Source organism: Phyllostomus discolor, chromosome 5 (assembly GCF_004126475.2).
Source record: "Phyllostomus discolor isolate MPI-MPIP mPhyDis1 chromosome 5, mPhyDis1.pri.v3, whole genome shotgun sequence".
Lineage (NCBI taxonomy): Eukaryota > Metazoa > Chordata > Mammalia > Chiroptera > Phyllostomidae > Phyllostomus > Phyllostomus discolor.
In genome coordinates this window covers 8,988,008-9,088,979 of record NC_040907.2, presented here as the reverse complement: position 1 = coordinate 9,088,979, position 100,972 = coordinate 8,988,008, and the positions used below count along the sequence as shown (strand labels likewise).

Here is a 100,972-nt window from a genome sequence, read left to right as displayed (position 1 = left end):
TGGGGCTTGCAAAAAATCTGAACAGTCTCTTCTGGAAAAAAAAATTCAATGGTGCCAAGATTACATTAAGGGAGCCTACTTTATAATAAACTTGTTGAGGTCTCAGGATGAAATCAGACTAACCAGCCTCAGCCGTGGGTCACCTGATGGGAGATCGAAGGACAGCCCTGCCCCTTTCCCCGAATTCTTCCCTATTAGCTGATCAGGCAGATGATTCTGTGCCCTCTCCTGGCTTGACTTTGAAACTGCATAATGTGATATTCTTTGAACTTCACTGGGCGGATCTTTCTTTAGGTAAATTCATGCTCTGCCCTCCCTTTCTCAGTTGGAACTTGAGAGAGACCAAGAGGGCCAACTAGTGTGTTGTCTGGATAACAGTGGTCAGATTTATCAAGCTCCATATGTCCCCTTGACGAGCTGAATAGAGAGGCTAACTGACCCAGCTCACGTCCCAATAGCACATGTTCTTATTTTCTATTACTGGGGATAACTACATGGGAACGTGTACAGTATTCCCTGAGGCTCTGCCGAGTGTGTAAATTTATAGATAAGAGAGGTGGAAAGGTGAAGATTTGGACAAGCTTGGATCAAAGTATTCTGAACGCGCTAAAAAATACCCACACTTCTCTTTGGGGCCGGGGAACAAGGAAGGTAAGGGTACACGGCAGGTGTCTCAGGGCAGCTGCAGTCGCTGCAAGATCCCTCCTGAGCCTGTGCAAGCACGGACAAGTTCAAAGTGTCGACTCCTTCTCTGGGGAACCCTTGCGTCATGCACTAGGCCAAAGCGAATCCACGCGGACAGCTGAAACGCACGCCGTGTTTTCCTCGTACGTGCTCTTGGCGGTCACAGTTTCTGGCTGAAAGAGTCATCTCCCCAGAGCGGCTCTCCGCAGCTTCCAGAAGCTCTGTTCAATCATTCCCTTGCTCACCACACATTTATTTTATTATTATTATTTTTTTCCAAAAAGGCACCGCACTGAGAGGTTACAACATGAACTTACATGTTGTTAGAACAGTACTTTAGAGCCTTTATTCCGCCATGGTAACACAGAGAAAATGATACAAGTTGTCTGTCCCACTGCGGTAAACTGGGGCTGTGACTTTAGGGGCATTCATACGTGTTTTGGTAAAAAAAAAACAGTTAACTACATTCTTTTCTTTGTTTTTATTAAGATTTTTTATTTATTTATTTTTAGGGAGGGAGGAGGGGGAGAGAGAGAGAGAGAAACATCATTGTGCAGTTGCTGGGGGTTATGGCCTGCAACCCAGGAATGTACCCTAGCTGGGAATCGAACCTGGGACACTTTGGTTCCCAGCCCGTGCTCAATCCACTGAGCTATGCCAGCCAGGGCTTTTATTTTCTACATATTGTATAATTTTGATTTGAAACACAAAAATGACATTATTAGAGACAGCATTAAATACTGAGCTTACACAAAATTTCTAAATAAAATATTTTCAAAATTTTAGCTTTCTTCAGTGAATATAACTTCCTTAATATCAGGTTTTATGCCTGAAATGGCTACATGCAGTAATGACCAGGACTTTTTAAGGAGGGTCGCTTCGAGTTCTTGATAGCCGAGAGTAATTAGAAACTTAAGTAGGCAATAAAATTTAAAAAAAATTTTTAACATTAAAAAATTACAGAAGTTAAAATATTTAAAGAAATGTCTTATTTGTTTCAGTAACAATTGTACAATTGAAATATCTTATGATAATATTAATCAATTTTGAATCCAATCAAAATCATGTCAGGCATTTTAAAATAATGACACAGCTCTGATTTAAAACATGTTTCCACCCTGGCTGGCGTAGCTCAGTGGATTGAGCTCGGGCTGCGAACCAAAGTATCGCAGGTTCGATTCCCAGCCAGGGCACATGCCTGGGTTGCAGGCCACAGCCCCCAGCACCTGCACATTGATGTTTCCCTCTCTCTCTCTTTCTCCGTCCCTTCCTTCTCTAAAAATAAATAAATAAAATCTTAAAAACAAACAAACAAACATGTTCCCTTGGGTTTGACAGCCCTTAGTAGGTACTGCTATTCACTGTTGACGGCTAACTGGATTCCATTCTGATCGGTCAATGTCCGTGCCATCTCAGACGTTAGATACTTTTAACACCACCCTGGCCAGAAGCTTTGTTCGAGCAGTCACCTTGAAGTTAGCTGGGACACTGCTTGGGCCAAACGTGGGTGGACAGACCTGATAACTACATGAAGACAGATCTGGGTCAGCCCTCTGGGGCTGCTCTGGCCAGACCCCCCAAACAGTTTCCTAGCCCCTTCACCCCTGCACACTGGGGTGTGGCTCTTCCCCCTGGGGCTCCTGGGACCCACCTCCTCCAGCAGGGCCCCAGGCCCTTGTCTGTGAGTGTGGTAGTGTGCTCTTTAGCTGGCCTCTCAGGAGGATGCCCAGGTGGGGACACATGGCCAGCAGAAAATGACATTGACCCTGCTGTGTGATCGTGAGGATCGCAGGGCAGGATGTCAGACTCTCCTCCGCTTGGATCACCTTCTTGGATCTCCAGGAAGTGACTGGCCTCACTGGTGGCCCCTAAGGCCACAGGATCTTTACATCATGGCCCACCTGTAACCCAGCTGCAGTACTCCAGTGTGCTGTGACCACTGGTCAGAACCCTCTGCAGGAGAGGAAATGAAACAGACAAGGACGACACCACCTGTTATTTAGCAAGGTGTGCCATGCCTTGCAAGGGTCTCGCACCGCAGCCCTCATTTCATCCCCGTAAGAACAACCAGGAAGGGCTATCATTCACTGCACAGCGAAGGCAGTGGGTTCGAGAGGGTGCGTTGCTCCGGCCGACGTGCTACGTCCACACTTCCCTGACGGGGCGGCTCAGGGGTGTGCCCGCCAGTGGGCTGAGCCAGACAGTAAGTTATTGGATGACAGCTTTACTTGAAAGTCTTGGGGGACAATCGAACTGGTAAATACTATGCAGTCTTTTTCTGCTGAAACAGATATGTGTTATGAAACTGACTGAAAACTTTCCACAGATTTACAAGATCAAACATGAAACTTCAGAGAGACGTTGTGCTTCATGGAGGGCAGCTTGGGACTGTGCAACCCCGCCCCCCCCCCCCCCCCCCCCGCCCCGGACCTGCGGGCGTGGGCGTGGGGGTGACTTCTCTCTTCTGCTATAAACGACTGAGATACACTGATCTAACCGTCCCCCACCCTGATTCCGGATCCCATGCTTATTAAGGAGAAAATTGTTCTGAGAGGTTTTAAGAGAGTTTCAGGTGGTTTGGGCGTGGGCTTCAGCTGGTCCTTGGGCACGTGGAGCCAGGAGCCTTCCAGGCGGAGGGTGTGGCATGAGCAAAGGCAGGGGGAAAGGGAGTGGGGCCGTGGAGGGTGAGCGATGGCTGAAAGGCCAAGTGCCTGAAGATGCGTAACGGGAAACACGATGAGAAAGGGGGAGCGGCTTCAGGAAGTGTGATCTGGTGGAGAAGCCTACGCGATACAGCCAGAGAGCTGAACCAATGTGGCAGCAGGGGGATGGTGTGGAGGGTTCGCATGCGGGAAACCATCTGGACTTACCAAAGGACGGGGCAGGGAGCAGGATCCCAGACGGAAGCGGAAAGTGGCTGGCCGAACTTGACAGCCAGCCCTCCTGAGCTGCCGTCGGAACATCTGGGTGGGGAGTTAGCAGACGGGCGACTGGAGCCCAGGGCTGAAATTTGGGTCGTGCATTATTTGCCTACAGGTGAAAACTCTGTCCCCTTGAGGTCACAGAGGTGTAAGGAGAGCAGGGGCACACCTGGTCAGAGAGGCCACCTGAGGAAGGTTTAACGGGAGGGCGTGCTCAGCAGCAGCGAATGACGGAGAGAAGTTGGAGTCATTGTCACTCAGTGCCTGGCACATAGTAGGCACTTAAATATTTGTGAGAAGAATAAAAGAAGAAAAACCAGGAGTCATGAAACGATCCAGTCAGGGCAAGCGATATGAAATAGTGATGGACTCTGGGCACAGGGGTGCTGAGAGAATAACCAAGAGATTGTTGCATTTGTTCCAGAACACGTGGGGACTGATTCCTAGACGGCCTCTCCAACCCCGTCCAACCCTGACTATCCCCTGTTGACCATTAGGAAGTTCTGCTCTGCCCTGCAGGGGGGAGGCTGGGCGGGGCGGGATCAAAGGGGTGGCTTTCCTGTAAAGGTTATGAGTTAATGCACATTAGCGCCTTTCCCGTTCAAGCTCAACCTCTAGAGATTAAAAAATACATAATACCAGCATACCACCAAGTGGTTCACGTAGTTCATTACAAATCAATTCCTTTCACTGGTGTGGCTTTTCCCCTCCGAGAAATAGAGGGTTCCAGACTACTGGGCTTCCTTCTAATTCTTTTTTTTTTTTTTAATTGAAAGCATTTTCTTTTTTTAAAAAAATTATTTTTAGACAAAGGGCAAGAGAGGAAGAAAGTGAGGGAGAGAAACATCAATGTGTGGTTGCCTCTCACATGCCCACACCAGGGACCTGACCCAGCCACCCAGGCATGTGCCCTGACTGGGGATCAAACCAGGGACCCTTTGGTCCGCAGGCCTGCGCTCAATCCACTGAGCTACACCAGCCAGGGCTAATTCCTTTTTTAAAAAAGTTTATTTAGAAAGACTCCAGCTCCCTGAGAATCCCATCCAGACATTTCTTGATATATTATTTTTTTAAATGCATTTCTAATTTGTCTTGTTTAGAGAAAGTTCTTTTCAAGTCTTTTGAGTTTCAAAAAACATTTCTCTAAATAGGAGAAGGAGCTGCGAAGGGTCATGGGAGGTGCAGACGCACCTGGACAGCGCGGGTGGGCGTGAGCAGGGAGCCCCTGGGTTGCATTATTGATAAAAAAAGCCAGAGGCCGAAGTCCAGAAATGCCGGGTCCCTGAGGCCCCTCCCCCGCCCTTGATCCACTGGGCGCCCCTGCCCTTTGAGCCCGGCGGCCCCATCGCTGCTGGCACAAGCAACCTGGCGGCTGTGGGGGACGAGTCAGGTCAGGCGGGTGGGCAGCATGCTGCGGCTGCTGGCCTCCCGCTGCGCCCGGAGCCGGAGCCGGGGAGCCGGCGGGGCCGCGCAACCTGCCACGGGGCTCTGTGACCGCGGCCGCAACGCCAGCCGCCAGGCCTCCAACACCCCCGGGAACCTGCCCCCCAGCTCCGAATCCGTGGCGCGGTCGGTGGGCGTCTGTTCCATGATGCGCCTGCCGGTGCAGAAGTCCCCTGAGGGGCTGGATGCTGCCTTCGTCGGGGTGCCCCTGGACATTGGGACCTCCAACCGGCCCGGGGCGAGGTAAGGACCGAAGGACTCAGGGACACGAGGCTGGAGAGGCTGAGAGCCACCGTGCACGGAGGCTGCACAGGCGCCTCTGCTCACCTGGGGTCAGGTTGGAAGCTGGTGCCTGGCTCCAAAGTGCCCCTGATCGTTTGAGAGTTGATGTCCCTTGTTCTTCATCCAGCGACCCTGAGAGCTCAACACACGTGGCGTCCATTGTTGGTAAAGAAAGCTCGTTCTGCCAGGGGGCCCTCTCCATGCCCTGCTCCCCAGGCTTTGCTGGGATGGAGGCTGGGGGTAGGTATCCCCAGCATCCAGACGCAGGGGACACCTGAGAACAGAAGAAGCTGGGTGCCTTTCCCCAAAACCCCTAGATGTCACCTGGTTCAAGAATTGCTCAGATCAAGGCAGTTTCCCTACGCTCGAGTCAGGGGAAGTAAATCTATTTTCCTAATTATTGACCTTCACCTGTTTCTGACTAAGCTCAGCGACCCTACACCTGACTACTGGTCTAAACGATAAATGCCACCACTCATTAAGGGTCTTCTCAGTGTAAGGCACTTTGTATAGATAGTCTCACTTAGTTCTTAGAACAATGGGGTCTGGTAAACATTACTATCATTTCTACAGATTGGGAAACGGAGGCTCAGGGAGATTCAATGATCCAATGCTGTTTAGTGAATTGGTGATGGCTGGGCTCCCACATCTGTGCCTTTTATCTCTTTGATATGTAGCCTGGGACAGTGGTTCTGGACCAGGGTTATTTTTTTTTTAAGATATTATTTATTTATTTTTAGAGAGGGAAGGGAGGGAGATAGAGAGAGAGTAATATCAATGTGCGGTTGCTGGGGGTCATGGCCTGCAACCCAGGCATGTATCCTGACTGGGAACCGAACCTGCGACACTTTGGTTTGCAGCTCACGCTCAATCCACTGAGCTATGCCAGCCAGGGCCCGGATCAGGGTTATTTTGTCCCCAAGGGACATTTGGCAGTGTCTGGAGGCAGTGTTGGTCGTCAGAACTTGGAGGAAGGGCTGTTGCTGGCATCTAGTGGGGAGAGACCAGGATGCTACTGCTAAACATCCTACAATGCATAAGATGCCCCCCCCCCCATAACGTGCAGCCCCCAATGTCACCACTGCGGAGGCTGAGAAGCCCCTACTGAGGCAGAACCTCCAAGCCTTGAGGGATGCTCTAGGGATGTTTCTTCTTCTTCTTCCAGATTTGGACCCCGACGGATCCGGGAAGAGTCGGTGATGCTTCGGACAGTCAACCCCAGCACAGGGGCCCTCCCCTTCCAGTCCCTAACGGTTGCAGACCTAGGCGATGTGAACGTCAACCTTTACAACCTTCAGGACAGCTGCCGCCTAATTCAAGAGGCCTATCAGAAAATCGTAGCTGCTGGCTGTGTTCCTCTGACCTTAGGTAAAGGCAACGGCAGGGGCAAGTGCAGGTCGCTGTGCTCAGGGATTGTTTACCGTTGGCTGGAGTACAGCTATTTCTCCAGAGCGTGCCGCTGTGGGTGGTGGAGACAGTAGGATAGAGAACGTTATTATGTTTTAAAGATTTTATTTATTGATTTTTTAAGCGAGAGGGGAAGGGAAGGGGAAAGAGAGGGAGAGAGACATCGATGTGCTGACTCTTGCACACCTCCTACTGGGGGCCTGGCCTGCAAGCCAGGCATGTGCCCTGACTGGGAATCGAACTGGCGACCCTTTGCTTTGCCGTCTGGTGCTCCATCCACTGAGCCACACCAGCCAAGGCGACAACGTGGTTAACTCATGTATTTTAACCCCTGAGGACAGGATATTTAAATGCTGGACTAGAATGACAGACAGGATTGGACTAGGGTGAAGCAAGGGAGGCATTTGACTCTGCAAAATTTAAGGGGTACCATAAAAGCAAATAGTAAGTATTTCTGACTCCCCCCTTTCGCCTTGGGCTCCACTATGGCTAGGAACAGCACAGTTACTGGTCCCGCCTTTCTTTAAAATTTATCACCTCTTAAAAAGTTTATTTTGAGAGTGTGTTGACTAAGGCTGGGGACGGTGAAACAAGGAAGGGCTTAGCATAGAAAAAGCAACAGGAGAGAGCTGGGGTGGGGCTGCCTGGCTCACTGGGAAATCAGGGAAAGGGGGCCTCGGAGACAGGTTCAGCTAGCTTGTTCCGGACGAGGTGCCGCTGCCTGCTGCTCCCCTGGCTGCAGACCTTACGGGGATGCTCCGGGTTTAGGAGACGCAGGCCTGAGAGGGGAGGAGAAGGCCTGCTTCTGAGAGGGAGAGCACACCTATCGTGGATCGTTTGTGTGAATTTTTATTTTTTTTATTATTTTTTAAAAGATTTTATTTATTTATTTTTAGAGAGGGAAGGGAGGGAGAAAGAGAGAGAGAGAAACATCAATGTGCAGTTGCTGGAGGTCATGGCCTGCAACCCAGGCATGTGCCCTGACTGGGAATCGAACCTGCGACACTTTGGTTCGCAGCCCATGCTCAATCCACTGAGCTACGCCAGCCAGGGCTGTCAATTTTTATTTTTTAAAGGAGTGTTTGTCTTGATTGCTGAATTTTTGGCATCCCTTAAATTTTGCATCGCCCACCTCAGTCCCTTCACCTTTGTCCCTGCTCGGGACCCCTGGCCTGGAGAAGGCTGCCGACGGGGGCTCCGTGCGACCTTTGAACCATTTCAAGGACAGTATGGTAATGACTTTGAGAGAACTACACAGGGCGGTTTCCTCCTTTTCAGGGTCCATGTCAATGTGGCTTCCCCTTCCCCACCCCACCCACTGTCCCTGGTTCACAAACAGCTAAAATGACATCGGCCTGTTTCTAAACAGCAAATTTAGCCCTGGCTGGTGTGGCTCAGTGGATTGAGCTCGGGCTGTGAACCAGTGTCACAGGTTCAATTCCCAGTCAGGGCACATGTCTGGGTTGCGGGCCATGACCCCCAGCAACTGCACATTGATGTCTCTCTCTCTCTCTTTCTCTCTCCCTTCCCTCTGTAAATAGATAAATAAATAAATAAATAAATAAGTAAATAAAATCTAAAAAAAAAAAGATTTCCTTTAAAAAAAAATAAACAGCAAATTTATTCTTGCCAAAGTAGAGAGCCTGGCTTGCAAAGCGTAGTGGTTTCTGGGTGGCCTGGTTGAAATCTCAGCTCCACCTCTCACTAGCTATTTATGCCTCATTTCCTCGCTGGTGAAACGGGAATGATAATAACACCACACCTACCACATTCTGTTGTGTGAGGGACATGCAATGAACGTGCCCACAAAAGGCCCGGCCTTGTGCTGCGCTGATTGTGAGTTTCAGTAAGTGTTAGCTGTTATTATTAATAGGCATAGTAATACTTTTCTAGACCTGTGCTGTCCGGAGCGGTAGCCACTAGCTGCATGTGGCTGTTTAAATTAAAATTAATTAAACATTTTTTTAGATTTTATTTATTTATTTTCAGAGAGAGGGGAAGGGAGGGAGAAAGCGAGGGAGAGAAACATCGACCTGCAAAAGAAACATCAATCGTCTGCCACTCTCGCGCTGCCAACTGGGGACCTGGCCCACAGCCCAGGCCTGTGCCCCGACAGGGAATTGAACCAGTGACCTTACGGTTTGCAGGCCGGCACTCAATCCACTGAGCCACACCAGCCAGGGCTAAAATCGGTCTTAAATGAATTTACATGATTGTTTAAATAATAATTATGAATTTAATTATTGGCTTGAATAAAATAAAGAATTCAGTTCCCCAGCTGCATGAGCCCTGATTTAAGAGCCGCATGTGACAGAGAGGCTACCACACGGGCTGGTGCAGGCGGAGAGCACGCACATCACGCCGGAAAGTGCGGTCGGGCGGGGCTGTTCCGGGCACTTTACCTGGAAACCTGAATTTGTTTACTTTCTTCTTTTACATGACAGCGTACTTTCAAACACCCGGTGTCCCCTTCCCCATGGAACAAAACCTTATTTTAGCTGGAGTTGTGGTTCTTCAGCCTCACAGAAAGGGCAAGTTGAAGCCCTGGCTGGCGTAGCTCAGTGGATTAAGCGCGGGCTGTAAACCAAAGTGTCGCAGGTTTGATTCCCAGTCAGGGCACATGCCTGGGTTGCAGGCCACGGCCCCCAGCAACCGCACATTGATGTTTCTCTCTCTCTCTCTCTCTCTCTTTCTCCCTCCCTCCCCTCTCTGAAAGTAAGTGAATAAAATCTTAAAAAAAAAAATATATATATATATATAAAAGAAAGGGCAAGTTGAAGGTTGTTCAGTGCCACACACGGTCCTCTCTTCTTGTCCGAGTTCCAGATGTCTCCCTCTTTTTTCCCTTCGCAGGTGGGGACCACACAATCACGTACCCTATACTGCAAGCCATGGCCAAAAAGTAAGTCCCAAACGTCTGGGCCCAAGCAAGGTTGCAAAACTCGGGAGCTTGGGAATACGTTGTTTGTGGCTAGCTGGCGTCAGGTGACCTCTGCTGGCTCCGGTTATTGGGGGTGATGGGAACTTCCCGAAACTTCCCGACCCAGTCGCTTCTGTGGATCAAAACTAAGGTCGGGCTCCAGGTGTCTCTGTCAGTCACCAGCCAGAAGCCAAGACTATTATTAACTCCTCTGGCCACCCTCCCTTGCCCTCGGTCTGCTCTGGTATGCATGCTCAGCATTTGCCTGTGTGGGGAAGATGAGCCCCTGGTGGAATACACAAGCCCAGTGAACTTGTTGCTCACAGGCCAAACCCAAATACTGACAGGCTCCCCAGTGGTGCTGCTTGCTGAGGAGAGGCCCTGGCTTTTTCCTGCGGGGGCCCCTCTCCCAGAAAAGCTGGGAGAAGCTGGCTTCTGCAGCAGCAGGAGTCTACCAGGGACCGACTAACTCTGCTGAATGAGTTTGGGAACAAGACAGATGGGCCAAGTCGGAGGCAGCTCCGGATCCTTAGATGAGGAGGACATGTGGGTAGAATTCCAGTTTGGGGTAGGTGGGTACAAAGCTGTGCTGGCCTCGCATTGTTTCGGATTGTCTGTTTCTTTTGGCTGGCCAGCAGGGTCGAGGGAGATTGTGGCGAGACGGCTGGGTGTCCAGGCTGCTTCTCGGGGCCACAGCTGGAGAAAGGGGGGGCTCTGACGAGTTCGGCTGAGCTCAGCCTTCGTCGTCACCCACCCAGCTCTCTCCATCTGCAAGGGAGGAAACTTCTGGGCGATAGGTAGTGGGCGGCAGCTGAAGCACAGGTCTATTTTCGGCCTGACTTCTCTGAGTGGATTGCTGTGAGATGCTAAGTCCTTTGAAGACAGAAACCAGCGAGGCCCGTAACGGATGCCAGGTCTCCCCTCCTTGGCTGTGAACTGTCATAAAGTCTCGGTGGCCTGGAAGGCGGCTGTGCTCAGGCCCCGCAAGGAGGCCTGGCCTCTGAGCCGCCCCGTTGCCCTCAGGCATGGCCCGGTGGGGCTGCTGCACGTGGACGCTCACATGGACACGGCTGACAAGGCCCTGGGAGAGAAGATCTATCACGGGTCGACCTTCCGTCGGTGCGTGGACGAGGGACTTCTGGACTGTAAGCGTGTGGTGCAGATTGGCATCAGGGGCTCCTCCATGACCTTGGATCCCTGCAGATACAGCCGGAGCCAGGTGACAGACCTCGGTCCCCTGCCTGCAACGTGTTTTCCTCGCCTTTGCTCACTCACTGGCGGCTATGGATTCCACAGGGGCTTTAATGCTCACGTTCAGAAAATGGGGACGGGAGGCTGAGCTGGCACCCAGAGGGTCACGTGGAGCAGAGAGGAGCGAGGATGTTAGTTCACGAGACCGAGGGGGCCTCTCGTGGCTGGGGTGGGGAGACGAGCAGGAAGGAACCCCTGGGCCATGGCTGGCTTGGGAAAGAGCTGGGGAGGCCCAAGCCCAAGGCAAGTGGCCCCCATAGGGCTCACCTTCACACCTGCTGGGTGCAGTGGCTCCCAGGTGACCCCAGACAACTAGACCCAGCAGGAATGGCTTGAGCCCCCGGGCAAAGGCCAGGCTTCCATACAGAGCTGCTCGGGAAGCGCTAGCACGGGCTGCCCTGAGCGTCTCCCTCTCACATGAACCACGCTTCTCTCTGATCCTGTCTCCAGAGGTCAGTTTGACTTCCCCTGCTTTACCTGTCATCGCCATCGTGCCTCCCCTCCTCACCTGCAAAATGGGGACCATAGTGCCCTCCTCGTGAAGGTTCAGGGTCCCATGGGATGTGTGCAGAGAGCTGGGCATGGGGTTGGCGCACAGGAAACGCCCGGGAAACGTGGCCACGTGGCAGCCTTGACCTCCGCCCTTCAATCCCCGCCTCGCCAGGGGTTCCGGGTGGTGCTGGCCGAAGACTGCTGGATGAAGTCGCTGGTCCCGCTGATGGCCGAAGTGAGGCAGCAGATGGGAGGCAAACCCATTTATATCAGCTTCGATATCGACGGCTTGGATCCCGCCTATGCCCCGGGGACGGGGACACCTGAAATCGCCGGCCTCACCCCGAGTCAGGTACGGAGGCCCCCACCAGTGACCACACCTGGGGGTGAGGATTTTTAACTCCCTGCTTTCCTGGGCCTTGTGGCCAGCCTTCGGGAACCAGGATAGGATTTTAAAGGCAGAGCAGGTAGGCTTTCCCATTCTCACGGCCACCCTACGCGTGAATACTGACTCGCTGAGGACTGGGCGATTTTAGCCAGGGCCCTCGTTTCTTATCTGGGATGAGTCCTCCATCTGATCTCGCTGCCGCTGGTCCAGCTGTAGTTGCTCATGGGGACAATACTGGAGTACCCCTCTTAGGAACACTGAACTTATCTTTTTGGGGTTCAGTTTGAAAAGTGCACACAGTGGGATTAGCCAGCTACCCAGGTTGTTCAAGAGTTTTAGAAATACCATCCCTGGCTGGCGTAGCTCAGTGGATTGAGTGTGGGCTGCGAACCAAAGTGTCGCAGGTTCGATTCCCAGTCAGGGCACATGCCCGGGTTGCAGGCCACGGCCCCCAGCAACCGCACATTGGTTTCTCTCTCTTTCTTTTTCTCCCTCTCTTCCCTCTCTAAAAATAAATGAATAAAATCTTTTTAAAAATCTTAAAAGAAAAAGTTTTAGAAATACCCAACTAATTTCCCGTAGGCTGTGCCGAGTGTAGCTGCAGGGAGGCAGCGCTGGAGTGTGGTTGTGAGGAGAAGGCCAGCTCCAGGAGCTTAGGGCCTTTGCTTGGTGCACTGCCCTCCCCTTGGAGCCTAGAATAGTGCCTGGCCTATAAACAGTAGGTACTCGAAGGTTTTTGGGAGGACATGAATGAAGACAGCTTACACCTCATGAATGAGCTTATATCCTGTACGGAAGGATGGCCGTGACTACCTCTTCAAAGCCCTTTTCCATTCCCATCAGAGAGATTTCTAAAACACAGTCCTCACTCCTCAGCTTGTCATCCTTCTGGGTGTTCCATCGGCACAGTGGAAATTCCCTGAGACAAAACGATTCTTCCCGCCATCCCCTCGCTCGTCCTGTCTCCCGGCCACATCCACCTACGGGTACTTCTGTCTTGCTGCCGTTTCTCCCCTGCCTGGGATGCCCTTCCCTTGCCCACCTGCTCGGTCAACCTTCTGAGCTAAGTGTTTCCACCTTGGGGAGGCCTTCCCCCACCTCTCAGGGCCGTTATGTGTTTCAATCCTATTCTCCGCTTGCTTTTCTCCAAGTCCTTCACGCATGACATTGAAATGACTGGTTTGCTGGCCCCAATCATCACACTGGGGAGCCCTCGGGAGCGGGGGCTGGGCCTTGGTCATTGGTGATGCCCGCCCGTGTGCCTGGCAGTCAGTGAGTGCTTACTGAGGGAAAGCAATAGTTGCAAGTCAAAAGCGGGGCCGGTGTGGGGAGAACCCACTGAGGCTGCTGCTGGTAGCTTCTCGCTGTAAACGATGACCGCTGTCTCTGGCTTGATCGCGTGCAGGCTCTGGAGGTCATCCGGGGCTGCCAAGGCCTGAACGTGGTGGGCTGTGACCTCGTGGAAGTTTCTCCTCCCTACGATCCTTTTGGTGAGTCAACAAGAAGTCTGTGGTCTGTAGGCAGCTGCTAGTTTAAATTATGTTAATCTAGTTAATAGGTAGCAGACGGATGGGTCCTTCTGTGTAACTCGGGAACCTGTGTGCTGAGTATGTTCTAAAGCGAAGAAAATACGCCTATTATTGCACATCTTACGAACTCGAGCTAATGAGCCCCAACCAAACCCCTGGGAGGTGGCGGAGTTTTATGAGCTTGCCCACCAGTCAGCAAAAGAAAGAAAGCAACCTACAGTTTTAGGGACAGAGTGGCTGGCACCCTGCCATTGTCCTGCTATCTCATGGAAAAGCGAATTCTCAAAGGGTAAATAATATTTATTAATAAAGCAGGGAACTAGTTGCCTTAGGAGAGATGCTTAAAGCAGATGCCATTCCAATCCTTTTAATTTAGAAAACCTTACATGGTTAGGCCTATTCGCCTCAGAGGGTAGATAATAAATACAATACACATCATTAGCATAGGTTTTCTTCTGGGGGAAATCTGTTCGCAGGGCAAACAAAGGAACTTCTGAATTTTCAAACGCTACTTCCCAAGGCCAGGGAAAGCGTGGCCGGAGGGTGGCTGGGCAGCACTAAGAATGGATGCGGGGTCCCTGAAGAGGAAGACAAGGGGAAGAAGGCTGAGCAGTTGGTTGTGAGAGGCGTGGCCTTGGGAGGCGGTCCTCACATGGGGTTTCCCTCCTCTGTAGGGACCACGGCCCTCCTGGCTGCTAACCTGCTGTTTGAGATGCTGTGTGTTCTCCCCAAAGTGACAGTCGTCTGAAGCGCGTGCGTGCTCTTCAGGACAACATAACAGGATGCATGAGCCGCAGATTCTCAAGAACGTGTGAGCAAGCAGTCAGTACTAAGGCGTTTATGCCGATGAAACTTTCTGCTAACGCTGTCATCGGTGGCTGTAAAACCAGGGCATGCAGAACTCTACTCCGACAGCCGATATTTCTGAGGAGTTCGAGTTCACTTAAAAAAAGAGGCACTTGGGCTGTGCTGATTTTATGTCTTTAATGCAAGACGGTGGAGGACAGAGGGGGACAGGATGGAGAACTGAGTTCAAAGTTACCTTAAAACTGGAGGAATGAAATAAAGACTGTGAGACAATACTGTATAATCCTTCCATATTTCTACAGTACCTTCCTTTTAAATACAGCTCCTCCCCCGAGGAGCTGGGGGCTGCAGCTTGGTTTTAGAACCACCGTGAGCACAAACACACAGCTGGAAAGACACTAACACGTGGACCCTAATAAACTTCCCACTCAAGTACCCCCCTGGGGGGGGTGGTACACGAGATGTCTTTTAACCAGACGACACCAGCTGTCCTCCCAAGAGCCCTTCGTGACACCTCCTTAAGCCTGGTTTGCATCATCTGCCCTTCTAGCTGATACATCCTGACAGTAGTTCCCGAAATCTGCAGCTAGGGACAAGCTGATCTCGAGCGTGTGCTGAGGTACATGCAAATTCAGCTCTGCTGATTAATGTGTCCGCGCCCCAACCATCACCTCGTAATGCAGGAGCTGCCCGTAATCATCACACGTTAAAATAGTTTATTTCTGTTTCCGGTCGGCAATATTCTTAAAACAAAAATAACATCAGCTTTAGTGCCTGTTCACAATACAAAACAAAGACAACATAAAAAAGACACCGTTTGCCAAATAAGTTATTTGTTCCTAAGAGTATCAAAAGTGCAAAATATTCCCCTTCTTTTCGGATCTGTCTCGAGAGGATAATTATTCTCCTTGACAAACTGAACAGAGAGAGTCGGCAGCTGCCACCCTGTGCGCTTTCAAGGGACAATGGCAGGTATCTGGACGTGAGCAACATTTCATTTGATAAAATGTTCTGTATGATCTTTTAAAGAATTTTCCTTAAAAAAAAAGTTCGAGTGTTTGCTTCTAATCCCATTTCCCAAACAAAGCAAAGCACTCAAGACATTCAGATCCCGTTTCTCTTTATATCGGGAAAACATTTACGTACTGAATGAGGAGGAAATCACCCTATGACTTGAAAACCACAACCAAGTTTTCGTGGCCAGGTACCGGCGGCAAGACCGTGGTGCCCCGTGGAACCAGGGCAGCCTCGCTCACGGAAGCGGCTTGGCTGGGGGTGCTGGCCTCACCTATACCTTAGACAGACTGCGCCACCGACACCTTGGCAGTGAGAACATCCTTTTCAAGTGGGCGTGTGATCTACAAAGACTTTTAAGGCCAGTTTTCAACCCCATCTGCTTGCTAAACATGATGCATAGTCTCTCTATCAACCCAAAAAACCTACCTCTAACACCATCAACGCTGTCTTTTTAAGGTGCGTGTTTGAAGACTAGGAACTTAAAACCCAAATGGGGTCTGTGTGGTCACAGACGTCGGAAGGAGAAACGGAGGCCTTGTCTGAGCGTGACAACGGCTCGTACATTTGACACCAGAGTAAACAAGTGAATGGACGCAACGTTCAGGAGAAAAGGCTTGGGTGGTCAAGGGTGAAGTTCATTTTAAAACGAGCGCTCCCCAGTCCTCTTGGCAGATGCTTCTGCGGGCAAAGAGACCTGAGGAAGGATTTTTGGACGGAAGTATTCGCCAGGCGTGTGTGTTCAGTCTATTATCACCTCCCTTTCTTAGTACAAATGGGAGGTACAGCTGTCTGAAGGTGATTTTCATTTTAATGATAACTATTTTTTTTAAATGAACAAATCTGGGGACGTTTTGGTTTTTCACAAATGATGGTCAGGAGTCCCATTAGTACCAGACATTAAAAATAAAAACCTATCATCAAACCAAAACCTACTCATTTAAGCAACGTGGGCACACAAGACCTAGAAAATAATTCTGAGGACGGGTGCGTCCAGGAGCCAAATGAATTCCATGATCATGTCTACCTGGGGCAGGTGCCAGGAGACAGGGCAATCAGAGGGAGCATCCGTTTTAGAGGATCACGTGGAAAAATGAAGCCTGGCAGTGATTTATTTATTTTTCCATAAAGCTATAGATTCCATGAAAATGACAGAAATTCCTGGGCTCAAATAACTTACTACTTGTCCCTGTAGCTCAATAATTGAGCCATTCAGAATTCAAATGGATTAATTTAAAGCAGTTATGATTAGAGAAAATACAAACTTGTTTTGTCCCATCGGTGATTCCGGCCCTTGACTTTACGAACTGCCTTGAGAGGGCAGTCCGCTCTGACAGGGGAACAGCTCACGCTCGGAGGACGCCCCAACCCCACGGGCATCCTCAAAGACAAGGCAAGCTCTCCAACCAGCTGGAGCGACCCAGCTTGGAGCCGTGCGACCCTGTGGCTCAGCGAGCTGACGCCAGGTCTCTTCACCCTGTTACTGGGGAAGCAGTTCTAAGTGAGCAGTGAAAACGATGAAGATGGGACATCAGAATATAGGCCAGAAGCTCGAAGTCCATGAGCCTTCTGCAAAACAGGAGTCTAGAACACTCCGGGTTCACCTGTCACAAAAAGACTCGAAGATACAGCATTCTGGGGCAACAGCGTTCAACACACAATGCAGATCGGTTAGCTTCCTTGATACGAAGACAGGTCTGGTATTTACTAAAGAGACACCACTCACGGCGGGGGTGGGAACAATGTGTCTTCAGCTGAGCATCTACTGGCTTATAGCAGCTTACCTCTACGTTCAGAGAGCAAGGCTCAAGTTATGGCTCCTAGTATCCATACCCTACAACTGACAGAGGCAGAAAGGCATCTGAAATCATACACATTAATGGCTCAAGTCATTACAGTACTTCTTGCCGAGCGGATCCCTCTGGGCTACGTTTAGTGCTGGGGGAGGCGGCGGACGGGAGGCTCACAAAGGGGTCCCTTCAGTCACCGCCCAGCCCTCCCTTCTCTTGCCTTGGGGACAAAAGCAACTCACGTGCGGAACCCCCACTCAGCCCTGTATTTTGAAAACCATGGCTGACAAGCTGCTGTAAGGGGGATACCCCCAAAATATACGTTAGCCACTTACTACCGGAAAACCCGTTGAAGGTAAGGTTGCTTGGATCTAGGCCTCTTTCAAGATGCGGGGCCTCGAAGCTGCTGCGGGTTGTCCCGCCGTCCCGGCATGCACCGTGGCGGGAGCACAGCGGGGCCAGGAGGGGCGGGAGAGTCGGGTGGAGGACCCGCCCGGCAACCTGCACAGTGGGCTCTGGCGGCGAGCATCCGTGCTCCTCCTGCAGCACGGAGACCCGACAGGGGAGGCTGCTGGGCGTGCCTGACGGGGACCGTGGAGGAGGAGGGAATGAGCAGTCTGTTTTTAAATAGTGCGGCATTCATTCAGATGAGGGAAAAAAAAAACCCAAAGGAAAATATTTTGATCTAGGGAATTCGACGTGTGGTATTTTCACTCCTAGGTTAGAACAGGACAAAGGAAAGATTCTTCTATCCTCTGTTCTAGAAGAATATTCTAAAATCTACGCTCTGTCCGCTGTGAGAGTCTGAGTGCTGAAAATACCTGTTCACGGGGGGCCTGTAAAAAGTCGGGAGAGTTCGAGTCTCTTGGAAATGCTCTCAGTCTAGTTGAGGCCAAGACGGGATATAGAACCTCTGCAAGGAGCCTTCCAACAGGCGCTCCATCCACAAGGACAGCTTGCTCAACTTCCCTTTGATGGGCCGGGACCCAAGGCCACCGGGAGGTTTCCCTCGAGGCTCCCCCAGGTGGAGGGAGGAGTCAAGGTCACCACACGCTCCCATGGCTTCCTCCTCCTCGACTGTCTTTTGGGGCTTGAAGAGGCAGAAGTACTTCTTGTGGCCGTTCAGGGCCAGCACGTAACCAGTGTAGTCGCGCTCCATGAAGTGCTTGTCGTACTGGTTTGGGATGGGGGCCGCGTCCTGAGCAAACTCGAGCAAGTACTCGAGCCACTCTCTGTGCTTGTCTAGACTCAGGAAGGAGAAGTGCAGGCAGCTGCTCCTGGGGAGGGAAGAGAACGGGGACTTCAGGTGTTTCCGGGCACACTCGCCGGCAGGGGACGGTTCAAGCGACCGGCCGAGTCTCCACGTCAGGCGGGGCGGGGCACCGGACACACGGAGGGGCTGAGGGCCTGCACAGTGGCTACGACACTATACTCGTCCGCTTCCCCGTGTCTCGCCGGGTGTCACTGCCGTCACTCTCAGTGTCCGGCCCCAGGAAAACACACAAGAGCTGGAGAACAGGCAGGTTCCTCAAAGGGCTCAGGGAAGGAGGACCCAAAGGACACGAAGTCAAGGGGGAAAAACGGTCCCCTCGTGAGGGCTCAGTTTCTGGGCTAGAAAGGTCACGGCCAACATTTTGCTGCACGGATAAAGCGCCTCGCGGTCCGAAAGGGAAGGACACATCTCCCCCCAGCCCCCTCCTCACCCGCACGTGCACACTGCCCCCTGCCCCCCACGGCTCTCCCCCGGGCTGCAGCTCACCCGGTGAACGTGTACACCTCCACGGCGAACTTCTGCAGCAGGCTGGTCTTGGTGGCGCTGGACAGGATGAGCACCACGTTCATGTGGCCGGGCCTCAGGCGCACCAAGTTGCTGGTGTACGTGACGTCCGTGAGCTCGGTTACCTCCACGAAGCCTTTCTTAGGGACCTTGCTGTGGAGAAATACGGAGGAGTCACGGGGTTACCAGGGCAGGAGAAAGTCATCCCACTTTTAAAAGGACCAAGGGGAAGAAAACGCTGCAGTCTAACCAGACTAGCCTGACGTCACTGAATATATCCTTGTGCCCGACACCCTGGAGGGTGGGGGTGGCCCCTACTGGGAAGCCCCAGGCCTGCACCCAGCCTCTCGGGTGCTGCCCCTCAGTCGGGGGAGGAGAAATGTCAAGACAGGTAAAGGCATCGGCAGTGACGGTGATGCACCATTTTCTGCTTCGGGCTCCCTGAGCGCCTCTCTGACACGCTTCTCTGCTCCCTGCCCTCTGCGTCCCACCCGGGACTGAGCAGCAGGTGATCCCAAGTAGGAGGAGGTCAGGTCTGAATGGGAGAGGGGCTCAGTGAACAGTCTCACACAGCGGGAGGTGAACCGGGGCCGTGTGCGCCCCATCCGTGTGCGCACCGCCCCGTGAGACCCCACGGTCTGAGTTGGTCTGAGTTCTGCTGCTCAGTCGGTCGGGTGAGGGGGCTGGCGGGTGATTGGAGAAACCAACCTGCTGTTTTCTTTGGTGAAGCTGGGCTCCGCCTTCCCGGCCTTCTCCTGGGCTTCCTCTTTCCCTGGAGGGCTTGACTCGCGCTCGTCGTTTGAGTCACTAAAGCGGAAAAAAGGGAGTTTTACCAAAAAAGAGGACGAGTGGCCAGGAGGTCTGGGGCTCCCCCCTCCCTGGAGCCACGCGGGGAAGCGGCGGGGGACGTACCTGAACGCCTGGACGATGACGGTGCCGAAGAGGATGAAGAGGGCGGAGAAGACCAGGGACAGGAGGGGCATCATTTCCCGCCTGAAACAGGTGGACAAGCTTACAGGCTGCCCAGCTCTCCAGGGCCGCTGTGGCACACCCGCCAGAGAGTTCCGCTTTCCCCTCTCCGGCTCCAAAGGACAAAACACCAAACAACCCCAAACTAACCAGCTTTCGTATCAATAAAACACTTTCGGATTTCATACACATAGAGGTTTTGGGGTGGGGGAGCCGACACAGCGATTCCCCTTCGCTGTTATCACTCACAGAGAGCTCGTTTCAAAAGTCTGATTTTGTGTCTTGGCCTCACCGCCTGGGCTTAGTGTGTCCTGCAGAAGGAGCCAGTGAGAGAGGATGGCGGATCTGAGCGGTGAGCGTGGGAGAACACCCTGGTGTCAAACATCAGGGTGGGGAATGCTACGCATTGACTGAGTGGCAGTGACTAAAGAGTCTGTGGAATGATTTCCGTTATTTTGATTTCTTCCCCCACCCTGGAATAATTCGGACGTGGCTCAGAGGGGTGGAGCAGGGAGGAAAAGTTGAGCTTCCCCGGAGGAGTTCCCGAGGACCGGTGTTCTCCCACGAACACTCGGCAGACGCCTGCCGCTTTCCCGGAGCCGTGCTGGGTGCCGGGAGTCTCGGACATGGGAGACAGGCTTCTGTCCCTCAGCAGCCCCTGGTTTTCCTCGAGTGGCGGGTGGGGGGGGGTGGGTGTCCCTCATCTGATCTATTCGCTGATTGGCTTGTGACCTATACGCTGGACTCCCTGTGTGTCAGGCGGTGGGCGGGGCCCCAGAGGCGCCCTGAGGAAGAGGACAGAGGACAGTCCCAGGATCTGCTGTCTGGAAGGACAGCCGCGGGGGGTGGGGGTGGGGGGGTCCTCCCTTCCCAGTGGGAAAGGGTCAGCAAATAAAAAAAACGTGAAGTCACCGAAAGAAAGAAAAAGAGGAACAGTGCTGAAAATGTGTAAACAGCCTTCCACGTGCCTACGCTGGAGACGCACTCAAATCAAAGAACATCAGACTCGTTTCCAAAAGAAAACCAGTGGTCCTGCTACATCCATGGAGCGAGAGACATTCAACCCAGTCCTGCTCCTACCAGTTGCTGTGGAATATGCTGTCCCAGCAGTCCGAGATGTAGTCCGACGCGGAGTAAAGCCAGCGAAGGAGAAGCATCTATTGGGAGGGAGTGGACGGCGGTCAGACCCGGAGCCCGGGTGGCAGAGGCCCTCGCCCCCGGCCCAGCGCTGCCGCCGAACCTCTGCCCGGCCCCGGGAGCTCACCAGCCCTGCCCGGCGGCGCCCACGCTCCTGGGCCCCGTGCTTACAGGGGCAAGCTCGTCCATCAGGTCGGGGAGCACGGCTTCCGAAGACAGAAGGGCTGGGTCCTTCCGCAGCTGGTCGAGATGTCCCAACAGGGTGAACTTGTCGCTCTCGCTCCCCGTCCAGGGATCCGCCAGGGTCCTGTACACCACCCTGCCCGCTGTGTTGCGCCTTTCTAAGATGGACACCTGGGAGGAAAAAAGAGAAAAGCCGTCAGAATTCTCAAAAGAATGCTACGTTACCACTGTTCGGTCTCTCTTCAGAGAGGACGCAGAGAGGGGCTAGTGAACTCAGCAACAAACTCAGAACATAAATACGGGCGAGCACGAAGCATCCGCAGGAGACTGAAGTTTTTCTGACAAAGGAAATTATGATGACTTTTTAAGGCGATTTTCTGAAGCTTCTATTGAAAGTTAAAGCGCTTTCCCCTTCATCCACTCTGTTCAACAACCTCTGACTTAATTTTACAACGAGGGAGCCCTTTGGTTTTTAGAGGTTAAAGAGGCCAGAGAAGAACCGCAGGCTTCTGTGGGGAGTGATGATGGGCGGGGGGGGGGCAGGAGAGGTCGATCAGACGCCCTGAATGTGGAGGGCATTTCAAAGGCGCATCACTGGTGGCCTGAGGGAGATCCGGCCAACTCGGTACTGCGAGACTGGGCCTGTCGTGGGAAACACGGGAGAAAAGGACCGATGGCCTCCGGTCTCTACTCCTAGGAAAGGCGCCTGCTGAGAACCCAAGGCGTGAAATCACCGGGCTGAACGGCTCTTTGAACGAGAGTATGCTCTGACAGTGGGCTCAGGGTGTTCTGGGCTTCCTGGAACTGGTACTCAGACTCCCGAGGGAGGAGGGCACAGAACCAGGCCCCGTGCTCTTGGAGGGCTGGGGTCAATCAGGACGGGAACCGTGGCTCACCGCCGACTTTCCTCGGAACGCCTCGCTGTCCGGCAGGAGGGTGTCGGCAAACTCTGGCTGCCGGTTGCTGTAGACGTGCACGAACCGCACCGTGTCTTGCGTGTTTGCCAGGGCGAAGGACAGGAAGGCCTCGAAGGGCTTACTCAGTTTGGTGGTCTCGGCCGTCAGTAAAACCACACAGTACCTGCGCCACAACAGAAGGTGTTAGAACCAGTCCCTGAGGCCACAGTGAGGACCCGGGACGGCGCGTGGAGGGGGCGGAGGGGCGGGGCTCAGGTGGACACACTTGACTAATGGAAACCGGGTCTTCAAAATTTCTAATGAGCCCTGGCTGGCATAGCTCAGTGGATTGAGCGCGGGCTGTGAAGCAAAGCATCGCAGGTTCGATTCCCAGTCAGGGCATATTGCCTGGGTTGCAGGCCACAGCCCCCAGCAACTGCACATTGATGTTTCTCTCTCTTTCTCTCTCTCTCTCTCTCTCCCCTTCCCTCCCCTCTCTAAAAATAAATAAATAAAATCTTGAAAAAAAAAATCTCTAATGGGAGGATTTCCAAGTCACTCGTGACCTGCTGCTTGTCCAGACTGGTGGTGACGTTTCCCCCCATCAAATGCTACCACACTTAGGAAATTCTTTCAAGGCCACGGTCACCGAGTCCTTGATACAGAAGGGCCTTTCAGAAGCCACTCGGTCTAGTTCTTCCCTCACAGGCAGGGCTGGCGCCGCCGCTCTCAGCCCACAGGCCACTGAGCCTCATTCTGAAGGGCTTCCTTTGCAATGGTTCCGGCGGGAAGTCTAGTTTGTCACTCATTCACCCACTCTCCCCAGTATCCCCTGCACACTTCCTCCAGGCCAGGTGAGACGTGCAACGTGCTTGCCCCATCTGAGACCCGCAAAGCCTCACCCCTCGTGGAATCCTCTAGTGGGAACGGTAACTCTCTCTTGCTCCGTATTCTTTAAAGTAACCATTTCTCCCCGACACCGGGCTAAAGCCTCTCTTTCTTCAGGCCCCAGCTGAAGTGTTCCATCTTAAGGAGATCTTCTCTGACCCTCAGACTGGGCTGGTATGGCCAATAATTTGGTGTGAGGGACCCTGAATGAATACACACCACTACAGTAGTTGTTAGTCAGTACTGGTTACATGAAGAATAAATTTCATCACAGGGGAGATGTTTAACGTTTAACTGCCTAGTGGTAAAGCGTGACATGGCCCCTCTACAGCAATGACAAGCAGAGCGAAAGCCTTGAATCCTTACTTCCTCTGGCGGTGGGACCGTTTCACGGGGCAGAGTTCATGGAACAGCTTCTGGCTGGTGAGCCGGGCTGCTAACAGGTACTTGTTTTGGGCGATGAAGTCATCAATGACCTGTTTCTTCAAAGCTCGGGCCTAAAACAAAACCAAGAAACAGCTGATTTTATTCAGTTTTCTTACTGTAAATGAGCTTTCCTTACAAGCTCTAAAAAATGTGGCTGCCCTGGCTGGTGTGGCTCAGTGGACTGAGTGCCTGCCTGTGAGCTGGAAGGTCACTGGTTCAATTCCCAGTCAGGGCACAGGCCTGGGTTGCAGGCCGGATCCCCAGCTTGGGGTGCGAGAGAGGCAACCGATTGATGTTTCTCTCCCTCTTTCTCCTTCCCTTCCCCTCTCTAAAAATAAATAAAATCTTTAAAACATATGTGGCTGACCCTGGCTACAGTAGTATAACAAAGAAAGAAAGATACGTTTGACCAAATAAACATGTGCTCTATTCTAGAACGTAGGGCCGAAGGCAAGGCTGTAGTCACTCAGGTCAAAGGGAGGCCAAGTGCTCTTTCCACTGCAGAACTTCGTCTTTTGGTTCCTGCTGGCACACTTAAGACGCCAATCATTTTACATTTTTGGCCAATTTACTTCCATTTGAGATTGGCAGCAAACTGAACAATTAAATCAACTCCAAAGTAACAAAGTTACTAAGTATAAAAGGTGGACCACAGAACTGTGTGATGACCGCTTTGTTGTTTGTTCATCTCACACATTCTGAAGGACAGAAATGACACAGCGTGGGCAAAATTAGGTTTATAGATGCAAGTACATGAAATACAGAGTTTATGCTTGTATTATGCATTTTTCCATAACAACAACTGCGAATCCACTTTTTCCCACTCCGTACATTGCAGGCTCTCCGACTACAATCTAGAAGTCCATGTAAAATATAAACTGAAAAATCCTTGGATGTTGAGAAACACACTCTGAATAACCTACTGAATCAAGAAAGTATGTCAGATATTGGGAAATAGTTTGAACTTGAAGGACTAATGGAAATACTATTTATCAAAACACTGAAATGAAGATAAAGTAGTATTAAATTTTTGCGGTAAAATACACATAACATAAAATCTACCATTTTAACCATTTAAAAGAAGATTGTATTTATTTTTGCAGAGAGGGGAAGAGAGGGAAAAAGAGGGAGAGAAACACTGATGTGTGAGAAAAACATGAACTGGTTGCCTCTCGCACGCCCTGAGTCAGGGACCCAGGCACATGTGCCCTGACTAGGAATCAAACCAACAACCTTCTGGTTCGGGGGACAACACCCAGCCCCCTGAGCCACACAGGTCAGGGCTAACCCCTCTCCAGTGTCTGCTTCTGTGGCATTAAGTATTTCACACTGTTCTCCAGGCACCACCACCCCCATCCACCTTCTGGACCTTTCACCTTCCCCGACCGACCCTGCGCCCCTCGAGCCCTGATTCGCTCCCCTTTCCTTCCTCCCTTACCCCCTGGTGGCCACCCTTCTCCCTTCTGTCAAAAGATTATTTTTTAAGCAAAATAGGACATTTGGAAAATGAGCTTGTTTTTAAATTTTGTGCCTCTGGAGGAAGGAATGAAAAACCAGTTTCTCCTCCTCGCCTGCCCTGTTCGATTTTGCTGCTTAGCGTTTACGTGAAGGCCCGCGGTAGAACGGGAGGGCGACCTTGAAACCACACGTACCTGGATCGCGTCCGCGGGTTTGTCGATGTTTTCTTTAAAGACCAGGACGGTGGGAGTGTAGACGTTGACGTTGTACTGTCTCGTCATCTCTTCTGTCCCCCTCAAACCGACAGACACGTAGCCAAATGACAGGTAATCTTTGTATGCAAAAGCAGTCAGCTGTCAGGGCGTAACAGAGGGGAAGACATGAAATCAACAGCACGGCGCGTGAATTACGAATCCAGTGTGGCTCGCTCGCATCAGCGGGCAGAGATGAACCCCAGCTGACTACGCAGCCCTGCGCAGGCTGTGTCACCCTGGGACACTTGCAGGAATTCGGTGGTGCGCCTGGCACGAACACCGCACCGACAGAGCTCAACGCAACTACTTTTTTTCAGGTAGAGCAAAATGCTCATCTTACTGATGAGTAGGGTGGTGGCACGGCGTGTCGGAGGAGTACCTGTGCCCCAATTACGTAAGGTGCAGGGACCACCTCACGTCACAGTGATGAGCAGAGGTGTGCTGGATGTGTGCGTAGAACAGGGTACCGTTCGGAGGGCAGGCGTGGAGTCAGACAGGCTTCAAGGGAACCGATGTTTCCCCCGCTGGGGGGAGACCTTGGGTTGGCCACACAACCCCCATACGCTTCAGTGTCTGGGGATAATGCCCGGGCCGTTGGCCTCTTCCCAAGAGTCAGTGCTATTATGCACACAGCACAGCACCGCACCAGCAGCGCCCGATGCGCGGTGTTTGAGGGAATGGCCATGAAGGCTCCTCAGGGATGAGCTGTCACTCACGGAGGGGACGCTCGGGCTGCAGGTTCTCCCCGCCACGCCAGCACGTGCAGTACCTTGTACAGCAGCGGCACGATGGGCGTCTGGTCGAACAGAAGGACGTGCGGTTTGTTCTCCTGCTGCCAGCCAGAGAGAAATCTGACGTAATTTTTATTTGTAACCTTCAATTGGAAAGAGGATGTTCATTTCAATATTTAATTTCCAACAGTTGTATTATAATCTATTCAGTAGATATTTAAATAAGATCAAATATGCGTAAAATGTTCTTTTGTAAAAACTAAAAAATGCAAACGACTAGTCTTTTGTCTTCATTTGCCTAAAACTTTAAAAACGAATAGAGATTGTTAATTTCATATTTTCATGTGCTGCAACTCTTACCGACTGAAATCATCTTTTCTAAAACAATTACTGGCCATTTTATTTAAAAAAATTGAGCTTTCAAAGCTGGTTCTTGCTTATAGACTGTCCTTTGAAATCTATTAACCTTAATCTATTAACTTTAATCTAATACAGAAGATAATGCACCAATCCCTCTTTTAAAACAGCTTAAATAAAACTAAGGGGGCCGACCTCACCTACACATCACATAATTTCATTTGCCGTCTGAATCACTACTTTTGTGTTTCCCTGTTCATGCCTTAAAATAATTCTACTGAAAGAACAAATTAAAAGCATATATAATTACATTTCTATCTAGAAAATTTTAAATAGTTCAAAAAAGTGTCTTTCCCATTCGCTTCCAGAATGATCCACGTAGAACCTCACCCTGATCAGTTCTCTCCGCTGCTCAGGGCTCCGTCACCTGCAGGCCGAGGTGAGCTCCTGAAAACCGTCCTCAACACTCATCGTAGTGCCAGGCACAGAACAGGTACGGTATGAAGGTCTGAGGACCTACCAGGACAACCTATCACGGTTTTAGGAGGCTACAAGACTCTCTGACCTTTTCCTTTCAAGCTAACCCCAACAAGTATTTCTTCCGGGGCTAATGACCCTGGCAGGACAGTCTCTGAACAGGGAATGTGGAAATGCCTGGACGTTCCCTTTCCCTGGTGTTGCTGAAGGAAGGAATCATTTAAAGCAAAACAAGGATTTTGTTCTAGTTCTTTTGATCCCTGACTTAAGAGACTGGGAGGAAAATGCTTCTTCTTCTTTTAAGATTTTATTTATTTATTTATTTTGGGAGAACAGGGAAGGAAAGAAGAGAGGGGAAGAAAGACTGATGTGCGAGAGAAACATAGATCGGTTGCCTCTCGCACACTCCCAACTGGGGACCTGGCCCGCAACCCAGGCACGTGCCCTGGCCGGGAACTGAACTGGTGACCCTTCAGTTCGCAGGCCGGCACTCAATCCACTGAGCCACATCAAAAATGCTTCTTAAATATAAAAGCCATAAACCAGTATGAACTTTTCGTGCCTGGCTTCTTTAGCTCAACCTTTTGTCTGTGAACTGTAACCACCGTTGCGTCACTCTACGTTGTGAAAGTTCCAAGCATAAGATTTGTTTTCATGAGATTTGGTGTTTTCTATAGATACGATCATTAAGCCCATTATCAAATGTAGCTGACTTTGAATATTCTCATGAGAAAAGTATCTTCAAATGAACAAGGTCAGGAGTCAGAAAGAAATCCTGTATTTCATGCTGGGCTCTAGTTTTTTGCTTAGAAAGCAGGAGTCCCTGTCGTTTCAGGCTCAGGTTCCTGTGACGGTGGAAATCTGAATGGTGAGGATTTAGGGGGAGGGACCCTTGGGGTCCCTCTGCCCGTCCAGCTTGCAGCCTCGGACGGACTGCACTGAAACGACTTAGTCTGAGTGCTCACTTCACGAATACGTACCCTGCCCTGCTCAGGACGACCACAGGTCGAGTTCCGGGCGCTCGGCGGTGCCAGGCACCTTGCCAACCGCTTCCCAGCCAGGTACTTACTTTCTCCACCAAGTTCCCTGGAAGAAGGCTCTCCACAAAGTGTCGCAGGTTCTCACGGACGACTGCGTTGTGGAAGAAGGAGATTTTCCCGTTTATGATTCCTAGGATGGAGGGCGTGCTGTGTGCTCCCAGGTGGTGGGCCAGGCGCCTCTCGTACCCGGCATGGACCACGCCAATCCCCACACCTGCAAAGCACGGGAGACTTCCATGAAGCCTTTTTATGTGTCTCCATAGTTGAAGAAATGCCACTAGGTAATTCCTGGGTGTGAAAATGAAACCCTGACCTCCCAGGAGGGGGTATCCGACACTTGCCCACCGCTCCCTATCCCCACGGCCCTGATTCAGGCCGGCGGTTGCTGTCTTGCCAGGGCTGGTGGCCTCCCTGCCCCTGTGCTCCCCTTCTATCGTCTGTCCTGCACGCAGCTTTAAGAGTTCGCTTTCTATAGCGTAGATCTCACTGGGTCACTCCTCTGTGCAAAAACTCTCCTCGGCTTTATTACGTACTATAAAGTCGAGTCCAGCTTCCTCAGCCTGGATTCAAGGCTCCTTGCTCACCCGCTCCCGGCTCTTCCTGCTTCCTCCTCTCTCACCCGCTGCTGCGGGCTCCTCCGAGAACGCTCATTGTTTCCCTGCACGGTTCCCTCTGCCCGGAACCCTCCTCACCCGTTTCCTGCCAGCCACCCTCCAACCACCTTCCAGGCCTTAGCTAATAAGTAAACAGCGGGGGCTCCATTTTCAATGAGTTGAAGAAAGTAGACTGATACATGTAAGGAAGAAATTTTCAAAGGGGTTTATAAAATAGGCACTTTCAAAAATGTTACTGTGAAACCAGGAAATCAAGTAATCAGAAATTTTCTAAGGTTCGTTCATTAAGTGCTTTATATCAGGCGCTTAATACAAAATTTCTCACTTCATGTTCAATCCGAGGAAAGTATTTTGATGAATCTGAGCAGCTGAGTGCTGCTGAACAAGGTTGAACATTTCTCTTTTAGAACCAATGAACCGATGGTTATCAGTGTTCCCTCCAGGGAAACACAGGCTTCTCAGCCCCTGTGCGTTCGTCTCTTTTTAGTTATTCAAAAACAGGCCTGCTAGTGCCTGTGACACACGCACGCACACACACATTTAGTTCAGTAGTTCCAGCTTTAAGGAATCACTAACATAAATATCCTCCCTGGATCACTAACATCCTCCTGGCACTAACTGGAAACTAGAAACAAAGGAAAGGCTCATCTGGGACTTAGAATGGGAACTCACAGCCATTGTGTCATGGGCTGACGTGTGTCCGCCCTGGCCCCGCAGAGCCCTAACCCCCAGTGCTTCCGAGTGTGACTGCATTCAGAAACAGGGCCTTAAAGAAGTTAACATGGGGCCACAGGGTGGCCCTAATCCAATGTGACTGGTGTCCTCGTAAAAAGAGTTTGGGACACAGAAAGAGAGACAGCAAACCCATTACACATAGAGAGGTGACCATGTAAACACACAGGGAGAAGGCGACCACCTGCAAGCCGAGGCCAGAACCCTGCCGCTGCCTTGATCTTGGACTTCTGATCTCGAGAACGGCAAGAAAACAAATTTCTGCTGTTTGTGTGTTCTTTGTTACGACAGCCCTAGCAAAGGAATGCATGGAGTGCAGTCACAAATACCACGCAAATAATCTGAAACTACCAGCAGCCCGAACACTGACGCTGGGAGGCTGCTTTGCTCGCCAATCATTTTAAGCTTCTCCTACGTACTGGGCCCCAACAAGATGTGAGGAGACCACAGAGACAAAGCTTCAAATCAGTGATGCAAAATGACAGTGGCTGCTACGTTTCCCCTCTCTGAAAATGAGTCCTGGGGAGACACCAGTCACCATGAACTCATGAAGAGAAATCACACTGTCCCTTCTCCCCAACATCCCATAAAATTCAAGATTTGAAAGTCACCTTCTCCCATTTAAACATCATCCAGTGAACGAAATGATCTTACCCAGTCCTTCCAGTTCCTGAACTACTTCTTTCCAAACAGGCTCGATGTGGATGCAGCTAAAACACCAGTCTGAGGTGATCTTAATGAGGTAGGGTTTCTTGAAGCTGTCCGGAACCACTTCATTCACATAGTGCGAGAAGTGCAATAAATATTTTTCATCAATCGAGTCCCGCCGCTCAGAATTAAAGGGGAAGTGAAAGAAGGACTCATCAAAATAAAAGTTTTCATGGAAATGGCGGAAGCGATACTCCCGCTGCTGCTGCTGCTTCTGGTAGCCCTGGTTCTCGCCGGCATCGCCGTAGTGATCATAATTCGATCTTTTTTCTTCATTGGAAAGAATCTATAAAGAAAGAAAAAAAATAGAAATCTATAGAACAAATAAACGTTTACCCAAAGAACTTTTCTGTAAGCAGCTTGGAAGATATGGAAAGAAAGTAAATGTAAAGATATGACATAATTAGCCCTGGCTGGCGTAGCTCAGTGGATTGAGTGCAGGCTGCAAACCAAAGTGTCGCAGGTTCGATTCCCAGCCAGGGTACATGCCTGGGTTGCAGGCCACGGCCCCCAGACCGCACACTGATGTTTCTCTCTCTCTCTCTCTTTCTCCCTCCCTTCCCTCTCTAAAAATAAATAAATAAAATCTTTTAAAAAATTTAATCTTTAAAAAAAATATGACATAATTAGATATTCTAATGAACATATCAGACAGAATCATTAAGTATTTCAAGACCAAATTACTTCAGTCACTTAAATACTCATGCTCAGTTTGGATTTAAGGATTTTGAGCCATCGTAACACTAATCACATCAGTGAAACAAATGGAACCTAACATAATGTTGATCACCTGGGCTTGCGCACAAGAACATTTATTGGGTCATGCCATTTATGTTGGAATGATTCAAACCAAAACATGAAAAGCTGTGAACACCAAAAAGACCACAGAATTGCGTTCAGCGTCTTGCATGTTAGCTGACTTTGTTTTACTTAGAGATAACTTTGGCCCTGGTTGGTGTGGCTCGGTGGATGGAATGCGGGCTGAGAACCAAAGGGTCTTCAGCTCGATTCCCAGGCAGGGCACATGCCAGGGTGCGGGCCAGGTCCCCAGTGTAGGGAGCGTGAGAGGCAGCCACACATTGATGTTTCGCTCCCTCTCTTTCTCCTTCCCTTCCCTTCTCTCTAAAAATAAATAAATAAAATTTTTAAAAAAGAAAAGAAAAATAACTTTGAAGCCCAAAACTCAAGGAGCTGTTTGTGGATGACGTGCCACTCCACACGCTGAGCACTGTCTACTCAAGAGCATCACCCTGCGCAGCACAGGGGGCCAAGGACCTGCCTTTGTGTGTCTTCCGGATAGAACCACTCCCGCCGACGAGTTAGGAAACTGCTGAACATCTTGTGGTTAAATAGGGTTGGCCAAAAAGTTCGTTTAGTTTTTCCCGTACGATGGCTCTGGTTGTGCTTAGTGGTCTTTAACTTCATTCAAAACAATTTCGTTAGATTGTACTGTGACAGCTGTCCTGTCAGTGTGCATTTAAAAAAACTTAATCAAAATTGGTGAATTTTTGTGTAGCCATTTTCACATTGAAGATGGAAGAAAATACACAACATTTTCGGCATATTATGCTTTGTTATTTCAAGAAAGGTAAAAACGCAACTGAAACGCAAAAAAAAAAAGATTTGTGCAGTGTATGCACAAGGGGCTGTGACTGGTCGGATGTGTCAAAAGTGGTTTGTGAACTTTCTTGGTACTACTGGCATTTTTGCTGTGGGGCTGTCTTACGCACTGGAAGATCTGGAAGATGTAGCATCACCCCTGGCCTCTACCCACTAGAAGCCAATAGCAGGAGAGAGCCGACATACTCAAAATATCCAAATCAATAAAGTTATTGTTGAAAATGAAAAATGTGTCTTTTCTTTTATGGAAAAAACTAAGTGAACTTTTTGGCCGACCCAACACTGGCAACCCTGTGTCATGTTAATAACTGCAGGCAAAGTGGGCTGTAGTTGTTTAAGCCTCTAGTATACATGCTGCCGGAGTGAGCACGTAATATAAGTTTCTAAAAAGGAAATCAAGACGTACCTTCAGGGTAATTCTACAGTTCCAATTAAAGCCTTTAAATAGGCCATTCTTTTAAAGAGCTGACGTTTTCAGGCACTAGTTTTGACATACTGGATATGACCAAATATGGTCCATCTCATCACCTAGAAGCTGGGTCAAGGGCACAGGGAACGTGCCCTGCCTGAGGATGTTACAAAACATTTGGGCACATTTTATAAGAGCTAAAGGCTGCACCCCGAAGCCCGACACCGTACCTCGTAGGCCTTGCTAATTTGAATGAACTTGTCCTCGGCTCCGGGGTTTTTGTTTTTGTCAGGATGCCTGAAACACAAGAGGACGGAAGTGAGAATGCACTTCGTGTTCCGCACAAGGTCAGTTCACATCCTCACCCACACAGTTCGCTACAATCGGAGGCCAATGGAAGGCCATTTTGATGGGACAGTTTTTAAAAAATAAATGGTAGGAGCAATCAGTTGCTTCACGTAACTATAAAAAACTACAACTTTAACACAGGCATGCTCTTCCAGAACTATTTCAATTGGGCACATTTTCAAAGCCCAATGGGAGACAGCGCTGCAGCCTTTCACTGGGAAAGGTGGGCAATGCGTGTGCCTCCACCTTGCTCCGAAACCTTGCTAAAGCTGCTGTAACTGGCAGCTAGAGTCGCTTATCTGTAAGGACCAACTGTTCTTCCCGGGATGGAAGCATCTCATCCCGATGTTAGAACGCCATCAGTGATACCAAGTTCTTCTGACAAATCAGGTAAGCACAGGAAAAGACAGCTTTAAGGATGCGACGTGAATTTGCTCCGTAACAACCATGTTTCAAATGGCATCCTGCTGCTGGTGTTCCAATCAGAACGTTTTACTTCTCACTATCACTCTGGCTATCCCGTTCTACCTGCGACTGCCTTTTATCTGACAATGAATAATGATGTCAAGGCCACGTTTTACGTATGATGTGAGCAAAGTCTCCAAATTTAAGTAAGTGGTTTCAACTAACAGGAGGACAAATACTTGTTATTATACACAGCTGACATTGTCCATCTTGCGGCCATATATTATTCTGCAAGCTGCTTGTGTTTATACCGAGTTCAGCTCTGGGGACTCGAAAGTCCTGGCAAGTAGGGGCTGGGTTTTCTGTCCTCAGAACCCCCTGCAATCCAGATCAGGGTTTGATTTTTCAGTGCTCACTTCACTGAGACTCTGCTACAGGTCTTATTCTTTATGCCATCCCTTCTGATTACTTCTGGTAACTTTCCTGCAGCAAAGGTTCCGGGAAGAGAATATCCACCGGGAAGCAAAAGACCACTAAGAACAGCACCGAGTACATCAAAATTAAAAAAAAATTTTTACAACTTCGCCAACATATTCTAGTAGGAACACATTGGAATGAATTACACCACATATTCTGATTTCTGCAGAAATAAGGAAACCTCGAATGGCTCGCTGCTGAATGCTGACATCCGCCTTCATATCGGATCCTTGTTATGAGCATCTGTGGGAAAACCCCGCCAGGTGTAATGAAAACTGTGGGACTTAAGGGGACAAGGTGGCGGTTTCAAAGCATGTTTTTGGATGACAAAAAAAGTGCTTTCAGTATTCAAAGTCAGGCTAAAGCCTTGAGAAGATAAAAACGACAGGATCACACAAATGAAGATGTAACACACAGAGCTCTGTAGGGGGGAGGGCAGGCAGGGGCTTTTAAAGAGGCTGAACCGAAGGGCGAGTGGTCAGGGCCGCTGGGTTGAAACCGCAGACCCTGCAACAGAGGAAGCCAAGGCCCAGGAATTGGCGGGGGCCGGGGGGGGGGTGGGGGAACCACAGGACAGTTTCAGCTTAGAAGGGATATTTTTCTAATCACAGGAAAACAATACAGAGTTGCAAACATTAAAGGGTAACTTCAGCTCTAGGGAAGTACTGTCCAATGCTATTTTCTGCGTCTGTGAAACATTTTACAAACTGCAGCATATACACATCTACTGGAGTCTATTTGCCTTTCTAAGGGAATACAAAGAGAGGCTGAAAGAGTAACACAGGCCCGGGCTGGTTAGGTCAGTGGTTTAGAACATCATGCTGATACGCCAAGGTTGCGGGTTTGATCCCCGGTCAAGGCACATACAACAAGCAACCAACGAAGCGTAAATAAATGGAACAACAAACCAATGTTTCTCTTTCTCCTTCCCTCCCTCTCTCTAAACTCAATAAATAAAATTTAAAAAGTAACAGAGTTTGAAAAATACAGAAGGTAGTGATAATAAATATTAAAAACCAACACAGTAAAGTATTAGCCAAATCAATTTCCTGTTCTGGTGACTGACTGTGCTATACCCATTTGCTTCAAATCAAACTTTACGACACCTTCTTCTTGGAGTGGGAGGTGTTTATTCTGTCACTGTAGATGGCAAAAGAAAAGCATGCATGAACTAACTTAATTATGGGAGACAAACAGTGTTCCTGAGAGAAAAAGTAATTTTTTAAGTGGTTGCACCAAGCAAGGGGCAAGCTCTTGAGACATCTCAGCAAAGCTATTAAGTAGTAAAACATGACAGAGGAAAGCTACAAATCCAATTTGACAATTAACTACTTCCCCCTGCTTTAGTTCCTTTTGAAAAGTCAAACTGGGAAACACTGCTGTTTTCAGTGCATGTGAAACCATTACAAAAGGAAACAATTCTAGTGATAAGCACTGCCACGGCCCAAGCAGCAGAAAATAATAGTACAGCGAAAATACAGAGATACAGTAAAATGGCAGAGTTTCACTGGATGATAATGATACTTTATACACGCTGATGAATTGCTCCTCGAGAGAATCTAATTAAGAAAGAGAAGCATATGGCTCGTTTAATTAATATAACATCCTTTTCAGCTCTGGAAGACAGCAAAGGCAAAGCTGTACATTTTCGTAGGTCCTACACACTGAAGCTGTCACTTCTGGTTTTAAAATGCTATTAAAGGCCGTATCCTGGCCAAAAGAGTGTTACTACCGTAGAAGTTCATTGCAGATTTATAATTCTTGCTTTAAACATAAAGAGGCAAGAGTCTGAAATGATGTCGAAAACCAACTTTGCTGTATAGAGAGTCCCTGGAAAGAGGCCACACATAATTAGAGATTGTGTTTTTAGTAACCAATCCCGGATTCTTCATGATGTGAATGTGGTGTAAAACAGGGGTCCGTAACCTCCAGCCCGAAGACGGGTGCCAGCCCGGGCCTGTTTGGAACCGGGCGGCACAGTAGGAGGTGAGCCCGAATGTAATGCCTCCAATCATCCCGAAACCATGCTCCGCCCACTGGTCTGCAGAAAACCTGTCTTCCACGAAACCAGTCCCTGGTGCCAAAAAGGCCTGGAACTGCTGGTCTAAAATATCTATTCAAAACATTCTATTTTAAAGCTATCTTTTACCTGTACTGCGACCAGTTTAAAACTAGGGGACATGTTTTACTGAAGAATAACAGTGTCGGGCAGTCACACACACCCTGCGATGTCCCCTGCATGCAGCGATTCTGTCCTGCCCACCTTCCTGCCCCAAACGCTCACCCACTCACTCCTACTTCTGCCCGGATGGGCAAGCGATCAAAAAACAAGAAAGCAATCAACTAGCTGTTGGTGCAGAAGGTCAAACTATGGAAGCCACAGGTAATACAAGCGTTAACAACCCGTAAAGCAGGGACGGCCATGCCCTCCCTCACAGTGCAATTATGAGGTTTAAGTGAGATCACACACACACACGCACACACACACACACACACACACACAAAACAGAACCTGGCACCTAGCCGGCAGGTGCTCAGGGATGCTCCCACCCCACCCCTTCCTTCTGTTCTCAAGCTTGGTTCCCCCAGCTGGTAGTCGCCTGGTCCTTTCTCTCCTTCCCTCCCCCCACTGCCCCCTCCAGCTACATAATCCAACACTTCCACTTTGGCCACCCCGTAGCATTAGTGCAAGAAACTGATGCTGACTAACTTAAGTTTTAAGTGTATTGCCATCCTGCTAAGTCATAAACACTTGTACATTCCCTAGCATATATATAAGAGCTACAGGTAAAATTCTAGTTTTTCTATAAAGTAATATACTGAATTCCTGAATATTCTTTTAAAATTAAGGGCAAAAAGCTCCTACTCTAAAATTTTTTTTTTACAGCTTAAAAATTCATCTAGAAGACAGGATTGGGAAATGTTTGCTTCAGCAATGAGGCTCATGAAGAGTTACTTTATGAACAACGTCATGGGAAGGGTAGTTCCTCCATTTCTGAGTACATATATATTTAAAAAATTAAAGTTTCCTCCCACTTTGACATGAAATATGCTAATGGTATCTCGGCAATTAAGGGGGTTTCACAGTAACACAGGCTTTGAGTCACATCACGGAAAATTATAGAATAACACGAACATTAGTTCTCCCAAAGAAATATTTTAGACAGGCATATTACATACTTACTGAACACAGAAACAGAGACAAATAAAAGCTGATCATAATTGAGGCTTCATTTCCCTGCTAAAACGGCTTAGCTTACATTAAACTATTTCTTTGTGGCACCTACCATTCCCGGGCGAGCTTCTTATAAGCCTTTTTAATGTCAGCCTGACTGGCTGTCCGGCTGACCCCTAGGACGCGGTACGGGTCAAAATCCAACGCAGACAGAATTTGCAGGATGAAAACCAGAACTATCAAGAACTGCCAGGAAATGGCCAACTTTTTCACTTCCATTTCTCTTCCTTGCCAGAGCTGAAATGATGGAAGAGGCAACAAGGTTCAGTGGTGGAAACCCGGAGAGTCTTGCTCTTTAGGTGAAGGTGTAAGACATAAAGATGACAAACAAAACAAACAAAAGATATTTTGCAGAAAAAGGGTCAAGCAGTTTGACTGTAGTTTCCAACACAATCTCATTACTACTTATACATAAGAACTTCTATAGATGAAAAGATGAGCGATATGAATTAATAGCACCTCTCCAGAAAATCCTTGGGTTAGAAAAGCTTTAGAAGTGATGGAAAATAAATGAGATGCAGAAATAATGAGCACATGCGAGAAGACCAATGGGAAAATCTGGGCGGCTACAGCTCAAAATACTCTGTTTCACTTATTCTGACAATCGGTGGTAGTGTCAACGTGAAACCCAAGGCTTCAGAATACCTCACTGAGCATATGCTAAACAAATTCATGAAACCATAAGATTGACCATGCCCAAAATCACAAAATGAGACAGTGGTGACGTTACTGGGAGTTAAATAAGCAGAAATACCAGAGTGAAATACTCTTACAAAGCTGCAGTTATGACTCAATATGCTCCGATTCTATTCTTTCTCACCGAGCCCAACAGAACAAGGAAATGAAGCGGTTTTTTAATTCGATCATGAGCAATGGGGTCATTATGAATGCAGACCTCAAGAAATGCCCAACTCTCTCACTTCCGTTTGAGCAAGAGTGGTGAGAAAAAATTAAGTTTTCCACGTGAAGGGCAACTGGTGACAAAGACTGTAGACCACACATGGTCTTAAAGTATTAAAGCTCCACCTCTGGTTGAGTGTAGGGACTGAATTCACACTGGGTTTTGTGACCAATACCGGCTGGTTAAAAAACAACATAGTGCTCCAATGTGCAGAAGGATTGTGATCTTGGTGATATCATACAAAGTTTTTCCGAGGGCCTTATTTATCTTGACTTCTTATAAAGTACTCACATTTTAAGGTTCAAGGGTCTATTGTGGCATTTATGAGGGTGGGCAAAAGCTGTATAGCAGCAGTGGATTCTGACACGTAGAGGTCTAAATGCGGCCTGGGAGTCCTCACAAAATTGACCCACCGGATAGCCAACTGGCTGGATGCATGCCGAATAAAACCCTAAAACCAGTTTCTTCTTCGTTCAGGCAACCTATAACCTATCCTGTCCCACAAAACATGCACAGTCCGCTACAAATCCGGATGGCGATGTAGCTACTGGGTAAGCACACGGACTCGGGAGTCAGGCTAAGATTGGGATCCATTCTCCACCACTTTATGATGTTGGGCAAGTTACTTAAACTTGTTAAGCCTCAGTGTCCTTATTTAAAAAAAAATGGGGTGAATAACACATCTTGAAAGGGTCAACACGGGAGTTAAATGCATGTAAAGTATTTACTGGGCACAGGGTCAAGTCAATGAATGACACTTGTAATTATTTTTCTATCGTGCTGTACAAACTGTCTTATTCAACTGTGTCAGTCGCCTCCCGTTCGAGGGCCCAAGTGGCGGGGCGGGGGGCTGTGAAGTTCTTTTGCAGACTTCACAGAAGCTTGACAATGCCGGCCTCAGGGCAGGAAACCACCTGCCCAACAGGTAGGCTACCGCCCTTGGGTAATACCCCTAAACCAGGCTGACGCTCCGAGAGACACGCGGAGTCTGAGCACCGCCTCCAGCTCCCGCCGGAGGTCGCAACCCTCCAGGAGACAGCTGCCTCCTCTGCTGCCCTCCGAGAGCCCTGGTCCGGGCCCGGTCGGTTCCCGGTTCCCCCCAGGCCCAGCAGGGACCGGCAACGGGAAGGAAACGAAGGGAGGTTCCTTAGCCTGCCCGGCCCTGCCGCGTCCGCGGCTCCGCGCGTCACGCGGGGAAGGAGTTACCGGGAAAGGGCACCGGCCTAAATGGCTGTAGCGTCGGAGATCCAGTTAGTCCGCCGGCCGGGAGCCTCCGGTCCACCCCAGCGTTCGCCGGGACCTGGGGAGGGGAAGAAGGAGGGGACAGCTTGAAGGGAGTCACGTGACACTTAAAGGCCTGGCGTATCGAAGGCACGGACTGAACAGGTGGAGGGCTTCTGGTTTGCGAAGGTATTTTGACCCTTGCCACACACCGTCTGCGCGTGGACCTAACGCGGTTACCACGGGAACGAGGCGCGCTCTTTGGCTGGATCAAAAAGGATGATCGTTACCAAAGAGGTCAAGACGTGCCATCTAGCGAGGCTAAGTCGCGGTGCAGGATGGGAAGCCAAAAAGACCTCCCTGATCCAGGGAGGAGTTTCCAGTCCTACCAGGAGATGGCCCTCGTCTAACGACAGTTGCTAGGGTGGGGAAGCAATCCTTGGTCCCGGTTCTCTTTAAGCCTATTCATAGAATCCTGGAGCGTTAGAGTTGGAAGAGACCTCAGGGATCCTTCCTAGCCCAACTCTTCCATATGCTGATGGGGAGACCGAAGCCCAGAGAGGAGCAGGGACTTTTCCCAAGGCCTGGAACCCAGGACTCCTAAGCCCGTTTATCAGAAAGCGAACTCCACCCTAGAATGTGCCAGCCCCCACCCTTAGCATGGAAAGGGATGTGTCTGTGGTGGTGGTTGTTGGGGAGGAGGAGAGGCACAGGTAAAGGAGTGACTCTTCTCTGGGCCAATGAAATAGGTTCTTTAGAGATACAAGGAGATTTCATATCTTCCTGCCCTTTGTTTTCACTTATCTTTATCTCCTTTGCATTTATCACTATCTAACACAGTACATCTTTTGTTTTTTCATTTTTCTCCTCCCACTGGAATGTAAGCTCCTAATGGCAGGGCTTTTGTCTGTTTCCCCCCCCCCCCCCACCTCTGTATTCTCGACGCCAGCACAGACTTTGGCACAAACAGGATGGCAATAAATATCTGTGGAGTAAATGATGAATGGGGCTGAGGTTTTGCTGCTCAAGAATATACACCCCAAGATGGACTCCCGGTTAAGAGTGTGGACTTTGAGTCAGGTCCCAGTTTAACTCTTGCCCGCTTGCCACTTACTACCTCTGGGCCATGACCGGTGACTTCACTTCCTTGAGACCCAGAGTCCACCAATGGAAAGGAGGGAAAAGTACTTTCTTGGCATAATGTAGTCAGGGGCAAATGAGGTAATGGAACGTAAAGTGTCTGGCATAATGGCTGGGACCTAGCAAATGATCAGAAAACGGGAGTAAATGCTTTTCAGATGCGGAAATGAGCCGTACAAACTGGGGGTTGAGAAGACTAGATTTCGGCCGTTTTCCTCTGTGGTGGGAGGTGCTAGGGTGGGAGGGAAGGCAAAGGGTAATGAAAGACCACGTAAGGTGGGCTTGGTTGGATGAGACCAAGTTTGGAACAGTGAACGAAGGGCACGGGGGACAGCAGATTTACAGTTTTAATGGCGGAAGGAGAGAGGGCTACACGGGGTAGGGGTTTGAATGGGGCGAGACAGACTGTGGCTCAAGGCTTGATTGGCTCTTACTGGCAGCGTAACTCCTCCTCTTGAGTCTCCGTAAAAGCTAGTGGTCTTGAATTTTGGGCGGGGCGGGGGGGAGGGGGAAAGCGGCTGCATCGCAGGGGTGTGTCTGGGGCGGGGCGTGACTGGGGGCGGGGCGTTGACGCACGCGTGTGCCCTGGGGGCTGGACACCGCGCAGTAGCTGAGCCCAATGAAGGGAGGTGGCCTGGCCTAGGGGCGGGACCCTGGGGGCAAGGGAGACACCGGGGCGGGGTGCCACGCTGTGGCCCGCCCAGGGGCGGGTCCTGGGGAGCTGGCTGGGCGCTTCGGCCGAGGCCCGGAAGTGGACGAGGGCGGCCTGGGTTCCCGCTGCCTACCTGCCATGGACGAGGCTGACCGACAGCTCCTGCGGCGATGCCGGGTGCAGCTCGTCGGCGAGCTGCAGGTGGCCGATCTCTGGGACGTCCTGCTGAACCGCCAGCTCTTTAAGCCAGACATGATCGAGGACATCCAGGTGCGCCCCGCCCCCTCCCAGCCTACGCACTGCTTCTCTTATCTTGCGCAGACTTCTCTCACTGTTGGGGACAGCGAGGCCGCGCGGAGAGGGTTATTGGAGCCACAAAGTAACTTAATGACCGAGCTCCCCAGTCTGTGCCAACCACTACCCCCCGCCTTTAGGGAACCATTGTGTGGGAATCCGGTTTTTCCTCACGATGGCGAGCCCCTTAAATTGCCCAGCCAAACCAAGCAGTCCTGGACACCGCCTTGCTAAGGCGATTCTGCGCCTTGCACCATCGGTGTGCACCGTGAGCTGCGGCAGCGCTGGGCTTTTGCCAGCAAGGAGGCGTGTTTGTTTTCAGCTCCCCTAGCATGAAGGCCCACGGCACCCACTTGGGTGGCAGACTGCCTGGCACCCTGTCCTTGGACAGTCCACACCCTCTTTGAGCCAGTTTCCTGGGCTGTGAAATGGGGGCAACAGTTGTCTTGTCCTCAGGGCTGAGATACAGGATATGAAACAGAAGTGTCAGGCTCAGAGTAAGGGCTCATGTGTGGTAGTTGGTTGGGCCCTGTCCTCCTTGGCCAGCCCCTCATGTATTAAGTTTATGTTTTGTAAGGGTTTTTGGAGATGAACTGCCTTATGCAGGTGATGGAGGGAAGAATAGAGTTAAACATTGGCAATTCTCTTTAAAAGCACTTTCATGTCTTGGTCTTATTTGACCCTCGCCACAGGCCTGTGAGGTCAGATGGGTACAGGAGGGATGCGCAGTGGGTGTGCATGGCTTCGTGGAGGCCCCTGGCCAGTGCCCCATGGGCGGCTTGCAGGCCGAGTGTCCAGTTTCTGCCTCACCCAGAAGTTGGGCCTGACCCAGTGGGAAGTCTTTAATAGAACGAGTGTCATTTGGGAAATTACCCATGAATAATAATGAAAAGAAGTCTTAGGAGCACCTGCTGCATGGCCTGTGCTGAGGAGTGGAGATGGTGTGAGGCCATATCCTTGCTTTTAGGCACATAAAGAGGGGTCACCAATTGGAATGCCCATAGAGGCCCAATGGGTGGGTACTATAGCAGGCAGCCTCTGTCCTGCCCTCCAGGTCCAGCAGGGTGTGGTCCCGCCGGAATTCTGGTCTGGTATTGCCAGATCTGTCATGTTGTTAAAGAGAAACTGGGAATCTTGATTTTGATGTCTAATTACCTGATTTTTTTTCCTTTTTAAAAAAAGATTTTATTTATTCATTTTTAGAGAGGGAAGGGAGGGAGAAAGAGAGAGAGAGAGAAACATCAATGTGCTGTTGCTGGGGGCCGTGGCCTGCAACTCAGGCATGTGCCCTGACTGGGAACTGAAACTGTGATGCTTTGGTTTGCAGCCCGCGCTTAATCCATAATTACCTGATTTTAAATGTCTGCACAAACTCAGACTCTTTAAAGAATGCTACGTGAACAGCGGGTGCCATTTCACCGCACCTGGGCTGGCTGACAAACACACAGGCTCTGGGGCCACGTGGGCGTGGGCCCTCATCTTGGCTTTGTCACATGTTAGCAAGTTGCAGCACCTTTTGGTGACCCACTCTCCCTCTTCCGTACAGTGGGGGTGATTGTAATTTCAGGTTGTCGAGGGGGACTAAGGGAAAGATGCACTTAGCAAGTGCCTACCTTATCGTGAGTGTTCAGTAACTCTTGAGGGAAATCGAAACACCCCCATCTACTTGCAGAAGTAAGCAGATAGCAGTTTTGCTGCTGAGAATGATCTTTTCTGTGACACTATGTGTCTCTGCTGTTCGGTATAGTAGCCATTAGTCACATGTCCCTACGTAACTGTGAATCTGAAGCAATTAAAATTAAACAAAATAAAAAATTCAGTTCTCCAGCTGTAGGACCCAGGTGCACAGTAGCTGCATGTGGCTGATATGGGCAGCTCCGATAAAGGACATTTCCATCGTCTTGGGAAGTTCCTGTGGACAGCGCTGCTGTAGACCATTTGAGGGCAGGGGGGCATCTTATTCCACCCTGAGGAACTTTCAGAGTGCTGGGCCTTGAAGGACAACCAGCAGATCACCAGCATCTTCTTCTTGCTCCCACCCTGCTCCTTATCTTGGTGCCTGGCCTCACTGTCCCTACACCTGCCAACCTGGACCATTTCTCCATTGTCACAGTCCCCCCAGTCAATGGCCAGGTCCTGTCGATTCTCCCTCCTTATTTCTCTGGTCTGCCCTCTGACTCCTGTCTCTTCCAGCTGCACTGTCTTTGCCGCCAACTGACATGGCTTGGCTCCCTCCCTTCACTGTCCACCCTGCCCCTGGGTTGATTTTTCTAAATGACAGATCCGACTCTGTCACCCTCTTCTTCAAGCTCTTCAGTGGCTTCTCACAGCTTTCTTGGCATGACCACACAGATGCCTCGTTCTTCGCTACTATTTCCCACTCCGACTTATGGTTCCCATTTCTCTGAATTCACTATTCACTTCTTCTTTTTTTAAAGACAACACACCTTTTCCCTCTTACATTGCTGGAGGTCGAACGTTGAAAGTGAGTCCTGAGGGGTTAAACCCACGGTGTCAGCAGGGCTGCTTCCTTCTGGACGCTCAGGGGAGAATCCAGTCCTTGCCCGCTGCAGCTTCGAGAGGCTGCCGGCGTTCCTTGGCTTGTGGCCACATCACTTCAGCCTCTGTGTTCATCTTCACGTCTTGCCGTTCGCTTCTTGATCTTCCCTAGTGCCTCAGCTGAGGCCCCTGCTGGAAGCCTCTTTTACTGCCCAGGACTGAGTCGTGTGCCCCCAGTCCCATGTTCTTTTCCTGGGGCACGTCTCTCCTCGCTGTGTCCTAGGCGATTTGTCTGTTTCCATTCCCCATGTGACGTTTGCTGCCTGGGGACCGAGATGGTTTGCTGCTGTATTTTTAGCACTTTTGCACATAGTAGATGCTTCCAAAATACTGAATGGATAGATGAGTCAAGGCAGGGCCAATTTTTGCTTCCTTGCCTGATTGTTCAGATATATGCTATCAGGGACGTAGGAGAACAACGTGAGAGTCACAGGGAAGCGTGTAAGTAATAGTGTCATGTCATTCTCTCCAAACAGCGGGCGGGCTCCGGGTCCCGGCGCGACCAGGCCAGGCAGCTGATCACGGATCTGGAGACTCGAGGGAGTCAGGCCCTGCCTTTGTTCATCTCCTGCTTAGAGGACACAGGCCAGCACGACCTGGCTTCAATGCTGAGAACCAGTCGACAAGCAGCAAAGCGGGATCCTGAGGCCATCAGACCCCGGGACCTGCAGCCTGTGGTGGTCGGCCCCGTGGGCCTCGGACCGGAGGAACTGAGAGGGGTGAGGCAGGACCCACTGAAGCTGACCTCAGGCAAACTCACCCCAGTAGTGCTGGGGCCAGAAGAGCTCTGTTCCACCAAGCTCAGACCAGAGGTTCTCAGACCAGACGTGCCCAGGCCAGTGGATGCTCCTTCCGGAGGATTCGATGGCATCCGTGAGTACTGAGAGGGTGGCTGGGAGGTGGGTGTGCCCATCAGTGCAGCTGGGCAGGCTGAAACTCAGAATTTAATTTTGGCGTTGTCTTTCTGAGAACTCCTATCGAGCATGGGTGGAGTATGCCGGCAGGCCTTCAGAAGATTTAATTTTGGCAGCCCCTCCTCTGAAAAGCACGTGTTCTTTTCTGGACGGGGAATTTCGAAGGACTTCTCTTCCGCCTCAGAGACTCCTTCTTCTGTTTGCTCAAGTCTGACAGTGATGTTCTCTGTTGCATTTTTTTTTTCATTTTATTCATCGTGTTCTTCGGTTCCAGATTTTCTGTTCGTTTTCTCTTTCACGATTTCTAGCTCTCCGTTAAACTTCTCATTTTGTTTGTGTGTTGTTTTCCTGATTCCGTTAAATTGTCTTTCTGTGTTTCTTTGTGGCTAACTGAACTTCCTTTGAACACCGATCTTGAATTCTTCTTTGGGCAAATCTCAGAGTTTCATTTCTCTGGGGTCGGTTACTGGAAAATGTTCCTTTAGCGGTGTCATGTTTTCCTGGTCTTCCATGTTCCTTGAAGTCCTGCGTGGCTGTCTTTGTGTCTGAAGAGACGTGGCTCCCTCCCGTCTTCACCGACCGGCTCAGTGGACTCTGAACTTCCGCCACGGCGCTCCCGTGCGTGGGTCAATGTCAGTCTCGGGGTCCTTTGCGGGGGAAGGCAGTAGGAAATCCTTATTCTGCCATTTGGATAACACTGCCTTCTCACTTTGGGGGTCATTGTTGCGAATTTGAGAAGTGAATGAATTCCTCAGAGGTGGATAGTAGTTCTGTTTTGGGGGTGCAGTGGAATTTTGGAAGTGAGCAATAGTTTCAGAATTAAGTCTGTGGACCAATACAAGCCTTCAGGCTAGGGAAAACCTTCTCTTTTTTTTAAAACATGGGATGTGAATGCTTTCCTGGCGTGACTTTTAAATTGGCAAGAAAACAGTTCCCAACAAGAGGTCCAGGTCTGCTGTCAGCAAGGAACGTCACCGTCGCCGGGTCATGAGTGTAGGCCCCCACGTGTCTTGGAGGTAGCCACTGTGTTCTCGTTGCTTCAGAAGAAAAATTAGCCCCCCGGCCTCATAGGCTGGTGGGTTGTTGACTTTTAGCTAATGGAAATGAAACCTCTGGGCATTGGAGCAATAAATGACCATTTTCCTCAGTTATTCATTCTGCAAATATCTGCCGAGGCCCTACTCTGTGCTGGGTCCCCAGGGTTCCACAGAGTGGGGCAGTCTGCTCTCCTGGAGGCTCCCGTGTGCTCCTCTGTTCTGGAATTGAACGTAAACGGAATCACACCATATATATACACGCTTTACAGCTCTTTTAACTCGGTATAGTGTGTTTGAGGTCATCCATGGGGTTGCGTGTGTCAGCAGCTCATCCCTGTGCAGGCTGCTTGGTGTTCCTTTGTCCGGCTGTGTCGTGGCTCGTTTATCTGTCGACCCGTGGATGGACCTTTGCATTGTTTCTCGTTTTAGGCATTATGGGTAGCTCTGCAGTGACGTTGGCGGCCAAGTCTTTTTGTGTCCGTTGCTTTCATTTCTCCTGGGTATGCGTCCACCTTGGAATGGAATTGCTGGTTGGAGGGCAGGTGGGCATTTGATTAATAGAAACTTCTAACTAGTTCCCCAAGGTGGCTGTGCTGCGTGACTCCCTCCCACCGGCGCTGTCTGAGGGCTCCCACGTGTCTGTGGGGGCGGTCCTCCCAGAGTCCCGTGCCCCTCCGCTGTTGGACCCTGCCATTCACGTTTTCCCTCTTTGCCTCTCTCTCTCCCCCCACCTCCAGGTACACAGGAGACTTCGAGGGGAAACGCTGATTTGGTGAGCCTTCCTAGGATTTGGGGCCCGTGGCGTTGGCTTTGGGTCCTTCTGCTCCTCACGCCCTGGGCCCTTTCCCGCAGCCACTGTGGGAACCCAGGGAACCCAGCCCGGCTGGAGGGAGGCTCCCAGGCCCGGGTCCCCTCCGGCTCCCTGACTTGGGCACAGCTCCTTCTGGAGCAGATTGTCCAGCCCTGCTCTCTCCTCCCCTGTGAAGTCAGGGGTCCCACTTAGTGAGGCGTGGACATCAAAATCAGCTGTGGCCTCACTCCTCCTGCCCCCTCCCCCCAATCTGAGTCACTGACTCCCATTCACAGCATGTATTGTGTGACTCCCGTGTGCCAGCCCTGGCCTCTGTGCTGGGACACCTGTGGACAGACCGCTTAAGTTTCTCGCCCTTGTGGAGCCATCGAGGCTAGTTCTAGAAAGGAACATATAAGTCTTCGGTATAAATAGTGTAATACATCATAAGCAAAAAGAACAGGCCGCTGCCAGAGAGGTTACAAGGGACACATTGAGCCTGGGGGGGACGTGGCGTCGGTGCTCCGAGGGCGGGCCTGGGCACGGGTCTGCCCAGAGTCGCCCACATGATTCTCAGGCACTCCCCTGGACTGGGGGGCCAGTAAAGTCCTTTAGGGGTGCACGTTTACGGGCGTCGGATGTCTAAGCTAGCAGCTCCCGTCCCCGAAAGCTGTGTGGGAGCTGGTGTGCCTTCCCAAACTTGGCCGCCTGCGCATCACACAGCCGGCGCCCGCCGCAGCCTGCCTGCAGGCTGCCGGCCTGTGCCCTGCAGCAGCACCGGGGGGGCGGACCCCGCTGTTCCTTCAGAGGGAGGGCAGACCCCATTGCTTGTGTTGTCGCTCCAGACCGTCAGCCACACGAGTGAAAGCCAGGGGGTGGCCTGCCCTCCTGAGGGAGGCAGGGAGACCCCGCCTCACGGTGGTCCCTGTGCTTGGGCAGGCCTACGTCCTGGATGCAGACCCCTGTGGCCGCTGCCTCATCCTCAACAACGTGAACTTCTCCCCGACGTCGGGGCTCAGCACCCGCTCCGGCTCCAACATCGACTGCGAGAAGTTGCGGAGACGCTTCCACTCGCTGCACTTCGAGGTGGAGGTGGAGCACGACCTGACCGCCAAGGTACGGTGGCCACTGTCCGTGCAGAGAGACAGGGACCCTGAGAGCAAGCGGCGCCCCAGGACCAGCCCGTGGGCCTGTGGGACCACGAGAGGCAGTGTTGCTCGGTGGTTAGCAGTTCAGGCTTCAGACTCAGGGAGCCCCGGGTGGAGGGCCGGCTGTCCCGGTACCTGCAGGGGGACCCTCGAGCCTGTGCTTCGTCGTCTGGACAGCAAGGACAGGACTCACTCCCAGGGTTGTTGTGAGGGTTCGGTGCCCTGAGCACAGCAGCTTTGCCCCGAGAATGATGGCTGTCCTGAGTGTCGTCACTTCGGCATGGGTGCTGGGAGCAGGGGCGGCGCTCCACCCCGGGGGCGCAGGTGGGCCTAGGATGGGGACCCGCTCCCTCAGTGTTGTGGTTCACTGTAACCTTCTCCTTGCAGCAAATGGGCCAGGCTCTGCTGGCGCTGGCGCGGCGGGACCACGGCACCCTGGACTGCTGCGTGGTGGTCATCCTCTCTCACGGCTGCCAGGTGGGAGGCCTCAGCTTCCCAGGCAGGCGCCTGGGACAGGCTGTACTGACAACCCTGTCCCTTCCTGTGCCCAGGACCCCCTTCGCTTTGTGGAAGGAGCCAGGGGGCCCTGTCCACCCCCACTGTTTTCTCGGGAGCCATCTGGCCCTCCGAGGAGTTGGGTTCTCCACTTGGGTGGCTGGGGGTGTTCCTGGGGAAGGCACCTGGGAGAGGCGGGGAGGAGGCAAGCTCCACTCACAAAGCGCCTTCCCTGGATCTCGTTCAGAGCCGGTGTAGTGGGTAAGAGCTCCCAGCTCCTGCCCCAGTCCTGCTGGGCATGGTTCGGGGCCCTTTGCTGCCGGCTGGGAGTCAGGGCCCTGGTACCCACTCTGGGCTTGGCCGCTCATGTGCTACGTCATCATGCCCAAGGCCACACCCCTTCCCGATCCCCAGTTTCCTTATCTTTTAAGTTGAGGGTTGGGAAGGTCAGAGGTTACAAGCTGGGGGTCTGTAGTCCCCCTCTGGGTTATACACCAAAATTAGGATTTCTAGCTTTTCTTGAAAAACCACAAAGGTCTGGCCTTACTAGGCCAGCCTCCTCCTGGAGCATGCTGTGTGGCCAGTAGCTGGGCAGGGGCTGCCCCTTGGGTTGTTTCCTTCCCGGAGTGGCCCCTGGACCAGTAGTGTGGGCATCACCGGGCAGCTGGTGACATGCAGACTCCTGGCCCTGCACCCTCCCCTGGACCTCTTCATTCAGAGCCTGCATCTCACTGGTCCCCATGCACGTAACGTTTGAGAGGAATCGCTCCGGAGCGGGGGTTCTCAATGTTCAGCGGCATCAGAGGCACCTGAAGGCCCCCACTGCGGGTCTCCTCTCTCGGGGTTTCTGATTTAGGAGGTCTGGGTGGGGCCCAGGAATGTGGATGTCTTACAAGTCCCCGGTGATACTCGTGCTGCTGGCCTGGGGGCCACGCTCGGAGGGCCACTGATCTGGAAGGAGCTGGCCAGCACTCTCCAGTTAGGCCTTCTCAGCCCCTACAGGCACGTGAGTTTAGACCCTGGGAACGGAAGCTGACCAGGGCCCATCCAGACCCAACCTGCTCGGTCTAAAGCAGCCTTGCACCCCTGGCTGCGACCTTCTAACTGCTTGCCCCCCACCTCCCCCCCGCCCCAGAGCTTCTGAACGGTTTGTTGGATTCCTACCCGACTTCTTGGTTGCGTAACCAGGATTCTCGGTCTTCCAGGCCAGCCACCTGCAGTTCCCCGGGGCCGTCTATGGCGTAGATGGCGGTCCTGTGTCCATCGAGAAAATCGTGAACATCTTCAATGGAACTGGCTGCCCCAGCTTGAGAGGGAAGCCCAAGCTGTTTTTCATCCAGGCCTGTGGCGGAGGTGAGCCGGTCCTCAGTCTGCCTGCAGAAGGATCTGGTGGGGAAGGAGCCGCTGCCCCCCGCTTCCTTCCTATCCAGCCCCTCTCGATGTCCCTGGGTGCCCCCAGGCAGTCAGAGGGCCCCAAACGTGGTGGCTGCTGTCTGGATGGCGGCACCTGCGTTGGCTGGAGCGGGCCTCAGGTTTGTCCAGCCCTCAGAGGCGAGAGTGTCGGTCTCACGATGCAGTGGAATCAGAGGCTCACGCAGCTTTGGTGATTTCAAATCTCCTGAGACTCGACAAAAAGAAACCAAGTGGAGAAGAAAAGAAAAACTTCACTTTCCTGACCTCCATCCACTAGACCTCCTTCCCGCTCCCCCAGAGAAAGGGAGGCCAGCTTTCTGGGAACGTCACGGTTAGCCCGTCTCCCAGCCCTGTGCTCGTCCCTTCTCAGGGGCATGGAGGCACTCTGCCGTGTCTCTGGACTCCTTAGTGGGGCCTACGAGGCCCCTGGGGATCCGGCCCCCGCCACGTTGCTTCCCCAAGCCTGGCGTGCCGTGTCCGCCCCAGCACCGCTCAACCGTCTGAGGATGTCACAGGCTCCAGCTTGCTCCTCAGCCTTTCCATGTGCCATCCTCTGCCTCGTCTCCTGGCCACTCTTAGTCACCCCTCCTTCTGGCTACCATTTACTGTCACCGCCTCCAGGAAGTCTTTCCCAAACACCGCGTCCTTGAACAGTCGGTTTGCTGGCCCTTGAGCTCCCGCAGCGCCTGTGCCTTCCTGTCACAGCAGCATCTCCTGGCGTTGAGACAGCCTCAGCCCCCGTCAGCTCTCCGAGGGCGGGGCCCGGCCTGTCTGCCCTGCGGCCGGGCCTGGTCCTGCTCAAAGCTCACAGTTTGGTTGCATCTCATGTGGATTGTAATGACTTGAATTTGAATTGGAAATAGAACCATATAAAAATATCTTTCAGTAAAATTCAAAATAACGTAGACTCCCACCGTTAAAAATCTCACCAAAACAGCTCCCGGGGAAGAGCAGGATTCCAGTGCTGGAACACAGCCGCCTGTGGAGTTCTGGTCCCTGCTTAGCACTCAGCAGGCGGTGCGACCTGTGGTTAACGCTGTTGCCACATGGGGGCGGCCTGTCCGCTGAGAACAGAAACAGAAACGTCAGAGACCCATCACTGTCTGGCGGGTGTCCTGTGTACATGCATCGGACAGTCTGTCCTGGATTTTGTCCTGACTCTTACGTGGCTATTTTGAAGTTCGCTGTGGTTACAACCTGAAAGAATTGAAAAACCCTCTAACACCCTTCATTAAGAGGCAGTGCCGGCACTGGGGTGGAAAATGTGTGTCCAGATAGGTCACCTCGGTGTGGAACGGCAGTGAGTAGCATGAGAGAAGGCAACAGACAGCGTGGTGATGCGCTTGGCCAGAGCCCTGTGGCGTCTGTCGGGCCGAGCTGTTGATTTGGGGTTCCCCCCTTCAGAATTTTGATTTTGGGTGCCCCCCTTCAGAATTTTAGAGCTTGTGCTGAGAGGCAGCAGGAAGCTCGAAGTGCTGCTGCAGTGGTTATGCATGGAGGGAGCAGCGGCTCTTCCCGCTGCGTGTTGACGCTTGTGGGGCGGTCAGTCCCGCCTCCCAGGGGGTCTGAATCAGTGAGGCTCCTTAAGAACAGAGCTGGGGGTAAAGCGCAGAACCCTGGAGCTAGGCCTTCACATCGGGTTTGCAGAATGAGGGTGGCACATGAATGGACACAGACTGGTGTCCCCTGCCTGACCCACTCCTTCTTTCCCTGTAGTCCCCTCTCGGATCCTACTGTATCTGCCCCGTTTTTCACGGGCAGTCCCTCTGCCCTCCCCATCCCCTTAGGCTGTTCTTAAGTCATTCCACCCGAGTGCCCCCTCCCCCTGCTGCACTGGCTGCCCAGAGGGACCCAGCAGCCCTCGCACGCGGGGTCCTCTCCGCTGTTCCACTTAGGTCATTCCCAGATACCTAGGGCAGCCTCCCGAGTCTCAGCCAAGACAATGACCAGAAGCAGTGACCTGAGCAAGCTCTAGTCCAGCTTTCGCACGTCTCAGAAGCCGCCTTTGCAGGCTTGGGGCCTCTGTGCAGTACAGCAGGGGGAGGGGGTGAGAGGCAGGAAGGTATAAGGCAGAATCCTGGCCCCTGCCCGGGGGACTGTGGGAACAGAGACAAATCACCAAGTTTCTGAACTTCAGCCGTATGGGGTGAGAGGTCAGCAGATGTCAGGGTTGTTATTACGGGGAGCCAGAACTGTCTCTGTCTCATCTTTGTCTCCTGCAGACGGGCCCCCACCTCTCCTGGGTGAGCTAGCCCCTCCCTCCCTCCCTCCTGCTGTTTCCCACGGTATATCCAGCCTCGCAGGCTGCCTCCTCTCTGGCCCTCGGGCCTGCCCGCCAGCCCGGCAGGTGCCATTTTTCCTACCAGGACTGTTCTCCACCCCGCACATCGGAGGCTGGGTCCCAGAACCCCTCCCCCGAGGGACCCCTGCACCACTCCACCACTGCCTGTTTTTCCTGACGCTCTTCTTAGCTGCTTTGCTCCTGGAGGAGCCTGGGGTGCCCTGCAGGGGGCTCGACCTCTGGAACTCGTCCCAGAGACCTCCCGCAGTGGGGCCACTCTGATGACAGTGAGCTCTGTCTGGCTCGTCCTGAGCTCTCTGTTTTCCAGGCGGTCCACCGCTTTGGGTGGGGGGTTGGATTTTAAGACTGAAAAGATAGAAAATACCACAAGTTAAAATTATCCAGGATCCTGCGAGGCTGACCTCAGCCCATCAGTCTGCTTCCCTCATCTGCCATAACCCCTAAAGCGCATCCCCCACACCTCCAGGGTCTTCATCGTCGCTAGTCCGGGTGGTCTTCTAACCCTCTGTTTCAGTGACGTGCTCTCACCCACGAAACTGTCCCCCCGGCGTCGGCCCTTCGGGTGAGACCCAGGTTTTGGCTCTCATGGCCGCAGGGGGCTTTCAATAGAGGGCTTCCGCCTCCACATGAATTGTTCTCTTAGGAAATGACAGGGTCAGAAGCTGTCAGCATGTCCGTGGCTCCTGCCACCTGGGACTCGGCGCCTCCTTTGATGACATGAAAGGGTTTGAAATAGCTTCAGAAGTACTAAGGGTAGAGTAGAACAATAATAGAGGGAACGCAAGGGGGAGTGAGTCTGGGACGTACACATGCACCCTCTGAGGTCCTGCGCGGCTGCAGAGGCACCTGGCTAGAGCCACACCTCAGCTCCACCTGCTGCTGGTAAGGCAGAGCCAAGGACGGCAAGTGTTCTTCCCCCGGTTGTCCTAAAGGGGGCGCTGTGTGTATTATGGACAATTTCCTCTACACTATTCCTCTGGAAAAAAAAAAGATGAGTTTTATATGGTCTTTTCTTTTTTAAGATTTTATTTATTTAGTTTTAGAGAGAGGGGAAGGGAGGGAGAAGGAGAGGGAGAGAAATATCAATGTATGGCTGTCTCCCACGCAGCCCTGACTAGGAATCGAATCAGCGACCCCCTGGTCCACAGCCCACGCTCAGTCCACTGAGCTACACAAAATACGAGTTTTAATACATGTTTTCCCAGTTGGGCGTTTTTAAGTTTGGGTGGGAGCACTGTTTTATGTGTTCAGCTGTTGATGGGCACTTGGGCTGTTTTTGCTTTTTGCCTGTTGTGAATAATGCCGCTGCGAACCTTTGTCTACAGGTTTTGTCTCATGGGTGTGCGCCTTGTAGCTCGTTGTAGCTATGCTTTAAATTTCTGCATCTTCCCACGCCCCACCCCCCAAGTTTACTTAATGAACGTGTAAAACTTTCGTTGTAGGAAGAAGTAAAGCTTCTGTTTCGGTTTCCCGCCCGTGTTCACCCAGCACCGGAGCCCTGCTCCGGAGGGAGTCAGTGGCCTTGGGTGGCGGCAGGCCGCACGGAGCAGGAGCTCTGGTCTGGGTTCAGGGACACGTCCTGTCTGTTTTCGCTTCTTGCAGACCAGAGAGACAGGGGGTTTGAGGTGGTCTCCACTGCCCCTGAGGACAGGGCCCCTGGCGGGAACCCGGAGCCAGATGCTGCCCCGTTCCTGGACAAGCCAGGCGCCTGTGACCAGCCAGATGCCGTGTCTAGTTTGCCCACGCCGAGTGACATCTTCGTGTCTTACTCCACCTTCCCAGGTGAGCGCATCCGCCAGTGGGCCCCGCCCCCGTCTGTCTTAGAAACAATTGTGTTGTGAAAGGAAACACCTGGGCGTGAGTCTTCATTCTGCCTCCTGCCACCTGGGTGCCCCTGAGCAAGTTACTTTCCCTGTCTGAGCCTCTCTGGGCCTCTCTGAGCCAGGCAGGTGAGGCGCCCAGGATACTAAATTTAAGGAGGAATACACCCTTGGGCTTGTGTGCCTCCCCCTCTTCCTGGCTTTGCCTCCGTTTTCTCATCTTTAAAATGGGAATAATAATCATACCTCAGGGGTTGCCGTGGGAATTAACAAGGTGCCTGGCGCATAGCAGGTGGGACAGGTGTTAGTGTCCTTCCTTTCTTGTCCCTTGAGGGAGTCACTTGGCTTCTCTGAGGCTCGGTTTCCTTGTGGGAAAACTGGAGTCATAGCTGACGTCACGGGGTGGTGCTGAGGATGAGATGGGGTCCCCATGGGGCAGAGTGTAGGGGTGCCGGCTGCTGCTCCTGCTGGGGGTGTGAGTGCGGCAGAGACCGGCCGGCCGAAGCCCTGGCCAGTCTGCATAGGGCGGCGGCGGCAGCTCCCAACCAAGCCCAGCCTTTCCCCTTCCGCAGGGTTTGTATCCTGGAGGGACCGCAACCGTGGCTCTTGGTATGTGGAGACTCTGGATGGCGTTTTGGAGCAGTGGGCTCACTCGGAAGACCTGCAGAGCCTCCTGCTCAGGGTGAGCTCCGCCTTCTGGGAAGGGGAGGGGCCGCTGCTGGGAGGGCAGGGAGGCGGGCGGGAGCAGGTAGACCAAAGGTAAAAGGTGGAGAGACCCCGTCCACGCCTGCATCTTGGCTTGCCTTGGAGTCAGTGCTTCTGCTTCTCTGACGCAAGCTGTCACTGCCTGCGGTGACGTTTGCCCCTTATTCCAAGGGCCCCCATCCTTGGCTTCTTTGAGGTCCCCAGGCTGATGCCCTCCACTCCCCGCACTGACAGAGCCAGCCCTCAGCACCAGGGTTGGCTGGCTCGGTGGGCAGAGCGTTGCATTTCTGAAGGCAGGTCGTGGTGCTGTCCCTGTGTCCCTGCACCCTTTGCCCCACTGCGAGGTCATCTACTTACACTGTCTCTCTCTTGCCTTTTTAAAAAAATCCTCACCTGAGGACATGCTTACTGATTTTAGAGAGAGGGGAAGGGAGGGAGAGAGAGACGGAGAGAAACATCAATGTGAAAGAAACATTGACTGGTTGCTTCTCGTACACAGTCTGATGGGGGCCTGAACCTGCAACTTAGGCACATGTCCTGACTGGGAATTGAACCTGCAACCTAGGCGTGTGTCCTAACCAGGAATTGAACCCGTGGCCTTTCAGATTACAGGACGACGCTCCAACCAACTGAGCCACACTGGCCAGGGCTGCTCCTGACTCTCTAGAGTCATGAGTCCTCTTTAGGGTGTCCCCTTCTCGGGAGGCCCCCAGTGGGAGAATGGGGCAGGATGGCTGATAGGGCCCCAGCCTCGTGAGTGAGGTCCCACCCAGAGCAGTTGCTTCCTCCGAGGGTTGCAGAGCACTCGTGGGCCCCGCCTGCTCTGCTCAGGTGTTTTTGAGCCATGAGAAGGGGCTGGGACTGCCCGTTTATTCGGAGGAGGCTCCGCCTCTGTGCTTTCTCAAGCAGAGTGGAGCAGGAAAGCCAAGTGCAGGGCCCCCACATGCCATGGCCCTGGGCAGGTGAACCGCAGAGGCAGCCCGGGGTCCCGCGGGGTCTGGGTGGGGGATCCCTGGGCCAAGTAGTGTGCTCAGCTCCGGGCCCCACCGCCTCTCCCAGCTTTTCTTCAAGCGAGCCTTTCAATCTGATCTGGGCTTTGTGAATTTTGAAATTTTGAAATTTTGGATTCTGAGTTCCCTAAACTTGTGGTTGAGTGCTCAGTTTTGGAACCCCCAGCCCCCAAGGAGGCTGCAGGCAGAGCCATTTAGGACTGCCGATGCAGGGGACGTTCCCCGCAGCTGCTCCCCGATTCCAGAAACCGAGGGAGTTCTTCCTTCGATGGAGAGAACTCACAGAGAACTCACAGACCTCCGTGCGGTCGTGTTTTCGCAGGTCGCTCATGCTGTTTCGGAGAAAGGGGTTTACAAACAGATCCCTGGTTGCATTAATTTCCTCCGGAAAAAACTCTTCTTTCGAACTTAGTGGAGCCACGGCCCGGACCCTGCCTCGTCCTTTACCCCCAAGCCTGCCTTCCCCCTCGCCCGGCGTTGGCCGAGACCTGGGCTTCCCTTCAGCCACGGCTGTCACGGGTGGCTGCAACAGGCTGCTGTCACGGGCGGAAGGGCTTTGGAGCCCATGGAGGGTCTGCTCCTCCCCACTGGTGGCAGACACTTTCAGCAGCCTCCACACTGGGGACAAAGGACTGATGACGGAGGAAGAGGAGAAGGACGCCGTGGACACAAGATGCAGCTTTCCACCCGTGGCTGGTTGCCTGGCCGGTGACCGTGTCTGTGGTCCTTGTGTTCACTCCAGAGCAGGGCTTCTCCGCCTCAGCACCATTGACACTTGGGGCCCCATAATCCTTTGCGGGGTGGGGTGGGGGCGTGTCCTGTGTGTGTAGGATATGGAGCAGCGTCCCTGGCCTCTACCCACGGAATGCCATTAGCATCTATCTCCCCCTGAGTGGTGACAACTGGAAATGTCTCAGGCATTGCCAAGTGCCCCTGGGGGCCCCCACCTGAGAACCACTGGGCTGGGGGGTAGTTTTTAGCTACAAACCAACCATCATCTCTCTCAAATCAGCAGGTTTAGGACTCCTGGGGCCTGAACAGCTGTAATCTGTGAATCTTAGATAATGTCTTAAAAATTACTTATTTTTCCTGTATACAGTATTCTTCAAAAATAAATCTTAGGTGAAAAGGACTCTCTTTGACCTATTCCCCTCATCATTTTGCTTCGACTCTTTGTCATTCCTTCTAAAGGAGACTTTGGCTTTTTTTGAAACATTTCATTTGACCCCCGACCCGGGAGGTGAGTGAGGTGGGAGCCGTGGGCTCGGAGAGGTCTAGCTGCTCGCCCAGGGGAGCGCCGTCAGCCAGGGGAGGGGCCTGCCTGGGCCCTGGCCTCCTCAGTGCCGCCTGGGCCTGCAGGTGCCTGCCTGGCAGAAGGACCTGCACTGTGGGGTGTCCATGCTGTGGGACAGTGACCCGGTGGGCCTCCCCAGAGAAGGCCCCAACCCTGAGGTCTTTGAACGTGTCCTGTCCCAGCCTCTTTCTTGCTCCTAGAGCCCTGGCCATGAGGGTGGTTTGCGAATAAGACTCTCATTCAGAAGTGATTCGCGTAGTTGTCACTTTATTCTTTTTCTTCCACGACCTTCTCAAGTCTTCTGGGGGTTAGTTGTTTGCCATCACCTGCAGGACACACACGAGAACTCTGCCAGGTTAGCCCGGCCGAGCAGAGAGCTGCGCACGGCAGCGTCCCGGCCCCTCCCGCCCCCTCTCGGCTCCAAGCCGCTCGGGTGAACCAGACCAGGGGGCCTTATCACAGCTGCTCACCAGCCAGCCCGGGGGGGACTCCTACCCGTCACATGCTTTTCAGATTTCGTGTGTTTCTCAAAGGGGGTGGTGCTCTGAAAGAGTTAACCAGCACCACTGTTTGCACGGCGCTGCTACGCACCGTGGGCGGGGCCTGTGCACCTGTTCTGAGAGGAAGTTCAACAGTTTTCTCTTAAACGTGTTCACACGCCAACTGGATGATCCAGAGACGCCTCTGGATCTCTAGAGCATGTACACTCGACCAGTGTGCAAGAAGGGGTGTCCCGGGGTGTCCCCGTGCAGCGTGAGAGTGGAAAATAGGAACTGGGAGTGTCTTCATACCGTGGAATATCACTGAGCTGTTCCAAAGAATGCCCTACATGTATGGGCTCACATGGAACATGTGATATGGTGTGAAGTGAGAAAACTCAGTTGCAGAACAGGATGAAGAGTGAAATCCTATTTTTGGTTGGAAGACGCTGTATGACGAAGTGCAAAAGATGAGTGTTAACGGTGATCGTCTCTGGTGCGGACGGACTTGGAGATGGAAGACCAGGCGGGGCCTGTACTTTTTTACTGGATATGCTCCTGCATTCTTTGAATGGTTTTTAGAGAGTCTACATTACCCTCTAAAGTGAAAATCAAACTAGAGTGGTGAGTGCTGAGAACTCATGCGTCGCTGTCATTCAACGAACATTTGGTGGAGAGTTGAATGCCCTTGGCCACCTGTCTCCTCCTGTCGAGTTCCTGCTCCTGCCTTTGGATGGCAGCTTCCTGACCTTGACATCTGTCTGGGTGTGTCTGGGCAGGTGCTCCCAGGCGCCCCAGGGCTGAGGCCACGGCAAAGGGCCGGCCAGCCCCTCTGCAGCTGCCGGGTGGGGCAGCCTGGACCAAGGACAGCCGGGTGGTCGGCTCTGCCGGTCCTGGAGCTGGTCCCCAGGCATGTGTGTCTGCCCGGGCTGCTGTCCCATGAACCCAGGATCCCTGCCCAGCTGCCTCCAAAGGCTCCCTTTCCCCATTGAGCCCCTCTGACATCGGACCGTGCTTTTTTTGGCTGCGGCCTGGGACAGCTGATGCTGGGGCACCTGCTTTGGGTCTTCAAGGAGCTGCCAGGACCAGCTGCACGGTGAACTCACGTGGCAGCCGGGGCTGGGAAAGGGTCCTAGGGTTTCTCTGGGAAAAGGCCTCTGAGCATCCTCCCATCCAGTCGGGCTGGGGCCTGGCTCCTTTGAAATGCTGGTGACAGTTGAAAAGCCAGGCTCCGATGTACTCCGCCAAAACGGAATCGTGGCTTTCCCCCAATTTACCCACAACGAGACCAAAACAAAACCCTGCGGATGAATAGCTACTCTCTTCTTGCTTTTACGCTTTTCTCCAACAAACTTTCCTGGAGTCATCTGGTGTCTGTGACCGCTCGTTGGCAAAAGAAACGCCAGCAGACAGACAGATGAGCGAGGAGCCGGCAGACATTAGAGGGAGATGGGGAGGCTGCCACCTGCTTGTTTTGACAATGCCCATTTGATGGCGTTGGTCTCCCCCTGGGACCACGTGCTCACGGCGGCGCTTTTATGTTTGATTTTATAAGAGTGGCAGTCGGAGTCAGCTGAACAGTGTTCTGGAAATGAAAATACCGAAGTAGATGCCAGCTTCTCCTTCGGGGCTGTAGCACAAACACACAACTCCCACTCGCCCTGGCTCCTGAACACGTGGAGAAGCCCTGGCCTCCTTCCAGTCCCATTGTGCAGGAGAGCGAACTGAGGCGGTGGCGATGCCAGGAGGTGGGTGACAAGTGTCCCTAATCGGCACAGCATGTCTTCTGCCCTCCCTCCTCCTGCCTGCCTCAGTTTCCCCACTCCCCTCACATCCTCACAGGCCGCCTTTCTTTGGCTGGCGCTCCCTGTTGGGGCTGCTCATACCTGCTGCTCGTCGTAACCACGGCTTCTCCTAACGCTGGTGCTAGCTTTAAAAAAAAAATGACTTTCGTGGCTTTTATTATAAAAGCGTGTTCTTCGTTAAAACAGGAATGGAGCTGGTGTGGAAGCTTACGAGCTACTGGTTTTGAGCCCCCAGGAGACAGCTCTCTGGGGACACACTCCCAATAATAGTGGGACCGACTCAGTCCCCTTTGCCTGGCCTGTCCCAGTCTAAGACGTCAAGTTTTGCATCCTGAGAAACCTTCCAGTCCAGGGCAAACCAAGATGGTCGTCCCCTACCACCTGCACTCGGGGATGCATTTAGCTAGGGGCCCCTTTAGAGGGGATAGTTGCCAATGATTAAGGCTGTGCGGGTCTCCACCTATCAGGTTCTTGGCTTTGCAGATAGATGCGTGGATAGCGTTGGAGGGTGGGGTCTGGGCGTATACACAGAGAAGCCAAAACAGAATGCCCCACCCACCCCAGGGAGCCCACTCTCCATGCCCGGGGAGCCTCCTGTGTTTGCAGCCATTTTTGGACAAGGCCACCCTCTCCGGGTCTTTGACTCAACTTTACCCACACCGAGGTGGTGGGGGCCCCTGGGGGTTGCCCAGCTCTGCAGCCCCCTCAAGGGACCCCTGCCTGGCTCTCAGGAGGACCCAGGGGTTCCCAAACCCTAGGTGGGCACTGCCCAAGGGCGTGGCCAGTTCTTACCGAGTTGATCCAGTCAATGTAGCCGGAGACCCGGGTGAAGACCGAGGGCTTGTGGTAGTAGTTGCAGCCGAGGGAGGACCCGAAGCTGACCACGCCGTGCACCTCCCACTGGCCGTTAGCGTTCTGGCAGTTCAGTGGTCCTCCGGAGTCTCCCTGAGGAAGGCCAGAGCTCCGTCAGCGGGGACCTGGGGGCTTGGGTGGGTGATGCGAGGGGGAGGGGCTGCCCACGAGAGCCCCATGCTTCCCATGTTTGCAGTACAATTACATTGTTCTACCACCTGTCGCCACGGCCTCTGACTGGTCCCTGGGGTCACGGCTCCAGACGGCACCCTAATACCAAGACCTAACTTTGATTCTTTCTGTGTGCTGGAACTGAGCTAAGCACTTTCTATACCTCATCTCATTTCATCCTCACAGAAACCTATGAGGTCAGTATTGTTTGTGTCCCCGTGTCACCGAAGAGGAAGTGCTGACGCCCTGAGACTAGGCTGTGACCGCCTGGGGTTGTCCAGGCAGTAAGTAAAGGAGCCGAGACGGCCTCCCACAGGTAGGGTGCTGTGTGTTCCTCCACCCGTGATGAGGGACCCTACCGGGCCGGTCTGCGTGGGGGCACAGTGTGATCTTAAGGGCAGGAGAGGCTCCTTCTCGCTCTGTCCCCACTCTGCTGCGATTCCCGCTGGTTAAGACGCTGTCTCCAGGAAGGCCCTGTGGCAGCTACCATGAGGGACACACTGGGCTGTTGATGGGATTAAGTCAACAGATAAACTCAAAGCCACCTCGGAAAGGACCTTACCCAGAGAATACGTGCCCTTGGCCCTTTTCCTAAACAGAAGGAAGAGTAAGAGATGACAGTAATGACAGACCCCAATGAGACCCAAGGGAGGACTTCCCATCAGTGAAGGGGTGGATACAATGATGAACATCTCAGAACACCTTTTCTGGAGACTGCAAGGACAAAGGCCAGGGTCCCAAATGTCTGGAACGGCTTCCTGGTGCTTCTGCTAGCAGGCAGGAAGGTAGGTTCCAGGGGGCCCGAGAACCTCTCCTCATCCCCAACCCCGTGTCATTGTGGAGGGGTGGCACCCGGCGTTCTGCACTCACGTTGCAGCTGGAGATCACGCCATCACCCCCAGCGCAGACCATATTGGTCTTCACGGTGCTGCCCCACCAGCTAGGGCTGGAGCACGTGGCATAGTCCACAACCAGCAGCCGCCCCTGCTGCAGGATGTCAGGAAGAGCCCCGCCGGCTGCACGAGATGAGAGAGAAGGTGTGACAGGGACAAAGGGACTCCTAAGAATAAAGGAAGCGGTAGACTCCTACTGGGTTTTCTGCCCGACCCTTTTGGCTGATCACTCTTACTTCCCATCTATCCAGAGATGCAATGGGAGCGGCCATGTTTGTTTGTACTGTGTCCCCACAGTTGATTGGTTCAAGGGCGAAGAGCTACTCCGCCTAAGCCAATGAGCTCCTTCCCTGGGAATTTGGGATTGGAGCTAAGAAATCCCAGCCAGAGAGGATGCAAACCTGGGAGCTGTTGGCAGTGGCTGCCATTTTTCTCCTAGGGAGAGAAGAATGAAGTGGATGTACCAAGAAAGAAATTTTGAGAGAGGGTTTCTGGAGCCTTTTAGTCATCCAGCCCCTGATTCTATCCTGTTCCTGAAGCCTGGCTGGGTCTCTGCCCTTGGGTGAGACCAGTTAGCATCATGGGTTTCTATCACTTGCCTTAAACCTAACAGTGAACCTGCTGGCATTTGGAGCCCCAAGTTGGGAAAAATATTCTAATGTGGTTAATATAGAGCTTTCCTGATGGTCCCTAATGATACTGTTACCATCACCTCCACTACTGTTATCACTGCCACTTATGGCAAGAATTGTATAATAATTCTTCACTGGTGCTTTATTAGGCATTTCAAAACATGCTAAACCTCAAAGTAAATATATATTCCTACATGACAGGTGGGATTTTGAAGCTGAGAGAAGTTAAGCAGCTTTCCCAAGACCATTTCAATAAATCAGTAATTAACACATATTTTACGATGTATAGAGCATTGCCATATCTCTTTTGTCATCTCTTTTGATCTTGCCAACTGTATGTCCATTTACCAGATGAGGAAACTGAGGCTCTAGGGTGGCTTGGCTCAGGTTACTTAGCCAACCAACAGAGCTGGGATGAAAAGCCAAGCATTTGCCCCTTTCCCTGGCTCTTGCTGCCTCCAATGAAACGCATTCTGCCCCGGTGATTTCTGGGTATATTCACAAGAGGCTGTGCTTGTGTCTTGATAATCATGAGATGCCTCCCCTGCCCCTCACTTCTGCTGAGTTTCCACGTGTCCTTGTCTTTGCACATAAGCCAGTGGAGGGCGATACTGACTTATTTGAGTGCATGCGTGTTGCTGTACCTCTGCAAGGACAGATCACCTATACCAACAGGTGTGTGTCATTACGAAAGGGGCCATCGCCTGCACGAGCCTTCCAACCTCTGTACTCACAGTGAGTACAGGGAATATTACAGGGAAGGGCAGGTCCTCTGTTCCTTCTTGGTGACCTACCATCACTGGGTTTCTGACCCTTGGGGTTTATGTCAAAAGGAGATTCACAGGAAACCAGGTTCTTGAGCAGTAAAATCACGTGGCACACAGGACAGGTAAGTTTTGATGTGTGGAGAGGAGGGTCTGATAAGGGTCTGAGGGACATCTGTGGGACCCCAGCAGTCTGAGGTCACAGAGTGAATGCTGCTCTGGACTCTGGCCTTGGGCCGTACGGAGGAACTTCTGTCAGAGTGACAGTGACAACTAACACACAGCACCTACTACGTGCTAGGTGCTGGTCTAAGTGCTTCCCATGGATTACCTCCTTCAATCCACTTCGAAAATTTCTGTGATGCATGTTATTATTCCCACTTTACAGATGAGGAAACTGTGGCACAGAGAAGCTAAGTATTGTCCCCAAGGTCACAGCTAATGAGTGGAGGAGCTGGGATTCGAACCCAGGCAGTCTGCCTATTATCAGTCTATGCTATCCTGCCTCTCCAAGGCAACAACCGTTTCCCACCCTGGGGAGATGAGTGTGGAGAGAACCCCTGGCTGGACAAGGGTGCCATTGCCTGTCTCCCTCCCTCCGTCCCTCCCTCCCCAGCCTTGGGGCTCCCAGCACCCACTTACTCTGCAGCCTTCCCCAGCCTGTGACGTAGCAGGCGTAGTTGTTGGGCAGGATGCTGCCGGCCGGAGGGAGGCAGCCCAGCTGGATCTTGTCGGTCAGGGCGACGGGGCTGGCCAGTTTGAGCAGGGCGATGTCGTTCCTGGGCCAGTACAGAGGTGGAGGGTGAAGAGAGGCTCGCCTGCTCCTGTCCTGCTTTTGTCTCTGACCTCGCCCCTGCCGGAACCCCGGAAGCCCCTCCCTGGCCGGGCTGACTGGGCATCCTCCTCCCGCCAGGGCTACGAGGGACTGGGGAGCTGCTGTGATCCCTCCCCACCCAGCCCCAGGGCTGCGTTTTGTCCCTGGTGGAGCTTGGAGCCCTATATACCCCTGGGGCCTTTCAGGGGACTGTTTGGAGCAGGGAGCGCAGGTAGGTTTTGCCTGCCAGGGGCCACTGCGCTGGATTAGTGAGTCGTGGCTGCCTGGCGGGCTGTGTGGACAAGGATTCTGAGCTTCTGGCCAGAATCAGCATGGACATGCATCTGGGTTGCCTGGCGATGTCTGTCCTGAGGATATGCCTCCTGTGTTCAGTGAGAAAACGGCGGGGGGTGCTCAGAAAAGGAAAGGCCGTCTGCCTGCCCTTTCTCCTCTCCCTCCGCCTCCAGTCTGCCCGCAGCTTCGTCTCTTGGTCTCCTGCTCTTGTCGAGGAAACTGCTAGCGCTGGGCAGACTGTGTGTTCCACGCTGACCACAGTGGCACTTAGTGGGTGCTCAGCAGGTACTGACGGAGTGAGGGTGTGAGTGCGCCTGTGGCTTTGAGTTTTCCTTAGCACCGCCTGGACCTCAGGACCAGGGACCACAGGAGAAACCTGATGGTCCAGCGCGTATTCTCTGGCCCTACTATGTGCCCCTTCCCCAGGTTAGGGGCTGGAGATTCAGGGATGGATCAGGCACAGCCCAGCCCTTGCAAAACTCTGTCTTAAAGGGAACTCGGACGTGAGCTCATCACTAAAGCAGCAATCGGTGTGCCTTGACTGGGCCGCCCCTTGAAGGAAGGAGTGGGCGGGTAATTCTGTAGGTGACAATTTCTCTCATCACTTCCTCCTCATCACCTTCCCCAGGGAGCTCGGACCAGCCCCCTCCTAGGCCCTTTCCTAAGCGCTTTACATATATCACCTCATTGAATCCTCACAGCAGCCCTGGAGGTAGGCGCTGTTACGATCCTCATTTTACCGAAGCGGAAACAGAGGCACAGAAAGGCTGAGGAGTCGTGCAGGGACGCGCAGCCATTGGTCATCCAGAGCCATCGGCCTCCAGGAGCTCAGCTCCTAGCTGCCACCCAGCACCGCCTCACTTGCACCCATGGGCTCCCTGGGAGCGGGCGCGGGGACCTGTGCATCTCCGTGTGCCCTGCACCCAGAGTCCGGTGCCCAGCATGGCAGGGAGTACATGGGGGGTCGGTAAAGGCTGAGCGGTGGGCATGGGGTGGGATCTGATCATCTGAGAGGAAAGGTGGGGGGGCTGTTGTCATTTCCCGTAGGGGGGTAATTACTGGTAGGCTTTGGAGGGCTCTGAGACCCTCATCATCTTCCTGTGCACATCACCCCCAGGCTGGCCCTGCAGGGTACCAGGGTATCTCTGAACATGTAAAAGGCCTTGTTGGGAGGCAGTGCAGGGTGGTGGACAGCAGGAGGTGCTGTGTCCTACTCCTCTGACAGTCGCGGGTCTGCAGACCCGCGCTGTGTCCCCAGGGCTTGCCACGGAAGAGACACATTGTCAGTGGGTGCCTGGGGTGGACAGGTCACCGTGGGCTTCATGGGCAGGAGGCCCAGGTGACCCCGACAGACTTTGCCTGCCCCTCCCCCAGTTGGCACCCTCATCCCAGGCATCTCTGGGGCTGGCTCTGCTTCTAAAGGTCAGAGCGCCTTCCCCCTCCCTACAAAAGGAGCCAAGGAGGGGGTGCCTTCTGTGAGACACCCTCCTGTCTGTGCCCCTGCCGACCCCACCCCCAGGGGCACCCAGAGAGAAGGTACCCTTGGGAGAGCTTGTTGGAGTCCCAGTCCTCGTGCACCACGAGCTTGGAGACCTTGACAGCCAGGGAGCCGCTCTCGTCCGTGGAGAGGCTGTGCCGGCCCAGCACCACGCGGTAGGTCCTGGAGGAGCTGGGACAAAGGGGGTCAGGCGGAGAAGGTCAGCTCCTGGACGTCTTGTCCTCTCTCTGGCCCCCCCCCCCCGCCTCTGGGGGGCAGGGATGCCTCAATGCCCAGTGTCTAGGGGCCTGGGTTTGAATAATGCTGGGACGGGCCCAAGTATGGTGGTAGCTGGCACATAAAAAACTCTCTTCCCTGGGGCAACTGGTTAGCTACAATACAACATGATGCCTATAACTGTCTTTTGCTAAGGATAAACTGTCACATAAAAGTTATAATGATGTAAACTCTATGTTATTATGGGAGAATGAGGTAGGCACCCAGAACACAGCGGTCCTTTGCCCTCGAGGGCATTTTTTAGTTTAATCTCCCCACCTCTCTGTTTTCAGAGGGGGAAACTGAGGCTCAGAGGAGAGTAACTGGTCCATTACAGCTCAGTGGTGAGAATCCAGAACTAGAAGTCAGGGCTCCTGACTCCCAGGCCTCTCTCACTCCATCGCCTCATAAAACTAACAAATTAGGTGGGGAGAAGGGACCCCGCCTGGCAACGAGAGAGTTACGGTGACCCAAGGGAAGCTCCGCTGAACACCAACTGGGGTGAGATAAGCAGAGGTCTTAGGTAGGGAGGGGAGAAGGCAGGTGGACAGTGACTGTCACCCGACCTTTTCCTTCCCTGTGGGCCTTTACGGCGGTCAAAGTTCACTTTCACTGGGCGCCGGCCGAGTGCCAGGCCTTTTAATGTGTTGTTGCATGTGATCCACGTGGAATTCTGTTCCCCGCTCTTTCGCAGGTGATGGTTTTGAGGCTTGGAGAAGCCATTCAGGCTGCTTACGGGAACCCAGTTCCAGATCTGGAGCCCACATCTAGTACCCCAAGAGGGCAGGAAGCGGGCCGCCCCCTCCCCGAAGTCCCGCTCCGTGCCTTGCCCCAGACAACTGCCTCATCGTCAGTTGCCAACAGACTGAACTAACGGCCTAGGGGAGCTTGTTTCTGGCCAGGCAACGGGCTGTTTGCAAGGTCCTTTCCATGGCGTGGCTCCGGATGGACATCTGGGCCCCCACCCTCAGACGTGAATGCCAGTGGCGGGGGGGCTGAGTGGGCTGGGTGTCCGGGGAACAGCACTTACCTGATGCAGTGGGCAGCTGTCAGGACCCAGTCTTTGGCCACCAGGGACCCTCCACAGGTGTGGCGCCACTGGCCATTGGAGCTGTACTGCAGGGAGACCTGGGAAGAGGCGTAGGCCATCTCAGCAGCCCGTCCCCCAGTGCAGGGCTGGGTCAGGTGAGTGAGGAGGCACCTGTCTCAGGTGCGAAACGTGCGGGGCACCGAGGAACTCAGTCGTCAGGGGGAATGACATTTTAATGCAACATGAACAAAAATGAACGCAAGAAATCCACGATGCACAAACTATCGAACATTTAACTAAAGACACTCGAAAAAGAAGTGTTGTGAACCTCTTTTCTGCAACGTGATTTGTTGGGGTTTTCCTCTTCGTGGGAATGATTCCAGTGGGACACAGCCCTCCAATATAATGTGTCCATACCCAAAACCCTGATTCCCAGCCCCTGGACCTGCTCTTTCTCAGGCTTTCTCTGCTCACTCTGTGGCAGCCCCACATTGCCAGCTGCTCGGCCCGAACCCTTGGCGTTATCCTTGATGCCGCTCCTTCTCCCGGGTCCCTCGCTCACACCCACCGGCAACTCCACCAACTCTGCCTCCAGCGTGTGTGGAGGGGATGCTGCCTTGCTCGCTAGCTCCACAGCCAGTCCCGGCCGCCTTTCCCTCTCACCTGGGTTCTCCCTGCTGTCACCCCGGCCCTGCCCTCACCCCAGGCTTTCCCCACTCGGTGGCCAGAATGATCCTTTCTAAATGGAAGTCTGATTGCGTTTGTTCTTGGCTCAGACCCTCCGGTGGCTCCCCATTGGACACGGCGCAGAATCCGAAACTGGAGCATGACCTACGAGGCTCTACGTGAGCGCCCTGACCTCATCAGCTCCCACTCCCCTCTGGTCCAGCCACACCGACCTCCGGCCTTCTGGAGGTTCTGCAAACACACCGAGCTCACTTCTGCCTCAGGGCCTTTGCACTTGCTCCTCCTCCTGCCTGGAAGATTCTTCTCCCAGCCATGAGCATAGTTCTCTCCTTCACTTCCTACAGGTGTGTGGTCAAGGCTACCTTCTCCGAGAGGCCTTCTCTGACCACCCCGTGCACGCATATGTGCACACTCATGTCCACACACATGCACACACAAAAACACACATGTGTGCGGGTAGTGGAGTGGGGTGGCTCCTTATTACAGCTGGAGAAGGCACCTCTTTCTCCACCCTCCAGGGCTGACCAAGGCCATGGCAATGTATTTTACTGGTGAATTTTCCCAACTTTGCCAGTGCAATAGACCCCACACAGTGGAGGACCATAAGGGTGATGGCGAGGTGGTGGGGGGCACGGAGGGAGGAAGTGGGGAGTGGGTGACTCACCTGCCAGGGCCAGCTGTTGGGCCTCACATCGTCACCGCCGACCACCCTGGACAGGTTGGGCAGGTAGGTGGGGAGCCCACAGCTGAGAGCTGTGGAAGGACAGTGGGCAGTGAGCGCGGGGAGCAGGGACCCAAACAATGCAACCTGCACTTGCCGCGTCCCCAGACTCTGAAGAGAAAATCCTGGTTCTCAAAGGATCCCAGGAGGCCACAGAGCCCTGCCCTTCGCTCTGCTTCTTTGGACCGTTGCTCCAGCTTTCTTACATAGAACCAGAGGACTGTGCCCACGTGGGCAGGGGCGTCCCATCAGGGCACTGGGACAGTGCCTCCGGGGAACGGGGCTCACCTCCAGCCACCAGCGCGGACAGCAGCAGGACCCTGATCATGGTGTGTCCGTGGGAGTCCTGGAATCCCGGACGTGGCCGGGGCCCTGGTTTTATGAGTCGGCTTATCGGCCAGGGAGATACTGGGAGCGCACAAGGTGGGGACTTTCTCAAAGCCCAGTGACAAATATGGTCAAATATTTTTTTTTCCATTTCCTCCCACCTGTTACCCTGGAAATATGTGGAAAAAGATGCCAAAGGCGGATATCGAACTATGGGCTCTATCTGCTTGCAAGAGGCGATTATGTTACGTGCTGGGGAGGGAGAGAAATACGGGTTGCTGGTGCTTAGAGCTGTGTTTTCAAAGGAAAGAGCTGGCATGCTGGACAAAAAGCGTTCCAGGCCAGTGGTTCTCAGTGGGGCGGCTGTTGCCCCCCAGGGGACATTTGTCCGAGTCTGGAGACCCTTTCGGTTGTCACGGCTGGGGCTGGGGTACTATTGGCATCTCATGGGTGGACACTGGAGGAGCTGCTCAACGCCCTACCGTGCACAGGACCGTCCACCCCAGGAACTGTCTCCTGGCCAACGTCAACGGTGCCAAGGTGGACGAGCCCTGTTCTAGGCCGCAGCTTGCTGTGTGTGACCTTGGACGAGTCATATAAACCTCTTGGCCCGGAGCCTGTCCATCTGGGAGATGAGGGGACAAAGATGTGCCTGGTCTGTTCTGCAGCCTCGTGGGGAGGATTTGAAGGGCACAGGGGCCGTGGAGAGGGCTTTGTTGGCAAGGACCAAGAGTCCTTTTGTGGTCCACTCCCAGGCCCGCCGCAGTTTGCTCTTCAGAGCCTCCTGGCGGGGGGCGGGGGCTGATTCCGAACATCATGTGCGCGTCAGGAGCATCCCCACATCTCATCTGAGTCGTACAAAATCCCTTGAGAGGATACCTTCTTTCCGGTGAGGAAAGGGAGGGTCGACACACTATGTCTGAAGTCTCCTGTTTTATCTTGAATGTTCATTTGGCATTCTGCTTCCTGTAGCTGTGTTTGTTTTAATACACAAACACGGTTCTTCCTGCGTGAGGTCGCTGAACAAACACCAGTTGGCAGGTGCCGTGGGCTTGCTGTGCGACCTTGGGCGACTTACACGGGCTCTCTGGGGGTCACTCACCTACAAAAGGGAGAGAAGGACGTATGTCCAGTCGCTTCCACCTGCTTTGGGGGCTTGAAAGTGACGTAAAACTTTATCGAACAGGCTTAAGCCCTCAGGCCACAAAGTGGGAAGTCCAGCAGCAGGGCTGGCTTCAGGCCCAGCTGCATCCAGGGCTTCGGGGGTGTCCCCAGCCCTCAGCTTCTCTCCGCTTTCGGTTCTGCCTTCCACCGTGAGGGTCCACTCTGGCTCCGTCCAGTGGCCCGAAGCCGCAGGGTGTCCCTTCCTGGGGAACAAGGTGGCTGTAGGATGTCTGATCCAGGCTTTCTCAGCTGTAGCACCATTGACATTTTGGTGATAATTCTCCACCGTCCGGGCAGTCCTCCGCATTGCAGGAGGTCTGCGGGCAGCCCTGTCCCCCGCCCACCGGATGCCCGGAGCCCCCTTCTCTTGGCCCCAACTCATGGCAACCAGAAATATCTGGACACATTGCCAGATACACCCTGGGCAGCAAAACCTTCCCTTCTTCCCTCCCTCCCCCTCCTGCTGCTGTAGTCCTCACGCTCCTTTCTCCAGCAGAGAGTGGGAGCCTTTTAGGGTTCAGAAGTCCCCCAACTCCCTGAGGGGGACCTGCATCAGGTCACATGCCCACCCCGAGCCAATTGTGGTGGTGGGGGGGGAGGGAATGCGACCCATTAGCTGGCCAGGCCTGGAGCACAAGTCCTGCCCCTCAGTCTAAGCTCGAGGCTCCCACGCAGACCGCAGGCAGCAGGAGTGGGGGCTGGGTGGCACGGAAACAAAAACCCCGGGTTCTGGAGAGTGAATGGAGGCCCAGGAGGAAGAGAGCAAACAGCCACTCTCTGGCTCACTTCCCCCTCTGGAGCTCGGGTCCCCATTTGCATGTTGCTGGACAACGGGACAGTTGAGTTCTGGCTGGTGCTGGGCCCTTGAGGCTGCAGTGGGGGCAGGGAGGTGTAGGCGTGACCTTCTCAGGCCGGTTATGACTCACTCAGAGAGGTTCTGCTGAGAAACCCCATGGCTGGGGCTTGGGTTTGCACCCCGTGCCTCTGTGCTGACTGTGGTTTGGGTCCTTGCTACCCGGAGACCGGTCGGGGCCAGCAGCGGCTGCACAGCGTAGGAGCTGGTGAGTGGCAGGGGCCTCCCTCCCCGGCCGGCTGCGTCAGCCTCTGCGGGTGAGCGAGAAATGGCAGCTGGTTCTCCTGCACGTGGACATTCGGGAAGAACAGGGCTGGGGCACGTTTCATCGCTTTCTTCAGTTTCTCCACCTACCAAACAGAAACCGTGGGCATTCCACCTGCCTCTCAAGGCGTGTGGGTAAAAACTAGACCACAGTGTCTTCACTCCAAACACTGGTAAGAGTAAACGCACAACACAGCGTTCCCTCTAAATCCTCGGGCTGCCGGCCTCCGGTATCAGAATAGCACAGAGCTCCTCATATGTTTCCATCGAGTAATCCCAGCAAACTCTTCCTGGGAAGGACCAGAGAGTAAATATTTTAGCTTGCGGGCCATATGGTCTGAGTCGCAGCTAGTCAACGCTGCAAAAGCGGCCATCTGGGCATAGCCGGTTTCCAATAAAACTTTATTTACAAAACAGATTTGGTGTGCAGGCCGCAGTCTGCAGCCGAGCGATGATGCGAGGTCGGGCGCGGAGCGGCCACCACATCAGCAACTGCCTCCGATGTGTCTCCTTCTTAAAGCTTGATCTGCATTTTGCAGCTCACTTTGCAGCACAGCATAAAATCAATTGACATTTATGTCCGTGTAAATTGTTTTTCTTCCCACCCAATCTTCAGGGAGAGTTGGTGCCTTGGGAGATGCTCTGAGTTTATTCTGTCTTTCCTGCCCCCCCCCCCCCCCCCCCGGCCCACCGCCAGGAGAAAGTTTGCAGACACCTGCTCCAGCCTCGTAAGAGGGAGCTTCAGGGAACCGGCCCCCAAGGCCTGCTGGGAACGGGGTTCTCTCCCTTAAGGAACAAAGGGTGAGGGAGGGTTTGCTAATAGGAGCCCAGGTGTGAGGTCAATAGAAGGAATGACTCTTATCCCAAGGTCCTGTGATTTCATTGGCTCCCAACGGTGAGGGAAGGCAGGTGCCCACTTTAGAGATGAGGAAACTGAGGTTCTGGGAGGTTACTCAACTCAGCCCCTGGCAGTGCCCATCGGTGGCAGAGTTCAGTGCATGCCCTCCCATTGTTCACGATACTGATTTGTGGCTGAGATAATGTGGGCTGCCAGCATGGGCCCGATTCTGTACCCCTCTCCGTGTCCACACCTTTTGCCATTAACTTTGCAGCGTCTTCCCAGGCGGAAGACGAGAGGCAGGTGGAGCTGAGACCCAGGCTTGATCAGCCAACCCCCAGGCCCCGAGACATGGTGGGGGGGGGAATGCCAGACAAAAGGAGCAGGGCCACCCTGCCGACCCCCAGCTGACCCCAGACGTGTGAATGATCAATCCTGTCACTGGATGCCACTGAGGGTCTGTGGCCGGCTGTTACGCAGCGTTATTGATTGCGCCAGCAGCGGCTGGCACGGCGGGACCGAGCCCTTTGTGACATCTGTGGGCAATAGAGTCTCCTCTCGGGTTTCTCTCTGTCCGGGCTCATTGCCAGCTTTGCCCAGGCGCGTCAGCACGCCCCCAGCCCCCAGCCCTCCCCCACTCCCCCGCCCACCCTCCGGCAGGGCCACTAGAGGACTTCAGTGTTCCGGAGGGGGGTGTCCTCAAGATCTGGGGGTTAATGGCAGAATGACACGGTTGCAGCCACACAGGCTCTGGGGTCAGACGGCCTGGGTTTAAGGCCTGGTGCCCCCTTCCTAGCTGTGTGATCTTGGGCGAGTTTTTAGCCCTTCCGGAGCCTCCGTTTCCTCGCCCGTAAAGGGACATGACCATCGGGGCTGCCGTGATTGTTCAACGAGAGCGCGGTGAAGTCCTTGGACGGTGCCTGGCGCGCAGCCACGGCGGGGCGGGGCTCACTGCGCGCTGGGCACGGCGAGTGCGTCAGACACACGATGGCACCCGAGTGGGTCTCCGAAGGGGCAGGTGGGAGGGTCGGTGCCTGAGTGCCCCCTTTCCCTCGCTTCCAACCACTGGTTCGGGGCCTCCCGGGCCAAGGGCACAGATCCTGGCTGCACCTGGGAGTGCTCCCCGATCGCACGGCCTTCTCCCCTCCAGCCCCACGGCGCACTCTAGGTTTGGCCAGGAGAGGGGAGAGATGGTGTATTTATTTCCTTCGGCTGCTTTGACAACTCACCACAAATGCAGTGGCTTAAGATGCAGAAATGTGTCCTCTTCACAGTTCTGGAGGTGAGAAGGCCACGGTCCGTCTCGCTGGGCTAAACCAGGGCTGGATCTCTCTGCAGGCTCTGGAGGAGAGTCCTCCCCTTGCCTTTTCCAGCGGCGAGAGGGCACCTGCCTCGCTTGGCTTGTGACCCCTCCCTCCCTCTACAAAGCCAGCAGGGTGACGCCTTCGAATCCCCCTCTGACCCCAGGCCCTGCCCCTGTCCTCACGTGTCCTTCCTGCCTCCCTCTTACAAGGCCCCTCGTGATTTCATTGGGCCCACCTGGATAATGCAGGCTGCTCCCCCCCACCCCACGATCCATAAATCGATCACATCTGCAAAATCCCCTTTGCCGCACGAGGTAGGGAGCACGTTCACAGGTTCTGGGGACCAGCACGTGGACGTCTTTGGGGGGCTACGGTCCTGTCCACCACGGGTGGACCCTGACTCTTGGACACAGCAGTGGGTCTTGTCCCTGAATCTGAGGATTTTATGTTGTTGTCAAACAAACAGAACCATGGCTTATGTTTCAACCTTTATTAGCTAATAAAAGTTGTTTTTTTTTTTTTAATTCAATCACATTCCCCAAAGTGTATACAGGTTTGGGGCTGGGGGGCTGTTGTTCACCGCTGCCCATATGCCTCTTAAATAAGGACCGAATTATTCCTGCATTCCTGTCTTCCTCTCTCTCCCTTCCATTACTGCCTTGGTCGGGGCCGCATCGATTTTGGCCCAGCCTAGACCCTTGCGGCTGGCCCTACTGCCTCCCTGCTTGCCTAATCCCAGTCACCCTCCATACAGCTGCCAGATAAATACTTCAGTGTGTACATCTGACCACAGTGGTCCTGCCTCTCCCTGAAACCCTCTGTGGCTCCCTAGTGCCCTCCAAATAAAGTCCCAGCACCCCCTGCCATAGCTATAAGGCCTTCCGTGAAAGCCCTTTGCTAACCCTCCAGCCACACCTCTTGCCCCTCCCTGCTAGGGTGACCAGCTATCTCTGTGTGCCCAGGACAGTCTTGGTTTTAGCTCTTGAGAGTCTCATGTCCTAGAGAACTACTCAGTACCCAGGACTGTTGGTCACGCCCTCCCTGCCCCATGCCTTGAGCTCTAGGCAACGGCAGCTGCTTGGAGATTCTTCCTTTTCTTTCTTTCTTTCTTTCTTTCTTTCTTTCTTTCTTTCTTTCTTTCTTTCTTTCTTTCTTTCTTTCTTTCTAAAAATATTTTTAGAGGGAGGGGACAGGAATGAGAAAGAGAGGGAGAGAAATATCAATATGTGGTTGCTCTCACATTCCCCAGTCCACAACCTGAGCATGTGCCCTGACTGGGAATCGAACCAGTGATCCTTTGGTTTGCAGGCCCATGCTCAATCCACTGAGCCACACCAGCCTGGGCTGGAGATGGCTTTCTTGCTGAATGACTCAAGTCTTCCCTGGAAACTGCCTTGGCATAGTGAGGTGTGAGAGGCGCGCCCTGGTCCCACCTCCAGGGGCCAAAGCGTGGTGGGAACCAGGACAACTCACGGACCAACCAGAGGGCGGCAGTAGCCGAGGGCTCTCTGAGGAATTGTGAGGCCGGAGTTCAGATGCTGGGGGGCGGGGAGGGCACCACCCTTCGTAGACCGGCACGTTCTCCAGAGCGTGAGGTCAGGGGCTGGGCCCCCCACTTGCACTGTCCCCCCACTAGACACAGGGTCATTCGCGCTTTGGGCTTGGGCCCCAGCTGCCCTCCCGGGGCCCTCAGGAGGGCCGTCCCTGCTCTGAGTCCCCGCGGCTCTGCTCCGTGACCCGGCTCTGCCCCGTGACCCGGCTCTGTCCTTTCCTCCCCCGGGCCTCCGTTTCCCGGCCTGCCTAACACAGCGAAGGCTTGTCCAGCTCGGACCTGCTGTGACCGTGTGTGGAAACCTTTGCTTTTCTCAAACCTGCTCCCCGCCAGGGCTGGGCTGCAGCCTCCTCTTCCCCCTGCACCCTCCCTGCGCCCAGCGCAGGGCCGGCGTGAGGCCAGAGCTCACAAACTGCTTCCCTGTCTCGGCGAGCCCAGGCTGCCTGCAGCCACGGGGTCTGCTCTGGGGTGGGGGTGTGCTAGGGAGCCGGACGCGGTCCCTGGGCGGTGGCATCCTTCTGTGGCCCTCGGACCCGCCGACTCCTCTGTGGAGGCAGGATCAGGAAGAGGTGCTCTGATCAGGGCCACGCATTCATTGCACAGCTGTGAGATGTTGGGGACACGTGTCTGGCGTGTCCTTAACTCCTGTCCCCTTGACGCACAAGGTGGCTTCCTGGGACCCCCCCCCTTTCACAAGCACCCCCAGGAGCAGACTCCAAGGCCTAACCAGCCTGGCTGGGGGTGTGTGTGTGTGTCTCTCTGTCTTTGTATTCCTGAAGTGGAAAGTTGGTGTGGGGGTTAGAAAGCCCGGGAAGTGCTGGGGTGGCGCGAGTCAAGAATGCAGGCGGCTTGAGGGACAGGACGTTTATTGTGGCTGCAGGGGTTTGCTGCCGCGGCTCCCACGGATGAATCACAGCTGCATTTTCTGCAAGAGCAGAGAACAGGGTGAGTGAGTGTGTGTGTGTGTGCCCATGTGCCCGGGTCCCCAGCAGGGGCTGTGCTGGCACAGTGGGAAGAAGGGGGCGCCGTGGGCAGCCCTGGGACTTCCCAAGCCAGTCTTGTCTCCGCCTAAGAGCTCTGGGGCCCCTCAGCCCTTCAGACTGCTGTCCAAACGGGGGGCTCAGAACACACACCTGCCCGGGTGTGAGAGCCCCCAGGCTGAGTGACTCTCTGCCCCCCCCCCCCCCCAAGCTGTATACGGCCAGCTGCGCTGCCCCCTCTCCTCGGCTGGGCCCTGCGCTCCTGGGTCCACGTTTCTCTTTTGTGGGGACTGGTGGGTGCCCGGGGTCAGGACGGGAGCTCCTTGCTGAACCCAGTGGGCAAAGGGGTGGAGAAGGTAATGATTGTGTTCTCTCCTGCACCCGCCTCCAGGCTGCGGCCGGTGAGCACTCAGCGCTTCTTGACCGAGTGACTGAGCGAGCGAGCGAATCAGCGCACAGATGGGCGTGGGAACCAGCACGTGAAGGAATGCTCGAGGGGACCAGCGGGTGAGTGGGTGAGTGGGGGCGGGGGGCCGGCGCGCGCAGGGAGCGGGGCCGGGGGGCGGGCGCCCACCTCGTTGATCCAGTCGATGTAGGCGGACACGCGGGTGTAGACGGCGGGCTTCTTGAGGGTGTTGCAGCCCAGCCCGGAGCCGAAGCTCACAATGCCGCGCACCTCCCAGGAGCCGTTCTCCGCCTGGCAGTTCAGCGGGCCGCCGGAGTCCCCCTGCACCGGGCCGGGCGGCATCAGTCCCCAGGCCTCCCCTGCACACCCCCACCCAGATGCAGGCTTGGGAACAAGGGCAGGTCGGGGGGAGGGGGGGCTGGGGGCTCCTCTCGGCCACAGTGCCCCCTGTTTTGGCCTCAGCTTGTCCACGGAGAGGGAGGCAGAGAAGAGGTGGTTTGGGGGTTCCTTGGCCTCATTCTGGGAGGTCCTGGCTGTCAAACTAGCACTTGATGTGCTGGGTGATCTTGGGACGATGGTAACCCTCTCTGTGCCTCAGTTTCCCTAGCTGTTCAGGTCACCGTGTCTAAGACTGTGGGAACTGCCCAGAGAGGTGAGGATGCTGGCGCCCATGCAGGGGAACTGGGGACGTGAGGCAGGTGGGAGTGGGAGACGGGCCATGTGTTCGGAGCCAGGAGAGTCCCTGATTGTCCTAGATGCTTCTTGGTGCGGGGTCAGACTCCCTGAGTCCTCTGTCTCCCTGGACGGGTGCAGCTGACGGCACGACGGAACAAGCGTAGAGACTTTAACGAACTTTCTCCTGCACGTGTCACCCTCACTTAAACCCCCCCAGTGCCCCGGGAGGCGCTTCCTGTATCTCCATAGTATAGATGGGAAAACTGCGGTTCAGAGAGGTCAAACCACCTGCCTGAGCTCACACAGCTACAGAGTGGTGGGCCCGGGACTCGAAGGCACTCATGTTCCACTCTCCCGCTCTCGCCACGGTGCCGGGGGCTGGGCAGGGAGGCGGTGGGTGTGACTCGTTTCTCCTAAGCCTCCTGGGCCCACCCAGAGCTCAGTCTCCTCCCATGGAAAGGGTGTGCTCCTGTGGGTCTCCACCCTCCACACCTCCTTTGCCCTCCCCACTGTCCCCTCCCACGAGGCCACCCGGAGAGGGAGGGGGCGGGGCCCGGACACTCACGTTGCAGGCCGAGATGACGCCGTCACCCCCAGCGCACACCATGGTGTCCTTCACCATGGTGCCCCACCAGTCTCTCTGGGTGCACGTGGCGTGGTCCACCACGGGCTGCAGGCCCTGCTGCAGCTCCTCGGCGATGGGGCCGTTGGCTGGGGGGAGAGCGGGCGGTGAGTGGGGGGGGGCAGCGCAGGCCTTCGGGGGCGGGGCTGGGGTGGGGATGATGGGGCTGGGACAGGTCTGCCTAGACCTCGTGGGAACCACGCAGAGGCCCTTCATGGGGAGGCTCTGAGCCAGCGGTCCCAGACCGTCTGGGTCAGAGACCCCTCTGAGGGCGGGGGAGGGAGAGCGGGCCAAGGCAGGACAACTCCCAGAAAGCACTTGGAGGTGGTTTCTCTCTAACTGGGGTCCTGAGGCTTTAACTGTCCTTTGCTTCCCTGTGGGACTCAGCTTCCAATGTCGCCCAGAAAAAGGGCTTTCTCGCCCCAAGATTTTCCGAGTATTAATCTGCATTGTCCTCTAAGTCCTGCATAGTTTCGTTTACTTGCATTTAACCTCTTAATTCGGCTGGGATTTATTGGCCTATGGTATACCATAAGATCTAATCTCCCTCCCACAAACAGTTTGTTAGTTTCATAGGCACGTATGTGGCACGTATTATGCGCCCAGCCTCGTTTTAAGCATTTGGCAAATCCTGACCCGTGTAACCCTCATAGCATACTTTCTAATACACCTGTCAGAGTGTCTGTTGCATGGTATGTGCTTAATAAAAGTTAGCTGTTGTTATGACAAAGTTAAGAAAATCTGAAGATGTGTAGGCAAAGAGGAAAAGTGATGGGCAATCGTGGGTGGTGTGCTTATTGTGGGAGCCACTTCCTCCAGGAAGGCTCCCGTGGTTTGCCAGAGGCTGTACTCACTCCAGAGGCGTCCCCAGCCAGTGACGTAGCAGGGGTAGTCCTGAGACATCACGGTGCCCGCCTCCGGCAGGCATGCCACCTGGATGGTGTCACTCAGCTCCACGGGTTCCGCCAGCTTGATGAGGGCAATGTCATTGCTGGGATTCAAAGTGGAGGTTTGAATGAGCAGGAGGCCTTGGCCACCCAGCCCAGGCTAAGAGGTCCAGGGTGTGAGTGGAGAGCCAGGCCGTCAGGGACCAAGAGTCCTCCCTAGACATCCTGCCTGCCAGCTTCTCACTGGCCGACAGAGCTGTCGGAGGACAGGTGATCCGCCTTCTAACACCGTCACCTGCCCTTTGGATGTAGCTCCTCCCACCTATGTCTTCACATCACGGACGCTTAACGGAGGGGAGACAGAGCAGAAGCGTTTGGGACCACTGCACGTGAGGTGTCAACCGGAAGTTAAGCAAAGGTAAGTAGGAAATTACAGTCATGAAAGAGAGACCCTGGTGGAGGCAACATTTGGATGTTCTCATGTTACCAGGATGAGAGCTAGCAACCTTAGCAGACCCGGTTTGATTCCTAGTTCTGGCACGCACTTGGCTGTGTGACCTGGGCCAGAGTCCTTAACCTCTCTGAGCCTCAGTTCCTTGCCTAGGGCCGCTGTGAGGAAGGAACCAGAGAGGGCATATACTGTGTGTATTGCCATGCGTAGTAGGCACTCGGTGAAGGTGAGTTCTGGCCCAGCCTCTGCCTAAGGGGGCCCAGGCAAGCCGCTGTGGGCACTTTGGGGTTGTTATTCCCTGGCCACCTTCTGGGGGGGGCCCTGGGCAGTGAGGGAGATGGGAGGGGTGTCCCTCTCCACTTAGCGCTTTGCCATGTTGCATAAAGGGGCCATCAGCTGCTGTGCAGGGCGAGGATGGGGTGCAGGGACAGGGAGGGGCAGGCACTGCAGCCCTGACTCGGGGACCCCTCCTCCTTCTGAGCCACTCCCAGGGGCCGAGGGACCGTCAGCCGGGCACTCACCGCACCAGGAAGGAGTTCCACTTCTCGTGGACCAAAGATTGGTGTCCACGCCCACGTACAGGGAGCCTTCCTCGTCGTCCACGGCCAGGTTGTACTTCCCCAGGGCCACGCGGTAGGTCCGGGAGTTGCTGAACAGAGCAAGGGGACCGGGTCATCAGGGGGGCCACCTGCTAGCTGGTGGGGGAGTGAGGAACTGGGGGCTTCGGTGACTCAGCTCCGCGGCCACGTGGGAGTCATTTGGGGGAAGGGAGGGTCTAACCCCATTGACCCTTCCCAGGGCGCAAGGTAAGGGCCCTGGTCGAGTCCACTTTGACTCCTAGGTGGGTAGCCTCGGGCCTCAGTTTGCTCATTGGTGAGGCGGAGATAATACTGGAAGGCCCCCTCCAGGGCTGCTGTGAGAATGGATTGCTTCCTGCCTGCATCATCTCACCTGCATCCCTCTCTGGCTCTCCCGCTCCTCCCCTCACACCCTCTGTTCCCTCCTTTGCGCTGGCCGTTCCCTGCACCTGCCGCCCCCTCCCCCACGGCGGTGAGCCCTGCCCTTGCTGCCTTCAGGTCTTTGCTCAAATGGGTCCTTTGCAGAGAGACCTTGCCGGCCACGTCATGTAAAATAGAACCCCCTGTACTTTTTATTCTCTTCCAGCCTGTTTTCTTCACTGCCGTTTGATGTGTTATCTATTGTATTTGCTTGTGTAACGGTCTGTTGCTCTGCCTTCCGCTAGAATGTAAGCTTGCTGAGAGCACAGACCTCGTCCCGACGGCTGAGTCCCCCGGCACGTAGGAGGTGCACAATAAACACTGCCTGAATGGAGGAATGAAACATGGAGTTACAGATATAAGTAGCTTATTTGGCTGAGTGTGTAGTAGGTGCTCAATAAAAGCAAGCTCATCGGGCTCCCGCCCGTTCTGGGCGTCATTCCCCTGCTCACCTGATGCAATGGGCGGCCGTGAGGACGAAGTTGCTGGCGATCAAGTGCCACCGCACGTGTGCCTCCATGTGTCATCCTTGAGGTACTGGAGGGAGATCTGGAGGGGGGGGGCCACGTGTCAGCCCACAGGGGCCCCCTCCCCACCTCCTGTCCACCCACCTCCCTCCCCTGCCACAGCACTCACCTGCCAGGGCCAGCTGTGGGGCCGGGCATTGTCTCCTCCCACCACCCGGGCCGCTAGGTTGGGCAGGAAGGTGGGGACCCCGCAGCTGGAGGCTGGGGGAGACAAGGAGGAAGAGCACAGGTGAGGGGGCTGGCACCCCATGGGGAGGGGGCAGGAGGAACGTTGGGGTAGACACAGATTCAGAGTTTACTGTGTGACTTTGGGGAGCCACCTAGTTCCCTGGGCCTCAGCTTCCCTTTCTGTGAAATGGGAAGAACAGCACCAGCTGGGCGTGTTTTCCGGAGAACGAAATTAGACGAGGCCACCAGAGCGTTTAGCGGAAGGCCTGGCGCACAGGGAGCGCTTCCTGCCTTGAGGAAGGAAGGAAGGAAGGAAGGAAGGAAGGAAGGAAGGAAGGGAAGGGAGGAAGGAAGGAAGAGTGGCCGGCATGTGCGTGGGTGCCTGGGAGCACCTGGTCCTTCCTCCTTACCGCCTGCCCCTTTCTAGGCCGCAGTTGTAATGTGGGGTGGGGTGGGGTATGAGCAATGAGTCCACAGAGTTCCAGGCTGTTGTAGCTGGGAGCTGTGTGGGAGCGGTCAAGTGCATGATGCTCCACAGCGAGACAGACCCAGACTCAAGTTCTGGCTCCACCACTGACCAGCCATGGGGTCTTGGGCCAAGATGTGGAGGCGCACCGAGCCTCAGCGCCATCAGCTGCAGAGAGGGGGTGCTATGCGCCCTGCCTCTCAAGGTAGCTGTGAGGGTAGGGGAGCTCCTGCATGTATGGGGCAGAGCTCAGCGCCTCGCACCTGGTGAACGCCGCAAGCAGCAGGAGCTGCCATATGATTACTGCAGTCGTGTTGTTAGCTAGAAGGACTCTTAATCAAGTGCTCTCGTTTGCCCAAACAGCCAGTGAGATTTAGAGAAGGGAAGAGACTTGTTCCAGGTCCCTGCCGAGAGGAGTGACATTCAAGCCAGGTTTGTCGACTCCTAATCTGGGAGAAGGCCACCAACGTGGGGGAGCAAAGAGCTCCCCATGGGAGGGGTCGCGGTGCTGGGAAAGCAAGCCCCAATTGTCCCCAGGGTGAGACGTGGGCCCCGTCTCTGCATGCCTCGCTGCTAACCCTCACCCCGGGAGGTCAGATCGGCAGCTCTGGTTCAGAGATGGAAGCCAAGCTGCGCATCTCACACAGCTGGTTGGCAGTGTCCTGCACCTGCCTGGGACCCCAAAGCTCCTTTCCGGGGAGGCCAGCCCGAGCTCACAGCCCGTGGGCTGCAGCGGGTCCCCGACCCACAGCTTACCGCAGGCCAGGAGCGCGGCGAGGACTGTGTGGATGCTCAGCATGTTGTGTGTGTTCAGGACCAAGTGGCCGTCGAGGCCGGCGGGACACTCTTTATAGGCAGGAGTGGGGTGACCCTCCCCACCCCACCCCACCCCACCCCACCCCACCTGGTCAAGGCTGAGCCACCTCTTGGGAAGAAAACCTGTTCTTACAAGGCCCTTTCCCTGACTTGGGTGGTTACTGTTTAATTTGGGCAGGAGATAGGGCTAGCTTGGGGCATGGATTTCTCCAAATAACTGGGGACAGAGCAGATTCTGAGGTTTTACAGGTTTGGGGGGGGCCCCCACCACTCTGCTTGGAGTATAGTCTTCTCTCTCCCTACTCATTCTTTTAATGGTTATTTACTGGGCACCTGCCACGTGCCAGGCATTGTGCTCAATGCTGTCCTACAGGTACTCAATTCCCCCAGCAACACGAAGGAGACACTGTCCTCCGTTCATTAACGCTGAGGCCACTGAGACTCAGCAGTCAGGGCCCACCCACGGTCACACAGCTGGGCAACCACAGACCCGGAATGGGAAGGCAGCGCTTCTAACCGCAGTCCGGGGCCTCGGACGGCCGGGGCACCCTGATTCCTTCTGTCCTCGTAGTTTCACCTCTTTCCCTCTCTTCTCTTTCTGTCGTTTTCTCTCTTTTTCTCTCTCCCTTGTTCAGCTAGCCTTGTCCGGGCCTGGGGCTTGCCTGTCTCCAGCGCCTGCCTCCAGGGCTGTGGATGGAGAATGAGGGGTGGGGGGCAGCCCCCAGAAGGTGCCTGGTTGGCTGAATTCCTACTTGAGGCCAGCTTGGTTCTCTCCCTGCAGGCCCCTCAGACCCCCCCCCCCCCCCCCCCCCCGGCTCTGAGACGGACAAACAGGACCACACACAGTCTCGGGCTTCTTTCAGTCCTAAGGTTCCTTGACTTGAACGTCGAGGTTGAATGGCGTATCTGGGCTGATGGCACTCGGTGTGGGTCCAGGCACACTGGTGCCCAGAGGTCTGGTCCCGAGCCCTGGCAGGTCGGGGTCAGCCCGTCCCTTAGAGCACCTGGTGTAACCCACTTGCCCCAAGGCACTACCTCAGCCCGGGGGCTTAGAGTCTGCTCTTCCTCCTCGTCCATGAACTCCCCAGAAGCCGCCTTCTGAGCTGGGCACAGCGGGCACCCTTAGGAATTATTTCCCAGAAAAGAAATTCAGAATGCCAAGCACCCTGTGGTCAAGGGTGGTTATCTGGGGTTGGGGAAGATTCTAACTTACATATGTTATATATTATTTTTTTTTAAATTTATTTTTAGAGAGGGAAAAGAGGGAGAAAGAGAGAGAGAAACATCAATGTGCGGTTGCTGGGGGTCATGGCCTGAAACCCAGGCATGTGCCCTGACTGGGAATCGAACCTGCGATGCTTTGGTTCGCAGCCCTCGCTCAATCCACTGAGCTATGCCAGCCAGGGCTATATATTAATTTTTTTAAATCATGCATTACTTGGGCCACATAAAAATTAATCTTTTCTTTTTTCCCCTTCTTTCTTTCAATATAAAAATCAATCAAGTTCTGATAGAGGTAAAAGACCTGGATGGGGAGGAGAGTGAGGGAGTGTGAGGGCATGTCTAGGGGTCTGTCCTGCTGTCGTGGCCTCAGGGCCCAGGCCTGGGGGTCCGGGGGACAGTCTCCGGCCGTGGGAACGTTCAGGGAGTGGGCTTCTTGAAACTGGAGGGGGTGGGGGCTTGGCTTAGCCTGAGAGTACTTAAAGGTGGGACCCGTTTGCCCCAGAAGCGATGACGCACTGACAGGCCAGGTACACGGAGGCCATTCATTGGTTCACTGGTTCCTCCTCCCCACGTTCACTGAGCACCTCCTCCAGGTAGGGCCTGTGCTACAGCGGGGACCGCGGAGACGCAGGTCTGTGTAGCTTCGCTGCGGCTCCCTGCCAGGCAGGGCAGCGAGTGTTCCTTGGAGTGTCCCTGAACAAGAAGTCATTTCTTCGGGGGGAGCTTGATGGGGTTCGGGGTGGAAAGGATTCCTCCTCCACAGATTCTGAAGTGAAACCCGAGGACTGGAGGGGGTGAGGATGCTAGAACCCCAGCCCCCGTTCCGCTGACCCTGTGTTCTCCAGGGCTGGAGTGGGGGTCTCTGCGGAGCCGGGACCTCAAGCTGCCCCAGCCTCTCAGGGTCAGACTGGGATGGAAAAGAACCACAGTGACTTGGCGAAGGCCGGGCTCAGGGGCGGTGGCGCCTCAGGGGAAGCAATGCCAAGGGTGGGGCGGGCAGTGGCGACAGCCATGAAAACGGCAGGTGCCGCCACCTGGGGCCCCTATCTGCTGATTGCTGGACAGGACTCCCAGGGTGGCAGCTGTTACCTCTCAGGTGAGGCCTGCAAAGGGGGTTGGTCTGGGGGCTGGCATGTTTCTCCTTAAAACCAGATGGAAGCACTGGGGGTTCAGAGAGGGTGTGGGAGCTGAGGGGTTTGGGGGCCAGGACTCAGTGGTGGGGGGAAGGTTTTAAGGAGCTGTCTCCCTTCTCCTTCTTGGTCCCTGAGCCACTTTCGGGCCTCTTCATCCCTCAGCCCGTGGCCCGTGCCTGGGCTGGAGGTCGGGGGCCCTGGTGCGGACCCAGGCTGAGAGCCCTGTCCCAGCTGAGCCCTGTTGGTGGAGGGCCCTGGCCTGGGACAGCCGGCCCCTCTCTCACATGCCCGGGGCTCCAGGCTCACTGCTCCCATCGCCCGGCCAGCTGGGTGGGGGTGTGGAGCTTTGAAAGAGCCCCTCCCATCGGGTCCTTTCTCCTTTAGCTCTGACGCGCTTTTCGCTAGGAGGTTAGGGATCCAATGCTCTGGGAAGGCCATTGAAAGGCAACGCTTAAGCTAACATTCATTGCTAATGATGGGGCATCAGGAGGCACGTGGGGGTGGCATTCCCTAGGAAATTACACTTCAAGGACACCGCCATGCCCAGACCAATGTGTCATCCTGTCACAGCTGGAAGGGACCTCAGCCTTGGCAGAGGGCACCCTGGCTTCTGTAGTACCACCCACATCCACCTGGGGCAGTAACTCCCATCCTAAACCCACACTCCAGGGCCCACGGTTGCAGGCACTTGGGAGGGGAGGTGCTCTACCTAGAAAGCCTAGGGCCCGGGAGGCCTTGGGGACCTAGCCCACCCTGGCATTGACCCGGTGGGGAGACAGACCCAGTGGGACAGGGATCTGCCCAAAGCCACATGGGGAGTGCCCTGGCTCTTTCCTTGTCCCCCGCCACACCAGACTGTATGGTGGTGGAGGCTTGGGGTATCTTTCTGGGTGTGGCTCTGGAGTCCATTAATCCAGAAACTACATGGTTTTGGTGCTACTTCTGGCACCCGTGCTGTGCCTCATGGCCCCATGGACATTCGAGTCCCCTTTGAATTGGTGAGGGGTGCCTGCTATACCCATGGCCCTGGCCCACATCCTGCTGGCTGGCTGACCCGCAGGCCTCTGGGAGACGCTCTGGGTCTCCCTGTTCTTATCTGGGAAACAGGCAGCATCCCCGTCCCGAGCTGGCTGTGCGGATTCAATGAACGAGTATGTATAAAGTGCTTAGACTAGTGCCTGGGGATAGCAGGCGGACATCAAACTCAGCCTCTGGTTGGGAAGCGTCCCTTCTCTCTGGCTTCTGAGATGACACGGAAGCCACCTGAGCAAAGGCTGCCCGAGCACCCAGGGGGCCTCGATTTGTCCCCCTCCCCCCCCCGTGCCAACCAACAAGAACCACACACACCTGAGAATATAGAATTTTTATCTTATTTTAGTTAAAAAAAATAATCGTACCACCGAATGAAGGAGTAGCTCTTTTAGGGGGAGGGGAGTGAGAAGAGAGGGGAAAATTAAAAAAAAAAGCAATAAGCCAAAAGAAAAAGAACTCTTTATATTCATCTGTGTAAACACACGGCGAAGGCAGGCGCAATCCGGGGCCGGGCTGCGGCATGGGGGTGGCGCCTCCTCCCAAATCTCCGCGGGTTCGAAGGCCAGAAAAATAAAACCTCTGTGGGTCCAACGGGCGTGTCGTGGACCCGGGGGTGGGGTGGGGTGGGGGGGCATCTTACTAAAATAAAGAGTTATCGAGTTTAGAAAGCGGCGACACTGTCAGGACACACCAAAAGTTGCATAACTGCGGCCTCGGTGGCCACTGTGGGACTGGGGGGACGCGCACAGTTTCACGACACGGCAACAGACACACAGACAACGCACACACGTGAGCAAGCACATGGGAGCTGCGCAGGACCGGGCGGTGGCACAGGGAGGCTGGGGTCCCCATGCTTTTTCAGAGGGGGATAGGTGTGACAGGACAGGTCCCGTCGCTGGTGACGAGGCGATGAATGTCACTCTGGGGAAGGATGGCGTGGAAGGGTGGAGGGAGGTCCCCGGCTCCCCACTGCCTGGTCTGTGCAAGCTTCTTAAAGCACTTCTTGGGTGCCTCCTGGAACACGGAGTCGGCACTGGTTTCCGTCCCTAGGGAGGGGCCAAGCCCTCCTCCCCACGCTGCTCTCTGCAGGGCCCCTGAGACCCTCAGGCTGTCCCTGGGGCACCAGGGAGCGGTGTGTCTGCCCCCAGAGCCTCCCCTGACCACGACCCGAGGCATGGCCGGGGAAGTGCGGGCCCGTGAGGTAGATTGACACGGCTGTCCCCCCACCCTGCCTGGCCGGGCCCCAGAGCGCTGGGCTCGTGTGGGGTGCCAGGGCCCAAGCCCCTTCCCAAAAATAGAAGCCTTCCCCTGGCCCCTCTTGACTCGAGCAGGGAGGAGGCGGGGCTGGAGGAACAGGTGCGGGGGTGGGGTGCCCTGGTGCCTCTGATCAGGTCCCTGGGTCCCACTCTACGGAGCCGGAGCCAGCCGCAGTGCTTGCCAGTGCTGCCGTCTGTTGTTCCCCCAGCCTAGGCAGGGGCTGAGGGCCCCAGGGGCAGGGCAGCCTGCTGGTTAGGGGCAGGTGGCCTCTGGGCAGGGGAGGAGGTGACAGGGGGAGGAGTGAGGAAGAGAGGGGGGTGTGTGGAGGGCAGGCTCATGGGCAGAGCGCAGTGCTGGAGCAGGCAGGGGACAGCCAGGGGTGCGAGGCGCAGGGACGCCAGGGAGCTCTGGGCCAGGCAGGGAGCCGGTGCTGGGGTCACGGCCTCAGGAACAGTGTGCGGGGAGAGGCCAGGGGGCGGGGAGAGGCCAGGCCACCTCTGTGAGAACCCTTGACTGGCTGTGATCACAGACATTGGTAGGTTTTCAGTGTGGTCCCTTCAGACAGAGCCGAGGATTCAGGCCGGGCCTCCGTTTGCCTGCCCTCGCCCGCCCTCGCCGGGCCCCGGGCCAGGCGGTCGGGCCACAGCCCCTCGCTACTTGAAGGTGGACTGCAGCTCCTTGAAGGCCGCTTTCCGCTGCTTCATCTCCTCCGCCTGCTTCTTCCTCTCCTCCTGCTCCGCCTTGATCTCCTCCTCGAAGCGGCTGGACACGTTGATGGCCTGGACCTGGGGTGGCGCGGGGGTGGCTCAGGGCTGGCTCAGGGCTGGAGGGGTCCTCCCAGCAAGGCACACGCCTCCCCCTCTCACTCGCTCTAAACCTGGTCCTGGCGCCTCCTCTTGGAGCCTCAGTTTCCCCATTTAGAGCCTGCTGCTGAGTAACTCTGACCTCACGGGTTGGTAGAAAGAGGTAACACGTGTTCAGTGGCTGCTGCACGGCACAGCCCTGCAGGTGGGAACCTCTCACGTTGCACCCTTAACTGGTTTCTGTCCAGGGGAGCCCAGCTGCACGCTGGCCCCACTGATGAACCCTGAAACATCCCCTCCGCCCTAGACGCTGGAAGAAGGAGGGGGTGTGGCCTTTGGAGGGAATGTTCCTTGCCAACGAAGGAAGAGGAAGAAGGAAGGAAAGGTGGGGACCCCGGAGCCCTGGTAGGGCAGGGCCTAGGAACCACACTCGTGGTCCCCTCCACCTAGGTGTGGGCTGAAAGGGGAGGGTGCAGTGCACATAGGTGACCTCTGGGGGGGTGTCATACTCCCTCCGAGCTGGGACTGGCAGGGCTAGTGTCTCCAAGAGGCCCCAGGAAGCCCTGTGTGCTCCTGGGCCTGCTCCGCTATCTGTGGGCGGTGGCTCTTAGGCCTAGTCCTCTGAGTCAGTGGCCCTCTTCCAGAACACACAGCCCCCACTCACCCCACGGGCAGGGAGAGACAGGGGCGGCCGGAAGGGGTCACAGCCTGGACGGAAGGGGGCAGAAGCCGGGAGCGCCACGGACCCAGCTCAGCCCGGGAGCCGGCTCCCCACGTCTCGTCAGCAGCCTTGGCGGGGGGCAGGAAGGGTTGGGGCTGGCCCTCACGCTAACCCAGGCTCCTGTGATGCCCCAGACACCCCTGTCCTTGAGTTAGTGTGGTCAGGGCACCCCACCCTGGGCCCTGCACATCCATCCACTCCTCACCTTGGCTTCGAAGAAGCTCTTGGCCCCCTTGACGCCCTCAGTGGAGACGTCGATCTCGGAGAGCCGGGCCAGCACGTGCAGCCCGCTGTCCTCCTGCAGCTCCCCGGCGGCCGCCTTGCGGAAAATCAGCAGGAACTGCAGCAGGGAGCAAAGCAGGGGGTGTCGGAGCGAGAAGGAAAGGGCCCAGTGTCCCTGGCCACCCCCAGGCCCAGCCTGGCCTCCGTGGGGAAAAAAGGAGGCGTGTTTGCGGGACTGGGAACCAGAGGTCTGGGTTTTCTCCCTTCCCTCTCTGGGCCTTGGTCTTCCCATCTGCACAATGGGAGACCGGCGGACCCATCTTCTGCCCTCCTGGGATCCAGGGTGGCCGCAAGCCCGCTCGGTCCACACTCAGCTCCCATCAGGGGTCTTGGTGACATGGCCTCGATTTACCTCTTGTCTTTGTCTCCAGTGTTCTTCAAACTAATCTGCTCTGGATTCCAACTACTGAGTCCTAAGGTACACGGCTGCGCCCAGTTTACAGAATGAGGAAGGTTCAGGGATAAGGAAACACCCTGCCCCGGATGTCAGCACCAGAAATCGACAGAAGGATTTTAACCCACGTTCTGACTCCAAACCATTACCCTGAGCTGCCTGCAGCCTTCCGCCGCCTCCTCTGTGCTGCCTACCAGTTCTCCGGGGCCCGGCCTGAGCCGACTCTTCGGAGGGGCCGCCCCCAGCGTTCAACCCCATGCCGCCTGGGCTCAGCTCCTCCCGGACCCACAGTTCGTGTCCCTTCACTCTGGCTTCTCCTACTCCACACCCCAGGACCCTTGGAGCACAAGGCTTTCTCCCACACGCCCGGAGCCCACGCAGGGCCAGGCAGGCAGGAGCCACTCCACTCCGCAAGTGCTCACTACCGGAGCAAATGAACGTCCCTCCTTCTCACTTGAAGCAAACCTCCCACCCCCACCCCTGGGCTCAAGGCCGACTGCCCACGGACAAAGGACGGCTGCCTCACCTCCCGGAAGCTGAGCTTGCTGTCGAAGTCCTCGTCCACCTCCTTGATCATGTTTTTCAGGCCCAGGTGGGTCTGCGGGGCCCCGAGTTTCTCCATCATGAGCTTCAGTTCCATCAGGTCAATGAAGCCATCCCGGCCGGCATCGTACCTGTGGGCATGAGGAGGGAGGCCTGAGGACATCCCGACACCTCCCGTTTGGCCAGTCAGAGTGGTCACAAGACGCAGTACGAAGGTTCAAAGGGCACCTCCCACCGACACACCATCCTATCACAGCTGAAAGGCAAAGCTGGAGCCCTGATCTGTGGCCTAGCTACTGCTTGGTTACCTCTGATGATGGGGAACTCACCACATGGCCTGGCAGCCTCCTACATGCTAAACAGTACTGTTTTGGACATGCCTGCTGCAAAGGAAACCGAAGCCAGCGCCTCCCTGTACTGAATGTGACATGCACAAGCAGGGAGAAAAAACTCACAATCCCACGGACGCACAGATTGGGAGGGTGGGCTGTGCCGTTAGCACCCCCTGACCACCTCCAGGGACATCCCTGCCCCCACCCAGGAGGCAGGCAGAAGGTACCACGGGTCACAGGGCAGGGCCTGAGAGGGCCACTCCTAGTTGTCCCAGAGGCGGCTGGGGTGTGCCGCGGGAACAGGTTGTGCAGGACGCGGGCAGTGAGCGAGCAGAGGGGACAGGGCGGATGGTTGGAAAGGCCCGGAACAGTGACCCGGTGGCTGCGGTGTCTCTGCCTTGCCCATTTCAGGTCACTTGTCCTCTACCACCAACGGCCTAGGAAAGACAGGGGTGGACTCTACACGCCCTGCTCCACTGGCCTCCTCGAGGTAGGTGCCTAGTCAGAGCTGGCCCCCAAACCTGTCCCCTGGCCGGTGGGGTGGGGGGGGGGGTTGCTGCTGCTTGTGCCCGGAGCACACAGCTGGGCAGATGTGGGGCACGTTTACACAGACCAGCCAGGCCCTCCCATCAGGCTAAGCAAACACCTGCCTGCCAGCCTTAGGCAGTCCCCAAGGCCTCAAGCTGGCTGGGTGACAGCAGTGTGACAGGGGTGGGGCTGCAGACACCTATGCTCCGGAGATCGGAGGTCACCGTAAATACACATCTTATTCCCCCACCCCTCCCTCCTCTAGTCATGCACAAACCTCACGTGACTTTAGACACCTAACAGCAACCACTTTTTGGTATCTGTCCTTGTGGTGCCAGGAACCTTACATACCGTATTTTACTTAATCCTCAAAAACCCTTATTTTTTAATGGAGGCTCAGAGATGCTCAGTGACCTGCCCATGGTCACACAGCAGTAAAGGAAGGAAGGAAGGAGCTGGGCCGTACCCCACCCCGCCCCCCGCCTGCAGGCTCATAAAGCTGCACATTTGCTCGGTGCCCAGCCCCCCGCTGCAGGCCCGGGGCTGCCAGCAGAACAGAGACGCCTGCCTGGAGCGCCGCACGGAGCATTTGTGCAAGGGGTATAAATAGTTCCCGGGCAAGTGAGTCAGTGGTTGGAGACGATGCAGTCTCTGGGAGCCCGGCAGGGAACACGGGAGCCGAGGCTTCCTCCCCACAGGGCCAGAGGGCTTGCGGGCAGTGGCCATCGCTGGGCCGGGATGTGACGGGGCGTTGTGGAACCCAGGAGGGTCAGGCCGGCCTAGAGCCTGTGGTCCAGGCCCCCTTAGAGCTGGTGGGGCCCTGTAGGGGGCGAGGCTGGGGCCCCTACCTTCACCTTTGGAGCCCACCTGCCAGCTGGTGAGGACCCTGGGGGCTGCCGCGTGGCCCTTAGCGACAGGTCTCGGTACAGCTCTGTGCACAGCAGCCCTGGGAGGGGGTCAGTTTTTCCCACCATGGGGAAGTCACGGGGACTCCCCTCCTCAGCGCCCCTCAGGGAAACAGAGCTCCTAGCACTTTCTAAACTTGGGCTCCAAGGAAGGGCAGCGACAACCTGTCCGGGTTGGAGCAGGCTGCCCGGTGGGTCCCCGTAGCCTGCGCCATTTGAGCATCCAGCCAAGGCCAAGACCCCCTGGCATGAAGGCGACTGTCACAGGACCGAGTTCCTACACGCCAAGCACTTAGCACAGTGCCTGGCACAGGGAGCTGGCTCTCAAAGGGGCAGCTGCCAGCACTAGAATGAGATGTAGTTAATTTTATTAAGCTCCTCCCACGTGCCAGGCATTTTCTCTTGACAACCTCAGTGCTCAGCAGTCCTGGGAGGTCAGTAGCATGTCCACACGTGGCCGAGGAGGGGACAAGGTTCGCAGAGAGGACACGGGCCCTGTAACCAGCAGGCCAGGGGTCTGGACCCCCAGCCCCACGATTCCCACATTGCGCTCTCTCCGCCGCCCCGCCGTGCCTCACCCCTCCTCTCCTGAGCCCAGCTTTATTTACTGCTCAAGTGGCTGGGTTTCCTGCCGCAGCCAGAGGTGGCTCAGTTTCAGAGGAAGTGCAGATACAATGTCCAAACTTGGACGAAATCTTGGGCTCTGGATTTCTTGATCTCTGGCAGCTCCCGGGCCTGGCTGGGCTGCAGCCTAAACCACGGCTTGAGCCGCTGCCGGCCTCAATGAAGGGTCAATCAATTACTGGGTCTGAGCTCCATCTTGGGCCGGCTCCAGCCCCCAGGGAGGCAGTGTGGGGGGCAGGCCACAGTGCCAGTGGATCAATAGCCAAGGTGGGGGGGGCATGATGGAAGTCAGAGAGGGACCAGGTGCTGGGGTGGGAGTTGGGCTCCTAGAGGTGACACAGGAGAAGGCTGGTCCCTTAAGACTCCCCCGCACCCCGGGGCTTGGGAATCCACCATGATCCCTGAGCTCTGATGGGGATGTGCTCTGGATCCCTGGGTCAGCCAGGTACTGGGGTTCACCTGAAGGTGACCCTGAAAGTCTGTGACCGCATCCATTCTGCTGAAACTGACCTGGGCCTGAACCTCAGATCTGCCACCTGCTGGCTGGGGGACCCTGGTCCAACCACCTGTCCCCACAAACCTCAATGTTCCCATTTGCACCACGGATGCCAAAGGACTCATCTCAAGATGGAGACAAGGGTGAAAAGAGGTCCTTAGCACAGGTCCCGGCCTGCAGCAAGCACTTAATTAACACACACTCCCTGTACTGATGAAAGTAAACCACTGTTGTTGCTACCTACCTGGAGCATTAAAGATGAAGTGAGGTTACAGATATCAAATGCCTAGTACATCGTAGGTGCTTAAAGGCTGCTAATCTCATTATCAATAACAGTGGCAGCGAGAACTTTCTGTGTGTCAGATACTATTGCCCGTGACGGTGACAAAAGTAATAAAAATACAACGGCTTCTCCCCTGGGCGCCAGTCCTGAGGGGGCCTGGCTGGGCGGACACCCTTGCCATAGCCCTGGAGGGAGGCAGGGAGTGGACCGGATGTTCCCCGGGTGCCTGGCACAGGCACCGTGCCCTCCCCGAAAGCCCCACTGCTCCCTACCCCCAGGCCTGATTCAAAGACCCTGCCACGTGTGGTGGGGGACACGCAGCAGGACGGAGCCTTTCACTCTCACGCTGGGCAGAGGGAGAGGGGAGCCTCGGTCCCAGGTTACTCTCCTGTCCTCCCTGGCAGGCAGGGAGGGGACAAAGGGGGAGACTGTCACCGTGCCACCAGCAGGCGGATGACCGGCCACACAGGAGGGAGCGACGTGGGGGAACAGGCACATCCCAGGGAGGCCGGGGAGACCCCCCACCCCTCGGTCCTCTCCTTGGGCTGGAACTGAGGCTGCAGGTGGCTCAGGGGACCCTGCGAAAGAGTTGGCACACGACGGCCACCTAGATGGCCCGCCCTACCCGCTTTGTGATATGTGGGCACATAGGGGCCCACAGTGGGCAGCAACCAGCCCGGGGTCACACAGTTGGCGAACCTCAAGATTCCAACATCTTTCCTCCCTGCCCCTTCTTCCGGGTCCCACGGAGGGGCCCGAATTCTCAAGTGTGCGGGGCTGGGGCGGCTGGCCGAGAGCCTGGCTCAGGGCGTGCCTGGGAGGACCAATTCTATCCGGCAGGACTGGCAACAAAGCGCCCGGGCTGGGAGCTCAGCACTTTTCCCCGGCACCTGGCACCGAGCCCACATTCCTACCCGCCTCCCCCTGAATAGTTCTCAACAGGGAGGGCTCGCAGCTGCCGCCCCGGATGCTGGCGACAAAATCCCCTCCCATCATCCGTCCTTGAAAGTGGAGCAGCCAGCCGCCACCCAGGCAGGCTTTGCTCTTTGGGCAAAGCAGCGCCCCCCCCCCCCCCCCCACGCCTGCCTGCTCCTCCTCCCAATGGCTCTGATAACAAGGAGTCTCGGGGCGGGGTGGGCAGTGGCTGGCTCCTACAGGGGTCAGTACCGTCCCCGTGTCATGCAATATTGTTAGTGCCTGCTCTCTCCTGGGCACTTACTAAGTGCCAGGACCTGTGCGAGGGCTTCACACCAGCTCCTCACAGAATTCCGAAGCAGGCAGGACCGTCCCCGTAACACAGATGAGGCGGCTCGGGGAGGAAGTGACTTGGCCAAGGCCACAGTCGACAAGGACACAGCCGGGATCCGATCCCAAGCCGGATGCAAACACACACCTTTAACTATTACACGCTGAGCCCTGAGGCCTAGAGACCCTGCTCGGGGAACCTCAGGTTGGGGAGGGGGACGGCTGGGGGCCACCTTATTCAGCCACGTGTGAGAGGGCCCAATTCCAAATGCGGTCTTCCTGCGTGGCGTCTTAAATGCCACTGAGGATGGGGAGCTCACTACTCCCCTCAGGCGGCCCATTCCGGCTTGGGAACTGCCCAGGAGGAGGCCGACCCTCACACACGACCCCCTACCCGCCAGCTGTGCCGTGCGGTCTGAGTGCAGAATGAGGTGTGACCACAGCTGCAGCACAGGGGACCCCCATCCTGGCTCTTTTGCCGATAGCCCCCTGCCCATGGGCACCCCCAGGAGGACAGACAGCTGGAGACGGTGCAACTTATGTACCAAGGAGCACCCCCAGGACCACCTGGCTTTGGTCTCAGCATTCACAGACCTTGGTCCTTCCCCACCCTGTCTGGGGGGACCCAAGTATCTCCAAGGCCTCTATTCTTTGCCCTGCAAAATGGGAAGGCAGGGCAGGAATATTCTGGAAGACAGGATTCTGCCTGGCTAGCTGTTACAGCCAGCACGGCTCTGCCTGCCTCCCCCACGCAGGTGGATGCCCACACGCTGGGTGATGACTGCCCGGCACCGCCCCACCCCCACCCGCCCCGGCCTCCAGCGCGGCTGCCTGACTCATGCGGGGAAGCCCAGCTGCTCACTCACCACTTCCTCCTGTCCTCTCTGCAGAGTCTGAACCGAGACCTGTCACCCTGCGTCAGCCAAGGGCGCCCGCGCGTACACCCCCGTGCTGCTCCCGAGATCAAACGGGAGACCCCAGGCCGATGATGGCAAGATGCTGGGGGCCGCCAGGGCTTGGGGACATCCTACACTGCGGCTCAACCACTTCACGGTGGCCCGGGAGGGACAACTGCCTCCACACTTTGCGTCGGCAGTGGGCTTCCCACCAGCTCTCCCTGCACTGCCTCCTTCCCCGCCCGCCCTCAACGGTGCGCGCACCCGGTGGACCTTGTGAACACACACATTTCATCTGCGTTTCCACCAGCTCCTGGGTGCCGCGGGAGCAAGGGACTTGGAGCCAGACAGACCCCATCTCGGCTCCCGAGGAGCTGTGTGGCCTGGGGCAAGTCACATAAAGCGGCCAGTCTTACAGGGTGCTAACACATGTAAAGTGCCCGGAACAGAGTGGCCCTTTTAACCAGAGGAGGGCCAAGGGCTGGGAAGGGCCGGAGCTGGGTCCCGCACTGGCCAGGAACACGGGGCCCGCCTCCCGGCCAGCTGCACCTCCCTGGCACGGAACCCTCCTCACTCCTCTCCAGTCCCTGAAAAGCAGAAGTCAGCCCGGCAGAAGGCTGCTCGGCAGTCAAAGGGAACTCGGCTGCTGGAGGGTGTGGGACCGTCCCTGCTGAGGTGGCAGTGACTCCCTCCTCCAGCGGGGCTGGGCTCCCTTGCAGAGAGGCCTCTGGCCTCCCCCCAGGCAGCAGGGCCTGCGCTCTGACAGCTGAAGCCAGGCCTTGGGCCCAGAGGGCAGGAAGGAGGGGTGGGGGGGAGTGCAAACCAAAGGGGAACCAAAGCCCCCTGGGGGGTGGGGGGAGGAGAAAGGTGACTCAGAATCAGAGGAAAGGAGGAAGAGCAGAGGGGGGGGCCTGGAAACCCTCCCTCCCCCAACAGCCGAGCTCCTGGCTGCGGGGGTAGGGGGGGTGGGGAGGGGGGGCAGGAGGTCCCAGCCTCTGTACCCCGCACAGGATCCCCTCCACCCCCCAGGCTCTGAGAGGCCCCTGTCCCCCAGCCATGGACACAGCCCTTTCATGGCCCCTGGAGCTCCCCGGAGACAGACCAGGCTCTAATCCTGCTACCTCCTTCAGCCTCAGTTTCCCTATCTGGCAAACGGGGTGATGGGACTCACATCACCAGGTGGGTGAGAGGGTTACATTCAATCTCTGAAATAATGCAGAGGGGCTCCTGCGGGGGCACCTGGACCTGGGTCCCCACTCAACAGGGCAAGGGGCGGGGGCTGGCCGTGGAGGGCCCAGCGGCAGGGCAGTCCTCCGGAGAACTTCCGTCCCCGAGGCGGAAACAGACGGAACCTCCTGTCTCTAGCCCTGGGGGCCCATCCCCTGTCCCCCAAAGGCCCCTATCCTCGGCCCCTCTCTGGGACTTTGAGCTTCGAGGGCAGGAACTTCACTCTCCCCTTAGTTTCCGGGCCTCGCAGCCCGCAGCAGGAACTTAATGAGATAAGCTGCTGGGCGAGTGAGCTAAGGAGCGGGCCTGAGGTTCTTTAGAATCGTCACCTACGTTCCAAAAAGCCCACCGACCAGACCCCAGGGTGGGCTCTACAAAGCTCAGGCCTTTCACATTGAATCCCCGGAACTTCACTTGGTAGTTCTGCCCAGGGGGGCGGCCGCGCACCCCGCTGGGAGTCAGTCCCGCTTCAGTACCACTCTGGAGCTGCTGTCCGCTCTCCCCTCTTCCCTGCCTCCCACCTTGCACGTCATTGAGTGATCGCCAATCCCCGTCCCCGTTTTTGTTATTTATCAAAACATATGTGGCTGTCGATCAGAGCAGGAGGAAAGGGCTCTCAGGTTGGGCCCCTGTCACTCAGGCCCAAAGCAAGAGGGCTGCTGCCAGCCCAGCGGCTCCGTGGGGGATTAGTGGGGCCAGGCAGTGGCTTCTGTGGCGCTGCCTTGGTGACAGCCCAGACCACCACCGCTGGGGCTGGGGGCGATGGGGACAGGAACTCAGTAAGTACTGACTGGATGCCAGGTGCTGGGTTAAGTGCTACGTAACACCCCTGTGAGGCGGCTGCTATGGTTCTCCCTGCTCCGGGGCGAGGGACCGAGGCTCAGAAAGGTTGCCCGTGTCCTGCCCCAGGACCCAGACCTGGGATTCAAACCCAGGGCCGCAGAGTCCAGGGCCCCGCCCTTAACTACCGCACCACACGGCCTTCCAGAAAGGAGCGGGGAGGGGCGGCGCTCGAGCGGCAAGGGTGTGGGCAGGCGGACAGGAGGAGGGCAAGGTGGGCAGGGAGGAGGCGTCCGAACAAGGAGAGGGAAGCCTGCCTCTCTGATGCACGGGGTCAGGAGATGGAGTGGCTGGGGACCAGGCTGGGCAGGCGGGGAACTAGGGCATCGTCCTCCGATTCCATGGCAGGTTCAGAATTACACGGCTGCCTACGTCTCTGGCAGGTCTTGGCTTACAAAACCTTGCAGAGTCCCATGCAGGCTACTGCCAGCCAGGGTCCCCCCGTCACCTGCTGAAGCTCTCTGGGGCCACACCCTCTGGCCTGGAGGGTTGCCTGAGGGATGGGCAGAGAGGTAGGGTGAGGGTGGACCAGAGGGTGGCCTGAGGCCGCACAGGGAGGGAGGACTGACTGCCCAGGCTCCACTAAAGTGGCGCGTCCACGTGCAGGCACCGTGCGTCACCTGCTCTGAGCTTTGCCCCCAGACGTGGGGACCACCATCCCTGCTGGCCAGACATAGATGCTCTGGTTCAGTCGCTGAAAACCTCCCTGTGACCCTAAGCAAATCACGGCACCCCTCTGGGGTCTCAGTTTCCTTTTCTGTAAAATGGGGAGAAGGTGTGTCCCTGGCACGGCTGTGGCGTGAGGCCAGGGATGGTGGCAGAGAGCCCACCTTCCCGCTGTCCCCTTTTCCCTCCCCCACCTGCCTCCTCAGGCAGGACCCGCTGAGGAACACGGAACAGAGAGTGACTAGAAGACCTGGAAGGCAGTTCTGTGGTCTGGCAGGGTTCAGGACCCCTCAGAAATAAGGTTGCCGCCAAACGACCTTTGGGGATCATCAGACAGAGCCTGCTCCTTTTACCGATGGGAAGCTGAGGTCCAGGGAGGGCAGGCAGACCTGCTAATTCGGGGGCAGAGTCAGGGCTGACGCCCGGGCTCCTGGCCTCCAAGGGAAGGCCGGCTCCGGCTCCCTCTGACCTCCCTTCCCCTAAGCTGGGCTCTAGCAGACAGACGGCTCCTCCCCAGGAGAGCTGGCTCCCTTGCCCCCCCCCCCCCCCCCCCCCCCCCCCCCCGCCTGGGGAGCGGGAGGTGGGAGCCCCAGCGGATCCCGGGCTGCAGCCTTCATGCCCTGCCTGGGTTAGTGGCTCACAGCCCCACTTGGGCAGCAGAAGCAGAACCGGGGTTTGTCTTCCCCAAGAGCCTTGCTGTTGGCTGTTCACAGGCAGCCTCGCGGGGCCGTGCTCGGCGGGCACAGTTGAAGCCTTGTTCCCTTGAATACAAAACCTGCAGCTTTCCATTCAAGCCATCCCGCCCCCCCCCCCCCCCCCCCCCCCCCCCCGCTGCGGCGGCACTTCCTTCCCTAGAAGTCCAGCTCCCTGGCCCTTCCTGCCCCCTGGCCTCATCCCAACGTCCCGGCCAGCCATCGGGAGCTGTGCCAAGAGGAGGCTTGGGTTAGGGTTCAGGTCCCCCAAGTTTCACCAAAGTACCCCCGTCAAACTAACACCACAAAGGGCCTCTGCGAGAGGTGAGCTGGCTCTGCAAAGGCAGCTTGGAGACCATTCCCCCGTCGGAAGCCCCTGGCGGTCTAGCTGCAGCCTCCCAAGTCTCCCTTTTTTTGGCAGGGGTGCTGTGGGAGCCTATGAGAAAGGAGGGCTCTAGGGGAAAGGAGCGGGCTGGCGGCGGGTGGGTCCCTGGGGCAGAGAATCACCCACGGACACAGAAGGGGCTGCTGGAGGCGTGTGTGTTTTTCCCCACGTGGGAGCAGGTGGCTGGGCCGGGAAACCCGGAAACGAAGGGCGTGGGTTTTGGAGTCCCAGTTGTGGGTTCAGATCCTGACAAGTTACTTCCGTGCCCCAACCCCTCCACTGTGCCTCAAGAAGGATGATGACAGCCTTGTCACCGACTTGCTGGGAGGAATCCCGAGCCTCTTAGTGACTCGTTACTATTGCTACAGGGATCTTGGCTGTGATGAATATTGTCACCAGCCTGAGGCCGGCTCTACCAGGAAGTTCTAGGCAAGGAAGCTACACGCACCATTAGCTCAAGGAACTTTCAGTCTATTTCTGCCAGAGTTTTGGGAAACTGTCATCTCCTGGAAATCCTGGAAATGTCCTCCTTGGGAAGCCTGCTCTCCTGACTGTGCCAACCTCTGGCTGGGAAGAGACTGCAGAAGAACTCCCAGGAAGTCCCTGGAGTCACGGGGGCGGCCTCCCAGCCCCGGCACTTGCCCGCGGAAGCCCAGAGGGGAGTCCAGGACTGGTTTTCCCCAGGATGGCCCCTGGAAAAGTATGGGCGCTCAGCCATCCAGGTCTGGGAACCAGAGACTCCTCCTCCCCTGCTCGCCGGGGCCAAATGCAGAAGCAGCAGCTGCGGCAAGTGCGAGACGTGGGAAGAGCCTTTCTCAAGCTCTGGGGTTGCAAAACACCACCTTCCTGGGCCTCCGCTCGCGGGCTGGACAGTCAGCTGCCTCCGGTGCAGACACTTCCTCCAGCCTGCTCCGCCTCCCGCCTCGGGCAAGGTGGGCCCACCGCCCCTCCCCTCGGGGCACAGAGACCTCCTGACTCCTCCACCCTAGACTCGGCTTCAGGATAGTTCCGCCTCCTCCCAGACACACTCCAGACCAGGACTCCTGGGCTGTGTCCCCTCCAGAAGCCAAGGGCAGGGCACTGGGCCACAGGAGTGGGAAGGGTATCAAAGGGAGGTGGGTGCTGTGTACCCCCATCTCCCCTCAACCACTCCCCCAGACATGGCTCGAGGGGGGGGAGTGTGGCTGACCACCTCAATCTCAACTGGGTCCACCCAGGGATGGACCAGAGGGGCCCTGAGGCTCTCACTCTCCAGTCCCTCAACAGAGATATTAAGTGTGTTTGGCCGGGGAAGGGCTGAAGCCCGCCCACAGGGGGATGCCTTGTCCAACCTGCTAGGAGTATAGGGTGTGGAGTTATACGGAGTGAAGTGCAGGGGTGAGAGCTGCTGGGAAGTGAGTGAAGTGCAGGGCAGCTGGGACCCCGTGTGGGGAAGGAAGGGGGCACACAGGAGCAAGGAGGGGCACAGGGAAGGGGTGAGGAGAGGAAGTAGAGGGGCAGCAACTGCAAAGCTGCCGGGTCGGGGGTGAGCGCAAGAGGAGGGAGGGGCAGTGTGAGGGAGGTCATTAAGACCTTAAGGGATATTTGCGGGGGTGGGGGCGTGGGGGGAGGCTGCACATACCTGCAAGTGGGGGGCCGGGACTGAGGGGTCCCTCCTTAGGGAGGCCACCTGGGGATCAAGGTTGGGAGCCTGGCTAACAGAGGGGTGGGGTAGGGGTGGGAGGGGCTGAAGGGTCTTTTACCATAGTTTGTTACCAGATGCTGAATAACTGCACGGAAAGAGGGGGAAAGAGGGGGAAAGTGGGGGACAGAGGGGCACTGGGGGTCTGAGACAGGCAGAGGAAATGAAGAGACCCCCAAGGAAAGGAATGTGTGTGGTACGGGGTGCAGGAAATGGTCACCTCTGCCCAGGCGCTGGGGGGTGGCTGTGACTAGCGTGTGTTGGGTTGGGCTGGGGGTAGGAAGGGAGGCCACCAGATCCTCGGTCTCGGTGTGTGCGTGGGGGCGGGGCGGGGGGAGCGTCGCTAACAGGGCAGGGTCCTAGGCCAGCGACCCGGGGTGTTCAGACCCACGTATGTGGTGGTAGTGGGGGCTCGCCGGGACTCGTGACTACCTAGGGAGCCGCTGGGTCCCCCGCTCCGTGTGCGTGAGTATCGTGCACTGGGGGCGGCGTCACCTAGCGAAAGGGTGACAGGGGCCGGGGATCCCCATACCCATATGTCTAGTGGGGCAGAGGGTACCCCAGCTCACGATGACCTGAAAGGGGCCGTAGGATCCCCATCCCTGGTGTTTCGGGGTTCGGGGGAGCTAGGCTGGCGGCAGGGGTCCCGGGGCGGCTCGGGGCCAGGGGCTCCGGGCCCGAGGCCCGCTGCGGGTGGGTGGGGGGGCCGGGTCGGGCAGGCACTCACTGCTTGAACATCTTCTCCATGTCCTTGATTTGCTTCCTGGAGAACTCCTTGAACTCGGTGTAGGGGTTGAAGACGCGGCGGCTGGGCGACTGGGGCTCGCCGATGCCCTGGTTGAGGTCGGCGCGCCGCAGCAGCTTGGCGCTCAGCTCGTCGTCCGCGCTGCCCAGCGCGTCGGCCGCCTCGTCCTGCGCCCCGGACGCCGCCGCCGCCGCCCCGTTCAGGCCGGGCTGCTCCGGGGCCTCGCCGCCGCCCTCGCCTTCCATCTGCAGCCGCCGGCTCAGCTTGCTGGCCAGCTCGTCCGTGGCCATGGTGGCCCGCGCGGCGCTCGTCTCGGCCCGGCCCCTGTCGCCGCGCGCCCGCACCGCCTCTGGCCGCGCTCTTCCTGTTCCTGACACTCCCCGCGCCAGGCGCCGCCCCCGAAGGTGGGACTTACGCCCCTCGGGGCCCGCCCGCTCCCCGCCCCCGCTCCTGGCCCCGCTCGGCGCGCGCGGGCTCGGAGTCCTTCGCTGGGGCTCCAGTGTGCTGGTGGCGCAGTGTGCTGGTGACGCCGAGCCCGCCACCCGCCACTCCGTGAGACTGGGGGTCTCCGTAAAAATCCATCCCCCGTCTCCATTCTCAAAGCGCCAGCTGAGCGGGAGAGGTCGGGCTGGCGGGAAGGAAGAGGGGCTTCTTCCCTGCCGTTTGGGTGTGGGTCGGGGGCTTCAGGGTCGCCGTCCCCAACCCCTTCTCTGGAATCTCCACGCAGTGAAGTCGTACTCTTGAGTCCGCGGTACCCTGTCGGTTGTCATGGAAACGACTCGTTGTTACACACTGGCATTGTCATTGAGGGTTGTATGGGTGCGAAGAAGGTGGCCCCGGTGAGCGGAACCCCCGTTTAGATTTAACCCCAGCAGGAGCCGCTGCGTCTTTTGGAAAAGGGTGGGCCAGCGGCTTCGAGAGGGATGGGGCCGGGCTCCGGTCCTGAAAGGTGTTGGGAGACAGGGGGAAAGCGAAAGGGCGAAGGGGCTGGTCGTGTCTCCTCCTGGTCCAGCACATCGCACAGATGACTTGGCAGAATAGCGGCTGGGCCACGCTGTCGCCTGTGCCTCCGCTTTAGGGAAACCGACTGGACTGTGTTGATGCTGCTACTTCAGCGAGGGCCCCAGAGGGGACATGTCCTGTCCAGAGGCTCACGGGATGGGGTGTCTCTTCATGGTCAACTTCAAACTGCAAAGCTGTGACCTCCAGCATGACAACTCCCCCCGCCCCTGGGGCTGGAGTTGTGTGTGTGTGTGTGGGGGGGTGGTTAATAACTCAGAGTCCCAGGCTCCAATCCCAACAGACAAAACTGACCCCTGGGGCAGGGTCCAGGACTCTGCGTTTTGACAAGCACCCGGGGAAGTTCTGCTCACTGAAGTTTGAGAAGCACTAATCTAGGAGGACTGTGCTTTGTGTTTATTCTCTAAAATGTTAGGATGATGTCGAAGACCCCCTTGCAAAGACCCCTCCCGTGGTCAAGGAGCAGAGAAAAGATGGGTACAGGGCTGAAAAACACCCCATCCTCTGGAGGCGGAGAAGCACCTAAGAAGGCAAAGCCGGCAGTGGCTACAAAGTGATTTGCACGAACAGACCCCCAACTGATATACGTCGATTTGCCAAAGTTTAATAATACTGTTGAATTAATTTAAAAGGCATTTAGAAAAGAGTGAGACTGAAGGGGAAAGAACTTCAGCGTTCAGAAAACATCAAACTTTGATTAATTTATTTTCGAGATTGTTTCTGAGCTCAATGAAGATGTTGAGGTTAAATAACTTGATGTTGTTTTTTTTTTAAAGCTTGGAATTAAGTCTCTGTTGGTCTTGGGCAGTTTGGCCCAGTTACTTGCAACAGACAGGTTTCCACACCTTCCGTACCCGGCCTCGAAGGATGCAACGGAAGGACAATTGTTTGCTTTTTATTGGATGCAAAAGACTAGGGACAGGATGCAGATGGAAACTCTAAAAATCCTGTCTGCAGATGTTCAGGTTCGCCAAATTCTTAGCCTTCTTCACAAAGCACATAATTACTTTAAAAAAAAATCTGAACCTCACCTTGCTGTAACGTATAATTTATCATGGGTC

The 100,972-nt window shown here is 55.2% G+C and overlaps 6 protein-coding genes across 7 annotated transcripts; 2 read left to right on the top strand and 4 right to left on the bottom strand.

The window, feature by feature from the left end:
• Positions 1 to 4,970: 4,970 nt before the first annotated feature.
• Positions 4,971 to 15,210, top strand: AGMAT (agmatinase). The gene is made up of 7 exons (XM_028513944.2): positions 4,971 to 5,291; positions 6,496 to 6,698; positions 9,591 to 9,639; positions 10,681 to 10,876; positions 11,573 to 11,752; positions 13,194 to 13,278; positions 13,992 to 15,210. The coding sequence occupies exons 1-7, from the start codon at positions 5,014 to 5,016 to the stop codon at positions 14,063 to 14,065; spliced, it is 1,065 nt and encodes a 354-aa protein (XP_028369745.1). The 5' UTR covers positions 4,971 to 5,013; the 3' UTR covers positions 14,066 to 15,210.
• DNAJC16 (DnaJ heat shock protein family (Hsp40) member C16) lies at positions 14,828 to 38,315 on the bottom strand. Of its 2 annotated transcripts, XM_028513671.2 has the most exons (15): positions 38,177 to 38,315; positions 36,122 to 36,306; positions 31,835 to 31,901; positions 29,522 to 29,861; positions 27,551 to 27,735; positions 25,686 to 25,790; positions 24,857 to 25,015; positions 23,145 to 23,275; positions 21,891 to 22,074; positions 20,983 to 21,165; positions 20,755 to 20,831; positions 19,618 to 19,698; positions 19,414 to 19,512; positions 18,688 to 18,858; positions 14,828 to 18,205 (listed from the first exon to the last, which is right to left on the bottom strand). In XM_028513671.2, the coding sequence occupies exons 2-15, from the start codon at positions 36,286 to 36,288 to the stop codon at positions 17,806 to 17,808; spliced, it is 2,349 nt and encodes a 782-aa protein (XP_028369472.1). In that variant the 5' UTR covers positions 36,289 to 36,306; positions 38,177 to 38,315; the 3' UTR covers positions 14,828 to 17,805. The 2 variants fall into 2 exon arrangements, with proteins under 2 accessions (XP_028369472.1, XP_028369475.1); XM_028513674.2 differs by lacking the exon at positions 36,122 to 36,306 and having other exon boundaries at positions 15,162 to 18,205; positions 38,177 to 38,299.
• Positions 38,316 to 39,935: 1,620 nt separating this feature from the next.
• CASP9 (caspase 9) lies at positions 39,936 to 54,989 on the top strand. Its single transcript, XM_028513675.2, has 9 exons — positions 39,936 to 40,253; positions 43,313 to 43,709; positions 45,525 to 45,559; positions 46,517 to 46,693; positions 47,113 to 47,202; positions 48,426 to 48,573; positions 52,538 to 52,717; positions 53,328 to 53,437; positions 54,793 to 54,989. The coding sequence occupies exons 1-9, from the start codon at positions 40,122 to 40,124 to the stop codon at positions 54,880 to 54,882; spliced, it is 1,359 nt and encodes a 452-aa protein (XP_028369476.1). The 5' UTR covers positions 39,936 to 40,121; the 3' UTR covers positions 54,883 to 54,989.
• A 1,022-nt stretch (positions 54,990 to 56,011) lies between these two features.
• LOC114497622 (chymotrypsin-like elastase family member 2A) lies at positions 56,012 to 67,189 on the bottom strand. Its single transcript, XM_028513454.2, has 8 exons — positions 66,948 to 67,189; positions 66,603 to 66,691; positions 65,252 to 65,349; positions 64,009 to 64,137; positions 62,003 to 62,139; positions 59,942 to 60,087; positions 58,841 to 58,993; positions 56,012 to 56,090 (listed from the first exon to the last, which is right to left on the bottom strand). Exons 1-8 carry the CDS (start codon positions 67,135 to 67,137, stop codon positions 56,073 to 56,075), a joined length of 960 nt encoding a protein of 319 aa, XP_028369255.2. The 5' UTR covers positions 67,138 to 67,189; the 3' UTR covers positions 56,012 to 56,072.
• Positions 67,190 to 73,590: 6,401 nt separating this feature from the next.
• On the bottom strand, positions 73,591 to 80,194 carry CTRC (chymotrypsin C). Its single transcript, XM_036025343.1, is given in 10 exon segments — positions 73,591 to 73,886; positions 74,516 to 74,668; positions 75,588 to 75,733; positions 76,499 to 76,635; positions 77,504 to 77,541; positions 77,544 to 77,631; positions 78,433 to 78,475; positions 78,478 to 78,529; positions 78,617 to 78,708; positions 79,898 to 80,194. Coding segments are annotated over 10 exon segments (807 nt in total). The 5' UTR covers positions 79,941 to 80,194; the 3' UTR covers positions 73,591 to 73,871.
• Positions 80,195 to 83,664: 3,470 nt separating this feature from the next.
• EFHD2 (EF-hand domain family member D2) lies at positions 83,665 to 99,255 on the bottom strand. Its single transcript, XM_028512359.2, has 4 exons — positions 98,874 to 99,255; positions 87,330 to 87,477; positions 86,333 to 86,467; positions 83,665 to 85,388 (listed from the first exon to the last, which is right to left on the bottom strand). The coding sequence occupies exons 1-4, from the start codon at positions 99,179 to 99,181 to the stop codon at positions 85,257 to 85,259; spliced, it is 723 nt and encodes a 240-aa protein (XP_028368160.1). The 5' UTR covers positions 99,182 to 99,255; the 3' UTR covers positions 83,665 to 85,256.
• Positions 99,256 to 100,972: the final 1,717 nt, after the last annotated feature.

Coding starts and splice junctions, on each gene's coding strand:
- CASP9 (XM_028513675.2), top strand. CDS start 40,122: ATGGACGAGGCTGACCGACAGCTCCTGCGGCGATGCCGGGTGCAGCTC. Junction 45,560..46,516: donor CGAGGGGAAACGCTGATTTG/GTGAGCCTTCCT, acceptor GTGCTTGGGCAG/GCCTACGTCCTGGATGCAGA. Junction 48,574..52,537: donor CATCCAGGCCTGTGGCGGAG/GTGAGCCGGTCC, acceptor CGCTTCTTGCAG/ACCAGAGAGACAGGGGGTTT.
- EFHD2 (XM_028512359.2), bottom strand. CDS start 99,181: ATGGCCACGGACGAGCTGGCCAGCAAGCTGAGCCGGCGGCTGCAGATG. Junction 87,478..98,873: donor ATGGAGAAGATGTTCAAGCA/GTGAGTGCCTGC, acceptor TCATGCCCACAG/GTACGATGCCGGCCGGGATG. Junction 86,468..87,329: donor GCAAGCTCAGCTTCCGGGAG/GTGAGGCAGCCG, acceptor TCCCTGCTGCAG/TTCCTGCTGATTTTCCGCAA.
- LOC114497622 (XM_028513454.2), bottom strand. CDS start 67,137: ATGGAAAAAAAAATATTTGACCATATTTGTCACTGGGCTTTGAGAAAG. Junction 65,350..66,602: donor CCAACAGCTGGCCCTGGCAG/GTGAGTCACCCA, acceptor GCCTCTTCCCAG/GTCTCCCTGCAGTACAGCTC. Junction 58,994..59,941: donor GCGTGATCTCCAGCTGCAAC/GTGAGTGCAGAA, acceptor GGCCTTCCTCAG/GGAGACTCCGGAGGACCACT.
- DNAJC16 (XM_028513671.2), bottom strand. CDS start 36,288: ATGGAAGTGAAAAAGTTGGCCATTTCCTGGCAGTTCTTGATAGTTCTG. Junction 31,902..36,121: donor AAGAAGCTCGCCCGGGAATG/GTAGGTGCCACA, acceptor CTTGTGTTTCAG/GCATCCTGACAAAAACAAAA. Junction 25,791..27,550: donor CAGGGAACTTGGTGGAGAAA/GTAAGTACCTGG, acceptor TTCCAATTGAAG/GTTACAAATAAAAATTACGT.
- AGMAT (XM_028513944.2), top strand. CDS start 5,014: ATGCTGCGGCTGCTGGCCTCCCGCTGCGCCCGGAGCCGGAGCCGGGGA. Junction 11,753..13,193: donor CCGGCCTCACCCCGAGTCAG/GTACGGAGGCCC, acceptor GATCGCGTGCAG/GCTCTGGAGGTCATCCGGGG. Junction 13,279..13,991: donor TCCTCCCTACGATCCTTTTG/GTGAGTCAACAA, acceptor CCTCCTCTGTAG/GGACCACGGCCCTCCTGGCT.